This window comes from Leucopleurus acutus (genome assembly GCF_964270905.1).
Source record: "Leucopleurus acutus genome assembly, chromosome: 3".
NCBI lineage: Eukaryota > Metazoa > Chordata > Mammalia > Artiodactyla > Delphinidae > Leucopleurus > Leucopleurus acutus.
In genome coordinates, this window is record NC_139145.1 from 6,744,920 (window position 1) to 6,853,787 (window position 108,868).

At 50.4% G+C, this 108,868-nt stretch overlaps 4 protein-coding genes across 9 annotated transcripts; 2 read left to right on the forward strand and 2 right to left on the reverse strand.

Annotated features, from left to right (window-relative positions):
• Window positions 1–4,803: 4,803 nt before the first annotated feature.
• FBXL12 (F-box and leucine rich repeat protein 12) lies at window positions 4,804–11,155 on the reverse strand. Of its 4 annotated transcripts, none has more exons than XM_082837110.1 (3): window positions 10,892–11,155; window positions 10,706–10,778; window positions 4,804–6,134 (listed from the first exon to the last, which is right to left on the reverse strand). In XM_082837110.1, the coding sequence occupies exons 1-3, from the start codon at window positions 10,975–10,977 to the stop codon at window positions 5,313–5,315; spliced, it is 981 nt and encodes a 326-aa protein (XP_082693236.1). In that variant the 5' UTR covers window positions 10,978–11,155; the 3' UTR covers window positions 4,804–5,312. The 4 variants fall into 4 exon arrangements, with proteins under 4 accessions (XP_082693236.1, XP_082693239.1, XP_082693238.1 ...); XM_082837113.1 differs by having other exon boundaries at window positions 4,804–6,218; window positions 10,892–11,017; XM_082837112.1 differs by lacking the exon at window positions 10,892–11,155 and adding an exon at window positions 9,626–9,666 and having other exon boundaries at window positions 10,706–10,754.
• A 5,366-nt stretch (window positions 11,156–16,521) lies between these two features.
• UBL5 (ubiquitin like 5) lies at window positions 16,522–18,090 on the forward strand. Of its 2 annotated transcripts, none has more exons than XM_082837137.1 (5): window positions 16,522–16,602; window positions 16,926–16,992; window positions 17,200–17,283; window positions 17,445–17,482; window positions 17,936–18,090. In XM_082837137.1, exons 2-5 carry the CDS (start codon window positions 16,937–16,939, stop codon window positions 17,977–17,979), a joined length of 222 nt encoding a protein of 73 aa, XP_082693263.1. In that variant the 5' UTR covers window positions 16,522–16,602; window positions 16,926–16,936; the 3' UTR covers window positions 17,980–18,090. The 2 variants fall into 2 exon arrangements, with proteins under 2 accessions (XP_082693263.1, XP_082693264.1); XM_082837138.1 differs by having other exon boundaries at window positions 16,531–16,615; window positions 16,890–16,992.
• A 5,875-nt stretch (window positions 18,091–23,965) lies between these two features.
• On the forward strand, window positions 23,966–36,410 carry PIN1 (peptidylprolyl cis/trans isomerase, NIMA-interacting 1). Its single transcript, XM_082837135.1, has 4 exons — window positions 23,966–24,056; window positions 26,038–26,250; window positions 34,744–34,854; window positions 35,791–36,410. Exons 1-4 carry the CDS (start codon window positions 23,999–24,001, stop codon window positions 35,898–35,900), a joined length of 492 nt encoding a protein of 163 aa, XP_082693261.1. The 5' UTR covers window positions 23,966–23,998; the 3' UTR covers window positions 35,901–36,410.
• A 3,932-nt stretch (window positions 36,411–40,342) lies between these two features.
• Window positions 40,343–102,426, reverse strand: OLFM2 (olfactomedin 2; the record flags this gene model as incomplete). 2 transcript variants are annotated; one of them, XM_082837086.1, is made up of 6 exons in its annotated part: window positions 40,343–41,102; window positions 42,603–42,709; window positions 43,043–43,262; window positions 43,515–43,661; window positions 45,427–45,576; window positions 102,340–102,426. In XM_082837086.1, the coding sequence occupies 6 exons, from the start codon at window positions 102,424–102,426 to the stop codon at window positions 40,425–40,427; spliced, it is 1,389 nt and encodes a 462-aa protein (XP_082693212.1). In that variant the 3' UTR covers window positions 40,343–40,424. The 2 variants fall into 2 exon arrangements, with proteins under 2 accessions (XP_082693212.1, XP_082693211.1); XM_082837085.1 differs by lacking the exon at window positions 102,340–102,426 and adding an exon at window positions 87,183–87,317.
• Between the last annotated feature and the right edge of the window lie 6,442 nt (window positions 102,427–108,868).

A 108,868-nucleotide genomic window follows, 5' to 3' on the forward strand; every position in this document is an offset into this window, starting at 1 on the left:
CCAGCTCTGCCATGCCCGAGTAGGTCTGGCAAATTTAGGGGTGAAATATCAGAAAACCCACCAGGCTGCATAGTGGAGCCACGCGTTTCAGTCCTGCTTTTATGGGCCATGAAGCTGACGTTTTCATTGCTGATTCCTGTGACTGGTCTCAAACTCAGGAGGGAAATGAAGAGATGCCCATGTTTTTTTTTGTCCAAAGTCACAATAATAGACTGCCAACTAAAAATTGTCACTTGCCTTCTGGTTCTACAGGAATGAAGTCACTAGCCACTGCAGTGGCTGACCTTCATCTCACCCTGCAAGGAGTTCAGGGTGGAGATCAGGAATGAGGCACTCTGTGCTCTGGGAAAAACTGGCAGAACAGGTCTTCCGATAGTTAGATTTTTCAGAAGATTTTATCAGTCTAGTTTCTTCCATCTTCTCATATTTAGAAAAGCACTAAAATTATTAACGGAGACATCTGCCCCTTGCGACTAGCAGCGACCTTCTACCAAATGTGTGCTTGGTTGCACGTATCCCCCTTCATTAAAGTCATACGTATACTGACCTCCTCCCCCACCTCTTGGGAGCAGTTCCTCAGAGCTATCTGAGAGGCTGTCTCCTGGGCTATAGTCCTCATTTTGTCCCTAATAAAACTTAACTCACAACTCTCACACTGTGCATTTTTTTTTCAGTCAACAAGACAAAGAAAATTTTAGAAGACGATAAGCCAAACTTACAATGATTCCCTCCTGGGCCAGAGATTAGAAATAGATTCAATTTCTGTAATGTTAAAATTATTTACAAGCAGGTATTATTTTCAACATCAGGAAAATTTCTTGTTAACCAGAAATTATATGTTTTTTAAGGCTCTTTTTAAAAAAATTATTTATTTATTTGGCTGCACTGGGTCTTAGTTGCAGCATGCGGGATCTTTAGTTGTAGCATGTGAGATCTTTAGTTCCCTGACCAGGGATCGAACGCGGGCCCCCTGCATCGGGACTGCGGAGTCTTAACCACTGGACCACCAGGGAAGTTCCAAGGCTTATTTTATACTTTACTTTTTTAACTGAAGTATAGTTGATTTACAATGTTGTGTTCATTTCGTCTCAAGAATTATATGTTTAAACGCAAATAACCATCCATCAGTGAATGGATAACAAATTGTCTCTAGCCGTATGATGGAATACTACTCAGGAACAAATTTTTTTCTTAAGTTTTTTGGGTTTTATTTTTTTGGTCACGCTGAAGGGCATGCGGGATCTTAGTTCCCCCGACCACCAGGGATCAAACAGGGGCGCCCTACAGTGGAAGCATGGAGTCCTAACCACTAGACTGCCCAGGAATTCCTGGGAACAAATTTTTGATCCCTGCAACTGTCTGGATAAATCTCAAAATTATTACACTGGGTGAAAGAAACAAGACCCCTCCCATACACACAGAGAAAATAACACACTATATGATTCCATTTATATAATATTCTAGGAAAAGCAAAATAATCTATAGTGACAGATCAGTGGTCCTGGGGACAAGAACGGAGGGAGGGTTATGAGGGGCCACAAGGAAACTTTTGGGGGTGATGGAAATGTTTGTTATTTTGATTGTAGTGGTGGTTTTATGAGTGCACACATGTCAAAAGTCATCAAATTGCTTAAACATGTGGTTTGTTATACATTAATTATGCCTCAATAAACGAAAAAAATTTTTTTGTCTAATGGGGCACAGTTACTGGGCCATCCTTTCACATAATGTTCCATGTCAACAAAGCAAATTCACATAATGGTTAAGATCATGGAATAAGATTACTCAAGTTTTGCTACGTCATTAGCTGTGTGGCTTTGGGCAACTTAACTTCTCTGTGCCTCAGTTTCCTCCTCTGTGCCTTTCTCACTGGGCTGCTGATAGGAGTCTGTACATGAAGGACTGAGCACAGTACCTGACATGCAATAAGCAAGCACTTGATAAATGATACCTTACCTTCATGGGATGGTGTATTTTTTGTTTGTTTTGTTTTGGGGGGTTATTTTTTGGTCACGCTGCGTGGCTGGTGGGATTTTAGTTCCCCGACCAGGGATTGAACCCTGGACCCTTGGCAGTGAGAGCTCGGATCCTAACCACTGGACAGCCAGGGAATTCCCATGGGAGGGTGTATTAATCATGTTTTTTATTTTCTACATTTTATGATGCTTTGACATCTTAGGTCTTGCAAACCTGGGGAAAGACCGCCCCTCCCAGGGTTAGCTAGTTCCTAGAGATAGCAAACCACATGCCTGGGAGCCCGCTTCTCATATGCAAACCAGCCAATCCGATCACCTCCTTTATCTAACCCTGGGACCCTAAACCAATATTCCCTCTGCCCTAAATCATCCCAGGACCATGTAGCATGCAACTAGGGACCACCCCTAGAGCCTAGAACCCACTGAAATTATTTATTTATTTATTTAAATGCCTTTAAAAACATATTTATTTATTTATATATATATTGATTTAATTGTTGGCTGCATTGGGTCTTAGTTGCAGCACGCAGGATCTTTCTTGCAGCATGCGGGATCTTTTGTTGTGGCACATGGTCTTCTCTCCCTAGTTTCAGCCTGCTGGCTCAGTTGTGATCCCACGGCATGTGGGATCTTAGTTTCCCGACCAGGGATCAAACCCACGTCCCCTGCATTGGAAGGCGGATTCTTAACCACTGGACCACCAGGGAAGTCCCCCACTGGAATTATTTAAACCATCCAATTCTTAGCTTGCTCTGCTGGCCTCCCCTGCCTCTCCCATTCCTTCCAGCAAAAACTATAACAGAGACTCTGGCCCATGCTTTTCCCTCACTCCTGCTGACCAGTCCTGGTGCGCCGCCGTGTGGCCGTTCTTGGCATGGCACGCCCCTGCTCTTGGGAATTGTAGTAATAAGCCCTTCTTTAAAGGACAGTTGTTGGAGGATGGAGAGAATGAAGAGACCACCGAAATAAGAAAGCATCTTGAGAGCGAAAAACAAGGCAGGCAGCTCCATATAATCAATGGATCCGTTTATTAGAGGGTAACTTACTCACAGGGTGGGATCAATTGGACAGCGATCCGGAAGCATTCACAGCCTCACTCCACACCCCTGAGGGGCCATTTGGACAATTTATAGTTAACCTAGGGGGTGGGGGAAGGTGCTTGGAAACAGGATGTGCGTTCCTAAGTCAAGATTTTTAAATGGGTAACTAGTCTCATGGGTGCCGGGAATACATCAGCAGTGAAAGTTTTCATCATTGTTTGGGGCCTAACAGAGCATAGAGGCCACCTGAACCTAATGATTATGAAACAGTATTAACTACAAAGCCCTTGACGACAGAGAAGTCATTTACTGTACAGTACAGTCTTACATAGGGTCAGTGGAAGGACAGGAGGAACAGGGCCCAAGATGGTGTCAGTTATGCTAATGGCCATACAACCGCTGTCTCCACGTCTATCACCTTACTATACGTGATTAAAACAAGTTCCAGGTACATTCTGTCTTGTTTTATTTTTATTTTGGTGGGGGTGAATTAGAAAAAAAATAGCTTTTTCGCTTTGCCAGGCAAAGGGGGCCACAGCAGACTAATGTCCTCAAAACTGTGTGTCCCGACCTGGAGTGGGGTAGTGAGGAGTTTTATAGTAATGGTTCAAAGAGGAGGGCGTGATCAGCTCGTGGACATTCTTCTGATTTGTTGGTTGTGAGGTAGGTGGGAGTCAGCATCATTAACCTTCTGGTTCTAACCGTTCTGGGGTCTAAATGCTTGTGGGCACCATACCGTTAGTTAACTTCTCCCACCTGGTGGAGGTTTCAGTATCTGCAAAACAGCTTGAAGATATTGTTATGTATATCCCTTGAGGGGGGGGTACCAGGACCCTGTCCCAAGGCTGCACTATTGTCCAGGTACATTTTAAAACAGATGACAGGGACTTCCCTGGAGGTCCAGTGGTTGACACTCCATGCTTCCACTGCAGGGGACACGGGTTTGATCCCTGGCTGGGGAACTAAGATCCTGCATGCCGTGCGGCGTGGCCCAAAAAAAAAAAAAAAGTACATACATACGTGTAACTGAGTCACGAGTCACTTTGCTGTACAGCAGAAATTAACACAACATTGTAAATCAACTATACTTCAAAAAAAAAATTAACGCTCATTTCATGGGTGGGCACTTAGGATCACTGTCAGTCTGCCACCTGCATCTTTCAAGTGGTTCAGACTCAAAGGGCAGGAAAAGGAACCCCTAAAACCAAAGCCACCTGTGAGGCCCTTCTAACCTCTCCTCATCATCTCTCGGACTTCACTCTTAATTGCTCACCCCCTGTTCCCTCGGCCACTTGGACCTTCTTCCCACCCCTGGAAATTGCCAAGCTCACTCCCATCTCAAGTCTTTGCCTTTTCTGTCTTCCCCAGCGCTTCCCGGGGCTGGTTCCTCACCTCTCAGCTCTGGGCTCAGAGAGGCCCACCCTGCCCACTCAACCAAACACGTGTGCCCCCATCACGTGGCCCTGGTTTATTGTCTCAGAGTCTCTGAAACTGTTCCATGCGTGTGTTCACCTGTTTATCATCCTGTCTTCTTCCTTGTCTGTTTTGTTCACTGCTGTGGTCCCAGTGCCTAGAACCATGCTTGCAAGAGAGCGGAGGCTGAAGGCACATTTGTTGAATGAATAAACCAAATGCTTTTTTGAAAAACGTTGATTATCTTTCTTTAATAGCAAAATAATATATATTGCGCAAAACTTGGAAAATACAGAATACAAAATACTGAAAGGACAACTTAGAAACTTTATTAACATTTCGAACATCAAAGCATGAGTTGTATCTGCCCTTCTCTCCGTGTCTCCTGCGTGCATGTAGGACTATCAGTGGTGTGTCGGCGTGTCAGTGGTGTGTCGGCGTGTCAATGATGTCAGTGTGCTGGTGCACATGCGTTGACAGCCCTTCCAGGCTTCCTGAGGGGCCTTGACCCCTCAGGTCTCCCTAACTCCTAACCCACCCTTCCACATCTGTCCTGTTCCTGAGAATGGCTCTTCATCCAGGACCTTCTCGGGCCTCAGGGCTGGTAAAGAGTAAGGCTTTGCAACATAACCGAGAGGTAGCTATGGTCTTCCTCATTTCTGGAGGTGAGGACAGGGCCTCCGAGAGGCTGGCTGATGTCACAGAGGCCACACAGCTGGCAAACCATGATTCTAATGATCTGGAGGAGCCAAGGCTTAGGTTCTCTCTACCTGTGGCCTTCATGGCTCTCCAGCCGGATTACCTGCCCATGGTAAGGTGCTGCTCAGAGGGTCTGGGACTCATGAATAAAAGCTGAGAGGGGTCTCAGGCTCGGCTGGTGCAGTCACATCCACCAGTCCATGGACTCTTTGGGGCAGGCCCTAACAATGACCATACAGTGGGGTAGCCCCTTAGACAGGATCCTCTCTGCCTCCTGACCCTCCCAGCCCAGCCCCTGCAGCTCAAGGACCCTGAGCTTGGGCATGGTGAGGCAGGAGGAGAGGATTTCATGCGGGGAAGGCATTTCTGGGGTGATGAGCGGCCCCAGCAGGCACAGACTCTCCAGGGCCGGCATGCCCTCCAGGACCGACAGGCCAGGGGCCGAGAGGCCCCGCACGGTGAGCCGGATCTTCCGCACATCTCGGAGGTGGCGGCTGATGGCCAGGAGGGTGCTGTCGGCCGAGAGGGTGCAGCCCAGCACCTCCAGCCTCTGCAGGTAGCTCAGCTCCTGCAGGCCCATATCCAGCCCGGTCTCGGTCACCCGGTAGGTGCCGCCCAGCACCAGTGAGCGCAGCGCGCGGAAGCGCGTCAGGCCCTGCAGGTGCTCGTCGCGGAAGGCGGGGACACGGTCCAGCACGATGCACTCGAGCAGGGGCAGCACGGTGGGGTCCTGCTCCTTGAGGAGCCAGGCCATGGAGATCTCACAGCTGTGCAGCTCCAGGGTCCTCAGGGTGCAGGGGAGGCTGGTGATGGGCACCATGCTCAGGTTGGCCACGTGCAGGCAGAGGCGCTTGAGGTTGGGGCACTTCTGGCCCAGGGCCCTCATCAGGGCGGGGGACAGCTGGGGAGCCTGGGAGCCCGAGAACAGGTAGCCGCCCATCCGCAGGGAATGGAGCCGGGATGCCATGTACCGGCGAAGGAGGTGCCACATGACTTTAGGCCGCATCTGTAAGAACCAGAAACGGGGTGTGTGTGTGGGGGGCTGTGACTGGGGGAGAGATGTGGGGCATCTTCCAAGGCCCCCACCTGCCTGGAGACAGGCAGTCCCCAGCTGGGGCTCTGATGTTCCCTGGGAATTCTGTCCTTCCCTCACCAGCCTCACACCACCAGATACCTCCCCAGGAGTAACAGGATGATTTAATCTGTTTTGACCTCTAGGTTGGAACAAAAGCAATGGCGATAAGAGACCATAACAGATCCGTCTCTAGCAAGAGAGTGGATTCTCGTTATCTTCTGCAGTAAGCAAGAAAGTAAATCCACCTGGCAATATTTTTATCCCTTTCTTAATGACTACCTCCTCATAGAAATAAGCAATACAAAATAAAACTGAAAAAGGCTAAAACTGCCCAGGGTAAATTAGATCTAGGTTAAAAGAAAAAAAAAAAAATCACAGCTTGGTAATAGTGAAAGCTGCAAAAATTAACCCTGGGAAATTAGTAGAAAACAAACAAACAAACTATAACTAACTGGTACCCTGTGCATTTCATTATATGTACATTTTAGCTTCAAAAAAAAAAGGACAGAAAAAAGAAATTGTAGGGACTTCCCTGGTGGCGCAGTGGTTAAGAATCCGCCTGCCAATGCAGGGGACAAGGGTTCGAGCCCTGGTCCGGGAAGATCCCACATGCCGCAGAGCAACTAAGCCCGTGCGCCACAACTACTGAGCCTACGCTCTAGAGCCCACAAGCCACACTGAGCCTGCGTGCCACAACTACTGAAGCCTGCGTGCCTAGAGCCCGTGCTCTGCAACAAGAGAAGCCACTGCAGTGAGAAGCCCGCGCCCTGCAGCGAAGAGTAGCCCCCGCTCTCCACAACTACAACGGAGACCCAACGCAACCATAAATAAATAAATAAATAAAATTAAAAAGAAACTGCATACCATAAAATCTGTTGACGAGTTTTTTTTTTTGTAAATATGACTTTTTTATTAGCAAAATCCACGACCAGGCAAGAGGATATTTTGCTGCCTCTCAGTTACACCTTTTCTGTTGGGTTCTTGGTATCCCTAATCCTTTTATTCCTAAATTCTTTTTTAAAATTTTTTATTGAAATATAGTTGATTTACTATCTTGGGTTAGTTTCAGTGTACAGCAAAGTGATTCAGAATATATATATATATATATTCTTTTTTTACATTGTCTTCCATTTTAGGTTATTACAAGATTTTTAGTATAGTTCCCTGTGCTATACTGTAGGTCCTTGTTGGTTATCTATTTTATATACAGTAGTGTGTATATTTTAATCCCAAACTCCTAATTTATCCCTTCTCCCTGTTGACTACTCTTGACAGAGGAATCATATCTTCCTGATAAAATCTGGACCTGCAAGTTTGGGCCGAGGGAAAAGGACTCACTAGAAACATTGCCCACTAAAAGGGAACTCACAAAAGTAGAAGCGACCGTTGGCAAAATTTTAAATGCCCACGATGCCAGAGGTTGAATCCCTTTTACTTGTAAAAGGAAAAAATTAGAAAATCCTTTAAGTTTCATAATATCAAACACTGGCCAGGATGTGGAGAAGCAGTTCTCAGGTCCTGCTGGTGGCACTTGGTCTGGATACTTTGGAATGCGATCTGGTGGGTTTTACTGAAATGTAAAATGTGGACACCCACTGGCACCTGTTTTGTTTTTAAGAATATGGGAGCAGGAATTCCCTGGCGGTCCAGTGGTAGGACTCTGCACTTTCACTGCCGAGGGCCTGGGTTTGATCCCTGGTCAGGGAACTAAGATCCCACAAAAAAAAAGGAGGTGGGGAGCATCTGCTGCTTCTCTGGGAAAGAACAAGGTGACCTGGGTGACAGAGAAGTAGGGAGACCTTACTTTCCAATTTTTATTATTTTGTACCTTTTGAATCCTGTGTATATCTTTTTTTGCACCGCCCCCCTTATTATTTTTTTAAACTAATTTTTCAGTTTATTTAAATGCACATACTGCCTGACCTAGTAAGACCTCTTTTGTGGAATTTACCCTACAGAAACATTAGTTTCTGACATCGTGGTTTTAACAGCAAAAACCAAATGTCCACTGATAAGATAACAGCCATGTAGGTAGTAACTAAGAACAAAGTAGATCCAGAGATATGAACCCTGGTAACTCCTCAAAACATGCAGGAAAGAGTGGCAAAATGATACTTTAAAGGTTAAAGAAAAAAGAAACAATACTATATATTTTATATGGGTACAATTATTCCAACCATAATGGCTAACTTGTATTGAGTACCTACTGTTTGCCAGGTGCAGTGATGAGCACTGAACTAGAAAGCTCACACAGTACCTGGTTGTGTAGCAGGTACCTCTGGAAAAATGCAGTGGCCAGAATCTTGTTGCAAGAGTACAGCTATGATTCAACACAGCCTGACTCCAAAGGCCAATCTTGCTCTTGTAACCACTTTCCTCTCCTTCCCTTATACAGGCCCAAGGATATAAAGGCATAGAAGATGGGATAGAAGGAAATAGTCCACACTTATAATAGCGGTTACTCTGGGGAAGGGTTGAAGATACCAGGGGATGACTGTCAAAGGCTCTTAGCTTCATCTGTGGCAATACTTCAATGGTTTGTTGTTTTTAGATATAATTGACATATTATATTAGTTTCAGGTGTACACACAATGGTTCGATATTTATATATCTTGTGAAATGATCACCACATAAGTCTAGTTAACATCCATCACCACACATAGTTATACTACTTCAACATTTTTACAAGAATTATTCATGACTTGTGTCATTTTTAAAAATTAAACCTCAAAAAGAGAAACGCAAAACAAATGTTCTAGTTAATCTCTATTACGTACGCTAAAGCATTTAGGGATGAAGTGGACTCTTGTCTGCAACTTATTTTGAAGTGTATTTAAAAAATAAAATGGATTGATGGATGGAAAGAGGGATGGATGGATCGGTCAACAGGGGATAAAACAAATGTAGTTAAATACTAATAGTGGGCAACTTCGTGCTCTCTGTACTATTCTTTCAACTTTTATATATGTTTGAAATTTCTCATAATAAAATGGCAGAAAAAATAACTAAGAACTACATTATTATGTAATGTGTTAGTTTTTTAGTACAGAAAAAATAACCATTTTTAAAGGTGATTTCAATAAAAATAATTTCTATACAAGGCCACAATTCCTTATCCAAAACTCCTGAAGACAGATGGGTTTCAGAATTCAGAATTAATGTGGTACAAATACCATATATAATACCATCAGAAGGGTCAAGGGCAGCACCTTGTTATCAGATTAATATTTTTCAGTATAACATGACTTTTATTCCAAGTGGGATAAGGAAAAGGACATTAATAGCCTCACACCAGTTCACATCAGGTGTTGCCACCAAATGAATTTGTGCCAAGCTTACAAAAAACCTTTTCACTTTTCTGGCTTTCTGATTTTGGAATTGCAGATGAAGAACTGAAAGTGAGAAAATATAAAGGATCCTACCTCTCAGAAATTGTACTTCTAGGTTTCAGAGTAACTGGTACCTGGATGCAAGAAGACAGACACAAGGACATTCTTGTGGAACAAGAAGCAACAGCATCAGTAACACCTTGAAAGTTGTCAGAAATTTGGAATCTGGGGCCCCCACTCCAGGCCACTGAATCAGAATCTGCATTTTAACAAGATCCCCATAGGTGATTCGTATGCACAGTAAAGTCTGAGACACTTATAAAGCTGTTCACAACAGTAGAAAGTTGGAAATAACCTAACCATCTGTCAACAGGAAAATAGATAAACAATTTGTGGTATATTCATTTAACAGCAGTTAAAAGGAATGAATTAGATTTACAAGTGCTGATTAGAATAAATCTCAAAAGCGATGTGTGAATAAAGCTGGTTATATAAGTCAAACAGCATTTAACTATCTAAAGAGTAGAGCAGCATTATCTAAATTTTAGAAATACGTTAACAATACTGTGTATTGCTTACGGGCACACACATAAGAAGTAAATAAAAACGCGAAAGGATACAAATCCACTTTATGATAGTGGTTACCTCTGAGGAGGGTTTCAAAAGTGCAAGAGATATACCTAAAAATGTTGTATGCATATGTGTCTATATAAACATTTGTATGTGTGTTTCACAAGATCAGCAGTAAATAAGGCCAAAGGTTAAAAAAGGTTAAATCTAGGTAGGGGGGGAAATAGTTTCAGATATTATCCTCTGTACATTTCTACATATATTTGAAATAGTTCATAATAAAAAGAAAAAAATAAAATGCAAATGGGAGAAAGTGGAAATGGTTTGCCTGCACCACTCAGGAGATTAATTCTGGAAATAAGTTGACTATGGAAAATGATTTCTCCATGAAAACTCATCAATAAGCCCTTTCCCTGAACGACTTTGGTAACACCCATTCTGGAGGTGGGGAAACTGAGGCCTGGACGTCACAGTGGAGCAAATAACTGACGCGGCCGGGATGCACCCGGAACAGCCTCGCTCGAAACACAGGGTTGGAGGCGTGGTCCTCGAGGTCGGGCCAGCCCGACCTTGGCCCAGACCTGCCCGGCCAGCCCCGCATACCGTGTAGAGCGTCAGGTCGACATGTCGCCACAGCCACCGGTCGTCCACCAGCCTCTTCCAGCGGTGACAGACCCTGGGGAAGGGGACCTGCCGTTAGAACGTCCCGGCCCCGCGGGGACCAGATGTCCATCTCCTGGTGCAACCCCCCCCCGCCCGGCCCTTCCCTCGCGCGGGGCGGGACCGCACCTGGAGATGCGGATCCTGTCCCGAACCGGGAGGTAAGAGAAGATCTCCAACAGGACAGAGTCCGGCAAGTCCGCAAAAGTCGCCATGATCCCGCCGACACGCACTTCCGCTTCCGCCGAAAGGGACTCGTTGACTCGCCTTGGAAGCCCCTAAGAGACGGCAGGAAGTGAGGGTGCCGGCAGGGAGGTGGTCGTGGCTTCCGGTAGCCGGCAGAGTTCTGGCTTTCCTCTTGCGGGGACGTGGTTGGGCCCTGGAGCCAGACCAGCACGGGATCTGAACGCGGCACCGAAGGTGGAGTTAGGGACTAGGACCAAGCCCGGAAGGCGTGGCTAGGGCGATGACGATACCCGGGGGCGGGGTTAAGGGCGGGAACGAGACTCGAGGGGCGTGCCTGGGGAACTAGGACCACGCCCGGAAGGCGTGGCTAGAGCGGTGACGAAGCTCGGGGGCGGGGTTAAGGGCGGGAACGAGACTGGGGGAAAGCGTGGCTGGGGCGGTCACGAGCCCTAAAGGGAAGGATTGAGGGCGGAACCAAGAGCGGAGAGTTCGAGAATAAATTTGTAGAAGTGAAATAGCTTGTTAAAAGGCGTGTTGAATTTTTCGCTTTTATTGATGGCGCCAAATTGTTCTCCACAGAGCCTGAACTGACACTCCCTCCAGATATATATCACTCTTTTTTTTCTAAATATATCACTCACTTTTAAAGTTGCAATTCATAAGGGCAGTGAAATTTATTCAAACATTCCCGTATTGATGAGTATTCACGTTGCTTCCAGTTCTATCACCGCAATATCGGCGCTAAACATTCTCTTTATATATGTATGTACATGCATATGTGTGTGTGTATATATATATATACACACACACATACATATGTAATATATACCTCCTATTTTTTATTTCTATAGGATAAATAACCAGGAGTTGGGTTGATGGGTCAAAGGACATGTGAAGTTTAATTCTGAATAGGTTTTGCCAAATCACACTCCCAAGAGCCTATAATGGCAATACATGGTTTTGGGTTGTTTTTTTTGTTTGTTTTGGTTTGGTTTTGTTTTTGCCGCGCTGTGCGGCTTGCAGGATCTTAGTTCCTCGACCAGAGATTGAACCCGGCCAGGGCAGTGAAAGCACCGAGTCCTAACCACTGGACCGCCAGGAAATTCCCTGGCAATACATGTTTTTAATACACACACAGAGAAGAAATTGGAGACGTTGAAAACTGTTTTAGAAATAAATGCAAACCGGGACTTCCCTGGCGGTCCAGTGGTTAAGACTCTGTGCTTCCATTGCAGGAGGTGCAGGTTCGTTTTCTGGTGGGGGGATTAAGATCCCGCGTGACGGGCAGCCCGGCGCCCCCCCTCAAAAGAAAGCAAACTCATTAAGATGTATATGTTAGGGCTTCCCTGGTGGCGCAGTGGTTGAGAGTCCGCCTGCCGATTCAGGGGACATGGGTTCGTGCCCCGGTCCGGGAAGATCCCACATGCCACGGAGCGGCTGGGCCCGTGAGCCATGGCCGCTGAGCCTACGCGTCCGGAGCCTGTGCTCCGCAACGGGAGAGACCACAACAGTGAGAGGCCCGCGTACGGCAAAAAAAAAAAAAAAAAAAAAAGATGTATATGTTAAATGTGTGCAATTTTGTATATCAACTATATCTGAATAAAGCTTAAAAATCTGTATGCTTTCACTTATCCATAAATAAATAAAAAGTAAAACACTGTGGTATTCACCTATCAGATCAAGATGAGGAAGCCAGAAAATACCCACACTAGCCTTGGTGTGAGGAAGTAGACCTTCTCAACCACTGCAGATGGGGCAGAATTGATGCAAAATCTTTGAAGACAGTTTGGCAATATCAGATTGCAGCCCCTGTAGGGCCCAATAATTCCACTTCTAGGATCTCAAATTGTCAGAAAGAATGAGGTAGGTCTTTCTGTGCTGTTTGGAACAATCGCTAGGATATTGTTTTCTTTTAAAAGCAAAAGGTGTAGAGAACAGTGTATATAGTTTGATCTCGTTGGATATATATATTTGTTGTGTTTCATTTTATACATAAAGGCCTGTATGAAAACAAAGTCATTCATTTCTGCCCTTTGACACAACTTAAAATATTGTATGTTACTTGAAAATACAAAGTCCCTATCTCCATTGAAATGCGTTATTGATATCTGAGAGGTTTCATCATTTTCTTGGGAGGCTCTGTATCACATGTTTGAAGACACAGAGATGAAATGAAAACTTTTAACTGTAATTGTCCCTGCGGAGGGCCTGGGGTCTGGAGGGTGAGGAAACTTTATGCTGCTGTATATAATACTTCTGTACTGCTTGAATTTTTACCATGTGCAAGAAAGTTCCAAATGTTTATTAATAAATCTAACCCCTTTCATATTTTTCCTCAAACAAGAGCACAGAAAAAAAAATGCTTCATGCTCTGGCAACCATTTTACGACTGTGGGAGAAAAGACCAAAAGAATCACATAGAGGTCAAGTGGCTTGCCAGGGCCACAAGCCCAGATTTTTCTGATGCCAGAGCGTGGGCCTCTATCACAGTGCTCTCCGATTCCCTCTGGAAAGCCCATGCCAGCACGCAGGGGCAATGACTCCTCTGCTCCCAGCGCCTTGGGCTTCCCCTTCACAGCACCTGTGTCACACTGTATTGCAAGGACCTCTTCACTTGTCTTCTTTACTTGTCTTCCTCCTGTATCGGACTGAATTCTGGGGTGGCAGGTCGGCCTTGGACACTGCTGCATCTCCAAGGCCTGCTGACAGGCTGAGATGTTGGGAGAAGGGACCTCCTGAGCAACTCTTTCCACCTCTAAGATTATTTCCCCTCTGGTGAACCTTTAAGTTCAGCGGAACGCAGGTGTCGCTGACCCCAGCTCAGTTACAGGGGTTTCCTAAGAACCATCTCCTCCCCATCAAGCATACAGGAGTGGAGGGATGGGAATCCCCAAGTATAAGCTCCTTCCTCTGGGTCAGAAACTAGGCAACAAGGGGCAGAGGGGCCCTGCCCAGCTTGCTCCTTGAGTTCTGACCCAGAACTCTCCCTCCTGGGAAGCATCTACCTCCTCACAAGAGCAGCTCTGACAGCAGGTCCTTCAGCTGCCTAGACGGCAGGATGGGACTGTCCTGGCCCCTCAACGGGCAGGCACTGAGGCCCTTCATGGGAAGCGCCGAATGATATTTACCAGGATGTGGAGAGAGGTCTCTAAGGTGAGGTGTCCTGTCTCCTGAGGCCTTTCCCCCTCCCACCTGGCTCTGGAGGAGGCAGTCCGTGCAGCAGTGGCAGCCTAGTCCTGGGACTTCCCATTGCCCATCCCCTCCACTTCCTCAGGATGCCTTAGCCCAGTTGGGGCTGGCGGCCCCCGACTAGATCCCCACTACTGCCCATGGAGCCCAAGCCCCCAACAATCCCAGACTTTATATTCCTCCCCTTTCAGCAGCACTCCTCAACCCTTTCCAATCTCCCCCAGCCCATAACTCAGCATCACCATCCTGTGCCTTAGCTCCCCTTTTTTTTTTAATTTTTAACAACATTTGGGGTTTTTTTTTTTGGCTGCACCACACAGCTTCTGGGATCTTAGTTCCCTGGGCACGGATTGAACCCGGGCCCTCGGCAGTGAGAGCGCAGAGTCCTAACCACTGGACCGCCAGGGAATTCCCTAGCTATCTTTGAATCAAACATTGAAAAAACAGAACTTCTTGTTTTAAAAAAATAACATTTACTTTTTCTTCTGATTACAAAAGTAACATATGTTCATTGTAGGTAATCTGGGAAAACACCAAAAGCACCAAAAAGAGGAACATGAGACACAGCAATTCCACCGTCTAGTGGTAAACACCATCAACATCTGGTGTGTCCTAGTATTTCTATGTGAGTGCAAAAATGTGTTCCTTCCAAACTTTCTCGGGCACATTAGTCCCCTCAAGCTCACCCTTGACCTTCCCATCTCCCCCTCTTGCCCCATCTGTTCTTCTGCAAGAGGACTGTCAGGGGCTGGTCCAAGACCAATTCTTACTACAATCCTAGGGTGGGGATTGCTCTCCCCATTCATAGATGAGGAAGATGAGAACCAGAGAGGGGAAGAGTTGAGATCACACAGCTTAATATTAAGGGGTTTTGACTCATCTGTCTGGATCCACAGCCTGTGTCTCCAATCTGAATAAGCTTTCCATTCAGATTCCCTGCCCTCTCAGGCCCACTCAGAGGGATTCTGCAGGGGTCGGAGAAATAACGGATCAAAGTCCTGAGGCAGGAAGGCCCCTGAGTCTAGTGCTTGAGGTGGGACTCCTTGGGCCAGTTCCCTAAGGCAGGACAGTCCCAACAGGGTCACAGAGCATCCTCCCTTTCCCCAGGAAAGCATCTCATGTCTTCCATCTAATCTCATATCCTAGATTGAGAAGGCGGATTGGGTGAATCAGAAGTGGTGGCCCCACGGCTTCCCTGGTGGCGCAGTGGTTGAGAATCTGCCTGCCAATGCAGGGGACAAGGGTTCGAGCCTTGGTCCGGGAAGATCCGACACGCCGCGGAGCAGCTAAGCCTGTGCGCCACAACTACTGAGCCTGCGCTCTAGAGCCCGCGAGCCACAACTACTGAGCCCATGTGCCACAACTACTGAAGCCCGTGCACCTAGAGCCCCCGTGCTCCGCAACAAGAGGAGCCACCACAATGAGAAGCCCACGCACCGCAATGAAGAGTAGCCCCTGCTCGGGGCAACTAGAGAAAGCCCACGCGCAGCAACGAAGACCCAACGCAGCCAAAAATAAATAAAAAAAAAAAAAAAAAAAAGAAGTGGTGGCCCCTTTTCAGAGTGAATCCTTTTAGGCTCACCAAACTAGGAGAATCCTGTCTGCTGAGAAGGAACAGTTCAAGAGTCAGTTCCATTGACAGGTTGGACTTAGGGAGGGGTGTTCTCTGTCCCACCAGCTCTGGGGAACCAGACCAGTTCAGGGGCTGCTTTGGCGCTGAAAGGCAAGGTTGGGAACTGGTACACAGTGCCCCCTGTAGGGCGGGAGCGACCTTCCTTGAAGATACAGACCTGGGAGATTTTGCAGTTGCAGGTAGGCGTGCAACGTGAACTCCATTCTGGTAAGTGCTGGTATCCAGGCCAGGATCTGGAGGCTCCTTCACTTATTGACTGCAGTCTGCACCCAAGATGTCCCTGGGGGCAGGCGAGATAAGCAGAGGGAAGGGGTGAGCAAAACGCTTCCGAGGCCCAGCCCTGAATGAAGGCAGGGGGGCGGACGGGATGCCCGCAGGACTTGACCCAGGCTCCCCAAAGCCCTAAAGCTGCAGTTAGAGGCTCCGTCAGGCTCAGGAACGAGAGGTCATCCCCGCCCACCGAGATGCCACACCAGACGGCGTCTCGGCACAGCGAAAAGCCTTCAACTAACTGCATCCAAACGGCTGGGTGCCGCTTCACGACCTCTGACTCTCCACGCCCCTGCCCCGCCCGGACCCTCATTCGGCTCCACGCTCCGTCCACATGTGTCCCTCTACTCAGGATCGGGACCCCAAAGCTGCTCCTGGGAACCGCAAGCCCACTTCCGGCCCGGGGCTGCGAACTCCGCGGAGTGTTGACGGGCACTGGGAGGAGCGGAGGGAGGAGCTTTCGGCTGCGCACTTCCGCTTCCGGTTCTTAGCGTCAGCGCTAGTCGGGGCTCTGCCTTCGAGCGAGCTTGGTGTGGCGTCAGCTGGTGCCAGGAGATTCAAGGTGAGGTGGCCAGGTGGAGGAGGCCCGGAGTAGCGGAAAGTTGATGGGACCCGGCCATCGAGGATCCGCCCGCCTGCGAGAGGCGAGGCTCGGCCTTCAGGCTACCTGAAATGGAACTGGGCCGGGCCGGGGGGGTGGGACGCGCGGCTGCGTGGGGTCCGCGGTCGCCGTGGGGTCCGAGGTCCTGGGACTTGGGGCCCAGGAAGACTGCGTTCTGGGGGATTGAGGGGGGCGTGAACATTAAGTCTCAATAACCGGGTGCCTTGGGGCCTGAGGGACCCCTGAAGTCCTGATTCTTTTGCCTCTATCCCCGCCCTGTGTAGCTCCAGCCAGGATGATCGAGGTTGTTTGCAACGACCGTCTGGGGAAGAAGGTCCGCGTTAAATGCAAGTATCCACTGGCGACCGAGAGGCGGTGGCTTCCGGAGGGTGCTTGACATGAATGAGGCAGGCAACTCAGTCTATGTTGTAGGGTGATTTTAGTTAAACCCGGGGGCAGGGGTGGGAATGGGGTCCTGGCAGAGTGCATTCACTACTGGAAATGTCCTCGTCGCGTTCTATCTCCCCCTTCCATTTTCCTTAATTCCTCTGCGCCCAGTACTGATGACACCATCGGGGACCTTAAGAAGCTGATTGCGGCCCAAACTGGCACCCGTTGGAACAAGATCGTATTGAAGAAGTGGTGAGTACAGGGGTAGAGCTGGGGGCTGGACAGGAGCAGGCCAGAAGTTTTTGGTTGGGGGAGGGCTGCAGCCAGCCCTTTGCTTAGACAGAACTTCCTCAGCTTGCCTCCAGGCTGAAGGGCCTCCTTAGGCTTTTTCCTGAAAAGTTTTTATCCCGCAGGTACACGATTTTTAAGGACCACGTATCTCTGGGGGACTGTATCCTTTGACTTCTTGAGGAAGGGTCTCCATACCCGGACTTGGTTCTCTTTGTTCAATACTGGAGTCTATATGAGATTATGCACATAATGTGTTTAAGTTAATATGTGGCACATGCTAAGTATTTAGAAAATGGGAGCCATGTAATTATTTTGTTGGGGGAGGAGGGTGGTTGGTGAAATGTTTGGATTTGACTTGGCTTGTAAGACTTTGACACTTTTCAGTCAAAGTATTTATTACTGAGCTCCACTTGAGTTGGGTACGGGAGGTCAGAGTGGAGGGAGACTCGGGCATGTTTGTTGTGCAAAAGGAACATGAACTTTTTTAAAAGTTTGGATTCTTTTCAAATTAAAATGATCCAAACTAAAATGTGGCCACCCTGACCCAACTGTGACAGATGGGAGGGGTGGGGATGGAGCCCACAGTGAGGATTCCTTAACACCTGTACTTCAGATGAAATCCACGATGGGATGAACCTGGAGCTTTATTACCAATAGGGCAGAATTCCTTCTCCCTGTCCTTCTCTCTTCTCCCACCCTCGCCCCCCACACTAATATGGATGCTTGTGTTTGAAAACTCATGTTAATAAAAACTTAGAGGCTGCTTCATTCACTGTTGTCATCTTTGAGTGAGGGCTATCTCTTGAAGAGAGGGTTGGCATCTGGTCGTCACTATATTCTCAGTACCCAGCTGCTCAATAAGAGTTCAAGATTGGATCAATAGGGAGCCAGTAGACTGGGAGCCTGAATGGAAGACCAGAGCTCTGGGGCTAGCCATGTGTCTCTGAAGGTCAAGAGATCCTGGGATTATTGTCACCCTAATAGACCAAGGAACCTCTGGGTAAGGACAGTAGATGTAGTAGTTAGGAATACAGGTTTAGATTCAGAGAGACTGTGGGTGGAATCCCAGCTCTGCCACCAACTGTGACCCTGGGCAAGTTACTTAATCTCCCTTAACCTTCATTTCCTTATCCAAACTGGAACCGACAGTGTTTACTTCAGTGGTGTGTTGTGGAGATGAGATAAAGCATGATTAAGCAGCCACAGTTCTTAGCGCTTATGAAATCCTTGTGGACAGAGTGAAACAGTGTGGCATAGGCTATAAGAAGAACCCAGCCTCAACAGTCAGACCAACTGGGTTTGAATTTTGATCATTAGCAGTGGAATTTGGAGGAGTCAGACTCTCTGATCCTCAGTTTCTTCCTCTAAAAGGGGGAACCATGATGACAATCACATTTCCATGAGATAATGATGAGATAATGGATAATGATGAGATAATGGAGTTAAAACAGCAGGATGGGGCTTCCCTGGTGGCACAGTGGTTGAGAGTCCGCCTGCCGATGCAGGGGACACAGGTTCCTGCCCCGGTCTGGGAAGATCCCACATGCCACGGAGCGGCTGGGCCCGTGAGCCATGGCCGCTGAGCCTGCGCGTCCGGAGCCTGTGCTCCGCAACGGGAGAGACCACGACAGTGAGAGGCCCACGTACCAAAAAAACCAGCAGGATGCCTGGCATTATGAGCTGTCTCCTGCCTTCTTCCCTCAGGTTTGAGTAGACAGGACCCCAAACACTCCATTTCTGTTCCCCTGGCCACAGATCCTGGGGTCAGCCTTGGCCCTGTCCTTTCCCAGAGCCACATTCTGGAGCTGCTTTGAGAGTTTCACCTAGAACCTTGCTCCATCCCTTCTCCCCTCTCTGTGTATTGACTTGGCTGATCCTCCTCGGGACATAACCATGTTCAAGTCTAGCCCACTGCCCCACCCAGGCTCCTGCCTGCCTTTTGCCACCAAGCTTCTTGGGATGCAGACCTGCGGCTGCCTGGGGTGATGGTCTCACCTTGGTCTCCATTGGCCACCTCCCTACCTGCTCCCTTGGCTTCCCTCCTGTCCCTAGGACTCCACTTCCTCCTGACAAGTTAGAAATCTGTTTTCTGGTAACCCTGCTCTTATAGGTCAGTATCCTCCTTACCTGTCTGCTTAAAAAACAAACCCCCCCAATTTTTTTTTTTTTTAATTTCATGACAACCTTGACAAGGTGAGTCCTTGTTTTCAAATCAGCATAGAAAAGTACAGGCCAAAAATAAGACCCCACTCCTGGCCCCATTCTCTCTCCTGAGGTCAGGCCTTTTTCAGTGCATTTATATAAACTTCAGTTTTATTTTTAAAAAGACTGTGCCAATAACTACTTGTAAAAAAAATCCAAATGTTTTGTGAAAAACTTGTTTCTTATTTTTATAATATCCCCACCGACAGTGGCAATAATTAACATTTGAGTGAATCCAGAAGTTTTCTGAAATACAACCTATAGTTTTTATACAGTTGGAGTAATTATATATTATGTAATATTTGCATACCATTCAGCGGTTTGCTTTTTTATGCTTCTTTCTATATAAATTATCTGTTTCATTCTTTTTCATTAGTATTTTTATTGATTTTTGTTTGCTTTTTTTTTTTTTTACATCAAAGGGCAGTATGCAGGGATTTTTGTGGTGATGGCTGGAACTGTAGTGGTGGATGCAGGACTCAGCATTTGCCAACCAGGACATAGAAAGATGGAATGCAGGCTGTCAAACAAATCTGCCTGTATTACAAATGAATCACATGTCCCCACCAAAGGGTTAGGGGAGAAAGGAGCTGACCTAAATAACCTTGAAAAAGTAATTTGATTTAATACTGTAAGGATAAAGAAAAAAGAATTATACACAAACACTGTACTTTAGTTGGTAACTATGTTCCTTACAGTGGTATAACTTAGTAAATCTGAAACTAGTTTTGTACCTGTATACGCACACAGGGTTGGATAATATATTGTATATAATTAGAGCCAGGTTTCTTGCTGCTGTAGAAAGAAGTTACAAATCAAACTAGGAGAGGGTACAGTGGAAGGGGGTGGGTAGAATGAACCCTGTGGGGCTGGATTAGAGTTGGGAGTTATCAGTGTGGACTCATGGTTTTTGTTTAATATGTTTACAGACACATGTAGAAATACAGACATGTGCATATATCCATATATTTCCTTTACCCACTTAGAGGGACCAGAAGCCATGACACCCAAGTATCAGTGAGCACACCCAGCAGCCAGATCTTGCTTTCTAAATAATATTCTCCAATAAAAGGAACCAGGGCTTCTGGGAGAAGTAGTTTCGGGTGGGGGTGGGGGGGAGGAGAAGTAATTGATTCCAGAGCTAGGGCAGGGAAAATATAAGCTGAGCCCATATTTTCCTGCTCTTATAGGTCAGTATCCTCCTTACCTGTCTGCTTAAAAAACAACCCCCCAAAATTTGTGTACCAGAAGGTAAGAAGTACTCAAATAAAAAGGATGGAAGCATGTTGAAAGGGCACAGAGGCCAACCTGTGAAAAAGCTCTCAGTGGCCAAATTTGGAACAACTTGAGCAACAAAATAACGATAGTATTGGATTATAACCAAAAGAATTAAATGGCCTTGAGCCCATGCTCATATAAATAAATAACTGAATATGTAAATGAGTGGGGGAGAAGGGACAACTCTTCATTACAAAAGGATTTCAGTTAGTTGTAGAAGGAAAGAGAGAAATAAGAAATCACCCACCCTTGCATCACCGTAGTAATAATTGCTGTAGGCAAGATGCATTAATAGATGCTAAAACTGGTGGGCAAAAGTTTAAGCAGAAGTAGGATATTTGCACAGTCTCAAAAGTATCTCTCCCAAAAGTAGTTACTCATTACAAAGGGGAAAATAGTTCAGATACTGCCCTAACCAAGTGATCAAAAACGTCACAACTGAGAGGCAGCTTCTCAGATGGCCCCTAATGATCTCGTGTACTCATACCCTTGTGTGATCCTCTCCTCTTGAGTATAGGGTAGATCTAACTTCTGACAAACAGAATATGGCATAAGTGGTGGTATATCACATCTGAGATTGGGTTGTGAAGAGACTGGTTTCTATCTTGCTTGCTCTCTTGCTCATTGATGAAAGCCAGATGCCATGTGAGCTGCCTTACTGGCCCCCAGCCAGTAGCCGGTGAAGAACTTGTGGTCCTCAGTCCAGTATCCTGTTAGCAACTGAATCGTGCTAGCAACCATAGGAGGGAACTTGGAAGCAGATCCTATCCAGTTAAGCCTTCAGATAAGACCACAGACACCCTTGCTGACACCAGCTAAACTGTACTGGAAACTGAGATGGCAAATGTTAATCCACTAAATTGCGGGGTAATTTGTTATGCAGCAGTTGAAACCCTAATACTACCAGTAATACATTGCAACATCATTGATCACCCAGTATGATGCACTGAGAAGGGCATATCATCTCTGTGGTATCCCTCCCAATAATGCATAACCTCAGTCTAATCATGAGGAAATACCAGGCAAACCCCATCATGACCAAACATCAGAATGAGAGACATTCTACTCTACAAAAGTATCAAGAGCATGAAAGACAAGGAAAGACCTAGAAATTGACATATATTGGAGGAGACTAAGGAGACATGACAGTGTAGATCCTGGAACGTAAAAAGGATATTGGTGGGAAAACTGGGGAAATTCTTTTAAAGTCTAGTTTAGTTAATAGTATTGTACCAATGTTGATTTCTTAGTTTTGATCATTATTCTGTGGCAGAATTTCTCAAGTTTTGGCACTGTTGACATTTTGGGTGGATAATTCTTTGTGCATTGTAGGATGTTCAGTAACATACTCAGCCTCTACCCACTAAATGCGAGTAGCATCTCCTTTCTTCCATTTATGACAATCAAAAATGTCTTAAAACATTGCCAAATGTCCCTTGGGGAGCAAAATCACCCCTAGTTGAGAGCCTCTGTTCTATTATGTAAGATGCTAATATAAGGGAAGGCTGGGTGAAGGACATTGAAAACTATACTACTTTTGCAGCTCTGCCCTAAGTCTAAAATTATCTTTTAAAAAGTATTGTTACTACTGTGCTCATATATGCTTGTAAAAAAGAATCAAAATGTTATGTTAGAACTTAAGTTCCCATTTCTTCCTTCACCTGAATCACCAGTGTTAGTCATTAACATATTTGAATAAATCCAGAAATTTTCTGTGATATAAAACTAGTTTTTACACAATTGAGATAATTGCACATACTCTAATAATACACATAATTAAATTATTTTTTGTTGATTTTTCTTTGGTTTTGTTATGCTTTCATACGTACTATAATTGCCACACTGTACTGTGACTTGCTTTTTTTTTTCACCCAGCAACACATATCCTTGCTATGGACCAGACATTGTTTTTGAGTGCTTTACATAGATTAACTCATTTAACCTTTACATCAAAGGTATTTATGAGATATGTATTTTTCTTACCCTCATTTTGCAGATGGAGAAGCTGAAGTGCACAAGTTAAGTAATTTGTTCAAGGTCATAGCAAATGGTAGAGCCAGGCTTTGAATCTAAAGCAATCTGGCTCCTGAGTGCTCTTAACCTTCAATTCCCATCCTGCCTCTATAATTTGTCATAGACATGTTTCCCTGTGTTTCATGTCATTACACCTCATTCTTTTTAACGGTTATGTAAGGGCCTGTGCTATAGATGAACTGTAGTTGAACTCTTCCCTGTTGGTGTCTTGACTCCCATGTCTATCTCCAGCCCTAGGTCTCCAACCACCTCCTCAGTGTCCCACGAGTGCCACAGACTTAATTTTAAATTGACTCATTCAACTATACTTAAATAAAAAATAAATTAAAAAAATAAATTGACTCAAACTGAGCTCATCATCCTTCCATCCGCGCCTCCCATCTGAATGGCAATGCCAACACCCACTAGTCACCCAGGACGGAGGCAGGAGCCAGACTGGGAGGAAATAGGTGAAGTAAAGTAGACTCCAACGGAAATGTAAGGTGCTTGGGTCATGGGTCAGTAGCATAGGGAAAGAGACTTGCACAAAAAATTAAAAGGAGGTGGGCTAGCTTTGGACATCTGGAGGAAACAGGTGGGAAGAGGGAGGATGCAGGAGCCAAATTTAGGCTTCTGGGTTCCTAGCTGTTCATCACCAAGGTAACTGCGTTGCTATGGCAACAGCAAAGGCAGCACAGCCTCCGCCAAGAACCTCTGCTGCAGTTACCTCCATACAAACCAGACACTTCCGCATGGGGAGCTGCGGCCCTCCGGGTACGGCTTAGGAAGGCGGGAATTGCTGCTGCAGTAGCCAATCGGATGAGCTCTGCGGCGAAGGACGCAAAGGAGAGGTGAGGACTTCTTTGAAGCTCGGCAAAGGGCGTTGACGAGGAGGGCTCGTGTCCCTTTCCCACCACTTAGGGGCCGAGGAAAGGAGGAGGGCGGGGCCTGGGTGAGGCCGACAGGGGGCGGGGCCCAGGTAAAACCGTGTGGGGTCCCGCCCACCCCCGCTTCTGCTCAATAGGAAGCCAGAGAGCCCGTCCGGACAGTTGGGGTGTCCAATGAGTGTCGTCGCTAGACCCCGATGCGGGGCGGGTCCATCCAATCGGCAGCGGCGGTGGGCAGGCGCGGGCGGCAGAGGCGGTGCGGCGGAGGCGGAGCGGGCTCTGCGGCAGGAGGGAAGATGGCGGACGAGGAGAAGCTGCCGCCCGGCTGGGAGAAGCGCATGAGCCGCAGCTCAGGTGCCGTGGGGGTCGGGGCTGGGGCGGGGCCGCGAGGGCCCGCGGAAGCAGGGCTCGAGCTCGCCCCTCGGGCGCGGCGCCGCCCCTCGATTGCCGTGGGGTCTTGGCTCCTCCGCGTCGTCCCAGGGTGACGGCCCGGCTCACCCCGTGGGGGCTGCGAGCCTGAGGAGTGGGGAACCCTGAGGAAACTGAGGCAAGGGGCGGGGCCGGAGAGGCCCCTCGCACTGCCGGGGTGATAGGGGGACGGTGATCCCTCGGCACTCTCTCAGACGATGGCCCTGGCCCTGCCGATCTGACACCTTTCTTTCGGCCTAATGCACGTGACGTCCGGGGAGAAGGTCTTTGCACCCCGCTGGGCCCAGGGGGCACCCCTGGGGGAGGACACCCCAACCCCATGCTCAGGGCGGGGCCCCAGGGTTGCTCGGCCTCGGGTCCACAACCTCCTACTGCTAACATGCCTACTGCCATCCATACCTAATTCTGAGTTTGCGATATCCGCCCGGTGGTATTCTGCCTGAGAACATCCCCCCGTGCTCCGGGACCCGATTTAAGGCTTTTCCCCCAATAATAATGTCAATAATAGGGCACGTTTATCTCAGTGCCAAGCTAGGTGTTTTCTTTCTCTGAATGGCTGCAATTCTGGAAGGTAGGTAGTTATTACTCCCATTTTGCAGGTCAGGAAACTGAGGCCAGAAAACTGAAGGAACTCGCTCAAGGTCATTCATTTCGGGGGGTGGGGGCTGGGTTAGAATCCAGTCAGTCTGACTCCACAGCCCCCTGCCCTTCTTACTGCAAACCACTGAGATACACTGAGGTCCAGTGTTTCACTCCGCTGGACCAGAGCTCACAGTAATCACAGTTGCAGTAAGAATTCCGATTTATTGAACGCCAGAGCTCTGGTGAGCACTTTGCATACATCATCGTCGACTCTCCACATTAACCCCATGAGGTTTCATGTCCTTATTCGCTCACCTCACCCCCACTTTTCAGATGAGAAAACTGAGGTTCAGGGAGATGGAGCCCATTGCCAAGGTGTTAGAGGCAGTCAGTGGCTCAGCTGTCCCCCACCCTGCTGCAGCCCTGGCTGTGACCTGCAGCATGAAGCTGATGCTCTGCCCGATTCTGGGCCCCCACTCCCTCCATTTCTTCCCAGTGCAACCCTAACAGTGTTCCCCGTGGGTGACATCCATCCCTTCACATTGGTGGGCACAAGTCCTCCACGTAACCCAGGCAAACTCTCTGCCCCTGGGATGACAGCCTATCTCTACTGGGTCATACTTCAAGCTTATTGTTTGCGGCCCTCACTCCATGCTCCTTAGTCTCTGGGTAACATCTGGCCCCAGTAATGCTGGCGCCCAGTTCTGCAGCAGAGTACACTGGGTAGGGGAAAAGAGCAGAGCTTTTGTGTCTGACGCACATGGGTACAGTTCCTGCCTCCCCCACATGTGCCTGGAGCAGAGTAAACACCCAGGAAATGTTGCTTAGTTTTGTGGTCTATAAAATGGACATAATAGTTGCTACCACACTCCTAATGTGTGCCAGGTGCTATCCTAAGGACGTTACAGATATGAACTCATACAGCCCTTACAGCAACCCTTCAGGCAGGTATTGCCGTTATCTCCATTTTACAGGTGAGAAAACGGAGGCCCAGGGAAGGTTGATCATACAGTGAGTGAGTGGCAGAGTGGCAGATTTGAACGGGCGGTCTGGCTGCTGAGTGCACGCTTGGAACCTTTCTTCCTCACCTGGGGTTATTTTCCCCCTTGAAGTTATGAATGACTGAAGTTATAACGTGGTCTTATTGCTTGTTTGGTGTCTGTCTGCCCCCACCTAGAATGTTAGCTCGCTAAGACCTGGTGGCACTGGTGGACAGCAGTGGGTTGGCTGAATGGAGGCATCTCATTGGCCAGTCCCTTATCACGGCCTTACGGTGGTGTCCTCTGAGCAGGTCCCAGCTGAATTCCACTCCCCCCTCTTCCAGGCCGGGTGTACTACTTCAATCACATCACTAACGCCAGCCAGTGGGAGCGGCCGAGTGGCAATAGCACTGGCGGCGGCAAAAATGGACAAGGGGAGCCCGCCAGGGTCCGCTGCTCACACCTGCTGGTCAAGCACAGCCAGTCGCGGCGGCCCTCGTCCTGGCGGCAGGAGAAGATCACCCGGACCAAGGAGGAGGCTCTGGAGCTGATCAATGGTGAGCAGAGGTGGACACAGGGTCTGGGGGCCGGGGGTGGGGGCAGGTCCCTCTCCCCAGGGGCCAGACTGGGCCTTGTAGAAATCATGCCAGACTCTCTATCCCAGCTTGCTCAGCTGTCAGCTGTGGCCTTGACAGACCTGGAAGTGCCTCAAGCCTGCCTCCCACGGCTGCCTCTCCTTTTCCTCTCCAGCTGGTATTTGAGGGTGAGCCAGGGTAGGGGCGGAGGACCCAACCTTGGGGCTGGCAGACCTGGGTTCAGACGGTAGCCATGCCACTATAAACTCCTTGACTTTGGGACATTCACGTTGCTTCCTTGAGACTCAGTTTTCACCTCTGTAAAATGGGCATCATCAATATACCTGCCTCCAAGGGCCATCGTGAAAGCTCAGTGAGATGAGAAAGTGCGTGGCACACAGTGGGTCCTCATTCAGTGGGAGCTATCCTTGAGAGTAGTATCATCATCAAGCAGGGTCCTGGGGCACATGTATGGATGGGTCAGGAGGCAGGTTGGAAAGGTAGAGTTGGTGAATTAATTCTGCCCTGAAGGAGGAGGCTGTTCCTCGTTCTGTTCTGTGTTTCCTCCACAGTCTAGAGCAGCAGTCGATAGGCAAACTTTTTCTGAAAAGGCCAGACGGTAAATATTTTAGGTTTTGCGGGCCATACAGTCTCTGTCAGCTCTGCTTGGTAACTCCATAGCAGCCATAGATGATATGTAAACAGATGGGTGCGGCTGTGTGCCAATAAAACTTTATTTACAAAAACAGCAGGATTTGACCCGTGGGACATAGTTTGCAGCACCCTGGTCTACAGCTGTCCAGTGTGGCCACCACCACCTACATGTGGTTATTTCCATTTAAATTAATTAAATTTGAGTCATATTAAGAGTCATATTAAAGATTGGGTCCTCAGTCACACTGGGCACACTGTTCAGTAGCCACATGTGGCTAGTGGCTGCCATCTCGGACAGCACAGATAGAGAATGTTTCCATCCTTGCAGGAAGTTCTGTTGGACAGTGCTGGTCTGGATCACACGTGTGGTTTCATCATCCACTCAGCCTCTCTCACCAGAGATCCCAGACCCCTCCTAGGCCCTCCAACCCCACATAACCCGTCTCTCTCCCATGCCCAAATAGCCTGAGTGCCCATCCAGCTCTGCCAGGTCCTGGCTGTGTGACCTTGAGCATGTTACTTAACATCTCAGAGCCTCAATCTTTTCACTTGTAAAATGAGAGTTATGATAATAGGACCCACTGCATAGAGTACTTGAGAAGACTCTGACCTAATGCAGTAAAGCATGAATAACAGCCTTGGCATCTAGTAAATGTTCTGTAATTGCTGGTGGTGATTATGATGGTTGTTATTAGCACAGCCCTGGCATAATCAGTCCATATTGGCTGTTGTTTTGCTATGACATCACTGGTCTGGTACTTGGCCAGTGGGATTTTATTTTATTTTTTTTAGTTATTATTTATTTATTTCTGGTTGTGTTGGGTCTTCATTGCTGCGCGTGGGCTTTCTCTAGTTGCAGCGAGCGGAGGCTACTCTTCGTTGCGGTGCGCGGGCTTCTCATTGTGGTGGCTTCTCTTGTTGCGGAGCACAGGCTCTAGGTGCACGGGCTTCAGTAGTTGTGGCACACGGGCTCAGTAGTTGTGGCGCATGGGCTTAGTTGCTCTGTGGCGTGTGGGATCTTCCCGGACCAGGGATCAAACCCGTGTCCCCTGCCTTGGCAGGTGGATTCTTAACCACTGCGCCACCAGGAAAGTCCCTGGCCTGTGGGATATTCTTAAACACACCTCTGCCCACACCTACACCCCCCACACAGTGTCTGGCACCTGATAAATAGCACCTCTTAGCCTCCTACCTCCCAGCCTTGTAGAGCAGAGCCAAGCTCTTGCACAGAATCTTGAAGGCAGATTCAAAGAGCTCACCTCCTGAGCTCCATGAGGGCAGGGACTGGATCTGTCTCTTTCCCCACTGTATTCCTGCCACCCAACACAGAGCCTGGCCCACGGCATTGCTCGCAGCCTGGTTTCCTGAATCAGGAGGAAGCGAGAAGGATCCCTGGCAGAGGAAGTGGCAGAAATGAAGGCCTGTGGCTGGGCTGTAGGTAGGACTCAGGGGAAGGCTGTGCAGGGGACTGAAGAGGGATGAGACCCCTCAAGGGCAGGTCCCAGCCAGGTGGAGGACGGCCCAGAGTGAGGCCAAGAGTTTGGGTCCTTTCCCAGAGACCGCAGGAAACACATGGCCACGTGTGACTGGGAAGGGGGCCCTGTGGCGCTGGCTTTTAGGAAAGAGCCGTGTGGCTGGAGGGTGACGGACCAAGAAAGCCAGAAGGCCCAGGGCCCAGGCTGGCTGGACCAGCGGTGAGCTGTGAGCAATGAGTGGGGTCTGGCGGCCCCAGGGGAAGAGGACGTGGCAGGAAACCCGGAGGAATCACGAGATGACCTCTTGGGTCCTCCTAGCTCCTAGAGGGGTCCCTGTTCTGAGGCTTCCGAACCACATGAGAGTGAGCAAGAGGTGATGGGCACTTGGAGGTTGAGCAGAGGAGGTGCCGTCACTGGTTGAGGGCGTTGGGAAGAGGCACAGTCTGGGGAGGGACTCACTAAATCTGAGGGTCTGAGGAAGAGACGTTGGCAAGGCAACCGTGAGAGGACCTGGATTCAGCAGAGCAGCAGGCCAGAGACAGAAGCCCTTGCGACAGTCCTGGCCAGAGATGGCAGGTGGACATGGGGATATCTGAGCATCACGTGAAAGGAAAGCTGTTGGGCCCTGGGGACTGCCTGGGAGTGGCAGGTGAGGATGCCCCCCAGCCCATCTCTAGAATGGACAGGGATGTGTCTGGTGGGGCTCACACTGCAGTGGGAGCCTGGTGGTGCTGAGGTCAGCCTGGGTCTTGGGAAGGGGTGTCTGGGGGTGTGCCCAGTAAGCAGCTGGGCCCTGGGGCCTAGCCTTAAGTCAGTGCACACTCGGGAGTGTTAGCAGGGGTCCGACATGCCTGCCTGTGCCAGAGGGCCTGGTGGAAGCTGTGGGAGGAATTTCAACTAGAAACACTGTGACTTGAACTTGGGGCAGGTAGGAAGCAGGTAGAGTAGATTCTAGAGAGATTTAGCAGGCAGAATCGGGAGGATAGGGTGATGGATTAGAGGGGCAGGGGTGGGGTAAGGTCAGAACCAGTGTGGCCCAGCCCTGGAGTCACACAGAGATGGATCTCGGTGCCAGCGGTGTAGCTTCAAGCAAGTGTCTTTACTCTCGGAGCCTCAGTTGCCTCATCTGTAGGATGGGGACAGGGTGGCCATGAAGATCCAGGGGCCAGCCAGCAGCTGAATGCTCAGCAGAGCATGGGCTCAGTGTCGGACGCTTCCTGTCTACACAGCAGAGCCTCGACCCCAGTCATTTAGGAGTGTGCGGTGGGCACCATGGTCTGGACAAGGCTTCCGCCTACCAAGAGCTCCCTGCTGCTTCCCCATGGCCCATGGGTGGAGCTCTGGGCCAGGACGTGGGAGGCCTGGTGGGTTTAGCGTGCAGACCCTCCAGTGACCTTGGCCTGAGGCAGGCCCCCTCGAGGGTCATTACGAGGGAGCAGTGAGATGGCCCGGGCCATGGTGCACTCGGTAACCAAACACTTGTGTGGCACATCAGCAAGCTTTGGGCGCCTGGGCTTGTTTTTCTCTTTCGTGAAAGTGGATGTTGTCCCCTCTCCCCTGTTCTCGTCATGGGCTTGTTCCAGGTGATAAAGAGACCAGGATTTGGGCGGCACACTCTGCAGCTGGCAGCCTGGGTCTGTCAGTTCGCTTTTAGGTCCTGTGCTTCCCAGTTGCCCCGAGGGGACAGGCTGCCGGCAGTGTGTCCACATTTTCTGCTGAGGCTCCTTTTCCCAGTGCTGGCTTCTCTGCAGCTGCTGGGCTGCGGCCACAGGCTTGTCAGGGATCTGGGGACCGGCTGCCTGTCATTGCCAGTGTCCTTGTGTAAGGAAGCCAGGCCATGGAGAAGCCCTCCCTGCCTACTCCCATCCCTCCATCCCCACATGCCCAGGGCCTGAGGGTCCCAGGGAGGCCCTGATGTGAGCAGCAGTCCCCCCCTACATGTAACTGTGCCCAGGGCCTGAGGGTCGGTGAGCACCTTTGGCCCAGTGTCCCTACCCAAGGTGGGTGGCTCCCTTCTAGGCTGCTGGTTTCAGGCTGGGTCTCTGGCCTCTCTAGGCACCCCCTGCTGGGATTTGGGCCTTGAAGGAAGGCAGACCTAATCCTGTCACCTTTTTCCCTGTCCAGGCCCCTTCCCTAGTTTGTCTCTAAACCTTTTTATTTTTTCTGGCCGTGCTGTGCAGCATGTGGGATCTTAGTTCCCCAACCAGGGGTAGAACCCACGCATCCTGCATTGGAAGCTCAGAGTCTTAACCACTGAACCTCCAGGGAGGTCCCATCTAAACCTTTTTAGAGTCAGAGACCAGTCCGTTTGTTCACTCACTTTCCCTGAAATAATTATGGTGCAGCTCAGGCTGCTATGACAGAATACCATAGGCTGGGTGACATTTATTTCTCACAGTTCTGGAGCCTGGAAGTCCAAGATCAAGGTATCGACAGGTTTGTTTTCTTCTGAGGCCTCTCTCCTTGGCTTGCAGACAGCCATCTTTTGTGTGCTCACAAGGCCTTACCTCAGTGCATGCAGTGGGGAAAGAGAGAGAGAGCTTTTTGGTGTCTCTTCTTAAAAGGACACTAATCCTGTCAGATCAGGGCCCCTCCCTTACCACTCAACCTTAATTACTTCAGCAAAGGCCCTATGTCCAAATATCACATTGAATGGTTAGGGTTTCAATATATGAATTCTGGAGGGACATAAACATTCAACCTGTATTATTTATGGACTGACAGCTAGTAATTGTCAGGGGCTCACTCTGCACCAGGCACTGTTCTGGCAGTAATTCCTTTACCCTTCACAGCAGCCCTCCAAGGTCAGAGCTGATAATTCGCCCATTTTACAGACCAGGCAAGTGAAGCTCCAAGAGGCGAAGTCACGTACCAGGGTTGCAGAGCTCAGGATCGGTAGAGCTGGGATCCGAACACAGTAGTTAGGGTCCACATTCTACCCTGCTCTGCCTCAGCTGCCCCGTTGGGTGAGGGTTAGATGGACGCTGTCTGGGTAGGGGGTGTTGCCGGTCAGGTGAGGCAGGGCATTGCTGAGAACAGCCCAGGGTGTCTGGTTTGCACTTCCTTTCTTGCCTCCTCTGTAGCATTTGAGCCTGAGGTTCACAGAAAAAAGGCATGAGATTCCAGCATTTCCGTCTACAGAACCCAGTGGTGGATCCCTCTCTCTCCTTCCCCATGACCTGTTTCTGTCTCATTTATTCACGAATTCCTTCAACATTAATGAACACCTGTTCAGTGCACAGCACGGGGAGCTGGGGACACAGCAGTGAGCAAGGCCGACCTGGTCCCTGTCCTCCCCGTGTGAGGCGGCAACAGACGCACAAACAGGAAAGGGGTAAATGCAGGGCCCAGGGAGGCACCTCGCCTAGTGAGGACTTAGGGAGACTCCTGGGTGGGACCAGAGGACAGCAGATGAGCTTCGGGTGGGAAGAGACGATTAAACAAAGGTTAAGCAAAGGCTGAGAGGTGGGGGGCGGGGGTGGGCAAGACTGGGCGGGACACCATGGGGGGTGTAAGACTGAGCTGAGGGGACACAGGGAGTTCTGAATGTAGCCTTGCATCCTGACTTATGGCCAGACCCCTGAAGGTCAGCTTTTGAAAGGAAAGCTCAGGAAGGAAGCGTTGTTTCTTTAAACAAAATCATTTCAGGCTCCCATCCAAGCAGAATATTTTCTGAGAGGGTTGGCTGGTCAGAGGAAGATTTGGGTGCTATGAACTATGGGGGACATGGGAATTCTTTGGCATTTCAGTGGTTAGGACTCCGCTTTCACTGCCAAGGGCCCAGTGAACTAAGATCCCACAAGCCATGCGGCTGGCCAGATAAACCCCCAAAAAACAAAGAAACAGGGCTTCCCTGGTGGCGCAGTGGTTGAGAGTCTGCCTGCCGATGCAGGGGACACGGGTTCATGCCCCGGTCCGGGAAGATCCCACATGCCGCGGAGCAACTGGGCCCGTGAGCCATGGCCACTGAGCCTGCGCGTCCAGAGCCTGTGCTCCACAACGGGAGAGGCCACAACAGTGAGAGGCCCGCGTACTGCAAAACAAAAAAACAAAACAAAAAACTATTGGGGGGCAAAAGCTTGGCTTTTATTCAGTCTTTAGGCTGCTGTTGCTTGCACACATGCACTGTGTGCACACCTTGGCCAGGCCACCTACTCTCAGGGGTTCCCTGCCACTGTGCCCACAGCTCCAGCTGCTGGAGGATGCAGCAGGGGGGTGCTTGTACGGGGCTCAGGGCTGGGCCCGACTCCCCAAGTGCTGGGCATGTGCAGCAGTGCCCGCCAAGGTACCTGGAGGTGGGCAGGTGCACTGGGGAGCACTGTGCACTCAGGATTCCCTGGCTGGTGTTACTGAGGTCCGGACAGAAGAGAGAGGAGATATCCTGGTGCTGCCCGGGTGAGGCTGAGGGCACAACCAGAATCCAGGGAGAGGAGGAGGTAGAGGAGGGGTATCCTAGTGACATCCGGTTCAGATCGCAGTCACCCGTGAATGCATCTGGCACAGGGGGATCACCTACCTGGCAGCCCCAGGGCGGTGTTGGGAGCACAGCACAGCATTACGGCAGAAGCCACTGCAGCATGCGTGCAGTCCACAGAGGGTGGGGCTTGTGTCGCATCCGACGGAGAGCCTGCCTGACCAGGCGGCGCGTCACGGTGACGGCCAGCGCAGACTGCGAGGTGCGGGCGAGGAGGACCAGGGATGGGCAGGTCAGAGAGAAGTAGGGGCAGCCTCATCACCGGCTGGCACAGCCCACACGGAAGAGGGAACAGGATGGTGACAGCAAGGGCCATTTGTCAAGGCGTCTGTCTGTGCCGGGCACTGTGCTGCGGGGCACTGTGGCCTGCTGGCAAATGGCTGACAGTTGAGGCTCAGAAGCAAAGGGACGGTCAGGACAGAGCGAGAGTGACAGGGACACGGGGGAGGCAGGAGTTACCGGGACAGCCGTGGAAGCAGCCGTGCAGATCAGATGCCCGGACACGCAGTTGCTGCTGTGACATGCAGTGAGACGGGGGTGGGCGGGGAGTGATAGGTGTGCTGTCACCGTCGTTCCAGGGAGATAGATGGATACCAGTGATGTTGAGGTCGGACAGGAGTCGGAGACCCATGGGCCGAGGTGAAGTTTGCACCAGCCGCTCATGAGGCAGATGGCCTGGCTGCGTGTCTGGGCCTCAGAGCACCAGGTAGATGAATCCGCGGTGTCACTGTGGTGCTCAGACAGGTACCAGGCGTGTCACAGCCTCGTTTAGGTCAGACAGGAGCAACGGGTAGAGGTGTCACCATGGAGTTCAGAAACCCACCGGTGGGTGTGACAGGGTGCCTCTCACATCCAGCGTGGGCTGGTGTCCCGTCGCTAAGCTGGGGGTGGTGCGTGGTCCCAGGTCCCCCCAGGGGCCTCAGGGATAATGCCCCCCAGGAGAGTGGCTGTCAGGGAAGCCAACGTAGGCCTGGCTCGAGGCAAGGGGCTGTCCGGTGGTGGTCTGGGGAGGACAGGATGGGTTCTTGCTCCAAAGGCTCCTGCCTGGACTCGGGAGAGTGGCTGGCGGCCCTTTCCTACCCCCGCACACGCAGGGTCTGGGAGAGTCACACAGGTGCTCGGTGCTGCCCCCTGGCGCCCTCTGCTGGGAGCCCTTCGCCTCAGTCATCCTTTTCCTTCCCTCCCATCAGCCCGGCCTCCCTGTCCCTCCGGGGAGAATCGGTACCCAATGCGGACAGTTTGGGCTGCACAGAGGGTGAATCTGGTGCGCTACCAACACACCTTGCTGTCTCTGGGGCGCAGTCTGTGGGAATGACGCGTGTCCCTTCCCGAGCCCCGGCTAGGCCGCCGCTGGGTCTCTTCACGATGCCAGTAAGCGGCCCTGGCCTTCCTCACACTTTGGACAGATGAGACAGCTGAGGACCCAGCCGTCTCCTGTGGCAGAGTTGGGCTGGTGCCCTGGCCTCCTGCCTTTCTCCTAGAAGCCTCTAGAAAACTCTCCACTGGGGCTTCCACCACTGCCCTGGGGCTCTTGGGGGACCCCTGGGTCCCAGTGTCCCTTTGTAACTTCTGTCCTGTCTTCTGCTGTCCTCCCCAGAAGGGCCTGGGGGGTAGATTTTCTCAGAGTATGTGTGAGGGTAGGAAGAGGCCATGCTCTGTTCATTGTATGTTGCTGAGTGTATGTGTGGTGGGGAGTGACACAGCAGGCGGTATTGGGATGGGACGTGAGACCAGCTGGCTTTTGCGGTCACCACAGGGTCACGGTGTGCATGCACGTGAAAGGCACTTTCTGAGTGGAGTGCCGCCCTCCCTGGAGCCCTCTGCCCCGCCCCACCCCTGACGGGGAGGTCTCCCTGTGTGTCCCCCTTGCAGGCTACATCCAGAAGATTAAGTCGGGAGAAGAGGACTTTGAATCTCTGGCCTCACAGTTCAGTGACTGCAGCTCCGCCAAGGCCAGGGGAGACCTGGGTGCCTTCAGCAGAGGTGCGCGAGGAATGGGCACCACCAAACCCCAGCAGGACCCTCTGACCCACCAGCGCCCGCCCACCACCTAGAGATCGGGAGGGGTAACTCCTGTCGCATGGGCCTTTGGAGTCCACCAGGTGGCAGCAAAGTCCCTCCCTCAGGCTTCAGAGGCCGCCCTGCTGGGGGTCGTGGCCGCAGAGCCTTCTCCCCGGTGACATTCTCTCTTGCGGTGGGGAGTCCATCCGTGTGTCTCTCTGCTCAGTTGTCCCCATCACGGGCCCACCAAGGTGGGTACTTGCTGCCATTTTCCTCTCCTCCTGTTGGAGGTGTAAGGCTGGGGCCCCTTAGAGCCCCAGGGCATGTCCCCCAGCATCCCCTGCCCCACCCTCATGGGTGGGGAAACCAGGGTTGAGGGGAGGAGGGGGTCAGATCAACAACCCTGAGTTCAGGCATCTCCAGCTGGGGCTGTGGAAAGGGAGGGGCGGAGGGAACCAGGCCTCTGCCTCCTTCCCACTCCATCCCTGGGGTCTACAGAGCATCGGGGAGGGGCCCAGGATGGGGCGAGGGGTGTCAGGGAGCCAGCAAGGGTCTGTGGACCGCCTGCCCGCCCCAGGAGGCAAGGGAGACAGACAGTGTGGCAGGGGCTGGGGACCGGCACGGGGAGACCAGTTCATCCCTAGAACGCGTCTCTACATGCGCGGCAGAGACCGCAGCTCTGCCCTCATCCCTCACTTGCTGTCCTCAGCCTTCCCCGGGCCTCCCTAATTGCCCTGCTGCCCTCAGCTGGGCCCCACTCGCCACTGTGACCGGGCCCTAAAGCACGTGACAGATGAGTCCAAATGAGCGCCCGGGGGTGCAGGCGGGAGCCCCATCTGCCTTCCCTGCCTGGTCCTGGCCTGCAGCCCGGGTCTTGACCCCCCCCCCACCTGCCATCCCTCATGCTTCCTTCCCCAGGTCAGATGCAGAAGCCGTTTGAAGACGCCTCCTTTGCACTGCGGACAGGGGAGATGAGCGGGCCCGTGTTCACGGATTCTGGCATCCACATCATCCTGCGCACGGAGTGAGGGGCGTGGACGGCCCAGGCCCGCCGCACACACACCCCGCCCCCGCCCGGGTGGGTGCGGGGCAGGGTGGCCGGGTGCGCAGACTCCGCTCCCTGCTGCCGCTGACCAGCGGGCACCCCTCCCTGCTCGTGTCACACAGTATTTATTGATCCCAAAATGGCTGGGAGGGGGGCTCTTCACCACCGGGGGCTCCCTGCCAGACTCCCCTCCCCTTTAGGAATTGACTTCAGAAGGGCGCGGGGTGGAGAGGCTCGCCGGGCTTCCACATCCAAGGGCTGGGGGTGCCCTGTCCCAAAGAGAAGGCCTGGCTGGCTGAGCCGCCCCTGTGCCCCCAGGTCCAGGCGGGGGGGGGGTGGGGGCAGGAGGGCCTTGAGTTATTTCTGGCTTTGCCACCTCCCTCTATTCGGTTGCAAAAAGCAAACGCTCCGCCTGGGGCCCAGGCTGCCTGCTGCTTGGGGGCCCTCTCTAAGCAGCAGTGCAGCACCTTCCCCGGCCTCCATTAAACCTGGAACCAGTGTTCTGCTGTCCCTGTCTCTCATTTCCTCCCTGCGGAGGTGAGTGGGGTCGATTGGAGGAGCGATCATCTCCCACCATCCCTGGCGTCCAGGTGTCCAGGCCGCCTTTCCTCCCTGAGCAGCCTCTCCCCTTCCTGGGCTTGGGGGCATCCTAGCGGCAGCCGGACTCTCGGGGAATTGGAGCATTGCTCAGCGCCAGCGCTCCTCACACTCGGGTGTTCAAGGGCCCTGACCCCCCCAGCTCTGGATTCAGCAGGTCGGGTGGAGCAGGGCATCCTCGGGGAGCCAGACTGAAGCCCCCGTCCCCTGGGTGCTCTCGCCGCCCCCCTCCCACCAACTCCCTCCACGCATGTGGGCCACTTGAGTTAGAATGAACTACGCCCAGCACCCTGAGGCCTGCTTCCCTGTCGCCACAAGCGCTCTGGAAGATTGTGCTTGGGTCCTGCGGCCTCTGCAGGCGCCGTTACCATGGCAGCAGGGGGCCAGGCGGGTGGGGGTTCCTGCCGGGCGCCTCTGAGAGCAGGGATCCTGCCCCGCCCTCTGGGGGAGGGGCCTCCGTGGAGCAGAGGGAATCGCTGTGGCACATGGGGGTGGGGGTGGGGGGGGACTCTTCCTCCTCTTCAGATTGGGGGCTGGGGTGCGGCCCACCTCTTGTGCATCACCTCCTCGTAGCTGCCCCGGGGCCAGGGCCTGGGCTGGGGGCTCAGGTCAGTCAGGAGGTTTGCGGCGCTGCTGAGAGGCGGTTAGGCCTGGTCTGCCCACCTGCTTCACGGGGACCAGCCCAGGGCGGGGGCGGGGGGCAGGTGGCGGGCTAGCGGGGCTTGGGCACCTGAGGAAAATAAAGCCCTTCCTGGCCTGACACCAGGGAACACCCCGCCCCCCGCCCCGCCCCCATCCCCGACGAAGCTGAGCCTCTGATAAAAGCCCCGAGTCTCAAACAGCCACCTGGGCCCGACTCCCATCTGGCCAGCTTCTGGAGCCATCGCTCTCTGCCTGCCGCCTGCCAGAGCGTTTGTCATTAGGAAGGTTTAATGAATTTCCTCTCAGCTCTGGTGGGCTGGGGAGAGCCGGATGGTTGGCTGCGCCTCCAGGCAGAATCCTCTCCCACCGCCCGTGGAGGCCACAAGGCAGGCAGCAGCCCTGCTGTCTGCGCCAACCGTTCTGTGGTGTCGGGGGAGCCACTGCACCCCTCCAGGTCCAAAGGAGCCTCTGGGAAGGATCGGAAATGAGTACTTGGGGGCGGAAGGGTTTTCAGGGTCCTGCTCCAAGGCACCGCCTGAGGGTGGGCCTGTGCCTCGCTCTCAGCACCAAAGGCCTGGGGAAGGTCTCCCTGGGCTCCCAGGCATCTGAGATGCTGCCGGGGAAGGGAGGGTGCGGGGTGTGTGTGTGTGTGTGTGTGTGTGTGTGTGTGTGTGTGTGTGTGTGTGTGCGCGCGCGCGCGCGCCCAAGCCTGCATGTGCCCATGTGACTAGCTGGCCTTAGGTGTGTGTCTGTCCTGTGTGGCCCGGGGGTCCCTCCGTCTGGGAGTGACCACCTGCCTCCATGGACCTCCCTCTTCCTTTGTCTAGCTGCAGTGGCCAAAAACCAACACAAAAGAACGTTGCTCTTTGGTAAACATGCCCCCAGAGCCCACTCAGCACGCGTGATTCACGAGCTGTGGCTTGTGTCACCTGCTCCACACCCCTCCTGCCCAGAAGTGAGGCCCTAAATCCCAGGCCTTCAGCGTGGTGAGAGTATACTCTTTGTCACTGGTCTGGCATCTCCCGGCCCAAACTCGACCCAGGGGGCTGGTTTCCACTCTTGCCGTTTTCACCAGCTCAGGCTTCTGTGGCCGCAGAGCAGGGCTAGAGCCAGTTACTTCAACTCGGGGTAACATGGGTACTGCCACAGGATGGGCTAAAAAGCTTCCCCGATGTAGACAGACACACCTCCACAAAAGGGGAAGCAGGGGAAGCAGTAGGCAGCCTAGGACACACGCAGATGACACACAACCCTCGCCTGGGTCGAGGGGCAGGGGGTTAATTACTCCTTGCCTACCTTGGTTGGAACAAAAGCCACCAACCCCAAAGTATAAGGAGGGCTGGGCCTGCCTCTCTGTGTGTGTGTGAAAGAGAGAAGGGGCACCTGTGGGCATCTGTCTGATGCCCAATACAAATCGGAGGGATGGGGCGCAGATGTTCTAGGTGCCCTCGCCCTGTCCCTGTTTTTTGTTTGTGTGTTTGTTTTTTAAAAGCAGATGCAGAGCGAAGTGCCTCTCAAGGTGCTTATCCAGGAATCGATTCTCTTCAATGTCGAACTTGTTAATTTAAATGGAAATGAATTGCTTTTCTTGAAGATTTCTTTAAAAATTGGTTTTAAATGAGTGCATTAGGCAGTCGCATTTATTATTCATTGGTTTCATCGGCAGTACGGCCCCAGTGTCCCGAGTTCCCGGAGATGCCATCACGGAGCGGAGATGATTTAATCAGGCCATTAATTAGAGACGGGGAGACAGGGAGGGAGGGTTCCTCCCAGAGGAGCAAGCTTGGCCTCCGTGGCCTCAGCAGGGCCGGGCGGGGGGGGGGGGGTGTTGTCTGGGCCGGTGGGCTGTTTGCACAATGTTTCTGCTGGAGATTTCAGGGGGGGCCGTGTGTTGGGGCGTACGCGGGGGTGGGGAGTGGTCAGCACTACCTTTGTTCCCGGCCACAGCTTCAGAGGCGACTGTCTCCCCCATCTCCTTGCAGTCTGTCACCCAGGCTACCAAAGATCTGGCTAAAATAAAGCCTTCATTTTGTTTTTCCCCTTCTATGACCCCCTCCCACTCCACCTTAGTCACACTGCCGAGGTTCCTGAGGACTTGGCCTTTGCTTACTTCAGTCTCTTCCCCACGCGCTCACACACCCCTTCCCTTCCTGTCTCTGATACTTGCTAGCTTTGCCCGTCCTTCCCCTCCAGGAGCTCCAGTCCCCATGTAGGTCCCCACGTCAGGGACTGTCCCTGCCCAAGCCCGGGCACGGGGCATGGGTGTGTCCAGCGGAAGGGCCCCCATGCACTTTCAGACTCGCTGTCTTTTTTTAATCAGCTAACTCAGAACAGGTGCAACTCATACAAAATGATTTTGATGTTACAAAGAAAAAAGAGAAGAAAAATGAAAAATTCTGTGTGCTACCCTCTCATACCCATATTCTTAAAAGCAGCCAACTTGTTAAAAACCCATTTTAAAAGCTGCCAGATGGGTTACTGATGCACCTGTGTGATCAGCGAGTGAAAAAAAAAAAAACAGTGACAAAGAATATTCATTTGAGGCCAGTCTTCATCGTTGTGATAGAGTTCTTGGTTATCTGGATCATGTTGTTTGAAACAAGTTTGGATCGGGTGTCCTCTCCTCTCTTCCCAAAGGGCTCTGCCAGGGCCCTCACCCACCCACCCCCCGGGCTGGGCTTACCTGCCCCTGTTCACAAAGCTTGCGGCCTGGGACAAGGGGACCCAGCTGGGGTGGGCCTCCAGGCTCACCCTCCACCTGGCCTCTTCTGCCCCTTCCAGACACACAGAGCCGCTGAAGCATGAAATGTCAAAGGTCCCGTTTATTCCAGCAACCCGGAAAGAAAAGGTGTAAATAAAATAAACATCCATGCACTCAACTCCTTGGGTCGGGAGGAGGGGACGTGAAGCCAGGAGGAGGAGGACTGAGTGGGACGCAAAGAGGGAAGGGAGGGAGGGAGAGAGACAGGCAGCGATAGCTGGAGAGTCACATTGACCAAAAGATAGAGAGGCCTCAATAAAAAGAAAGCGAAGTATCAAAATCAGAGATCAATAAAGAAGAGACGATACTGAGAAAACGCACTGACAACAGAAGCAGAGAATGAAAGCTGGGCGCAAAGGTGGAGGGAGAAAAAACAGTACAGGAGGGGAGAGGGAGAGGGAGAGAGAGGGCAGGACAGAGACAGAAAGATAAATTTGGAAGGACGCAGGCGGAGTAGAAAGGGCTCCCGTGGCCCTCGTGTGGCTGCGTGAGCGACGACGGCAGCCCCTAGGGGCCCCCAGCGGTGCTGATGACGTGGAAGAGGGTGACATTGTAGAGCACCTGGTGGCCATTGTTCCAGGTGTAGAGGGCCCGCTCGCGGGGGTTGTAATCCAGCATGGAGATGTGGGAGTACTGGTTGTGGAAGGGCACGTCTGTGTACTCGTAGCTGGACGTGTTGGTGAAGTAGGCGAAGTAGACCTTGGCCCCGGCCAGGTGGGAGTTGGTCACGTAGAGCACGCCACAGATCATGAAGGCCTCGCCGGCGCTGCGCTTGGGGTAGCCGGTGTCCCAGGACCGCACGACCTCGAGGGTGTGCGGGTCCAGCCGGCTGACCACGATGTTGCCTGCGTTCTGGTTGGTGGTGTACACGGCCCAGAGCCCACTCTCGTCCACCATGAAGTCCATGTCCGAGAAGCCACCCCAGGAGTAGGGGAAGGTGTTATTGTAGCCGGCCCCAGGGAGGCTCCTCTGCACCAGCACGGAACGCGAGCGGAAGTGGTACTTGACCACCACGTTGCTCTGGTACTTGTTGTAGAACAGGGAGCCATTGTACACCACGTGGCCCGTGCCTGCCCACGGCTGGGGCAGCAGGTGCTGGATAAAGTTCTGGCCTTTGATGAAGTCTCCCAGAGTACGGAACTCCAGGACCCGCCGGCCCTTGTAATAGCCATCCATGTACCAGACCTGCGAGAGAGCCGCTGGTCACTGGTGGACCACCACCAATGACCCAAAGGTCCCAGCAGCCACTAAGGAATCATACGGTCATTAGGGATCAACAGTCACTAAGTGGTCATTACTCAGTCATGGGATGTCCAGTGACCTTTCATGACCAGGCATCATCCCAGTGACTGGGATCATTTGGTCAGGGAGTGCTATTGGTCTCAGACGCTCAGAGGACAGTGCTTGATCCCCAAGAATCGGGGAAACTGCAGTCCCTGGCGACTCACTGGGCCTAGGAGTTCACTGGTCATTGGATATGGGATGGTTAGTGGTCATTAGGCTGCCCTTGGGTGGTAAGAGGTCACGTGAATCCATCGCCCGTGGGTAATTCCTGTACGTCAGCATCCTCTCCGTCAACGTCTTTCGCTGTCACCATGGTATTAGCGTGTGTGAGTGCCCTTACTCATGCTGGTTATTGGGCTAAGCAACCTAAAAACTGTAACGCTGATGTTATCATAACCATTTTTAAGATAAGGAAAATTGAGGCTCAGAGACATTAAGGAACCTCCCCAAGTTTCCCAGCTAAGAATTGGTGGAAGCGGGATATAACTCCAAGTCTGATTTCTTTTTTTTTTTTGGTGCCTCGTGGCTTGTGGGATCTTAGTTCCCCGACGAGGGACTGAACCCATGCCCCAGCAGTGGAAGCACCAATCCTAACCACTGGGCCACCGGGCAATTCCCCCCAAACCCAAGCTCGTAACCCCTTGGTTGAACCACCATGATGCCTGGGAGGCCATGATCACAGTGGGGCAGTGGCTATTTGCTGCCTCTAATCTATGACACCCTATGGCTGCCCAGTGACCGACATCCATCACTAGGATAGTCACTAGGCAGTTAATAGATGGTTCCTGTGGATCAGAGGTGACAGGCAATTGTGACCATGGTGGCCACCGGAAGTTTAAAGGTCATTGAGGGCTTCCCTGGTGGCGCAGCGGTTGAGAGTCCGCCTGCCGATGCAGGGGACACGGGTTCGTGCCCCGGTCCGGGAAGATCCCACGTGCCGCGGAGCGGCTGGGCCCGTGAGCCATGGCCGCTGAGCCTGCACGTCCGGAGCCTGTGCTCCGCAACGGGAGAGGCCACAACAGTGAGAGGCCCGCGTACCGAAAAAAAAAAAAAAATCATTGAGTGGTGCTGGTAGGTCCTAGTCCTTGGGAAGGCAGTGGTCACTGGTGGTTACTTTGAGGTCAGTGGTCACTGGAAGCTGGTCATTAGTACTAGTAACCATTAGTCTCTATACAGTCATTGGAGGTCAGCTGACTTACAGATTCACAGGGCTGGAAAGTTCTTGGTCACTTGGTGGTCGCTAGACAGTCAGGGGGAGGTCCAAGGGCCCTGGAGACCCTAGGACACTTTGGCTTACAAGATAATCATTGATGTGGAATCGCTTGGCGCCTAGGGGCAGCCACAGGCTATGTCTCCTCCTCAGTATAGCTTCTGACCCCTGGTGTGGGCCCAGTCACTCACCCGGCTATCCGCACTGGGGGCCATCGTGTCAGTCATCCAGGAGCCGAAGCGGGACCCCATGGCCCGAATGGTGATGGGGTTACTGACCCCCGTCAGCTTCCCACAGCCTGGGAGGCAGGAACAGGGGGATGAGGGTGGAGAATGGGAAGAGCGCAAGGGAGGCAGGGCAAGGATGAGGTAGTGTGATCAAACTGAAGAGCTGGGAACAGGGGTGAGGAAGGATCCAGAAATCTGGTCCCAAGGTGGAGTGAGGTTGGGGGTGAGGGACTGGAAGTGTAGGGTCAGGAGCATTTCTAGCTTCTGGGTCTATTTTTGGCCTTGGGTAGGGAGGTCAAGGGTCAAAGTTTCGAAGTTAGAGGTCAAAACCATGCCCTGGGCACACAGAGGGTTTTGGGGTTGGGTGTGGAGGCCAGGGGTCAAGATCAAATATCAAGGCATACCCAGCTTCTGGGCACAGGCGTGGAGCCGGGCCTCCAGTGCCATCACCCGCTGCTGCAGGTCCCCGTAGCCGTAGGCGCCCATCTCCTCCTGGATGGCTGCAAGGCTGCCGGAGAGATTCCTCACCTCCTCCCGCAGGCGCACAATGGTCCTCATGTCCGCCTTGTACTGCTCCAGGACCGAGCTCAGGGGCAACAGCTCCGTCATCCTGTCCTTCATCTCCTGCTCCCAAGGTGGAACCATTGCTGATCCCAACCCCTGACCAGTGGCCCAGACCTGAGCCCAGCCTTCAACCCACAACTTCACCCCTTATCTCTGATGCACACCTGGCCCTTGGCATTCAGCCCACACTGGACCCTAGATCTGGGCCAGCCAACTCTCGGTCCTTCCCAGATGTGACCCCCACTCTGGGAACTAATGGGCACCAATCCCAATGCTTCTCTTGACCTCTGACCTGAACCCAGAAGGACCCACCTGGAAGCTCTTGGCCGAAAGGGACCCGTCGGCCGCCCGGAGCCTCGCATCCAGGCTCCGCATGAGGGTCTCCATGCTTCGCACGTACTGGAGGTCACGGTACGTCCGCAACTCAAGGACCTCCATGGACTGGGAGACGTTCTGAACCTAGGAACTTGGAGGGTTAGGAAGAGCCACACTCCTGTCCCCGTCCCCGGGATGCCACAGACAAGACCTGGCGGGGCCAGAGGCCAAACATCCAACCAACCTTCTCCTCCCAACCTTACCAGCAACCTGACCTCCCAATGGCAGGCCCAATCCATCCACTGGCTACTAGTCTGGCCACCACCACCTCCCACCTCTTCCCTCTTCCCTGCTGTCCCTGCCTCCACTCTCGTCCCCAGCAGTCAAGTCTCCACAGAGCAGCCAGACAGAAGTTTTTCTTTTTTCTTCTTTTGGCCACACTGCGAGGCGTGTGGGATCTTAGTTCCCCAACCAGGGATTGAACCCAGGCCTCCTGCAGGGGAAGCACGGAGTCTTAACCGCTGGACCACCGGGGAAGTCCCGAGAGGGAGTTTTTCAAAAGGAAGATTGGATCACCTTCCCCTGCAGACCCTGCGAGCTGGTCCTGCCCCTTTGCCTGCCTACTCGCCGTGTTCATCCACTGCAACCACCAGCCCAACTTCGCTCACATAGATTTGAAGCTTCTTCCGTCCTCAGGGCCTTTGCACTTGCTGATCCCTCTACCTGGAGCGCTGTTCCCTTTGTCTTCGTCGCTGGCTTCGCCTCATCCTTCATGTCTCAACTCCAGCATCACCTCCTCAGAGTGGCCTTCCCTGATCACCCTGCCTTAAGCAGCCACTCACCCTCTCCCCCTTACGTGGTTATTTTCTTTCCAGCTATGACTACTACCTGGAACATTCCTATTCATCTGTCTCCTGTAGGTGGGATCCTCAGAGGCAGACCCAGTGTCTGGCTTGTCCACGGCTGAATGCTCAGTAAATACTAGATGCTCAATAAATACCTTTAGGCTAAATGAGGGAACTGAACTTCCCCTTGCCCTGACCTCTCCTAATCCAGACCGAGGGCCCCCTAGCTCCCACCTCCACTTGGCTAAGTTGAGTTCCTCCCGGCCAAGGTGAACTCAGAGGCAACACTGGATGCTTGTTGAAATATACAGACTTTCCTGAACCATTGTTCACGTGACACTTGGAAGTTCTCAGAAAGTCAAGAGCCTGATACCCATCCTGGACGCCACAAAACATTTTTATGGTCATGGTCAACAATCAGGGGACACCACATGGCCATTCTGCACTGTTGGGGAAAGCAGTTCCGGTGTCACGGGCAGGGCAGGATCCTACAGAGTTAATGGGTGGAAGACTCCAGTGCCAACAAGGGTCTCTTCTGTCCTCAGCTTCCTCCTCTACAGGATGGCGGTGGGAAGTTGCTAGTCCCTTTCAACGCCGACATCAGAGGTGACTAATGGGCAATTCAGCTGGGTAGTGGCAAGAGACAGCAGTCGGCCTCTAAAGGGCACCGGAATATCCTTGGGAATGTACTGAATGGGGACCAGTTTATATCAACCACAATCAGAAGGGGGAGGCATCTTTATGTAAGTCTCTTGGGATGGAGGGTGAGACCTTCCTTAGCAGGTGAGTCTGGCTGAGTGCGTGGTGGGGCCAGAGCTCATGCACCGAAGACTCAGATGCTGCCACTGGGGTTCTCCTTCCCTGTCCCCATACAGCGCTCAGCTTCTCCTCCAAAGAAAGCACTAAACAGATATTGACCGAAATATCCACCTGGAGGGGAGCCAGGTCATCCACCAGTTCTGAATAATCTGCTTGGCTAGATCTGGCCCCGGCTGATCTGGATGGGGGCAGAGGGCAGGGTGGGAATTGGGAGATTTTCACAAGGGAACCTGGAAGGTTCTTACCTTCTCCATCATCTGCCGCAGCTCCCGGCTCCGGCCATCGCGGGAGCAGGTGCTCTGCGCGGGGATCACGGCCGTGCAGATGCATTTTCCGTCGGGAGCCTGGGCCGAGGTGTACAGCTGCCAGCCTTCCTCTGGGCTTTGGAAGAGGGTCTGCGGGGAGGTCGGAGTCAGAGAGTGGGAACCCAATGGGGGAATCACCCCATCGCTCCTGGGAGAGAAAAGGGGCCCCGGAGAGATGACAGAGGTCTTTTGCTGGACCCTTGGAATGTGCCAGACGATGTGCTAAGTGCCAGACGTGTGTGATCTCAATCCCTCCTCGGGGAGCCCCATTTTACGGATGATAAGACTGAGGTATGAGGGGCGAAGGAACATGGCAAGGAATTGTGGGATTTGAGCCCTTCCAAAGAGGGGAATTCATTCTCTCAAACACATTTGCACACGCATGCAACAATGCCTCCATAACCACCATTAGAACATAGACTCAGACTCCTACCAACCCTCACACCTGAACATTCCTCTCTGCTTCTCGACCCACAGTGACAGACAGGTTCTGGATATATCTTGGGGGCCACTAAGCATAACTCTACTATTTTCATTCCCCCTTCCACCAACCCCTGTTCCTGAGAAGAGGCAGGGTGATGGCCAAAGGGTGACCGACTCCTCACAGAGACCGCCAAGCCCTTGACTAGAAGGTGTCACTTTTAGACTCCTCCTAAACTAAGCTTCAAGTCAGTTGATGCTGCTCAGATAATTCAGGGATCAATTATGGCTGTGCTTCCCAAACCATGCTCCTTGGAACCCTGGCAATCTTAGCAGGCATGCTGGGAAGACGGTACTCTGAGGTCAAATATGTTTGTGCATTGCTGAGTGAAATGAGTTTCTTTCTGTCTTTTTTTTTTTTCTTTTTTGGCCATGCTGCGCGGCTTGAGGGCTTAGTTCCCCGATCAGGGATCAAACCCGGGCCCTCAGCAGTGAAAGCACAGAGCTCCAACCACTGGACCACCAGGGAATTCCTGAAACGAGTTTCTTTAATGCAGGACTTATCAGAACCTTTGAAATGCTCATCTTCATCAGGGAACTGATGCTGGTTGTTCAGGTTTTTAAGGGATGCGTGTGTCCTATGGCTCATGTTCATCAGAGCCATATTTTTCCAAAATTATTAGAAAATATCTAGTGAATGCCTATTCTATGCCAGGCATGGGTCTGGGATAGGGTCTAGGAAGAGAGAGACGAAGAAAGCATATCGATTGCTGCCCATAGATGTGGAGGAGACAGACATGAATTACGGAATCCTACCATTACTTCTAGAACTATATGCTGCAGTGAATGCTACAAAGAAAGTACAGAGAGTAACAGACCCTCCCAGGCTGAGGGTCTCAGAGGAGGTGCCCCAGGGAAGGGACAAGTAAGCTGAACTTGAGGGATGAGTGAGCCAGGAGAAGGGGAGAGAGGAAGGGACACTTCTGGCACACAAATTCTGACCAATACCTGGAGGGATTGGAGGAACATTACTCAAAAAGCATTGAATCCTCACTGGATGGAACGTGTTGGGCCCTCAGATCAGGCCCCCTTGAGCTTCCCCAGAACGTACTGGAGTCAGTCACAAGTCCCAGGCTTTTGGTTTTTAATCAGGGCATGGTGGTCTCATTTGTTCAACAAATATTTGTTAAGCTCCTGCTGTGTGTCAGGCTCTGTTCTGGACATTGAAAACATAGTAAACAAAACACAAACACAAAAAGCTCCTCTAGGAGTTACTTTAAAGTGGGGAGCAACAGAAATAAATAAGTTAACACCAAGTATTTAAAGGATTTTGAGTGCCATAGAGAGAAGTAAAGCAGGGAAGAAATGATGGAGGATGCTAGGGTTGGGGGGTGGTTAAGGTTGCAATTTTAGGGGCCCTGGGAAGGGCTTAATGAGAAGATGTCATTTGAGTAAAGACCTGAAGGAGGTGAGGGAGGAGCCATGAGGATATCTGGGGAAAGATGCTCCAGGCAGAGAGACCAGCAAGTGCAAAGGCCCTGAGGCCGGACCATGCCTGGTATGGCTGGGAAACATGGAGGAGGCTAGTTCAGCTAGAACAGAGTCACCGAGGGAGAGATTGTGCGCGGGGTGGGGGAGATGAGGACAGAGATGGGACAGGACAGCATGTGCAGGGCCTTGTGGACCATGGGGAGGACACATTTTTGCTCTGAGTGAGGTAGGAGCCAAGGAGGGTTCTGTGCAGAGGATGGACAGGACCTGACTCAGGTGTTCACAAGCGCCCCCTGGCTGCTGTGGGGGGGAACAGACTGTGGGTGTGAGGTGGCAAGGGTGGGAAACCAGGGCAGAGGTGACTGCAAGAGTCCAGGCAAGCGGTGATGGGTGGAAACCGAGGAGATGGGAAGTAGAAGATGCTGGTCCTATCCAGAATGCATTCCTAAGACAGGGAAGAAAGTCTGATAAAACCCCAAGTGTTTTACAGAGAAACAAAGCTTCACCATCATGGATCATTTGCACAGCCGCTACTTACCACCCCGCAGAGGCTGTTCCCATGAGCTGTAGCAGAGATAAGCCAGGCTGTGGGCAGTGGGCAATGGGCAACCCCAGAGACTCCAGCTGTTAGCCCACTTTTTCTCTCCCACTCAATAAAGCCTTTTTTTTTTAGCTTATTGGAATGTGAGCAAGTGATATCACTGTTCAGATGAGCTTGACTCGTCCGCTAATTTATAAGAAAAAAAGAAAACATTCATAGATGCCATCTGAAACTATTGTCATTAGTCATTCTTTGAGCCTTATGTACTCACTTCGGAGGTTGAGGGAACCCCCTCTTTACAAGTCCGTGTCTCCCCGGCGGAGGAATGAAGTCACTCACCTTCCCAGGCTCCCTTGCATGTAGGCATGGTCCAGGTGGAGCCCACACTCCAGCCTTACTGCAGAGCGCCTCACTGCCAAGGGCTTCCTCGGGTGGTCCGAGCCCACCCTGCCTTTGCACTGGGCAGGCAGAAGCACCTCCCACCCGGAAGTCCCCACGGAGTTCGTGTTAAATACCAGCCCTCTCGCCTCTCCAGTGGGAGAACTCTGGGGTGCCTGCTGCCTGCAGTTTCCCAGAGGATCCCATGGGGATCTGTGCTCCAGGTGCCCACAGTGGGACCATTAGATTGCCCTGCCTGGGTTTCCTTCATTTTCCATCTCCCTTTCGCCACTGGTTCCTCCTGGGATCGCCTCCCAGCTAAGTATTTGCACTCAACTCCTCTCATCCAGCTCTGCTCCTGAAGAAGCCCGACCAAAACCAAGAAGGATGGCCTAAGACAAAAGGGTGACCCAGAGGGGGAGGGATAAATGAGGAGGTTGGGATTAACATACACATACTACTCTATATAAAATAGATAAGCAGGGCTTCCCTGGTGGCGCAGTGGTTAAGAATCTGCCTGCCGATGCAGGGGATGCAGGTTCGAGCCCTGGTCCGGGAAGATGCCACATCTTCCCGGAGTGGAGCGGCTGGGCCCGTGAGCCATGGCCGCTGAGCCTGCGCATCCGGAGCCTGTGCTCCGCAACGGGAGAGGCCGCAACACTGAGAGGCCCGCGTACCGCAAAAAAAAAAAAAAGATAATAAGATCTGACTGTATAGCACAGGGAACTCTATTCAATATTCTGTAATAACCTGTATGGGAAAAGAATCTGAAAAAGAATAGATATATGTATACGTATCACTTTGCTGTACACCTGAAACTAACACCACATTGTAAATCAACTAAACTCCAGTAAAAGATAAAAATTAAAAAAAAGAAAAGAGATTCAGGAATGCCTTCCCCTTTGGTTCTAGGAGAATGCAGAACTAGCTTCACCTTTTTTCATGACAAATACAGTTCTTAAAAAACAAAGACCAAAAAAACAAAACCATGAACTTGAGTCCAAACATCTCCATCTGTGCTCCCCTGGCTCTGATCCCCAAGCAATTTGGATAGAACCCCCCGAAGATTCTCATTTGTGCAGAGACAAAGCAGCCCGGTTCAACATAATTAACATCCCCTTCCTACATTCTGTAGCGTGTGCTTTGAAGCAAACAAGCCATTTTCTCTCAACACACGAAATATTGAATTGTAAAAGAGAAGCATGATTTAAGCGGCGCAGAGAGAAGGCCTCCACGGCTTTCCTAAAATAATTGTCTGCGTTGGACGCACCTCGCTGGAGTGTTCTCTGCAGCGGCGTAATTAAATGCTCGGGGTTTGGCTGCCAAATCTCAGCACGGCAAAGAGCCTGAGTTTCGCCCATCGGGTTCAAGTTCAAACACACAGTCAATTCATGTCCTTGGGAACCCACTGGAACATCCTGGGAGGCTCCGTGTTTGACAGTCCAAAGGCCAGCTCTCCCAGACTGGGTTTAGCTTCAAACCAAAGTCACAGATTCTCAGAGGTCACACTCCTAGGGATAGAGAATGCCTATAACTAAGGGAGATGTTTATAACAGCAGGTGTGAGAGCCGCGGAGTTCTCCTGGTACAGACACTTCTGATCTGGTGGCCTGTCTCACTTCACATGCATATGTGTCCATGCCACTCTCTCACTTTGTCCCAGCTTACCGTTCCCCCTCCCCGTGTCCTCAAGTCCATTCTCTAGTAGGTCTGTGTCTTTATTCCCATCTTGCCCCTAGGTTCTTCATGACCTTTTTTTCTTAGATTCCACATATATGTGTTAGCATACGGTATTTGTTTTTCTCTTTCTGACTTACTTCACTCTGTATGACAGTCTCTAGGTCCCTCCACCTCACTACAAATAACTCAATTTCGTTTCTTTTTATGGCTGAGTAATATTCCATTGTATATATGTGCCACATCTTCTTTATCCATTCATCTGTCAGTGGACACTTAGGTTGCTTCCATGTCCTGGCTATTGTACATAGAGCTGCAGTGAACATTTTGGTACATGACTCTTTATGAATTATGGTTTTCTCAGGGCATATGCCCAGTAGTGGGATTGCTGGGTCGTATGGTAGTTCTATTTTTAGTTTTTTAAGGAACCTCCATACTGTTCTCCATAGTGGCTGGGATTTTTCAAATGCTTTCACCTAGGCTGCTGCCCCAATTGAGCAGCCGTCTATGTAACAGGTCCAGGATTGACTGAGTACAGGACACGCAGGAAAAGTTTTTCCAGCTCTCGCGTCCGGGATCATCAGCTCGGCCTACAGCTCCGTCACCTACGTCTTGGTTCAAAAAACAGTTCTTGGTTCTTCCAGGGGCCGAGGGATTGCTACAGGATCCCAGGGGCAGCCAACCATTGAGCACCGGCTACTGGGGATGAGCAAACAGGACTAGAGCAAGCAGGTGCCTCTTGATAAGTCAAGGATATTATTGCGTTTGAGGCTGGATAATTTAATCAGGAAGCAGAAGTGGCTTGGGGCTCGTATATTTATTTGTTTGCTGCCTTGTTCCAGAGAAGACTGCAAGAGGTTTACAAGGATATGTAAAATACCACACGATAGCTCCAATTAAATAGGAGAGCAGGAATTAGATATTTCTGGAGGGCGGTCTGCCAATCCAAAGCCTTAAGGTTTCTGCATTTGTATTTAACCCCAATCTGAGTCTAAGAATTTAGCCCACGGAAACCATGTGACAAGTACTCAATTGCTACAAGAATGCTCATTAAAGTATTGTCTAAAATTGGACAGCTGGAATTTTTTTCCCCTTCAGTCGTTTGCCAGTAGGGGCATTGATTTTAAAACTCTACACGAGGGAATACTATGCAGCCATTAAAATCGGGGACGAGTAGGGATTTTTATTCCCATCTTCAAATTTACCTTCTAAGTTTTCTACAATAAACATGTATTGTTCTTGTGAAGTCTTTTCTCAGTCCGTTTAAAGTTTTGTGGGTTTTTTTTTTTTTTTTTTTGCAAGGAAGAGAGAGAAAAAGTGGGGACATAGAGCCAGAAGTGAGGCTAAGAAAAACCCATCCCTTAAAAACTTGAACAACCAGCATATGGTTGGGCCATAAATTTGGCTTCAAGCTCCTTAGCAGCCAACTCAAAAAGGGAAAGCTGGTCATTTATGCGGCTCCCAGTGTCCTGAAACAAAAACACACCAGATGCTCAGGAGAAAACTTAACTATTTTTAGTACCAAGAACAGGCAAGGATCTCTCCCACGGTCCTCCCAAAAAGGAGTCCGTGTGATGTCACCAGCATCTTTCCAGACAACATCCTTACAATGGAAATGACTCGTTTCTTCTGGATGGCCCTTCTTCCTACTCAGCTGGTAGAGTAGAGCCAGGTGGTTAAGAGCAGGGTCTGAGGGTCAGGCTGCCTGGGTTGATGTCCTGGCTTGGCCACTCACCTGCTGTGTGAGTTGTTTAACCTCCCTGGGCCTCCTTGCCCTCATCTGTAAATTGGACACGATAATCTGTACCTACCTCACAGCGTTGCTGGGAAGCTTGAACGAGTCAATACCATACATGTGAGAGGGGACTTCCCTGGTGGTCCAGTGGTTAAGATGCCACGTTCCCAATGCAGCGGGCACGGGTTCAATCCCTGGGTGGGGAATTAAGATCCTGCATACCGTGTGGCGTGGCCAAAAAAAAAAAAAAATACTATACTTGTGAGCAATTACAACAGTCATCAGCATGTAGTAAGTGCTACGGAAACGTTTGCTATTATTGTTATAATCCCCATGATGCTCTAAAGCCAATTTGGTAACTTCCTGAAGTCCAAATGGTTGGAATCTGATGCGGGCACTGAACTGAGATGATCTGGAAGAATGGGTGAAAGCCCATTGGATTTGGGGCTGAGAATGCAAGATGATGAGAAGTCACAGCCGGATGGCAGTGAGAGAGAGAAAGAGATACAGGGAGAGACAGGGTGTCGAGTCCTACCAAAGACAGACAGAGACACTGCCCCATCCTACTCGCCACGTGACTCGGCCAGTCCAGTTTCTGGTCCTAGTTACATCTCCCTGATGTAATTTGGTGGAGGGGAGTCCTGCTTCAGTGTAACAGGCAATCAGCAAAGCTCATGGGACTTCCCTGGTGGTCCAGTGGTTAAGACTCCTCATTTCCACGGCAGGGGGCACGGGTTCAATCCCGTAGGGGAACTAAGACCCCACGTGCCATGCGGTCCAGCCAAAACAAAACAAAACAAAAAAGAACAACAACAAAAAAAGACAACAACGAAACCCCAAGGCTCACACGGCCGTGTTCTCTGTGGCCCATCCTCTAGGCAACCTCCTCTTCCTGGAACACACCATGCTTTTTCCCACCTTCAGGTCTTTGCACTGGCTGGTCCCTGAGCCATCAAAACTCTTGTCCCATCTCACGGCTGGGCTAACTCTTCCCCATTTCTAGGGCTCGAGCATAAATGTCTCTTCCGAAAGCAGCCTCCGCTGTCCCTTCCCCATGTTACCCACTTCTCAAGGCACCCTGTGCTTTTTTCCCCTAATACTTGTATTTCTTACTGTATGTCAAGCCTTGTTCTAAGCACTTTGCATGCTTTAACTGGTGGAGCTCTCACCATGGCACTAGGAGACAGGCACCGTCATTATCCACCTTTGAGAGGTGAAGAAAACGTGGGGAGAGAGGGCTCAAATCTCTTGCCCAGAGCTTCACAGTCTATAAGTGGTGGAGCTGGGATTTGAACACAGGCCACGTGGCTCCACAGTCTACACCACCATGCCGCACCTCCCCTGTTCTCCTTCAAGCCCTGATCACAATGGCCATTGGGACCTCTTGGGTGTGACCACTGGCTCAAAGCCTGCCTCCGCCCCGCGACGGGAAAGAGGATGGGAAAGGGGAGTTCTGTCTGCTTTGCTCATTGCTGAATCCCCCAGGCCTGGCATGATGAATGTTTGTTGAATAATTAGATGCTGATGGGCAAACAGCCCATCACGGATTCACCATGCGTTTCCTCTCCACCACCAAATCGGTTTCCGCCTGTCCCAGGGAGGGACTGTCTGAGATCAAGTTGCAGATCATCTGTGGCAGGCGCAGAGGCGGCGGCGGCTCCCCTCTGACTGCAGGGACGGCAGAAAGGCCGTGATGAACGATCAGGGACATACCTATCAGCCACGTCTCAGCCGTGATGGGGCCTGAGTCCCTTTGGAGGGCTTGAGATGATAGCAGGCTGCTCCTGTCAGACCTAGCGGTATTGGGCAAATCCCTGCTGAGTGATAAGCTTGACAGGCTTTAAAGAAGATATCAGCTCACCCGTGCCGAGATGGAGAACCAGAGCCTCCCTCGGTCTGAGCAGCTGGGGCTTGGCCTGTGAGAGCCCGTGGCCGGGGGAGGGGCTGGGATGGGATGAGGGGGGGCGACTGTGAGTTCATTCATTCATGCATTCTTCTTTTTTCTTTTTTGGCCGCGTCCTGCGGCTTGCAGGATCCTAGTTCCCCCACCAGGGATTGAACCCAAGCCCTCGACAGTGAAAGCACTGAGTCCCAACCACTGGACCGCCAGAGAATTCCCGATTCATTTATTCATTCGTTCCCTTCCAATGCAGATAACCCATCTTGCCCCTTGGGCCCCGGTCCAGACGTACATTCCTGGATGTCTTAGGCTCTGCCATTACAGTGCCAACGTGGACCAAAATGAATGAAACAGACTTCCTTGGGAAAGGTGGGAAGAGACACAGGTCTCTGAGTTTGACTGACTGCCCTCCCTGGGGTCCTTCTCCCTGGAGGAGGCTTGCCTTGTGTAAGAATTTACAAACACAGTCCATTCCCTCGCAGTGTGGCCCAGACTGTCGGAAACACCGTGGATGCCCGCAGACAGCCCTAAGCGTTGGGCTGATGGACAGAGGTCTGCATCCAGGCTACAACACGAGGGCCACTCCAGTCGTCAGACCAGTTTGCTTTGAGAAAGGACAAGTTCCTGCCCGTCCCCAGCATCAATAACACCCCATTTGAGGAGACCCCTCAGGGAAGAAACAAACCCTCACTCGAGTCTCCTGAATCTCACCAGCCTACATTCAGATTCCCAATGACTCCTGAGCTCTTTATCACCCCAGGGCCTTTGAACATGCTGTTCACACCCACAGTCATCCAGGTGAGCCATGATGAGGGCTTGCACCAGGGTAGATGGAATGGGGACAGCAAATGGGTAGACTCCTATGTTTTAAAGGCAGAGCCCGGGACTTCCCTGGCGGTCCAGTGATTAAGACTCCGCGCTGCCACTGCAGGGGGCACAGGTTTGATCCTTGGTTGGGGAACTAAGATCCCATATGCCTCACGGCACAGCTAAATAAATAAATAAGTATAAAAGCAGAGCCCACAGGATTTGAGGGACTAGATGTGGGGCGGAAGGGAAAGAGGGGAGTTGAGGATGAGTCCAACTTTCGGGGCCCAAGCAATGGAGTGCATGGATGGGGGGTACCATTTACTGAGCTGAAAAAGGCTGGAGGAGGAGCCCATGGGGAGTGGGGCGGGGAGGAAAATTAGAGGGGGAAGAAAATCAAGAGTCCAGCCTGAAGATGTGTTCCATTTATGCTGCTTGTGACCACCTCCAAGTGGAAATATCAAGTAGGTAGCTGGGGAGAGGAGGAGAGAGGGTTTGGCTAGAGATACATATTTGGGTGCCCTCGGCAGAGAGACGGGATTAAAAGCCATGAGAAGCCTCTCCTACTGGTTTTTAATTTTTTTTTAATTTTTTTTTTTTTTTTTTGCGGTACGCGGGCCTCTCACCGTTGTGGCCTCTCCCGTTGCAGAGCACAGGCTCCGGACGCGCAGGCTCAGCAGCCATGGCTCACAGGCCCAGCCGCTCTGTGGCATGTGGGTTCTTCCCGGACCGGGGCACGAACCCGCGTCCCCTGCATCGGCAGGCGGACTCTCAACCACTGTGCCACAAGGGAAGCCCTGGGTTTTTACTTTATTTAACACTTATAGAGTGCTCTTTGCTATAGACTCTTTCTGTCTCCCCAGAATTCATATGTTGAAAACTAATCCACAGTGTGATGGCATTTTGGGGTGGGGTCTTTGGGTGTCGGATTAGTGCCCTTATAAGACACCTCAGGGAGCTCCCTGAACCCTTTTGGCACGTGAGAACACAGCGAAAAGACATCATCTATGAACAAGGAATCTGGTTCTCACTGGGCACTGAATCTGCCAGCACCTTGATCTTGGACTTCCCAGCCTCCAGAACTGTGAGAAATAAATGTTGTTGTTTAAGCCACCCCGTCTACAGTATTTTTGTTATAGCAGCCTGAACGAACTAAGATGCTCTTCTAAGCTGCTTTACAAATCTTAAATCCTTGTAGCCTCCCCTCCCCCAATGAGGTACGTACTAACATTAGCTCCACTTTACAGATGGAAAAACTGAGGCAGAGAGAGGAAAGTTAGTTGCCCAAACTCACAGAGCAAGTGTCTGAGCTGGAATTTGGACCCCAGCCTGTGAGACTCTCAAGTCCTCACTCTTAGCCGCTATGCTTATGGGAGAAGACTCTCTCTCTCTCTCCATGGAAGCTTGGCTTCAAGCCTTGCATCCGCTGATCCATTCTCCCCAGAGAAGCCAGAGACAGCTTTCAAAGTGTCACCCCTGGGCTTCCCTGGTGGCGCAGTGGTTAAGAATCCGCCTGCCAATGCAGGGGACACGGGTTCGAGTCCTGGTCTGGGAAGATCCCACATGCCGCGGAGCAACTAAGCCTGTGTGCCACAACTACTGAGCTCACACGCTGCAACTACTGAAGCCCGCACGCCTAGAGCCCGTGCTCCACAACAAGAGAAGGCACCACAACGAAGAGTAGACCCGCTCGCCGCAACTAGAGAAAGCAGCGCACAGCAACGAAGACCCAAAGCAGCCAAAAATAAATAAATTTACAAAGTGTCACCCCCCACACTGGACCCTTCATGGCCCCCGGTGCCCTCAGTATAAAGCCCAAATGCCACCTGGGCGCACTCACCGGTCCTGCCCACTGGGGTACGGCTGAATTCTCAGCCTCAGCACTTACTTGTCTTCACCCACATACAGCTGTTTCAGTTCCCCTTGCTGCCTCTGCATCTTTGTCCGCGCAGTGTTCTTTGCTTAGGACCCTCTCCCTCTCCTCCTTCACATGGGGAAAACCTGCTCAGGTCTCAGCAGAGTGGGGTGTTCTGGTTCCAGGATGGACCCCTCTCTTAGATGGTCCCCATCTCCACCCCCTCACACACACACCCGTGCACACACAGAGTCCTGTGACTGTGGGATACAGCATTTCTATGCAAAGGAAGGTCCTTTAGCATCATAAAAATGACAGTAGTTGTAATAATAATTATTATTACCCTCCTCCTCATCAATAACAGCTAACGTTTATGGAGCGTGTCCTGTAAGCCAGGCTCCATTCTAAGGGCTTTGGGCTCATTTCTCACCAATCCTCAGAAGAACCCTACGAGGTCGAACCCATAATACATGTCCAAATCCTGGATCTGCCACTTCCTCTTTGTGAGTTTCTAAGCAGATCCCTTTTTCATTTGTAAAAGCAGATCCTAAGCAGTTTTCTAAGCAGATCCCTTTTTCATTTGTAAAAGCAGATCCTAAGCAGATTTCTAAGCAGATCCCTCTTTCATTTGTAAAAGGGGAACCAAAACCATCCCATCCCCTTCCTGCCTAGTCCCCCCCATGTACACACACACTTAAGTGTAAGCTGCCTGATGGCTGAATTTTCATCCTCTCCTTCCCCTGCTCTGCTGCATACGGTTGGGAACTACAGCTCTCACACTCCTTTGCTTTCAGAAAGGTTCAGCCAATGGGAGGCACTCATGGAGGATATGAGGGCAGGACAAGGGGAGAAGCAGCGGTATTTCCCTGCTTTCTCTGCCTCCTGTGCTCCAGCATTGGTTCTGTGGCTTCAGCTCCCCCTGGTAATCCCAGGCCTGGGCTCTGTTTATACCACCTCTTCTATCCAACACCCCACCACCACCCGTCCTAGGGGAATAAATGCTCTCGGCTGTTGCTAATTTCTGGTTTTCGTTTCCATCTCTGTTTAGTTTTTCATCTCTTCCATCATCTTTGTAACCAATCCCCTGAACTAAAATCGCCGAAAGCCCTAGAAGAGTTGTTTCTCTGGTCAGCCTCTGAAGGGTATAGTAACTGCTCAGTAAATACTGTGCATGAACAGCCAGCTGTAGATCTTATCACACAGACTGCTTCAGTCCAAATTCTGATCTACTCCTTCCTGTGTGACCTTGGGCAAGTAGCTTAACCCCTCTGTGCCTTTCTTAACCTCTCCATTTCCTCATCTAAAAGTTGGGATAATAACGGCCAGGCTTCACAAGGTTCTTGTGAAAATGATGAATTGGTACATGTCAAGAGTCAGTCACGGTGCCTGGTACATTGTGACTGCCCAGTCAGTGGGAGCTTTTATATTAATTCACGGAACCAGCACTGTTCTAGAACCGTTCCATGTCCCCTGCTAACTTTTTTTTTAAATAAACTTTTTATATTGGAAGTATTTTATTTTTTACCTTTTTAATTATTATTTTTTTAATGGATCATTTTTAATTTTATTTTTTGGCTGAGCTGTGAGGCAGGCGGGATCTTAGTTCCCCGACCAGCAATTGAACCCGTGTCCCCTGCGGTGGAAGCGTGGAGTCCTAACCACTGGACCACCAGGGAAGTCCCAGAAGGATTTTAGATTTACAGGAAAATTGTAAAGACAGGACAGAGAGCTTCCATACGCCCCTCACCCGATTTCCCTTGTTAACATCTTACATATCCATGGCATATTTGTCACAACTAAGAAACCAGCGTTGGTTCATCACTTTTACTAAACTCCAGACTTTATTGAGATTCCTCCAGTTTTTCCACTCATGTCTTTTCTGGTCCAGAATCCCACCTAGGATTGCACATTGCATTTAGTTGTCATATCTCCTTAATCTCCTCTGGTCTGTAATAGTTTCTTCATCTTTCCTTGCTTTTCATGACCTTGGCAGTTTTGAGGACTACAGGTCAGAGACTTTGTAGAATGCCCCACCAGCTTTGAAGGGCGGGAAGCAGGTCCTAATTTCTCCCTGAGGTTTCCCTGGCTCACAGCCCAATACCTGGCATGCAGTAGCCGCTTCATAGACACTTCCTGAATGAATGAATGAATGAATACAAGAACGGCAGTCATTTATTTCTTTATCCTCCCGCACTCCATGTTCTGCAGGCATCCCTGCCAGAGGCCACATCTAGAAAGGTTCACAGCGAAATAAAAGCTCTTCTCCTTTCAGAAAGTTTCGTTTTTGATCCTTTCTTTGTAGACATCAAGGATTCATTTCTTTAATATTTAGGGGCTTTTGTACCAAAGGGAAGCAGCTACATTTGCATCAGATGTCTCATTTTTCAAGGCAAGTGAGAGAGATTTTTTCTAGCAAGACGGGGATTCTTCCTTCCCAGAGCTATCATTTGATTTCTGTTTCTTCCTTCCCGGCCTTTGGGCAGGCGGCAGAGTCGGGGTGAGGGGCTACGGAATTATCCACATTTAAAACGAAATCTTTTGGTCTCGCTGTGCGATGTGGGATCTTAGTTCCCTGACCTGGGATCTTAGTTCCCTGACCTGGGATCGAACCTGCAACGCCTTCAGTGGAAATGCGGAGTCTTAACCACTGGATCACCAGGGTAGTCCCATCTCATTATCCACATTTTTATGTCCTCTTTGTCATAGCACAGGGAAGATTAATTAGAACCTTGTAAAGTTGCCGAGACTGAATCGGCCTCAGGACCTGGTGCAGGAAGTGGCCTGGCTGTCACGTGATTCCCATCCCTCCGAATGGCTCAGTATTTGCCACAGGGACCAAGAGACTTGCCTTTGGGTACACAGAGCTTGCCCCTTTTGAACATTAGCTGGTCAGAAATGGGAATTCCCTTTAACCACACAGGCCTGTGGGTCCGGTTGCTTTTTATTTCTCAGCTCTGGGAGGCCAAGGTGAAGCCAGGGAATGTAAGAAAAATACCCACGTCAAGGTCATTTCCCCGCCACCACAGTCCCTGCTGCTGGAAGACACCGGCCCAGGTTTAATCTCTCTCCTGACGTTTGTCAGAAGTAAAAATGAGCCTGGATGAGGTTTTCTGACAATTCTCTCGACCTATAGGAATTCAATTTCTGGCTTGGGCATAAATTTGCAGCCATCAGTGCCTGCGGTAGGGGATGGGCCCATTGGCTGGAGTTGGATTTCTGAAATCAATCCATCAGTGCACGGAAAAGGTCGTCACGGTGGAAGCTGACCTTCTTTGGCTGGCTCAGGAATCTCACGCCGGGTGCCAGGGACGCCCCTGCACAAAATGAAGGTGTTTGCTATGAGACTCCCACGTGGGGGATTAAGAGGGAGGCCTTGAAGGCTGGACAGTGTGGCCAGGAGGTGACAGGGGCCCGATCTGCTGGCTAATAACTCACAGAGACAGCCAGGCATAAGCACTGCCTGAAAACTGACTTCCGTGGGCTCTGTGTGCGCCACTGGGGGTGGCAAGTTAATTTGGGGTCCAAACCTTTTATCATTTGGCTACACCTTGGACTCACATTCAGGATTTCAAAGACAGGCATTCAATTCCCCCAGCCAAGGTGAGGCAACAGAGCATGGTCATTTAGGGCACTGAATCTGGAGCCAGGTCGCCTGGGTTCCAATCTAAGCTCTGCTGTGTGACCTTGGGCGAGTGACTTAGCCACCCTGGGCCTCCGTTTCCCCACTAATGATATGGAGCTAAGAATAGCAGTGATGTCATTGAGGTTGTTGTTAGTGTATTCGAATAGCTTAACATTGGCAATGTAATATACATGTGAGTGCAATAAAATTGATTATGGCATGAAAATAAGCAAACAGAGGGAATTCCCTGGTGGCCCAGTGATTAGAACTCGGTGCTTTCACTGCCAGGATCAGGGTTCAATTCCTGGTCGGGGAACTAAGATCCCGCAAGCTGTGCAGTGCAGCCAAAAAAAAAAAAAAGGCAAATAGTTGCTGACAGGGAACCAAAAAGGCAGCCCAGTATCTGGGGCTCAGACAGTCTGCATTTAAATCCTGGCTCTGGGTTATCTTGGGCGAGTTACTCTCTCTGCGCCTCAATTTCCTCAAAGCGGAGAAGAGTGATGACAGTGCTGGTGTTTTGAGGATTAAGGGAGCTAAGATATTTAAGAGACAAAGAGGCGATTATAAAACAGCGCGACAAAGCCGTGATGGAGCCAGCACAAGTAAGAGCAGAGGATGGCTACGGAGCCTGGTTACACGGGTTCCAGGCAAAGGGAACAGCATGGGCAAAGGCATCCCACAAATACTGACTGAGCACCTACTCTGTGCCGGGTACTGGAGACACAGCAGCAAACAAGATAGGCAAAGATCCCTGTTCTCGCCAAGATTCTACTCCAGTAGGGAGAAGATGGTGCAGAATTTGAAGCTCAAATCGGGAGGCCAGGAGATGAGCTGGATATTTTGTTTGCCCCTCCAGGTCCTCTCTCCCCACTTCTCCATCGGCTCTGTGCTCCGGGAGGCTGACCCCTGCAGCCTCCACCTCCCAGAAGCCCCCGCCCTCCAGCTTCCAGCGACGTCTGGCCAGTGAGTGTGACCACAGGAGACTGGGGTGGGGGGCGGACAGAGGAAAGAGTCTGGCGTATTGAATCCCCTGGTTCCCTTCCTGCCAAGCAATGGTTTCACGGTGGCAACGTTCCTCTCCTGACACTGGTGGCTCCTCTGGGCATCTCCCCAGGATGTCAAGCCCAGGATGACCGGAAGCAAGTGTAGAAGCAGTGGTGATGTAGCTGGTACTGTACTGTACTTTTCAAGGTACTGTACTGTACGATTAAAAATGTTTTCTTTATTTTTCGTGTTTGTTTGTTTTTTATGTGTTATTTGTGTGAAAAGTATTATACACCTATTACAGTAGAGTACTATATAGCCGATTGTGTTAGTTGGGTACCTAGGCTAACTTTGTTGGACTTACGAACATGATCTCAGAACAGAACTCATTTGTATAGAGGGGACTTAACTGTACAGTCATATTCTGAGGTCCTGAGGGTGCGGACTTCAACTTATGAATTTGTGGGGTGGGGTGTGGGGGGACATCGTTCAGCCCATAACCACGTGTGAGCAGAGAAAAGACCTGGTCAGGAAGATCATTGAGGGTGGGCTGGTTAGAGCAAGACAGAGAGGCAGAGAAATCCACCAGCAAGGTTCAGGTGAGCACATTGCGGGGCTGACTCGGCCCATCCTTTGAAGTTTGCCAGAGCTTTCAAAGAAATGGATCTCAAAGAAAACAGCTCCGGCCGCGAGGCACATCCTCCGCTCGGAGGGCAGGAGGCAGTGATGGCCACCTGGGTCACCGGAGCCCTTTGTTAGTGTGAATGGCCCGCTTGAAGGGAAATCGATCCTGGCTAAGCACAGAGCAGCTGCTCCCAGCCAAAGCTGCTGTAGAGAGGCCCTTTGCCCCCTCTCCACCAGGGCTGGGACAGGAGCCAGCAGGAGCCCGAGGATTGTTCTACCAGGTCATGGGTCCCAGAAGGACCTTCAGTCAGCATGCATTGTGACTGCCGGCTCCTGCACTGGTCCAAGGTGGAGTTTCAGCATCACCTCCAGTCTTGGCACTCAGCAGAGACCAGCTCTACATGTAATGATTATCATTATCACCAGCCTTGCCGAGTGCCGTCCGTGTGCCAGGTCCTATGCAGGCATGTGCGTGCGTGAGGGACTTCCTAGTGCCACCTCCCAGCCATGTGACCTTGGGCAAGGGCCTTGAGCCTCACTGTGCCTCGGTTTCCTATATATAAAACAGGGCCGGGACTCCCCTGGTGGCACAGTGGATAAGAATCCGCCTGCCAATGCAGGGGACACAGGTTCGATCCCTGGTCCGGGAAGATCCCACATGCCGCGGAGCAACTAAGCCCGTGTGGCACAACTACTGAGCCTGCGCTCTAGAGCCCGCACGTCACATCTACTGAGCCTGTGAGCCACAACTACTGAAGCCCGCACACCTAGAGACCGTGCTCTGCGACAAGAGAAGCCACCACAATGAGAAGCCCTCGCACCACAACGAAGAGTAGCACCCACTTGCCACAACGTGCACAGCAACGAAGACAAAACAAACAAACAAAACAACAGGGCTAACAGCAGCACCCACCTCTTAGGGTTGCGGTGGAGGTAAATGAGTGCCTGAGCACATAGAGCTTCAAACCATACGTCGTAAGAACTGTGGAAGGTCAGCTCCTGATAGGATCACCTCCATTCACCTCCCGACAGTTGTGGGATGTAGGGGGTGTCCTAAGCTGAAGGTCAGGGAGGAAAGGCAGGGGGCAGAGCCTACCATGCCATCAGTCTGTTGAGGGACAGAAGCTATGCTAGATGGTTCCATGGAGGGAATTTAATATGGGGAGTGTGGCGCCAAGGAGCCAGAAGGGCTGGATGGGGTAGGTGCGGAAGGTGAAGTGATCAAAAGAATAGCAACTGTAAGAAGCTGCAGGGTTGGGAGCTTCCCTGGCGGTCCAGTGCTGAAGACTGTGCTTCCAATGCAGGGGGCACGAGTTCCATCCCTCTTCGGGAACTAAGATCCCATATGCCACGCGTCGTGACCAAAAAAAAAAAAAAAAAAAAAGAAGAAGAAGAAACTGCTGCAGGGTGGCAGGGCAAAGGGGGTTAGTGGAGCTGGACCCAAGGAGGGGACAACAAGGCCACTGCCTGCAGCAAGTAAACAGGGGTAGAAATCCCCTGACTTCTCTCTTCCTCCCGCCTCCAACTCCCGTCACGGCTTCCCATTGGCCAAGTCTAACAGGAAGCCAGTGAGCAAGGGAACCTGGGAAATGTAGTTTTCAGGGGTCAACACCCCTCTGATACCAAAAACAAGGGGAGGGCAAGGAATGAATCTGAGGGACACCATGTAAATGACCAGCCCACAGGACTCAGGGCCCAGCCTGCCTCTCTCTAAAGTTGTCTTAACTACGAAGCTACACACTTAGGGAGGATCTGTTTCAGTCAACTGTCCCATTTCATGCCTCACAATAATAAGTCTTTGAAGGAACAGTGATAATGCTGGATCCTTCTTATCCATAGTTAAGAGTCACCTAAGTTTATGAGAATTCCCTGGTGGTCCAGTGGTTAGGACTTGGCGTTTTCACTGCAGGGGCCTAGGTTCGATCCCTGGTCGGGGAATTAGGATCCCGAAAGCCATGCAGCATGGCCAAAAAAAAAAAAAAAAGAAGAAGAAGTAGAAAGAAAGAAAGAAAAGAAAAGAAAAAGTCACCTAAGTTTAAAAGTCACCTCCTCAAGAAGCCTTCCCTGATTACCTCTTTAAAGAAGATCTTCTCCATCTCCCTGCCTGGTACTTGTCGTGGAAGAAATCATACTATATACATTTGTTAGCTGGGGTAGTGTATGAGAAGTGTACAAATACAAGGACCTTATATCTTGGTCACCATGTTCCCAATGCCTAGAACAGCACTTGGCACATAGTAGGTGTTCAATAAATATTTGTACAATATTTTTTAAACCCTGAGGTGGTGCTGCTTGCTCTGTATATTAAATAGTAGAGCTAGAATTACAAACCCAGTTCCGTGGCGCTGTAGAGATGCTGGTGTTTCTACTCTGCCATCCTCCTGCCAACTACCCCAGGGCTGTCCAAACTCTCTGCACCCTTCAGGGTTCAGAGTAAACATTACCACCTCTGAAAAGCCTCCCCCATCCCCGCAGACAGGTCAGAATCCCCTCTGTGTGTGTCTCCAAAATCCCTACCCCTTCCCTCTTACAAGGTTCTTATATCTGATACATTTTCTTGCCTGGATGAGTGTCTGCATGCCCTATCAGACCTTGAGCTCCAAAAGGGTGGAGTTGGGTGCTCGTTCCCGCTGAGGTCCCAACACCAGCACATGCTGGACAGAGTAGGCAGGCATCACCAGGACATGAAGGAGTAAATGAATGAACGAACAAATGAATGAATGAATGAGTGCCTCCTGCCCACTCCAAGTCCTCCAGGTGACCTTTTTCTCCCCCACCCTTCACATATTCTCTGTTCTATTCTCTCAGGGTTTCCTCCCTTCTTCCCACTCCTCTCAGGGTGGATACAGGGGCTTTGGGTTTTGAAGGGGGCATGGGGTCTAAGGCAGTTGAATGTAGCTCAGAAGCACATAGACCCCAGATCCTAACGACTTGAGTTCAAATCCGGGCTCCTCTGGTTTCTAGCTGTGTGACCTTGGCAAGTGATTTAACTTCTCTGTGCATCCATTTCCACATCTGCAAAATGGGCATGACGGCACTGCCTTCCTACAGGACCATGGGAGAATGAAATGAGCTACTCGGATCTGTTTCAGGGCTGCATCTCTTCCTCACAGCTCCCTTCTGCAATTCCCAGGCAAGTCTGGGCAGTGGAGAGCTGAGTCTCGAGCAGTTAATGAATCCGGAAAGGATCTCAGCTGTGTGAGGGGAGCCCCAGTGCCAAGTTGGCCTGATTTTCATCCTGAGAGAGCTGAGAACAGGTTCTGGTGTCAGACATCTGCGCTGTGATTGGCATAAATGCCTGGTGCTCCCATGACCCTCTTTGTTGGAGCCTGGGGGTGTAGGCAATGCTCTTGGGGCTCTGCCTAAATCTTCTTATAATGGGGCACACACACCCCACAGCTGCTGAGAGTGGGGGCTCACAGCTAGCACTGGTGACCTTTTCTGGAGACCTGCCCTTGGCTCTGGGGAGCTACCACACACTGGAGATGCCTCGGAGGCATCCCCCACCCCCAGGAGCAGCCAATGATTGATTGATGCAGGGGTCCAAAAGCCCATCCCTCTGCGGTACAATTTACGTTCCAGAGCTCCCCCCATCCCTGTGGATCAGGCCAAGCCTGGAATGTACCTGAGTCCCCTTGCCTGGTCCCACTTCCCTTACCCTCCACTCACAATTAGTCATGTGCTCCAAATCCCTATCTTGGGTTCTGCTTCTCAGGAACCCAACCTAAGATGGGGGAAAACAATGAACATTCAACAGAAGAGGGTATTTATGTGGGTGTCCCTTCAAAGCTCATCTTCACACCCAGGCACAAGGTTCTGTCATTTCCACCTACATACGCCATCTATCAACCAATCCTGATAACAGCTCTCGTGTCAAAATGTATCCCCAGGTCTGCCCAGTCCACCCAACCTACAATGTGCAGCCCCTATCACTCCCCAAGGCTCGCCCCTCTGTTGCGTTTTATTGCATAAAATGTACTGCCCCTTGACCCTACATTAAAATTTATCTTGCTTCCTCTGTCTGCCCCGTGATGCTGTCAACATTCCAAGGGCAGCATCCAAGGGATGTTTACTGCTTTGCTCATTGCTGTGTCCTCAAGCCAGAACGGTGCCTGGCACCCAGTAGGTGCTCAATAAACATTTCTGGAAATAAAGAATGAATCCTTTAAATGCATTCATTTGGAGACAGCTTTAACTGTCTCTTTCTCTTACCTCTTTACAATCGGAATCTATGCATTTTTCCCGCTCTGGATGGGCATCTTCCTGGTGCAGTCGTCTCTGCCCTGGTACCCTGGATCGCACCCTCGCCGCCCACAGTATGTTCCCCCTTCAGCAGCCAGAGGGCGCCTGTGAGCACAAGTCAGATCATATTCTTCCTCTGCTCAGAAGCCTCTATGACTCCCACCTCACTTGTAAAAGCCAAAGTCCTCCTGCAGCCCACAAGGCTCTGCACAGTCGGTCCCTGTCCCATCCCTGCCCTCGCCTCCTCCATGCTCCCCCTCACTCACTGCTCCAGCCACACAGGCCTCCTCTCTGTTCCTACAACACCCCGAGCACGCTTCTATATGAGGTTTTGCACCCGTTATTCCCCTTGCCTGGAATGTCCTTCCAACTCCTTTATCTAATGTCATTGTTTCAAAAGGCCTCCTTGACGCCCCTTCTGCTCCAGTCAGAACTACGAATGTCTCAGCACCACCCGTTGCCTTCTTTTCTTTATCAGCTTCCAACACACTACATCATTTGTGCATTAATGTTTTGTTCCCCTCCAGAATGTCAGGCAGGGATCTTCATCTGTTTTTATTCACTGCTGTTTCACCAGTACCTAGAATAGTACCTTGACCACAACAGGTATCCATTTTATACTTTAAAAAATTCTCACAACTCCCGGGACTTCCCGGTGGCGCAGTGGTTAAGAATCCACCTGCCAATGCAGGAGACACGGGTTTGATTCCTGGTCTGGGAAGATCCCACATGCTGCGGAGCAACTAAGCCCGTGTGCTAAAATTACTGAGCCCATGCGCCACAACTACTGAAGCCCAGTGCCTAGAGCCTGTGCTCTGCAACAAGAGGAGCTACCACAATGAGAATCCCGCGCACCGCAACGATGGGTAGCCCCAGCTAGATGCAACTAGAGAAAGCCTGCGTGCAGCAACAAAGACCCAACGCAGCCAAAAATAAATTAATTAATTTAATTTAAAAAATTTCTCACAACTCCCTATGAGGCAGGGACTCTGAGTGTCCCCCTACACAGATAAGGACACCGAGGCCCACTGAGGGGAAACGCCATGCTTGGCTTGTGGTTAAGGGAGTGGTCCACAGGCATCTCCTTGGGTGTGTGTGATTGTGTGCGACTTTGTGCTGTGTGTGCGGGTCTGAGCCTCAATGCCTGTATCTGTCTGAACGTGGACACAGGAAGAGGCTGCCTGGGCATGTTCAGGCCGATTTTGCAAGTGCGTGTCTCTGTGTGGAAAGGAGGCAATGGGCTAGATCCCAGGCAGGTGCGAATGTGTGTCTGTGTGCTCAGCTGTGTGGGAACGTGTGTGTGTGTGTGTGTGTGTGTGTGAGAGACAGTGCACTAGACGATGCGGATTCATGTATCCACAGCCAAGCTGTCGGGGGGAGGGGGGAGTGAGAAGGGGTAGCTCTGGGAGGCTTGGATGGGGCTGGACCTGAAGTCAAAGGAATGTGGTGGGTGAGGGAAGAGCCCCGCCAGCCACGGGCCTGATTATTTATAGACGGATCCTGGTTCATAGATTCCCAATTTTTTTTTTTAATCTCCCTCACTGTCAGGCCCTTATAAATATTCATGAGTTTCCTGCCTTGGAATATTTAAGTAGTCAGAGGAGGAGTGGGGCGGGCCGTGAGAGGGGAAGGAGAGGGTCCTGGTGGCGATGGGAGGACACGTGGATGGAGAGGACTGGGGTCTCTCTGGAATCGCCTTCTCCCCTCGGGCTTCCTTTTCCAAGCTGCAGTTGGCAAGATGGGGAAGGTTCTCGGCCAATATGGAGATCCCCCAATGCCTATTATTCTTCTTCCCCAGGGAGAAGAGAAGGTATGTATGCTGTTTTCTCAGCTCTGACTATAGCACGGGCTTGGAAACTTGTTACCCTGAGACTCCGCAGCTCAGGAGGGAGCAGAAGACCCCTCAGATGTGCCATGAAACAATGGAGCTCTGGAGGCAAACTATGGGCAGGGCACGTGTGGCCTGCTGCCTCGTCCCATGGAGGAGAACAGGTGCCAAAGACTAGTCCATATGGGGAAAAATAAAATGTGCACGTATGGGCCTGCCTCTGTGAATGTCTAACTCTTTGAATGTGTAAGAGACTGTGGCAGCTGATAGAACTGTTCACACAATTTCCAGTTCTCTCTTGGGCACACGATAGGACTGTACTTCTCCAATGTGGCCCTGGGACCTCCTTTAGCCAACGCCATGTGAATGGAAGTGACCTCCGGCTAAGAGCTCTAACATCCAGCGTGTGATTTGCCACGTTCTTGCCTCAGGAACTGCGGAACTGTGTGTTGATGAGAAGCCTCCAGCAGGTGGCCACACAAGGCAGAGACCCCTGCCAGCCCTCATGTAGCATGAGCAATCGCTCATTGGGTCATGCTAATCCCCTGAGACTTGGGGACTGTGTGTTACGCAGCACAGCCTCGCCTACGCTGACTAGCACAGAGCCTGAGAGTGCGTGAGATGGACGAGTGGCACGTCTGTGTCCGTGTGGCCAAGAACACACGTGAGTCTGTAGCCATGTACAGGCTTAAGTGTGAAAGCATCAGCAACTGTATGCAACTGCACACATCAGTGTATAAAACACGGACTGAGTAAGTCTGTGCAAGACTCTGCAGGTGGGTAAGAAAATGTGAATGTGAATGGCGAGGCACTGCACACACAACTCCTTGGGGCACTGTTCTCAGAGAACACCACGTCCCCTAGAGTAGTGCCACTGTTGTACATATGAAAGTGTTATGACTACGGTGTGGGAGGCTACGTCTGAATGCACTGCCTTGGCTGGCTGGTAGTGTATTTGTGATGCGGTCTGTGCTTCTGTGTGTGTGTGTGTGAGGATTTGTATATGGCAGCTGTATCAATGTGCGTATTTGTGCAAAGCGTGTTGCTGTGTGTTTGAGGCACATGCATGGGTTTGTGTGCTGTGTGTGTGTATCTGTTGCAGTGTGAATGCATGAGCCCCGGTGTGTGATGAGCCCGTGTGAAGTGTAAGCGTCACTGTCGTCTCCATCAGCGTGGTCACAGTCAATACGGAAGGAGGGGAATTCCCTGGCAGTTCAGTGGTTACGACTCCAGTGGTTTAACTACCGGGGCCCAGGTTTGATCCCTGGTCAGGGAACTAAGATCCTGCAAGATGTGCGGCACGACCAAAAAACCCCGAAAAACAAAAACAAAAAAACAAACAAACAAAAAACAGGGAGGGAGGGGAGGCTTGGCTACCCTGGGCATTCCCAAGCTGTCAGCTCTGCTGAACGTGTTTCTAGGCCTATGGGCCTGAGCTGGCTCCGACTTGGGTCCTAGGATGACCTGGCATCGGCAAATAAAATTCACTCCCCCTCATTAGTCCTGGGATATGCCGTGTCATTTACAATGGACATTAAACAAAGACGTACTCACCAGTTAGAGCAAAGTGGCTCAACAGGTTGGGAGATCCCCCGAGGGCAAGCCTGCTCTCTCCAGCTTTCCCAAGAGAAGCCCATTTTCTGTCTGTATCTTCGTAAGCTCTGCTCTGGCCTCTCTAAGGATATGGGTTCAGCACTGGGCCATCTCAGGACTCAGGTTCAACTCTTGTCTATCCCAGGACCAGGGCTTGGCCTTGTGTCTCTCAAACTCATATTGTAGCCCTGACTCACCCAGGACTTGGATTCATTCCTCGGCTCCTGTCTCAGGGTCAACCACGGAGTATCTTAAGACCTCAGGGGTGTATCTCTGCTCTGCCCCAGGACTTGAAATCATCTCCAGTCTCAGGACCTGAGCTGAGCCTGATCTATCTCAGAACCCAGCTTCCCCCAGATCTATCTTAGTATCTGAGCCCACCTTGCCCTAGCTCAGCTTTCAACAATAGGTGGGAAATCAACAGCTGAAGTTTCCTCTTCCTGGGCGTCTCCCCACTCATGGATCACTTCCCCCACAAGTGCTCAGGCCTCTTGAATGAATGTCCACTGCAAATGATTGGTGTGTTCCAGGATTAACAAGGGTAGGGGGATTTTATTTTTCCAATGTCATTATCTAAAATTCACTAGAGTGGATTTTACGGGTCTTTCAAGGATTATTACAAGGCTTTCTTGATAAGTTATTACAAACAGCATTCATCTTCAAGAGTTGGGGACTTTACGAGAACCCATCACGAGTCTTACCTCATAAATATTGGAGTTGGACACCCCACTCCCCATCTGATCTCTCTCTAGGCTCATATGCCAAACCTCAGGACAGGAGTTCAGTAAGAGACGTGGAAGAGGGCTTTCTTCATGGGTGTGTACCATGGGGAAGGCCTGCACACCATCACGGGCAATTCCAGTTACATTGGAAGGCTCAAAACATTCTCCGTTCCCCTCCAACGTTCCCTGACCTCCCAGGGAAAATAAGAGCCATAAAATGGAACCCCCCCTTCTCCCCTGACATAATTTACAAACCTTTGCCCCATCCCAGCCCCTCCCTCCTGTTACAGTGGAGGAGCTGCCCTTCATCATGTAAGGATCACACAGCTTTTCTCGCCTTGGTCCTCTTCTGCCTTCTTATACAATGTATTGCATTTATCTGTCTCTTGTCTATACTTATCTATCTATCATATTACTTGTCTTTATCTTACATATTTAATCTCTCTCTCTCAAGCGAACTTTCTCTTTTTTTTCCAAGGCATTTTATTTTATTTTATTTTATTTATTTTTGGCTGTGTTGGGTCCTTGTTGCCGCACACGGGCTTTCTCTAGTTGCGGCGGGCAGGGCCTACTCTTCGTTGTGGTGCGCAGGCTTCTCATTGCGGTGGCTTCTCTTGTTGCTAAACACGGGCTCTAGGTGCTCAGGCTTCAGTAATTATGGCACGTGAGCTCAGTAGTTGTGGCACATGGGTTCAGTAGTTGTGGCTCGCGGGCTCAGTAGTTGTGGCACGTGGGTTCAGTAGTTGTGGCACGTGGGCTCATTAGTTGTGGCTCGCGGGCTCTAGAGTGCAGGCTCAGTAGTTATGGCGCACGGGCTTAGTTGCTCCGCGGCATGTGGGATCTTCCCGGACCAGGGCTCGAACCTGTGTCCCCTGCATTGACAGGCGGATTCTTAACCACTGCGCCACCAGGGAAGCCCTCTCATTGGATTTTAAATAAACTCAAGTCTCTCCTATGAAAAAACAAAATGCCTTACTTGACTCCTCCTTCCATCTGTCTACTACTCCTCTTCTTAGTTGCCTACACTAACTGCCTCCATTTCCTCACTTCCTGAACTCGCACCTCCACTGCTCCTATCTAGTTTCTGACCCCATCATACGACCAACATAGTTCTTGCAAAGTCCACCCATGGCTTCTACGTTTCTAAATCCAGTGGATGCTTTTCAGCCCACCATCTCTCTTGACCTCTCAGCAGGGTTCAACTCTGTTGACTCTTCTCTCTTTCTTGATATATTTCCTTCTCTTGGCTGCCATCACATATGTTTGCATGGTTCCTTCCTACCCCAGTGCATCTGTTTTGCAGGCTCATCTTCCTCTACCTGGCCATTAAATGTTACTCTAGACCAGGGTAACTCAACCTAAGCACGATTGACATTTTGGCCAGATAACAATTCTGTGCATTGTAGGATGTTGAGCAGTGTTTCTGGCTTCTACCCACTAGACACCGCTAGTATCCCCTCTCAGTTGTGACAACAAAATGTCTCCAGACATTGCCAAATATCTCCCTGGGTGCAAAATCATCTCTGGGTTGAGAACCACTGCTCTAGACTCAGCCTTAGGCTCTCTCTTTACGTCAATCTTTCTCTAAGGATGCTTCCTCTAACCAAATCTTATATCATCACTTGTATGCATTAACGTCCTTAGAACTCCAAATCCATATATACATCTGACTCCTTGATCCCCTCCTCCCAACACCTTTGGACATCTCAAAAGCACCTCAGTTTCAACATTCTCAAAATGAAATGCAAGATCTTCTCTCTTGAGCCCAGTTCTCATTCAATGCTCCCTATGTCACCTTCTCCATCCCCCCAGGCCAGTGGTTCAGATACCCAGGCATTATCCCCACCCCCATTTCCACTCCCTCACTAAGTCTGGTTGACTTTAACTCCTAGATATTTTTACAACTCATGCAGGGTTCTCCACTCTCTATCACCACTCAATGGTCCAAGCCACCCTCACAATTCAGAAAGTCTATCTGGTCTACCTTGCTCTACGCTTCCTCTTACCAGTCCACTGCACACATGGGAGCCTCAGGGAACTTTTTTTTCTCATATTTCTTTCCATTATGGTTTATTACAGGATATTGAATATTGTTCCCTGTGCTATACAGTAGGACACTGCTGTTTATCCATTCTATACATAAGTTGGCATCTGCTAAGCCCAAACTCCCAATCCATCCCTCCCCAACCCCCTCCTCCTTGGCAACCACAAGTCTGTTCTCTATATCCGTGAGGCTGTTTCTGTTTCATAGATAAGTTCATTTGTGTCATATTTTAGATTCCACATGTAAGTGATACCATATGATATTTGTCCTTCTCTGTTTGACTTACTTCACTTAGTATGATAATCTTTGGGTCCATCCATGTTGCTGCAAGTGGCATTATTTCATCCTTTTTTATGGCTGAGAAGTATTCAATTGTATACGTATACCACATCTTCTTTATCCATTCATCTGTTGATGGACATTTAGGTTGTTTTCATGTCTTGGCTATTGTAAACAGTGCTGCTATGAACATAGGGGCGTATTATCTTTTTGAATTATAGTTTTGTCCAGACAAATATGTCCAGATATATGTCTTAGGAGTGTGATTGCTGGATCATATGGAAACTCTATCTTTAGTTTAGTTTTGTTTTTTTTTTAACATCTTTATTGGAGTATAGTTGCTTTACAATGGTGTGTTAGTTTCTGCTTTACAACAAAATGAATCAGTTATATACATACATATGTTCCCATATCTCTTCCCTCTTGCGTCTCCCTCCCTCCAACCCTCCCTATCCCACCCCTCCAGGCGGTCACAGAGCACCGAGCTGATCGCCCTGTGCTATGCGGCTGCCTCCCACTAGCTATCTATTTTACGTTTGGTAGTGTATATATGTCCATGCCTCTCTCTCGCTTTGTCACAGCTTACCCTTCCCCCTCCCCATATCCTCAAGCCCATTCTCTAGTAGGTCTGTGTCTTTATTCCTGTCTTACCCCTAGGTTCTTCATGACATTTTTTTTCCCTTAAATTCCATATATATGTGTTAGCATACGGTATTTGTCTCTCTCTTTCTGACTTACTTCACTCTGTATGACAGACTCTAGGTACCTGAGAAAACCATAATATCTTTAGTTTTGTTTTTTTTTTTGCGGTACGCGGGCCTCTCGCTGTTGTGGCCTCTCCCGTAGCGGAGCACAGATTCCGGACACGCAGGCTCAGCGGCCATGGCTCACGGGCCCAGCCGCTCCGCGGCATGTGGGATCCTCCCGGACTGGGGCGCGAACCCGTGTCCCCTGCATCAGCAGGCGGACTCTCAGCCACTGTGCCACCAGGGAAGCCCTATCTTTAGTTTTTTTGAGGAACCTCCATACTGTTTTCCATAGTGGCTGCACCAACTTACATTCCCAGCAACAGTGTAGGAGGGTAGGGAAATTTTATAAGGCACATCTGATGATATCATTCTCCCAACCAAAACCTCGTTGGTAGACACCTTTTATTCTTAGGATACAGATAAAACTCCTTAACAAAGTCACAAGGCCCTGCAGGTCTGCCCTTTATTTACCTCTCTGCTTTCATCCTACACCGTCTTTCCCCTCCAAAGCCTTCTTTGCTCTGTTATACTGCCTACACTTTCCCTCACCTCAGAGCCTTTGCACGAGCAATTCTCTCTGCCTGGAATACCCTTTGTTCTCTGCTTCAGATCTCAGCTCTTACTTCCTCTGACCTTCCAGATTAGATCAAATCCCCTTATTAGAATCTCCTATAACACCAAGAATCTTCTCCTCAAGCTGTTATCACAGTTGCAATTTATATTTCTCTGTGAATATCTGATCGTTACCTGTCTCCCTGTTTCAAAGGAGGCTCCGTGCACTGCTTGGCTCATCATCTTATCTCCCAGCAAGGGCACACAGTAGGTCCTCAAAAGTACTTGTTGAATAAATCAATGATTGCATAAATGGCCCCAATGCTTTCAGGATTAAGTTCAGGTGACTTGCCCTGGCATTTGAGGTTCTCCATCTCAGTCTCAAGGACTGAGCTTGAGGTTCTCCATCTCAGTCTCAAGGACTGAGCTCTCAGTCCAGGTAAAGGTCAGAGCAGAGACCAAAAGACACAAGACACCAAGTGAAGAATAATAATTGCATAGAAGCAGGAAGTCAGAGGCAGGGATGACCAAGAGAATATAGGCCCTCCAGGGGGTGGGGGAATCTTGGGGAATAAATGGCCTTCCATGGATCTTAGAAGGGGATTCAGGCCATTATATCTTCCTGGTTATTAGGAGGCAGAGTGACCCAGCTGGTATCTGGTCTGCTCTGGTCCCCCCGGGGTCTTTTAGAAATGCTTCCTAGGTCTCTGGTTCTCTGTAAACATCACCCCATTTCTCGGTTCCTCACTTTCTCTTACCCCTAACATCTGATCCATCAGCAAGTCCCGATGGCTCTACTTTAAGACATGTGCCAAATCTGCCCACTGTTCACCATTCCGGATGCTTCAATCCCGGCCCAGCCACCACTGGCTTTTGCTTGGACCATTGCAGTCACCTCCTCCTTGATCTCCCTGCTTCCATGCCCACTCCCTGGAATCCATTCCCCATCACAGAAGTTAGAGGGATCTTTACACAATGTGAATCAGATCATGGCTCCCCTCTCCACTGCAACTTGTCAAGTGGCTTCTCACTGTATTTAGAATAAAACCCAACAGCTCACTTTGGCCTGTGAGGCCCTGCATGCAGTGTCTCCTGCCAAGCTATAAGACCTTAACCTCTCCTCCTCTAGATCCACCTGGTCCTCTTTCCAGAAGGCAAGAAGCTCCTTCCCATGTCAGAGCATTTGCACTGTGGTTCCCTCTCCCAGAATGCTCTTCTCCCAGAATGCTCTTCCCTCTCCCAGAATGCTCTTCTCCCAGTCATTTCCCTCTCCCAGAATGCTCTTCTCCCAGTTATTTCCCTCTCCCAGAATGCTCTCCTCCCAGAATCTTCTTCTCTCTCCCAGAATGCTCTTCCCTCTCCCAGAATGCTCCTCTCCCAGTTCTTTCCACCACTGACTCCTTCTCATCTGTGTTCACATGTCACCTCTTCAACCTTCTAACTATAAGATGGATAAGTTCTGGGGATATTATGTATAGCATGGTGACTCTAGTTACCAACACTGTATTATATACTTGAAAGTTGCTAAGAGAGAAATCGTAAATGTTCTCACCTCACACACACACAAATGGTAATTATGTGAGGTGATGGAGGGGTTAACTAACCCTACGGTGATAATTATTTTGTGATACATGCATGTATCAGAACATCTTGTTGTACACCTTAAAGTTACACAATGTTATACGTCAATTATATCTCGATAAAGCTGGGAAAAAAGCCACCTCCCCAGAGAGGCTACCCCAGTGTCCTGACAAAATGAGGTTCCCCAGTCACATTACTTTACTTCTTGTCATTTTTATTGCAGCACTTATCTATCCAAAATGAACTTGTTTACGTATTTGCTCTCCCAAGTGCCCAAGGTGTCTGGCAAATTGGACAACAAGTGGATTCCTGATACAAGTTGAAAGAGACAAATCCTCCAGTCCAGGGAAATGGAATTGGAACATGGAGGTCAAAGCAACGAAAAGGTATGGAGCCAGGGGGGCCCTGGAGCTGAAGGTGCATGGGGGATTGGGGGCTGCAGAAACCAGAGCCATGGGCAGGCTGAAGTGAGGGGTGCAGAAATGAAGGGCCCCCAGAGTGGAGGGGAGGACAGGAAAGTGGGGATTTTCTCCTGAATCCAGAGTAGCCCCACCTCCACCACATCCCTCACCCTGGTTTAAGTCTGCACAGAGCTCTTACTGGGTGATAAGTTCTCGTTGCGTGTTACTGGTCTCTTCCCACTAAAATGTCAGCTCCGCGAGAGCAAGCACCCTGTCTCTCTTGTCCACCTGGTTCCTAGTAGGTGGGTAATAAATATTTGCTAACTGAATTGCTAAATGAGTGCGTGAATGACGGCCTTCCAAGTCCCTAAGGCCCCACCTATTGGGTTTTCTGAGACTCCCTCCATTCTTTATCTAAAGCTCCTATTTCACCAGCCCATTTTAGGGGGCTCTGTATTCCAAACAGACTCTCTAACACCCCCCCACCCCCAGGCAGACAGACTGGAACTGTGATGCTTGGAGGCAAATGAGAATGAAGAGAGATGTCAGGGAAGAGTGCACAGCGGGAGAGGAAACCACGGCTTTAATGGACTGACTGACTCTCTCAAACGAGAGCAGGAGAGAAACAGATGAAGCTGAAACGCTGGTGGGACACTGCGGTGGATGCCAGGACTGAAATGCAGAGGACCAGGATCTCTCTGCATTTCAAGGAGAATATTCGCAATGGTAGTAACATTTCTACTCAATGGTAATGATGCTTCTTAACATGCTGGGCGCTACTGCAAGCCACTTCTGAGCATTGGCTGCCATAATTGGCCCTTATGCAAGGTGGATGTCAAACAGGTGAGAATCTCAGCTAAGACAGCCTGAGAGAGGCTGGCTCAGGGCTCTGTGTTCCTGGATGGCGTTGCCGGGTCACCCAGGCACTCGTGTGACTTGAGACATCCCTTCCGTGGTCCTCCAAAAAGGGTCTGGGGGCAGTTCTAAGGTCACTCTTGTTGCTCTGAGATCTCACTTTGCCAGGAATCTGGGGAATTTGCGAGGGAGTTGGTCATTTGCATCCCCAAATAGTGGCATGTGGGTACTGGGGTACACAGGGGGCTCTGCGACTGTCTGTGGGCATCCATGTTTATCCACAGGCACCTGTGAGCATCTACCTTCCGGACACATATGGAACATCTGGATACATCAGTGACTAGCTATGTGCATAGGTGCACGTTTGTGTAAATTCAAGCGAATGCCGGTGTGCATCAGTGAGCAAATGCCAGTATACATGCCTCTTGCACTGTTGTCCATAGCCGTGTACATCCCCTTCATTTAGACGTGTTCACAAGCATTCTATTCCCATATATTCTGTGCACAATTTGTGAGCCCACGAGTCAGTCTGCATGAGGACTCTTTATATAAAGAGTAGCCACCTATGTAAACGCACATTGCCTAAACCCACAAACAGCTCTGCCACAGTGTGCCCATCACACAGGGGAATGCCCCCCTCTACATACCCACAACCCTCTGTGTGCTATTCTGGACAGCCACGTACATATGTGTAGGTCTATCCAGAAGCCACAAACATGTTACGCAACTGTGTCCCTTCAAGAACCCCCGCACCCTTCCATGTATAATCCTCCAGGTCCATTCGTGTCCATCCTGTAGCCTTGAACATTCCTACACTCTTCGCAGTAGGAACTGACATCTGTATACATTCTGTCAGTTGCACTCTTAGGTCTCCCCGACTAACTCATTAGCACTGCAGTCAGTCCTGAAATATTCCTGAAGAATTTATGCTTTACTAATAAGCCTGGTGTTCTGCTGAGGTCACATGACACTTACAAGGGCTAATGGAGCCAGCTTCGGCCAACAGGTCTGGGGAATCCTTGTTTCCTGGAATAGCAAGAGAATGTATTCACCAGAATGAGCAAATTTCTCTTCCTTCTCACTGCACCAAATGTCCCAGCCAGTGCCTGTCTGCAGAACTGAAGTCAGATTTCAAGATAGTTTATGGCCCCGACACTACCCTGGCATCACACTAAGGACTGTATCTCCAGATTTGTCATTATATCTTAGGCTGCATCACTCTGATGGGAGCTACGCTGAGGGTTGCATCAACAGACTGTGTGGGGTGGGAAGGTGCAGGCAGAGGTGAGAAGTAATCCCAAGGGACCTGGTAGGACTGTAGCAATGGGGGAAATGGGGACCCTGATGCCATGCACTGGCGGAGGGAAACTACAGAGGACAGAGGAGCAAATAGTGCATCGAGAGTTAGAACTCGGGGACTCCCTGGCTGTCCAGTGGTTAGGACTCCACGCTTCCACTGCAGGAGACACGGGTTCGATCCCTGGTCAGGGAACTAAGATCCCACATCACACGCGGTGCAGCAAAAAAAAAAAAAAAAAGAGCTGGAACTCAACTCTCCTGACCCACCAGTGCTGAAGGGGATGTGGAAACTCAGAGTGCAACAGCTGCAGGGGTGGCAGCGGGTGGGGGTGACCAGTTCCTCCTGGAAGTTGTAGATATTGTTATGGCTCTGTTATCCCTGCCAGGGGGGTCCTGCAAGGCAGAGTTTGCCTTGCACTTGAGGATAAATGCTTAACCTGCAAGTGCAGACCTTCACTGCATGGCATAGGAGCCATCCTGTGCCCTGTGCCCTGCCACGTGCCCCATCCTCTGTTGGGGTCCTCATGCTCAGGCGTTCCCCACATGAGAGACATGCTCTGACCTGCTCCAACATGTCCCGTGTGCTCAGATGTGCCTGGTGGCCATCGGACTCTCCTTACACGAAGGGACGTGTTTGCCATGAAGACATACCCCAACATGTTCAAACATGCCACAACATGCCCTGACATGCAGGGAAGGCTCCAACATATGCACACATGCCTTTGCATGCTCTGGGAGACCAGCAGGTCTCCAGCCTCTGCCTGAGTCTACGCGCCTGAGGCCACCTTGCCATTCCAGACGGATTGTAGGGCAGCAAGGAGAAGGCTGTTATAAATTAAACACTGAGACGCCACCTGAGCACCAGACTGTCATCCAGTCATTGGCTGGTTTTCTCCCAGGAGACTGCGGGACCTCAGGGTTGGGGAGAGGGCAGGGGAAGTGACTCGCTTAATTAATTAGTCCTAATTGAGATATCTTTGTAAATATCCCTTTATGGAAGGACACGATCCCATCATTTCCTGGGAATTTGCCATCTCTGTTTGTCTCCAACCCCTGAGTATCGCAGAAATGCCAACAAAAGAAAGAGCAGTCCGAAGGGCTGCTGGAGACTTAGCCGTGCTTCTGATAATGAAGACAACACCGAGGGGCAGGCGAGGAGGCTCAGAGATACACAGAGATCCAGGCGGCGTGGCAGCCAGAGAGACAGGGAGATGGGGAAACTGAAATACAGGGCAGAAGGTGTCACAACAAGAAACACAGAGTCAGAGATGCAGGCTCTGAAATACAGCCAGCGGGAGAGACAGCCAGATACAGGCAGAAAAACTTCACACGAGGGAGGACCAGAAGTGGGGACAGATGGACCACGCGTGGGCCGACAGACCTCCCTCTGCCTTTTTCTGCCTCACCCAGTCTCCCCATCTCCTGGGCAAACTACCCGCTGCAGCAGCAGCAACAATCAAGCCTGATTCCTCTTTGGCCCTTGCAACCCTCCCCTTCTCTCACCCTCCCCCACTCACTCCTGCAATCATCTCCCTTGTTCAAAATGAGCTTCTGCAGCTGCAGCCCAGACAGCTGTTCCGTCTTGGAGCCAGCGCTGGGGCCTGGCGGCTGGGTCCTTGAGGGATGCCCTCCTGGGCAGCAGAGGGGAGTGGGAGTGGTGGGGGAGGGCACAGGGTCACCTAGAGCTTGGGCACCCACCCACCCTTTACCCCGGGCTGAAATCAAAGCTCGGCCTCCATTCCCAGCATCTCCAGGGGTACAAACATCTCCTCCCTTGTCCCCCCAGGGCCTTCAAGGGCTGATGCTGGTCTGGCTCATCCTGTCCCACTCACTGAATCCTGCCCAACACCCAACGTACATTCTGGCCCTGTCCTGTCTCAGGAGCTCTCTTAGGTCTGAGAATTTGAGTCTCTCCCCCACTCCCCGTCAGGGTCCTGGACTGTGATCCAGTAACTGTGGCGATATGGAAACAGAATTCTAGAGAGAGAGAAACAGAATCCTGACAGACAGACATAGACTGAGAGACAGAGATGGAAGAGATATAGTGACAGAGGCACAAAGAGGCAGAGATGGCAGAACCAGAGACAAAAGAGACACATACAGATAGAGACACACGGAAAGGATGAAACAGACTTAGAGACAGAGATAGAGACAAGACAGAAATGGAGAGAAAACAGAGAGCAGGATAGAGACAAAGAGACGCAGACATGAGACACAGGCAGAGAGAGATAACACAAGTCTATCATATGTTGTAGATACATCATGAAGACAGAGAGGAATAAAGACAACTAATGAGACAGAGATATGTGAGAGAGAGACACACACAGAGACAGACTCAAAATACAAAGTTTAAAAATAGAGAAGCCTCAAGGCTGAGACAGAGAGAGACAAGGACTGAGAACCAGCTTGGTCCCTCAGATCTCCCAGTGGCAACTTCTTCACTCCCACACACAAACACACCCAACGCCACATCAGACTCTCTCAAAACGCCTGAGCCTCCCCCAGAAGCCTGCTTTTTCCTCGCCCAGCTTTGCGGTTGCACCTCTCTTGGAGTTTCACAGAGAGGCGTCAGCCGCCCAGGGCAGGAGGTGAGAAGGATGCTGGGGGCACGAAGACACCAAGACGCAGAAACCAGAGCTTCCCTCTGGAAGAGGGGGAAGCCAGTTTTAACTACACTCAAGCAGCCCCAAAGCCCAGACCACCTCCCTTGGTAGCTGTCCGTGGTGCTGTTGTTGGTGCCGACCGTATGGGCAAAGGCAGCATCTCAAGCCATTTCTATGTGTTGCATCAAGCTTGGGGTCTGGAGTGGTAGTCAGGTATCTGCCTATCTCGCCAGATCCTCACACACCACCTGCCATCCCATCCCAACACCTTCACACACCCTGTTCTCTTGGCCCCTCTCCCTCCACGTTACCAGCTCTGTCTTTGCCCAACTCTTACTCATCCTTCTTGTCTCAGGGCAAACATCACCTCCTCAGGGAAGCCTTCCTTGATTAACCCTTCCCAAATTTCTGCCCTCACAGCCCCCACCAATCTTTAATTATATAGCCATCTGCACAATTCCAAGTTCACTGTGTCTCCCTATGAAGCTTTGTGAGGAAAGAGATCAAGTTTCTCTTGTTCACTGCTGTATCCCCAGCCCCCAACACAGGACTTGGCACACAGAAGAGCTCAGTGATTGCTAGTCAGGGATGACTCTGCTCTCTGGTGGCAAGATCTATGTCTGACAGACAGACATAGACCGAGAGACAGAGATGGAGAAAGTGACAATGTGCACATTTGTTGGACATCCATTCAAACAGAGAAGGGTTGAGAAACAAAGACACGATAAAAAAAAAAAAAACTATAAGAAGCAGACACTTCTGAGCAACGGGAGAAGACTAAGTGGTCCCAGAAATACTCATCAAGGCTCAGAAGTTTCACCGGGAGGACAAAGGGGCAGTGGTCTCATGGGGCAGAACTGAGACCATTCAGGAAATACCTATGGCCCCAAATGAGAAAATCCCAGTAATAACAAGACGGACAAAGTTTTCACTCAGATAGCACTTCTGTTCTGTTGGTGGTAAACAAACAATTACCAAGATGATTTCAGATCATTATGAGTACTGAGAAGATAATAGAACAGGTTCAAATAATAAAGTGGGGACACTGTAGCTGGGGTGGTCAGGGGAGCTGTCTCTGAGCAGGTGACATTTGAGCTGGAACAGGAGGGGTGAGAAGGAGCTGGCTAGAGGGAGGACTGGAGGAAGGATGTTCCCAGAGGATGGGAACAAGTGAAAAGTTCCAGAGGCAGGAAAAGCAGCAAGGGATGGAAGAGTGATCCAAGATCTGAGACTCAGGCAGGGGTCTAGTGATAATAATAATAGCGAACCTTATAGGCACCTTCCACATGCCAGGCACATGGCTGAACACAATGCTATATGGTACAATCTACTATTATCCCCATTTTATGGATGAAGAAACTGAGGCTTACCAAGTTGGGCCAGGGTAAGGAGTTTAGATTTGGTGCAAGTGAGTCAGGAAAATGTTAAAATGAGATAAATTTCATACTCACAATCTAGAAGGATTTTCTAACAATCAGCTCTTTTGAAAAATGCAACTGACAGCCTCATATTCTTTTCCTGCTCCAAACCCCTTCAAGTTTCCCATCCTTTGACACTCAGAATGAAGTACAGACACCTCAGCCCAAATCCCTTTGTGACATGGACCCCTCTGGCCACTCAGGCCACTTCCACACTCTTCCCAGCCTGGCACATTGTCTTCAGCAACTCCGAACAGCTTGCAGTGTCCGTCCTCAACAAGATGTTCCTCACTTCTGAGCCTTTGTCCGTGCTATTCTTTCTGTCTGGAATGCCGTTGCTCTCTTTTCACCTGGCCGGTTCCTTCTCCACTTTTAAGACTCAGTTGGACATCACCACCTCCAAGAAACTTCCATTGCAACCTGGCTGATTTCAGTGCCCCTCTTCTGTGCCCCAACAGCATTCCAGAAATATCTCTGTCTCTACACATACCATGTCGTGTCACAAGTACTGTTGATGAGACAGAGATCTGATTGAAGCCAGGGCATTATTCATCTCTATATTCCATAGTCTAGGACACTTCCCAGTACAAAGTAGGCGCTCAATAAATATTTCCTGACATATTGAGGTGTTTGAGCAAAAGCCGTTAAGTCCACAGTTAGGAACAGGTGAATAGGCAGGTGTGGGTCAAATCCACAATACGCCTACTTTTCTCTACCTCCTTGGTCCCTACCCTGGTCCAGCCCCCATCATCACTCACCTAGACCAGTGTTTTGGCCGCCTCCCCAGTCTCCCAGCTCTCACCCTCACCTCCTACAGTCTGTCCTCCCCACAGGGGGCAGAGAAAAACTGTGAACACCTGAGTTAAGTCTCATCCCTCCTTTGCTTAGCACCCTCCCTGGCATCCCATTTATTCACTTAACAAGTATTTATTGAACACCAACTATGTGCTAGACCCAGTGCCAGGCACTGGAACTATAACTGTCAACATAAATGGATTTTTAAAAAAAATCTCTGCCCTCATGGAGCTGACATTACAGTGGGGAGAATCAGACAACAAAATAAATATCAACTACACTGTGAATGTTAGAAGGTTAAAAGTGCATGTTGAAAAGGAAAGCATGAAATGAGTAGAGGGAATGCATGAGAAGTTGCAAGTTAAATCTAAAATCCCTGCAAGTCCCTCTCCCCCGAACATGATGTGGCTCCCAACACCTCCCTGCCCTCATCTCTTCTCACTTTCCCACCTCACTCGCTCTGCTTCAGCCACACTGGTTTCCTCACTGACTCTCCAAAATTTCAGGCATATTCCCACCTCAGGGCCTTTGCACTTGCTGTTCCCTCTGCTTACTTCCTTCAGATCTCTGCTCAAATGTCACCTACTCAATCTAAAATAGTCCCCCCCAGCACTCTCCACTCCCCTTATATTGCTCTATGCTTCTTCATAGTACAGGTATCACCATGTATTATACATTTATCTGTATACTTATTTATTTCTCCCCTACCCTGCCCTAGAATGTCAGCTCCACAAAGACAAGGATTTCTGTCTGTTTTGTTCACTGTCATATCCCTGGCACTTAGAATAGCGCCTGGCACATAGTAGGTGCTCAATAAATATTTGTTGAATAAATGAGTGAGGGAATGAATGAATGGAGATACCCTCCAAGAGAATTCTTGTTGTAGAATAAGAGGAAGAGGGATCAGTAGTGTATTTAGGGTTGTTCATAAATATTCGGCCGCTCTTCTCTGTCCAGGTCATAGTAGGACCACACTTCTCACCCTCTTTGAGGTGAAGCATGCCATGTGACTTGTGCTGGCCAATGAAATGTGAGCAGAAGTAACGTGTCACTTCTAGGGAAGAGCTTTAGGAGCCAGTGGGGGCTACGCTGGACCTTCCTTTCCCTGCTTCAGTGATCATGTCACCACAGAGCCTCCATCATTCCAGGTCCATGACGACCATGGACAGAGCTCTCCAGCCAACGTGGATACATCGTTCAAGCACAAAATAAACCTGTGCAGTATTAAACCACCGAGATATGAGGCCACGTGTTATGGCAGTGTTACCTTGCCTCTCTTGACTGATACTGAGTATTGGGGTCCTTCCCCCCTGCACAGAAAACTGTCAAGAAAACACATAGATGCTGAACTTTGGTTTTTACTGGGAAGTCCTCAAACAGCCTCTTGCTGATAGCTGCTCAGACCCTCCCTGTTCCTCCCATGAGGAAAAGGGTCCTCCCCAAACAGAATATCCCTCCTCCATCTCCCCTTCCTTCCCTCCATCCCTCAAGGAGGAGGGGATGGACAAGGGCATAACATATAGGATGCAGGTAACTCACTTCAGGCCCCGTAGTGACGGCAGCTGCTGGCCATGGGGCTGACAATTCTTAGTCCGGTTCTGAATTTATGACCCCCCAGGTGAGAAGCCATTCCACTGAAGGCTCCATCCCACAGGGATGGTTTATGGCTGGGAGTTGGCCAAAGGTAGTAGCAGTGGCAGCTTCTCCCTCCCCGCCCCCCTTGCAGGGATGATCTGTAACACCATCTCTCAGAATCTCTTAGCATATCATGGATCCTGTGGCTTAATGGGGACTCTGAACTCCCCTTGACTAATGAGGTTATTGGAGTTTAGAGAGATTAAATAATTTCCCCAAGGTCATACCACTGGTAAATTGCAGGACAAGAATTCAAACCCAGATTCATCTCAGAGTCCTGTCACTAACTGAGCATTTACTATGTCAGGCACTGAGCTGGGATTTTCAAGCATATACACATTTGACATAGAGGAGGTACTCAATTATTTTGTTGAATAAACAAAATGGGTGGATGGATAGAGAGATGGATGGATGGAAGGATGGATGCGTGGAAGAATCGATGGAGAGAGAGATGATGGATAATGGGTGGATGGAACGATAGATGGGTGGAGAGCTGGATGGAGAGATGGATGGAAAGATGGAGAGATGGATGGATGGGTAAATGGATGGATAGGTGAGTGGACGGATGGATGGGTGGATGAAAGGACGAGTGTAAAGATGGATGGATGGAGAGATAGATGGAAGGATGGATGGAGGAAGGGCTGGATGGTAGACCTCTTACCCACAACAGTTCTGTGAGGTAGGAATTATCATTCTCATTTCATAGATGGGAAACCGCACCTCAGAATGGTGATGTCACTGGGCCAGAGTGCAAGTCGTGGAGCAAGTTAAGGGAAAGTCTGGATTTCAACCTATGTCTATCAGACTCCCAAGGCACTTTCCTGAGCACCCTCATGTCACAGTCCCCTCCCAGGTGCTACCCTGAGTTACCTGGCATCTCACTCCATAGAGCTCTTCTGGCAAGGCTTAGTGAGACTGAGGGATGGGGTGGGGTTCAGGAATGGGAGAACTATTAGCTTTCAGCAGGTGATTTCATGGAAGCATTGAATCAAGGTCCTGTTAGCTACAGATGGGCTAGAGTGAAGACCAGGTCAGTTTGGGTACACACACACGCTCACACTTACAGAAAAATCATGAAACACACAGGAATCCACCCACATGCATACAAACTAGGCACACACACCATTCATAGGCCATTCACAGATACACACTTGAACATATATGCACACACTTCTAAAGACATACATGTCCACATTTATATGCACAAAACATGTACTTGTACATATTTGCAAAGACACATATACACACACAAAATCATAACTCAGAGACATGCTCTTATATACTACGTACACGTTCCCCAGACATACATGCTCTCATTTACACATATGCTCTACATAATACATGAACACATTTACACTGACTCAAACTTTTTAGATGGTAGGGGAGGGGAATCTGACTTCTGATTTCAATGAGACACCATCTCTCTCCCCGCTCAGAAGGCAATAGCAAGAAGTCTGTCTCAGACTCATGTATATAAACTTATATGCACACATGCAATGACATACATGCAAACCCATAGTCAGGGACATACAACTGCAGACACATCCACACCGAGATACAGCGAGTACTCAGGGACACACTCACACTCGTTCTGGGATGCACCCTCATATACAGGCAGACACACTTGTGCCCTCATGCTAGCAAAGCACATACACTTTCTCACACCCTCCACTCACACACACACCCATACACACACCATGCATAGATAGATACACCAGGACATATTCAAATATCGCTTGATGTGACAGATCAACACTGTTTCACACATTGGCTTCAATTCTGAGGATTTAAACTGCAAGCCCTCACCTGGGCCAAGCCCAGGGACAATTCCCTCCAGGAGCTGGACAAAGCCTGAGCACAGGGCACCCCCCTCTCCACTTGCCCACAACGCTTGGGAGCAAAGACCTCTTAGCTTTCAGTGTGGTGGCAGGTGGAGGCTAAACAGGGGGGCTGATGAAGTTGGCGGAACATCAAGCAAGAGGGGGAGCCCCCATGAATCCCAGTTCCAGGTATTGGGAGGAGTCCCGAAACCAGATTGAAGAGGGTAAGGAATGGGAGGGAAGGGGCGTATCTGGAGGAGGCTGAGGGAAGTTTGCAGTGGAGGATGTCTCCTCCCCTCTCCCCAGGACCCCAGGACCACCATTATTAACCCCGAGGGAGTGCCCCCCAACACACACATCCTGCCCCCCTTCACCTCCCCAGCCAAACTCTGTGGCTTGGGAAGCTGGAGGATGAAGGTGATAGAAGAGGATAGGATGGGACGGGGGAGGGGGCAATCCTTCAGTTTCTGGGGGCAGCATGAGCCCCAACCCCGGCTCCCACCCCAGTACGAGACCAGGCCTCCTACGGAGGGTCAGTTATGGGAATAAATATTCAGCACGTGGTGAGGCAGGTAATGAGGAGGGAGATGCAGGGGGTGGGGTGTTGTGCAGGGGAGAGAAAAGGAGAGACAGAAAAAAAAAAGATACAAACTCGGAGACAGCGCGACAGAGACAGACAGAGAGGAAAATAGAGACGCAAACCAGAGGAAAAAGAATATAGTGAGACAGAGAGAGACAGAAAGAGAGAGACATAGAGACAGAGACAGAGAGAGAAGAGAGGGAGAGAGAGAGACAGACAAGGGGCTACTCAGAGACACCGAGACACAAACAGGGAGAGATGCTGAAGGTGGAGACCCTCGGAGACCCGGAGACTTCCCTATTCGGAGGCAGGGTTCCAACCAGCCGCCCGAATCTACCCTCCAGCTCCGCCCCACTCAGCCGGGACCAGGCTGAATTCCGCAGCCCTTCCGCCTGCGCCCCGGGGCCAGAGCGAGCCTAGTACATTGTTGCCGCTCGGACACTGCACACTAATAATAAGAAATAATAATAATAACAATAATAAAAGGCGCGGAGGTGGCTGCGGGTCCTAGGGCTCCTCCGCCTCCGCGTCCAGCCCCCAGCCCCAGGAGGGCGCTCCCCGGCCGGGCGCGCCGGGAAGCGGGGGGGCGGGGGCCCCCGGGGGCTGCTGCTGCGGCGGCGCGAGCACCACGCCCCCCGGGAGCGCCCCCTGCGCGGCGGCCACTCACGATTTTCTCGGAGGCGCCCGCGCGGGACACGGTGCCGTTGAGCCCCACGAGCGAGGGCAGCGTCTGCGACATCCAGTTGGTGACCATGGCCATGGTGCTCAGCACGGCCCCGATCTTGAGCAGCGGCACCGACATCGCGCCCCCGCCTCATGCCCCGCGGCCGCCCGCCGCCTGGTTCTCGGTCCCTTGCCACCCAGCCGCCCAGGGGGCGCGAGCGCGAGCTGGGGGGCCGGGGCCGGGGCCGGCCGGGGGGGCTCGGGGACGCGGGCTGCGGCTCGGCGCGCCCGGCGGGCTCCGCTTATAAAGCGCCGCCTCGGCCCCCCCCCACCCCCTCCCGCGCCTCCCACAGCCTCCGCGCCGGGCACTTCCAGCCGCTGTGACGTCACGGCTCCGGCCCGGAGCCCGGCGGGGGGCGGGCGGCGCCCCGGCTGTCCCCACCCCTCTCCCCCGGCCTTTCAACCCCTCTGTCCGGGATCGCCCCACCCCACAAGGGGCCCCCTCCGGCGGTATTCCCCACCTGCCCCCCACCCCCCGCCGCGGCATTCCCAGCCCCGCCCCCAGCGGTGTTCCCGCCCCTGCCCCCCGAAGCGAGGTATTCCCGGGCCACCCTCCGCTCACAGCCCCTTTCAGAGCCCCGGGCGCTCGGCCTGCGTTTAAATGGGCAGCCGCCCCACCCCGTGCACCCAAAGCTGGCAGGGGGCCGGAGTCGCAAGTCCCCACCCACCTACTGTTAGGACACCGACCCCGGCTCACTAAAACCCGGGAGAGCAGGTATGGGGCGGTGGGCTCCAGTGCGCTCCCTTGAATCGGGTGGCCAAGTGTTTCCTTTTCCCTTGGGGAAGGGGCTTCCCTGGTACCAGGACCACTTTGGGGACCGCTTGGTTGTTTCCGAACGCGGGAAGCGCAGAGTAGCAGGTCCGAAAGCAACAGGCGATTACTGGGATATGTGGAGTGGGGTCACTTCTGCAGCAGGAGGACCCCCATGACTCCAGGGGGCGGCATTACAACCCCGGACGGCCGACACGGGAGCTAGCCTTTTGCCGGCAAGTCCCAGCTGGGTCTCCACTCACAACTTGGACTTGGGGTGGGGGCGGGGAACTGATACTTCGGACCTTCCTCCAGACCCCAGGGAGCAGCTCCGGGGCCCGCCCTTTCGAAGGAAGGGGGAGTGCAGTGCCCCAGCTTTGCACCCACGCACCAGCCGGCGGCGGGGCGGCGAGGCCGCCGGGAGGAGAGCCCGGCTGGTTTAATTTCCTCTGTTTTCCCTGCACTCACGCCCTCTCGTGGCGTCCCCGCATCACCTCGCGCTGCCGCCGCGGCCGCTGCAGTCGCCCTCAGTTCGCGGCCGCCGCCGCCGTATGGAGGCGGCGATGACTCAGGCCTTTCCCTGGGCCGTGGCAGCTCACCGAGGGCTCGCCTCGGGAGAAGCACTGAACATGGGGGTAGGGATGGTGGGGGTCTTGAAGTATCCTTTTTTTTTTAGCTTAACAGCAGGGAGAGGCAGGTTCTGCCCCTATGGGACTTCCAGCAATGACCTCTCTCTGCCTCAGTTTCCTCATCTGCAAAGTGGGTGGTTTAAGGACCCATGGACCTAATACGTGTAAATGGCTCCTGTGTCCTGAGAATCAAGTGAAAGCTTTATTGAACATCTACTATGTCCCAAGCACTGTAAACAACAGATTTAAAAAATGCCTGCCTGGGACTTCCCTGGTGGCACAGTGGTTGGGAATCTGCCTGCCAATACAGGGGACACAGGTTGGAGCTCTGGTCCGCGATGATCCCACATGCCGTGGAGCAACTAAGCCCCAGTGTGGCAGCTACTGAGCCCGTGCTCTGGAGCCAGCGAGCCACAATTGCTGAGCCCCTACACCAGAACTACTGAAGCCCACGCACCTAGAGCCCGTGCTCCACAGCGAGAGGCCACCGCAATGAGAAGTCGGTGCACCACAACGAAGAGTAGCCCCTGCTCGCCGCAACTAGAGAAAGCCTGCACGCAACAAAGACCGAGTGCAGCCAAAAAATAATTAACTAATTAATTATTTTTAAAAATGCCTGCCTATGTGGAGATGAACATTCTATGGAATAAGTCAGACAACAAGTGGGGGTGGGGTGGGGAGTAAAATACCTAGGGTATCGGGAGGAAGGGGCATATGGACTAGGTAGGGGAGTAAAACTTTAATCGAGGTGGTTGGGGAATGTGACATTTGAGCAGAGACCTGAAGAAGGTGAGGGAGGGAGCCATTTGGATATCTGAAGGAAGAGTTCCAGGCACCAAGAACAGCAAGTGCAAAGGCCCTGGGGCAGGAGGATAAGTGTTCAAGGAACAGGAACGAGGCCAGTGTGGTTGCAGCAGAGTGAACTGGGGCAGACTGGGGAGAGATAATGCTTGTAAAGCACTTTGCCTGGTGTCTGGAACATGGTGTTTCATAAATAGTAGCTGACATTGTAATGATTTGCAGCTGATAATGAGCTTTAAAAAATGAGATACCTCCTTGCCTACTTGTACTGCAGCTTGCATTTATGAGTACTGAACACTTTGCAAACACACTTGCTGAGTACTGGATGCAACCTCCCATGAACAGTACAGCAACTTCCCTATTTACAAGAGAGGAAACTAGGCTCAGAGAGGAGAGGGGACCAGCTCAAGGTGACCCAGCACATAAATGGGAGCCCAGGATTTGGACCTAGGTGGGTCTGATTTCAGACCTGGGCTCCAAGCCCTTCCTGTTTAGATAATCTGGAACCCAATGAGACTCTCTCACTCTCTCACCATTGGTGATGCAGGAAACTGCCCTGCCTCCTCCCAGCCAAACTCCTCCAAGGAGTGGTCTACACTCACATCTGCACTTGCTGTCTCTGCTTCCTTACCTCCCACCTCCTGTATGCTTCCAAAACTCCTCTCACTAACGGCACCAGTGACCTTGCGATTTGCTGGTCCCGCAGTCTCACACAAGCCCTCATTTAGTCACTCTCGCAGGTAAGTCTTCATGAATCATTCCCTCCTTCTTGAAAGTCATTTGTCCCTTGACTTAAAGGCTGCACTATCCTGTCTCCTGCCTTATCCCTAAATGTCTCCCACGGCTTTGCCCTGGGTCCCTAGCCACTGTCATTCTGTATACTGTGCCTGGACCATCATCACACTCACATGTAGGGTTTTGGTTCCATTTGGCACACTCCCACCTCAGGACCTTTGCACTTGCTGTCTGCTCTACCCAGAGCACTATTACCACAGATACACATGCGGATTGTTCCTTTACTTCATTTATATTTCTGCGCTATCATTGTGCAAGTCAGAGCAATGCCCTACCCTTCTCCAGAAAACTACACTTCCCAGGTTCCCTGGCACACTGGCTTCCTATTAGTCTCACCCAATGAGAGGCACTGGAGGGAGACTGGAGAGTGGGGAGGAAGGGAGAGGCCAGGGTATTTCTTCTCTCTCTTTCTGCTTAGGGTGGGGGTGTGTATTCTGACGGCAGCCATACCTACTCCATGATCCTATGATCCCAGCTCCCACACAAGAAACTTTTCTTCATCACACTTCATCACACTACCCTTTTGTCATGTGCCTCCAGTAGCTTTGTGCTGTGGTTTATCCCTGATCATCCCATCAGTTTGGCTTCTCAACTCTTCCATCTCACACTTAACCAATTCTCTATATTAAATTTCCTCTTTGAAACACCTAGACTGGTTTGTTTCCCTGATTGGACTCTGAGCGATTTGGCTACTGTATCCTGAAAGACATCCCCTGGCCACCTCATCTACAACAGCAACCCCTCTGCCCCCGTCCCCTACTCTGCTCTATTTTGTTGAACAACATTTATCACCATGTGACATTATATTGTACTTTTATTTGTTTATGGTTTGTCTCTTCCACTAGACTTTCAGTTCCACAAGGGCTCCTACATGTCTGTGTTTTTTACAGCCTCATCCCTAGGGCTTAGCACAGTGACTGGCACATAGTAGGTGCTCAGAAATTGTTTATTGACTGACTAAATGAATCTACAGCTGAGTCTCCCAAAAGCATTTCTGCAGCCCAGATCTCCATCTAGAGCTCAAACCCCTATGCCCATCTGCCTCTTGGACATCTCCACTTGTGTGTTTCACAGGACTAATAGCACATGACACCCGCCAGAACAACCTCAATCAAAAGGCAAGGGCTTCCCTGGTGGCGCAGTGGTTGAGAGTCCGCCTGCCTATGCAGAGCACACGGGTTCGTGCCCCGGTCCGGGAAGATCCCACATGCCGCGGAGCGGCTGGGCCCGTGAGCCATGGCCGCTGAGCCTGCGCGTCCGGAGCCTGTGCTCCGCAGCGGGAGGGGCCACAACAGTGAGAGGCCCACGTGCCGCAAAAAAAAAAAAAAAAAAAAAAGACAGGCAGTACCAAGTATCGGTGATGAAGTGGAGAAACTTAAACCGCTTTCTAGTGGGAACATAAAATGCTGCAACTACTTTAAGAAACAATTTGGCAGTTTCTTAAAATGTAAACTGAAATTTACCATAAGACGCAACAATTCCATCTACCCAAGAGAAATTAAAGCATATGTCCATGGAAAGACTTGCATGTGAATGTTCATAACAGCATTGTTCCCAATGAATGAAACAATTCACATGCTCATCAACTGGTGAATGGATAAACAAACGGTGGTACATGCCTACAATGGAATGTCGTTCAACGATAAAAAGGAACGAGCTACTGATACATGCTACAGCATGGATGAACCTCACAAATATTTTCCTAAGTGAAAGAAGTCAGACACAAAAGGCCACACTTTGTATGAGTAGTTTACACAAAATGTCCAGAGAAAGCAAATATATAGAGACAGAAATTAGATTAGTGATTGCCTGGAACTGGGGATGGGGTGGGGATGGCATGAGGGATCTTTTTTTTTTTTTTTTTTTTTTGCGGTACGCGGGCCTCTCACTGTTGTGGCCTCTCCCGTTGCGGAGCACAGGCTCCGGACGCGCAGGCTCAGCGGCCAGGGCTCACGGGCCCAGCCGCTCCGCGGCACGTGGGATCTTCCCGGACCGGGGCACGAACCCGTATCCCCTGCAGGCGGACTCTCAACCACTGCGCCACCAGGGAAGCCCCCGGCATGAGGGATTTTTTGCGAGTGATGGAAATGTTCTAAAACTGGATTGGGGTGATGTTTGTACAACTCTGCAAATTTACTAAAAGTCATTGAGTAGCACACTTAAACAGGTGGATTTAATGGTATATAAATTATATCTCAATAAAACTGTTTAAAAGGAGGAATATACCTAAACTTTCCCTGCAAGTTCCCGCCCCCCAGGAGCCCTGCACTGACATGAGAATGAGTCCTTCCTTAAATTTTGCACCCTAGATTTCTTGCTTGCCTCACCCTGGTCCTGGACCAAATATACCCACAGTTAGAAACTACAGATAGTGCCCCTCTCACCTTCCTTCTCTTTCCCTACTCCATTCAAATTATCACCAATGCCAGCTGAAATTGATGTAGAAATATCTCCAGAAAGAATCCCCTTCTCACTGTCCCCATCATTACTCTAAACATCGTGTTGGGGAGTGCTACAGATTGAATGCCTGTATCCCTCCCCCAATTCATATGTTGAAAGCTAATCCCCAGTGTGATAGTATTTGGAGATGAAGTCTCTGGCAGGTGATTAGTTCAAGAGGGTGGAGCCCTCATGTATGGGATTAGTGCCCTTATACAGAGACCCCCCCCCAGAGAGCTCCCTCTCCCTTCCATCATATGAGAACACAGTGAGAAGACACCAAGAAACTGGTCCTCACCAGACACCAAACCTGACAGCACTTTCACTTTGGTCCTGGACTTCCCTAAATCCAGAACTGTGAGAAATAGATTTCTGTTGTTTGTAAGCCACCTGGTCTATGGTATTCTATTATAGCAACCTGAACACACTAAGGCCAGGTGCCATGAAAAGAAATTTTTTTTCCCTGACCTGAAAATTATCAGGAGGAAAAAAGTTCATAACTCTCAGAAACAATAACAATAGTTGCTAAGGTTTATTGAGTACTTATGAGCTCGGCACCATCTGCAACAATGTACATGTAATAACTCATTTAACCCTCAGAATACCACTGTGAAGTAGATTGGGTTAAATTCCATTTTTTTTAATGAGGAAATAGTGGCACAGAGATGCTAAGAAACTTTTCCCAGCCCCCCAGGAATCTATCCCAGACAGTCAGGCTCCAGAGTCTGGAGGCTGTTCCTGGGTCATTTGGCCCTATTCAAAGGGGAAAGAATAAATGTTGATCCCTACCTCAAGCCACATACAAAAATCAATTCCATGTAGATCTTACATCAAAATGGGAGAGATAACAAATCTTTTAGAAGTAAATCTAGAAGAATATCTTCATTACTCTGAGGCAGGCAAAGATTTCTAAAACAGGACACTAACAAGCATTAACCCTGAAGGAAAAACAGTTATTACTTAAACTACATTCAAATTAAGAAATTCTATTTATCAAAGACATCACTAAGAGAATGAAAAGACAAGCTACATAGCAGGAGAAGATATTTGCAATCCTATGTCCAACAAATAACTGATATCCTCATTTTTAATTTATGTAAAAGAGAGAGAAACACAGATATAAAATTTGGATGTATAAAAACACATGTTCTTACAAATTAATAAGAAAAAGGCAGACAACCTAATAGAGAAATGGGCAAAAGACTTGAGCAGGCATTTCATAAAAGGGGATACTCAAGTGGTCAATAAGCATGTGAAAAGGTATTTAAATATTAGTCATCAGGAAATGTAAATTAAATACAAAATGTGATACCACTAAACACCCATCAGAATGTCTAAAGTGAAACAGAAAGACAACACCAAGTGTTGATGATGATGCAGAGCAACTCGAATGCCCAGACACTACTAGTGAGAGAGTAAATTGGTAAACTCTTTGAAGAGTCTTTGGAACTTTCGAAGGCTGTTCAGCAGTTATCTCCTGAAGTTCAATATATTCCTCCCCTATGACTCAGCAATTCGACTCCTCGGTATATACACTTGAGTCTCACTATTTGTGGGTTCCATAGTGTCAAACTCGTCTACTCACTGCAATTTATTTGTAACCCCCGAGTCAATTCTCATGGGGCTTTTGTGGTGATGCATGGACGTCCACAGGGTAGCAAAAACTTGAGTCACTGACACACAGGTTCCCCATGGAGATCCACCACAGCCATGCTCTGGCCTTTTTGTTTTAGCTCTCATAACTGTAATCAAGTGTCTTTTTCACAGTCTACTTAGTGCCAAAATTTTCACATTCTCGTGCCTTTTATTGGTGATCTCGCTATTTTAAGAGGCCCCATGCACAGCGCTAGGTTCTGTCTAGTGCTCTAGGCGCAAGAAGGTGGTAACATGTCTTCCAGAGAAAATACAACTTGTCGATAAGTTTCACTCAAGCATGAGTTATAGTGCCTTTGGCAGTGAGTTTGTTGCCAATGAATCAACAATGTATATGAAATAAGGTGTTTTTAAACAGAAACATTCATAAAAGAAGGTTGCATATTCTTTGGTCAACAAAAATGTCGTGACCAGAAGCTTGCAAGAATCTAACCCCACGATGATTCAGTATTCACTAATTCAGTATTCACTAATTCTGTATAGAACATAATTACTGCGAATAGAGAATCTACTGTACACATATACCAAACAGAAGTGTGAACAAGCATTCACTAAAGACACGTGTCAGAGTGTTTATTTCAGCACACTTTGTGTCAGCCACAAACTTCACCAGCCCAAATGCCAAGCAACAGTAGAATGGATATACCACATGCGATATATCCACACAACGGAACACCATAAAGCAACAAAAACAGAGACTCAATCACAAAACAATAATACGGAGGAATCTTACAAACATTATGTGGAGCAAAAGAAGCTGGGCACAAAAACTACATGCTTAATGACTTCATTAAGTTACAAAGCAGGTCAAACCAGTGTATAGTGAGAGACATTAGCTTAGCTGTTACTCTTGAGGGGGCAGGTGGCAACTAGAAGGAGGATGAGGAGGTTTCTGGATTCTTGCAAAGTTCTGTTTCTTGACCTAGTACATTATGTCACTTCAAGACAATTTATCAAGCTGCACCTTTATGATTTGCATACTTCTTTGTAGCTATGTTTTATGTCAAGAAGGAAGTTTACTCAAAAATATGAATTAAGGTATCAAGTATAAAACATAAGGGTCATTTCTGTTTGATGTGCAGCAGGTAAAAATGCAAGAAGTTCCAGTAGAAAAGCTAGAAAACATAAACCAAGCAAAACTCACTGTCCTTTGTAAGAAGCCAAGTGGTCTCTGTCAACCAACTCTGCCTTCTTGGTCTCCACAGTATTTCATTCACACAGAGGAAAGGCATGAATTTACGTCTGCACATACACAGCTTTGCATCCCTTGGAACACAAGTGGTGTTAATCTTCTAGCCTATGCCTGCTTTTAGTTTTTTGCTCGGTTACAGCAAATGTTTGGAAATGGTGTTGAATTCTCCCTGGAATTCTCTCTCTTGCCATCTCTGCTTTCCTGCCTGCTTCAGAATTCCAAGAGGAGATTCCAAAGGAGACAGTAGTCCTGGCTGAGGACCTTGGACACCAGACAATGACAGGTACATTCCCCCGTCCTCCCCCAAATATCAGTCCTACTATGCCTCTGGCTGTCACCAACTTGCCTCAGGTCTTGTTAGCTCCTGAAATAATTCTGTCTTCACACCTTTACTGTCCCTACTCTAGTTTCAGTCAAAGGATCTGTCCCTCACACAAATCCAACCATGTCTCATTCCTGGCTTTAAAACCTTCTATTTAAACAACAAAAAAGCAAACATCCCAGTTTTGAAAAGGAACAAAGGACTTGACTAGACATTTCTCCAAAGAAGATATACAAATGGCCAATAAACACATGAAAAGATGCTCAGCATCGCTAACTCTTAATAAAATGCAAATCAAAGCCACGATGAAGAACCACCTTACACCCCTTAGGATGAGCTAGGATCAAAAAGTCAAATACTAACAAGTGTTAGTGAGGATGTGGAGAAAATGGAACCCTTGTGCACTGTCGGTGGGAGCGGAAAACGGTCCAGACACTATGGAAAATGGTATGCATATTCCTCAGGAAGTTAAACACATTATTATCATACAATCCAGAAGACCCACCTCTGGGTATACACCCAAGAGTTAGAAGCAAGGTCTTGAAGAGATATTAGCACATTCATGCTCATAGCAGCATTATTCACAATAGCCAAAGGTGGAAGCAGCCTAAATGTCTATTGAAGGATAAATGGATAAACAAAATGTGTTCCAACCATACAATGAAACAGTATTCAGCCTTAAAAAGGAAGGAAATTCTGACACCTGCTACAACATGGATGAACCTAGAGGACATTATCCTCAGTGAAATAAACCAAAAAGACAAACACTGCCTGATTCTACCCATGTGAGGTCCCTAGAGGAGTCAAATTCATAGAGACAGAAAGTAGAATGAAGATTGCCAGGGGCTGGGGGTAGAGGATGGGGAGCTGTTGTTTAGTGGGTAGAATTTCAGTTTCGCAAGATGAAAAGAGTTCTGGAGACGGATGGTGGCAATGCTTGCACCACAATGCAAATGTACTTAATGCTACTGAATTGTACACTTAAAAATGGTTAAGATGGTAAATTTTATATTCTGTGTATTTTGACACAATTTTAAAAACGCTTTTATTTAAACACACACACACACCCTTACTTGGCCCTGAGAACGATTCCACAGTGGGCTGTGTCGCACCCCTCCACTTCCCCAGTACCTCGCTCGGTGTCATTCACGTAGGAATTACTAGAGAAATTAGGACTAGAAAGAATCTGGCTCATCATGTGCTCCCCGTGTATTTTTCTTGGGAACAACCAGGATCCTCTCAGCACCTAAAAGGTAAGAAGCTATCTTCCATCTCACTCAATCGCTTCAACCGACTTTGCCTCTTGGTTTCTTTCTTCTCACGCTGCGACACCCTGTCTTCTCATCTGTTAAGCAGGGCTTAGATGCTAACAGGCACTGAGACCCTCCTGGGTTTCCCAGAAGCAACACAAGTCAGTTTCTGCATACAGACTTCATGGAACCTATTCTGACTCCTCTCTGTTCCTCTGGTTTCTCCTTGATTTGTGGCTGAGCTCTGCATGGATGAGGTTGTGAGACATACCAGGCTTCCGCTCTGGGAGTAAAGATATGTCAATGTTCTTGGACAAGAGTTCCTGAAAAATGCGAACAAAATCTCCTGCCCTTGTCACAACTCCCTTCTCCCCAGCATAGCCAGGCTCAACTTTAGAGAAGTTAAATCTTCCATCCCAGTCCTTGAGAGCTCCAGCAGCCACCCAGCCTTGGTGTCCAGTAGAAGGCTCAAAACACAGAAGGCTCACAATGGACGCTTTCTAAATGAATACGTGAACACATGAATAAATGAAAAGAGCAAGTTACTGCCTCCCAGGCACTGACACTGAATTCTGGGGACACAGAGTCATTGCCAACAACAACTGCTGGGATTATGAGAAATCCACACACGCCCACATGGTCAACCTGTATGGACACAGAGTCACTGTGCCCACACACCCACAAACATGTCCCTAAACATACACACACACACACCCATGGACGCTACAGACACACTCCTATAGGGCCAGAGTTACAGTGAGGTGAGTCATGCAAGAGCAGAGGTGGCTCCTGCCTTTATTTAAATTTTGATATTTTGTTCATCATGGATCTTTTGCATTAATTTTGAGTTTCTTAAAATATTGCATTAAAATAGTATTTATCTTGGCCTCTGAGGCTTTGGGCGCTCCCTTCAATCTTGCACCCAAGGCAAGTGCCCCGTTTGCTTCACACCCTGATCAGGACCCTGGCTGACACACATACCCAGGGGCATCTGCCCACACGTCTTCCCCAGAGTCCCAGGGACGTACACAGTCTCTGAACAAACCTCATTCTACCACTAGGTGTCGCCCCAGCTCCTTCATCTTCGGCTCAGCATCGACACCACCATTCCTTAGGAAGAAAATGTCCAGTTCACTTATTATCTGGGAGTCCTCAAGATTTCCTTTTACTTCCATCCACCTGGGACATTTACATTTTCTAAAGGCGCCCTGGGGGAAACAGCATCTTAACCCCAAATAGTGGTGCCCTGCAATGGTGGAATTTTAGGCACAGATGAAGAAGATGGGTTTTCCTGATGCCTCTGATCCAGGAGCTGTGGTTGACTTGAAATGGGTATGGGATAGCCCAAGGGGAGAGTTGTTCCCCCGACCCTCCCTTGACACAAGAGTTCCACTGTTTGAGAAAGAAAGAGATTCTGTGGGAGGAGGAGGGGGATTCATCCATTCATTCAACAGATATTTGTTGAGAACCTACTATGTGCCAGGCTCTGCTGTAGGCATTGATGATACAACAGAGACCACTGGACCCTGATGAGCTGCCCCTCTAAGGGAAGACAGACAATAGGTGAAGAAACAAATCCTGGAAATGTAGTGACAAAGCCTATGAAGAAAAATAACACAGAGTAAGAGCTCAGAAAGTGGCAGTGGGAGGTTATTTTTGATGGCCTCTCAGAGGAGGTGACATTTAAGCAGAAAGAGAGGGAGGAAGTTGAGTAGTTACCTGGGGGATCAGTGTCCCAGGCAGAGGAAATGCAAAGTGCAAAGGTCCTGAGGCATGCATTGTAAACTGAGCTACTCCTCTTGTCCCATCCTGTGGGGACCCCAGGAAAGAGGTGACCCCAAACCCAGATAGTACCAAAGATGTAGCTAGATCTTTTTGTTGTTGTTGTAAATGTATTTATTTTATTTATTTATTTTTGGCTGCATTGGGTCTTCGTTGCTAAGCGTGGGCTTTCTCTAGTTGTGGCGAGCGGGGCTTCGTTGCAGTGCACGGGCTTCTCATTGCGGTGGCTTCTCTTGTTGCGGAGCACGGGCGCTAGGCTCACAGGCTTCAGTAGTTGTGGTGTGCAAGCTCAGTAGTTGTGGCTTGCGGGCTGCAGAGTGCAGGCTCAGTAGATGTGGCGCACAGGCTTAGTTGCTCCGCGGCATGTGGGATCTTCCCGGACCAGGGCTCGAACCTGTGTCCCGTGCATTGGCAGGCGGATTCTCAACCACTGTGCCACCAGGGAAGCCCTGTAGCTAGATCTTAAGGAGGACTCCCCAGTGGTCAGGAAGGGACCATCTTTCCCACGGGTAAGATGGTGGGCCTTGGACCTGTCAAGCTCTCTGGTAGCTCCAGACCCTGGAGGGATGGACAACTTCTCTGACAGGTCCTACTCCCCTGTTCTCAGGGTCAAATCCAAACTGCTGTCCACGGCCCACAAGTTCCCACTTGGTCAGTCCCTCCTGGTTTCCCTGGCCTCATCTCCCCCCAACTCCCCCTTCACTCACACCTATCCAGCCACACCAGCCTCTCTGCTGCTCCCCAAACATACCATGCTTGTTCCCACTTTCAGGGCCTTTGCACTTGCTATTTCTGCTTTGAATTCTCCTCTCCTGGATACAGAAGGCATCCTTCTCTCACTTCCTTCAAGTGTCGCCTCAAATACCACCTTCTTAGAGACACCGCCTCTACCACACCTGCTAAAATAGCCCCCCACTGCACCACCATCACACTTTAATCCCCTTTGCCCTGTTTATTATTCTTCAGGCCACTTGCATTGTATTATATATTGATTTAGCTGTTGATATTGTATTATATATTTATTCGATTCTTGTCTGTCTCTCCTGCAACAAGGTCAGCTCCAGGAGGGCAGGGATTTGATGACTTGGCTCATGGCTATATCTCCAATGCTTCGTCATATCTGCTGAATGAATGGACAAATGAATGATTTCTAGAAAGGACCCCTGGTGGAGACCAGGGCCCATCAAGGACCGAGGAGGGGGTTCTGGGAAGTGATGGAGGGGACGGAGATGGGACAGAGCATCCATTCTCCAGACCTCTTCCTTCCCTGGGGCGCCAGGCTGGGTGGGCAAGCTGGGGCACGCAACACTGTAGTGCCCATGGCCGCCTGGAGGCACTGTAGTTGGTGGCAGGACCCTACCAGTCTCACCCCAACTGATTACTCCAGCTTAGCTCCGCCCCACCGGCCATTTAGCCCCACCTCCACTGAACCCAGTTTAGTCCCACCCCCTAAAGAGCCTGGTATGGCTCTCGTGCATCTTCATGTTAGCCCTGCCCCCAAGCATCTCCCACCCTCCTCTGGGGTCACCCAACATCACCTCTCACTGCACTCTCCCACACCCTTAGGCAATCTTGGAGAACGAACAGGGTATCTAGAGTTTCCTAGGGGCCGGCAGGGGTGGAGGAAAATCCCCAGGTAGTGGCTCCAAGGATCCTCCTTGGAGACCCAATTCAACTTCACTCCTGGTGCATTTTTATGCACCATTCTCTCAAGTGTATACCTCTTTCGGTCTCTCATCTCTCGCTCAGCTGACTCTCTTTACTTCTTTGGGGCTCACATATCAGTTGAGCACCCAGTGTGTGTGGCCTGATGCTTGGCTCTGAGCACACTTCCCATCCCAGCCCGTATGTGGGTCCTGAGATAGGGAAACAGAGGAGTGAGGGAGGGGACCTCACGAGGTCTCCTTGTAGCCTGGAAACCTTTCTATCTAGAGTCTGATCTCCATCCCTCCCAATAGCCTCCCTCAGGGTGGGTACAAGGTTCTGATTCTTCTCTTGGCCAGGAAAGAGAAGGTGCCAGGACTGTTTTTCCTCTGAGCTTCTACCCAGAAACCCTCCTAGTGTTTACACAGGCACTGTTCACACCCATGGAGTGGACTATTTAACAAGAGGGTAAATGCGTGGGCTAAGGAGCCGGACTGCCTTGGTTCGATCCTAGCTCTGCCACTCCCAAGCTGTCTGAGCTTAAGCAAGTGACCTAACTTTTCTGTGCCTCAGCCCCCACCATCTGTAAAATGAAGGTAAGCCGCTCAGAGGATTAAATGTCTTAGTTCATTCGGTGTGCTTGAAACAGTGCCCAGCATATAATAAACACTTAATAAGTGTTAGCTGTTATTATAATTATTTTATTATTTTGGAGAACTTAGGGGGCTCCCACCCCCAAGATGGAGGAGGAAGGAGGTTTCCCAATAGCATTAGAAAGCTGGGACCACCCCCCCGCATTTTGAAAAGTCCCCATCTCTTGCCCAAGAGATGAGGTACCATGGAGAGGGAGACGTGCTCCTGTGAAAGCATGTAGTGTGCAAGGCACCAACACACACACACGGATGTACACGTTCGCACACACAGCCCTTGCCCCGCACATCCGCTTTTAGAGTGACTTAGGCACAGAATGACACATGGTTACCCAAAGCTGCCACACAGCCACACACCCGGTCACCCACATTTTGTACAACACCCGGGCAGATGGGCCAGGGTCATGGGGACACTGACACACACCGTCCTTTATACACGGCCACAGCTGCCCACATACCGCTGGGATTAATACAGTCCTCACTTGCTGTCACACAGCCGGTCACACACAGATACACAACTCCCGGTCTCAGGCTCACAAGCCTTCCTCAGCGGCCCTCCAAGTCACAACCTCCCACTGTCACATACAGACTCTGCCTCAGGTACAAACACCCTCCCCCAATCATGCCCCAGGTCATGCACGGTTGGGCACACCTGCACAGCCACACACGCAAACTCTCAGTCACACCCAGCTGTGACACACAGGCACACACGTTTACCCAGCACCCTCCAGCACTTCACACACGTCCCCGTCAGTCACTCACACGTGAGTCCCGCCCCCTTGCCCACCTTGGGGGTGCGGGCGAGGAGTGGGGGTCTATAAAAGCCGGGCACCTCCTGCCATGATGGGGGAAGTGAAGGATAAGCGACACACAAGGCCCCCTGAAGTCCCCCCACGACCCCACTTAGCTCGAGCGAGATGGCGGGTGTGGGCTGCGGGTCACCGAGAGGTTGAGAACCCCGAAGCTGGGATCAGGTTGTCTCCCAAACCATCCCACTTCTGAGGCTGGATCTGAAGCTCCCCTTCCCGTTCCCAAAGCCAGGGTGGACGTCCCAGCCCCTCCCTCGCCGCGACGCCCCCTCCCTCGCAGCCGCGGGGGGCTCATGGAGCCCCCAGTCCCGTTTCTGCGGGGCCCCCTGAGCCCCCGCCCCTTCTGGAGCCCTCTGCGCCCGCACCTGCCTGCCGGGCCCCTACCTGTCCGGCGAGGCCTGAACACAGCAGCAGCAGCAGCGGCAGCGGCAGCGGCGGCGGCGGCGGCGGCGGGACCGTGAGCGGCCACATGACGTGCCCCCGGCCCGGCGTCCCGTTCCCCGCCCGCCCTAGCGACGCCTCGGCACGGAGACCGCCACCAGGCGCTACCCCGCCCGCCGGGCCGGGCGACCCTATGCCGCCGCCTCCCCGGCCTCGCGGGCGGCTGGGATTCCGCCCCACCCCCGCCCCTCGCTCGCTCCGAGTCTTTGTTGCGGGCTCCGCCCCCCGCCCCGCCCCCAGCTCGTCTTAGGGCGCCGAAGGAGCGGGGTCTGGGGTCGGCGAAGCGGGGCGGGGGGGAAGCCGGCACCCGAGAGGGTAGCTGGGATTGCGACCCAGAACCCCAAGGCCAATCTGGGGGTGGCTCATGGAGATGGGGACGGTGAGGGGGTTCCTTCACGTGGTAGTCAACTTCACCCTCCCTGGACATTTCCCACGTTATAAATGGGGTTGGGAGAGGGATCAAGGGGCAGGCGGCGTAGGAGGAAGGCCTGGTAGCAAAGAAGAGAAATTGAGAGGCCCCCTCTTTAAAAAGCTCAGGAGTCAACAGAGAAACTGAGACAGAGTCTGTGAAATTGGGCTTCGAGGGACGGATCACTGCAGGGACGGGGGCGGAGATGGAGACAGAAAGTGAGAGACAGATACAGGGGGCGGGAGATCTCTAGACTAGGCCAAAGGGGATGGCCAGCTGGTGGGCATCTTCCTTCCCCCATCACACCTGGGACAGTCTCTGTTTCCCTTTGCAATGGCCCAAGACAAGAGACCAGATCCTGAGAGAATCAAAATATTAAGGCCACCTCCACACGAAGCTATTTGCATATGAAGGACGTCCTCGTCCAGCCTCCGGACTTTCTCTGCCTGTCCCCCCTCATCGGTCTCCCCAGATATCTTCCCTCACCAAAGTTTCTCTATGGTTTTTTGGGTGAGAGAGGAAGCAAGTCGGGTTATAGAGAAATCAGCCATAAAATATTGGGAGTGGGGAAGCCTGGCATTTTTCTTACCCTACTGTGTGCCCTGTAGATAAGTTATGGTTTTGTCAAAGCAAGGAGAAAGAGCTGGTTATCCAATAAGACCTGGGTTCGACCCTGGTTCTGTCACTTCTTGGCCATGTGACCCCAGGCAAAGAGCTTTCCTTCTCTTACGAGACCTGTTTCCTCTTGAGGTGTTGGGGACTTCTGTGACTTATGAGTGAATGAATAGAGCACCTAACCAGCGCCCAATCCCCAGAGGGCATTACTACAATGAAGCGTGGGGTTGAGGACACTGGCCATGGGATGTGGGACACAAAACAGAATCTGAGCCAGGAAAGGCATCTCGTCATCCCTCTCCCTCTTTTTCCCAGATGGGAGATGATCTTTTTGCTGACTCCTCAGGCCAAGCCTGCATTAGGCATGGGATAGGAGAGGGGTATTGGTTGTTGGAACCCACGAGCTCTTGACGAAGAGTGGGCTGTGGTCAGCTCGGGTGGATGAGGGCCCTACTTGTCCCTGTCCCTTTCCTTGCCCTTGTTAGTGCTGTGTTTCAGAACCACGGACAATGTCCTCCTTGGGATTGGTCATGGAGGAGGTCATTGTATGGTCAAGCTATGGCCTGTGTTGTGTGGTTGACATGGGTCAATAGGCCCTTAGGTCCATTCCTCACCCTTCCCCTGCTCTGTTTCAGGAGAGATGGCCCCTGAAAACTACATTTCCCAGGTTCCCTTGATCCCTACACAACTACATTTCCCAGGCTGGGCTCAGGCAATGGGAAGCCTGGAGAGAGATTGGAGGACCGGAGAAAAAAAGAAGCCAGGGTATTTCTCCCTCTCTCTCCAGTTTGGGTGTCTCTGGCCGTGGCTGTTGTCTCAGCCTCTGTGGTCTCAGCCCCTTTGAGGGTCCCCAGCATGGTTCATTCAGCTCCTGCCAGGTGGCCGTAACTCTGGTAAACACCTCCTCCCTTTGCTGCTTCAGACCTTGGAAGGCGGTGGCTTGCTATTCTAGAGTAGATTCACCGCCCCCTATTTGCTCTTAAAGCTTAACTAACACGTCGGTAACTAAATCCCCATATTAAATTCTTGCTATTGAACTATCTGGCGTGAGCTTTGTTTTTCTGACTAGACCCTGGCCAATACATTCAGTGCTGTAGACATAACCACAGCTGTGGTCAGTGGCACTGCCAGTGGCCTGATCATGCTGTGTCAATGTTCTATTAAACCGTGATCTGCACTGCCCTCGGCATCCCGGTTCTACTGTGGTCAGCATTGTGGTCAGTACTGTGGTCTCCACTGGTCATTCTTGACTGTGCTGTGGTCAGTGTGGTGGTCAGCTTCCTGGCTGTGTGTGGCTCAGAGTCACAATCACTGTCCTGGTCATGCTGTGGTCAGTGTTCTGACCTAGCTTTGGACAGTGACCTGGCCAGGCTATGGTCAGAATTATTATCGTGTTGTACTGTGGTCAGGGTCATACTCGGTGTCCCGGTTGTACGGTTGTCAGCTTCAAGATCAGCACCATGGTCAGTGCTACGATGAGCATGATGTCTGCCTTGTGCACCGTCACTGAAGAGAGATCAGCTTCTCGAGGACCTTGTACAACAAAACTGACGGACCAGGTGGCTTGGGGTCTGGTACTGCGCAGTCTGCTCTCCACAATGTGCAGAGGCAGGGGAGAAGGGCAGTGGATCCCTGCCAACTCTCGCCAGCTGGCCGTTGGGTTTTCTTAATTGATGCTTGGGCAGCCATTGGCTTTACTCACCTGTGACCCCTCTATGTGTCCAGCCAGAGGAAGAAACAGTCCAGGCCTTTGTTTTCCCATACTCTGCACAGGGCCTGACATGGAGAAGATGATCAAGAAAAATTTAATGAGTAAATGAATCTAGGCCATTCATGTCTACCCATACATTTGCTCTTGCTGACCCCTCCATATATTATTCAGGGCTCCTTTGATAGCAAGTAGCAGAAAGGCAACTTGAACCGTCTTAAACAAAAAAAGAATATCTATTAGCTCACATAACTGAAAGAAAAAATCCAGAGGTAATGGAATTCAGGCATGGCTGGATCCAGGGGTTCTGTTACATCATCAGAATTCTCTCTCTCTCCATTTATCATCTCTACTATTCTCTACAAGGGATCCCTTTTAGCCAGGAGGTGTTAAAGATAATTCCCAGGAGCTTACCTCTTCCAAGCTCAGCAACTTCAGCAAAAAGAGAGCTTGCAAAATAGTGTCTCTCATTGGTCCATCCCAAGTCATGTGCCCATCCCTGAGCCAATCATGGTTTCAGAGGAATTGATTATGTGGCTTGACCAGACCTGGCTCATAGTTCACCCCTCTGGACCCAGAAAGTGGAGTTAGCCTCATTCAATCTATATTGGATGGAAAACAAGGGAGCGAAGTGTGTGTGGTGGGGGGAGATATGGAACTTTTACCATTGAAAGAGGGAAAAATTCCTGTGTAAGCAAAACCAAGAGACGATGAATTGACTCTCAGCACCATCCCAACCTCCTAGTGTGCATTCCTACACTACAGAGGCTGCAAAGCTAAAAAACTATGTTTTCCAGACTCCCTTGCAGCTAGATTTCTGTATGGCAATGAGATTCTATCAGTTGGAAGATTGAGATGTGGGTGGGGGAAGTGGATGGAGGTCATCTTTCTATTGTGGGTTTTCCTGCAGAGATGTTACTGTCTTCAGTCACCAGTGTCACTAGCTTTTGTTGAGAGGCAGTTGCAAGTGACAATGAGGGTAGCTTCCAAATCTCTACATTGCAACCATGGAGATGTATTTTTTAAAAAAAAAAAACAGTCTTATCAAGATATAATTCACGTGCCATACAATTCACCCTTTAGTGTATACTTCAATGGCTTTTGGTATATTACATTATTAATTTTTTAAGTTGTAGTAAAATATAAGTATCATAAAATTTGCCATTTAAACTATCTTTCTTTCTTTTTAAAAAATATTTTATTTATTTATTTATTTATTTATTTGGTTGCGCTGGGTCTTAGTTGCAGAAGGTGGGTTCCTTAGTTGCGGCTCACCAACTCTTTATTTGTAGCATGCGAACTCTTAGTTGTGGCATGCATTTGGGATCTAGTTCCCTGACAAGGGATCGAACCCAGGCCCCCTGCATTGGGAGCTCAGAGTCTTAATCACTGTGCAACCAGGGAAGTTCCATCTTTCTTCCTTCCTTCCTTTATTCCTCTTTCTTTCTTTCTTTCTTTCTTTCTTTCTCTTCTTCTTTCTTTCTTTCCTTCTTTCTTCCACACTGCGTGGCTTGTGGGATCTTAGTTCCCCAACCCAGGGATCAAACCCAGGCCCTCAGCCGTGAAAGCACAAAGTCCTAACCACTGGACCACCAGGGAATTCCCTGAACCATTTTTAAGGGTACAATTCAGTGGTATTAATTACCTCTTCAGTGTTGTGAAACCATCAACACTATCTGTTTTCAGAACTTTTTCGTCTCCCCAAAACTCTGTAACCATTAAACAATAACTCCTCATCTTTCCCATCCCCAACCCCTGGAACCTCTAATCTACTTTCTGTCTCAATGAATTTGCCTATCTAAGATATTTCATATAAGTGGAGTCACAAAATATTTGTCCTTTTGTGTCTAGCTTCTTTCACTTAGCATAATGTTTTTGAGGTTTATCAAAACCTTGTGGTATGGGCTTCCCTGGTGGCACAGTGGTTGAGAGTCCGCCTGCCAATGCAGGGGACACGGGTTCGTGCCCTGGTCTGGGAAGATCCCACATGCCGCGGAGCGGCTGGGCCCGTGAGCCATGGCCGCTGAGCCTGCGCGTCTGGAGCCTGTGCTCCGCAACGGGAGAGGCCACAACGGAAAAAAACCTCATGGTATGGCATGTATCAGAACTTTACTCCTTTTTATAGCTGAATAATATTCCATTGTATGGCTGGACCGGATTTTGCTTATGCATTATGGTGATGTATTTTTTTATTTTATTGGCATATAGTTGACTTACAATGTTGTGTTAATTTCAGGTATACAGCAAAGTGATTCAGTTACACATATACATATATTCATTCTTGTTATGGTGATGTATTCTTGAAGTCAGTGGTTCCCAGTGTGTTATTCCCCACCTTCCTATGTGAATATCAGAGGCAGAAGCTCCTGGAAGGGTCAATTCAGAAGTCATGTTCTGTAGTAAGTCATCCAATAGGCTTAGCCTAGAGCCCCATCCTTCTGCCTTCCAACAGTTTTGTAAGCACTAGGTTCCCTGATTTTGGTCCTTATTTCCTATAGCTAAACGCTGATTGATATGTTCTTGGAATATTCATTCCCCTTACCTGTTTGGAGAAAACCTTGTCATTCATGAAGTCCTAATACCCCAGGCTATGTGCGACTACCTACTCAGGGCTGCATCTCTCTCTCTCTCCCTCTCTCTCTCTCTCTCTCTCTTTCTCTCTCTCTCACACACACACACACACTTTTTTTTTTTTTGGCTGTACTACGTGGCTTGCGGGATCTTAGTTCACAAACCAGGGATCAAACCGATGCCCTCTGCCATAGAATCACAGAGTCCTAACCACTGGACCACCAGGGAATTCCCTACATCTCTTTAATAACAGCCATCCCCACTCATCGAGCTCCCACTTCCCAGGTGAAGTCCTCTCCATGCATTATTTCCTTTAATTCTTCTTCTTTTTTTTTTAGCTGTGGCACACGGGATCTTTGTTGCAGCATGCAGCATCTTCGTTGCCACGTGTGGTATCTTTGTTGTCGCGTGCAGGATCTTTAGTTGCGGCATGTGAACTCTTAGTTGCAGCATGTGAGATCTACTTCCCTGACCAGGGATTGAACCTGGGCTCCTTGCACTGGGAGCATGGAGGTTTAGCCACTGGACCACCAGGGAAGTCCCTATTTCCTTGAATTCTTACAACAACCCTATAAGGTAGGAATGATTATCCCCAATTTAAGAATGCAAAGTCTGAGGCTCAGAGAGGTTAGCTAACTTGACCAAGGCCACCCAGCTACAAACAGCAGACACTGGGTTCAAACCCAGTTCTGTCTGAATCAAAGCCAACCTATTGACCTCTGTAGCATGATACTGGGTTATTTGTTCTGCATCTTTCCTTTCCTATCCAATCCACATAGACAACTGAGGGTCAGTCCTCCTGGAGACCCCTTGGAGACAGCATAGATGCTGCCCTTCATAGTTGTCCCACCAGAGGGTGAGGGAGGGAGGTATTTATTCTCCAAGTCCCACGTGTCACTGTGGGAGGCCTGCTCCCAGGGGCATCAGCTCCTCAGCATTTCTGGTTTGGCCGGAATATGAGTTGAGAAAGCCCTGAGGCTAAAGTGTGCACAGGAACCCATGAGGGCAGGGGGGATACAGGCAGGACACCGACATCCTCTGCCTCAGTCCCACTTTTCAGATGGAGGAATTGAGGCTCAGAGAAATTAAGACACTTGAGCAAGGTCACAGAGCGGGTGTACAGCAGAGCTAAGACCATAATTTGGTTCGTGTCGGATTCCAGACACGAG

Coding starts and splice junctions, on each gene's coding strand:
- FBXL12 (XM_082837113.1), bottom strand. CDS start 10,977: ATGGCGACTTTTGCGGACTTGCCGGACTCTGTCCTGTTGGAGATCTTC. Junction 10,779..10,891: donor GACAGGATCCGCATCTCCAG/GTGCGGTCCCGC, acceptor CCCCTTCCCCAG/GGTCTGTCACCGCTGGAAGA. Junction 6,219..10,705: donor TCGACCTGACGCTCTACACG/GTATGCGGGGCT, acceptor GCCTGTCTCCAG/GCAGGTGGGGGCCTTGGAAG.
- PIN1 (XM_082837135.1), top strand. CDS start 23,999: ATGGCGGACGAGGAGAAGCTGCCGCCCGGCTGGGAGAAGCGCATGAGC. Junction 24,057..26,037: donor GCGCATGAGCCGCAGCTCAG/GTGCCGTGGGGG, acceptor CCCCTCTTCCAG/GCCGGGTGTACTACTTCAAT. Junction 26,251..34,743: donor GGCTCTGGAGCTGATCAATG/GTGAGCAGAGGT, acceptor TCCCCCTTGCAG/GCTACATCCAGAAGATTAAG.
- UBL5 (XM_082837137.1), top strand. CDS start 16,937: ATGATCGAGGTTGTTTGCAACGACCGTCTGGGGAAGAAGGTCCGCGTT. Junction 17,284..17,444: donor AAGATCGTATTGAAGAAGTG/GTGAGTACAGGG, acceptor TTTATCCCGCAG/GTACACGATTTTTAAGGACC. Junction 17,483..17,935: donor CCACGTATCTCTGGGGGACT/GTATCCTTTGAC, acceptor CCTGTACTTCAG/ATGAAATCCACGATGGGATG.